Genomic DNA, 113,573 nt, shown 5'->3' on the forward strand with positions numbered 1-113,573 from the left:
CTGGCTGCAGGCTCCCTCAATCCTTGGGCTTCTCTGCCCAGCGTCCCCACCACAAGGCGCAGTTATCTGCGCAGACGCACACACCCAGCAGCTGGGAGGAGAATCTGGCATCAGACATCTGGCCTGTGAATGCCAACTGTGCCATTTCCTGGCTGGGTAACCTCGGGCAAGTCACTAATCCTTTTGTGTCCCGGACTGTAAAATGGGAAACATTTCCTTCCTCATGAGGCAACCAAGGGCTCAAAAGCCATTCACTATTAAGGACATCCCTACGTGTCAGGAGCCCCATGCGACTCCGGGGACAGTCGTGGATTTTTGGTGCCTTCTAGTTGCTAGTTTGTCACTCCCCGGGTCTCAGAGTCACAACTGTCCTGAGGCTTTTACAAGTTGCGCAGAGCTCATTTAACCACAATGACATTTCAGCAGAGGATTTGATTCTTAAAAATATGTTTAATGAAAATCAGTCTTCATAAACCGGTGAAATGCCTATATACATATGGAAGGAGGGGACTGGTCATGTGACCAAGTTGCCTGGCAGTCATCCCAATGGCTTTGCAGGCTTCAGCCACTTAGGTTCCGTCTAAGCTGGCATCTGGCCATGTGGGGTTGGGGTGGGCAATCGGCCTCACTGCCACTGGCCAGGGAGTAAGCGCACTCTGAAGCCCAAGCCTCACGCTGCTTGGCATCTAAGCACAGCAGTGTGGCATCAGGACCCAGCAGGGTTCGCTTGGAGGGGGCAGGAAAAGCCACAGCATCAATGCCAATACCAATAGGTAGGAGAGGAGCCGGACTCCTCCCTCCCCACCAGTTTCTCCCCGGAGAAGAGCGACGGCTCTCATTCTGGCATGACACACGACACTGACGGGTGAGGCACTCGGACGCTCAGCCAGAACTCCCTTGGAGGTGGCCGTGGCTCCCAGGCTCTGCTGGCACAATGCACCACAACTTTGGCATGTGTTGTGGGGGGGGCTGGAGTGTGAAAGTCAGCGGGGCAAGGGCCCTGCCAAGAGAGCAAGTCTGACTGAACCTGCCCAGGGACAGGCAGGGCAGCCCCAAGCTGGCGAGGGAGAGAGTCTGAGGCACCCCTGCTGCTCACATCCCTGTTGGGGCAGCCGGGGACAGGTTGTCTCTACTTGGGAGAGTGCATTACCAGAGTAGATAGGGCTGCCCAACAGTGACAGGCACGTAAGTCACAGGGACAGGCTGGCATCCAGGCACCAGCTGTAGCAGCAGCTGTAGACGTAGAGCCACACGGTCACAATGGATGCAGACAGTGCAGTGACGTGAGACGACAGCAGACAGCAGTCAGGGCCTCAGCTGTTCCTCTGCGGAAGCTGCCCTGCAACCATTTTCCCGTCTCCTTCCATCACCTCACAATGGTCCTGCCCAGCCTCACGTCCAGGTGGGCAGGATGGAGGTCACAGCAGAAGCCTGCCCATGGCGAGCCCCTAAATGAAGCGCACAATTTCATGGGAAAAGCTGCCGGGTACCACTCCCTCACTTCCCACATTACAGACTGCACTTGAGTCCCAGCTCATCTGAGCTTTCAGATTTCCTACCACATCCTGAGGGGTCTAAAGGGGAAATCAGCTTGACTTCAGACAGACAGCAGGAGCGGTGTGAGCAGGCAGGGCCAGGAGGGCCTGTATAAATGGGGACCTCAGAAGTCGATGCCAAGAAGGGGTGCAGAAGTCAAAGTTACCAAGAAAAGCGGTGGGCAGCAAGTTGGTGAGAGAACAGGCCCAATACGGAGTGAAGGAGAGGTTTGGGGCCAGAGCCCAAAGCAAGTCTGTTGTCGAAACCAGAGGGGAGCCCCAGGTAGATGAGAGCTGGGGAGTCCAGACCGCGCCACCAACTGCTCCTGGGAGCCCCTTCCCACTTCACTCCCTTTCATGCATCAGGGGCTGGAAAGACAGGCAGACACACAGCGGTTAATGACATAATATCAAAACGGCCCCTGACCTCCAGGACGCACCCCCCCCCCCCCCAAGCTGCAGAGCAGTCTCCGTTCAAGCCACCACATCTCCCAGGGAAGCCTCCAAGTCCCTCAGCCTGAGGCATACCTCACCTCACCCCATCCTGGCACTGGCCAAGAACGGGCGAAACCTGCCCAAGCGCTCAGCTTGTCACCAAGCGCCTTCTAGATAGGGCTCCCGTCCCACTGGACCAGCCCCAAAGCTGGAGAAGTAGAAATGACACCACTCATCACGCTCAGGTCCTTCCGTGGGGAAAGTAAGGCCACGCTTCCCCTCGTGAAAGCACAGGAATTTGGGGAAGGGAGTAACCCTGCCCTCTCCCAGTGGACAGGCCCCCAGGAACCCCTGAGCCTCAGCAGCCCTCTGCTACAATGGCTGGGATGTGCTGGCCTGACGTGGCGCTCCCCAACAGCTAACCTACCCCCACCTTCCAGCCACTTGGTTTCCCACTGTGGTACTGGGTTGGTCTCCCCGAGAAGGCCCAGGCCTTTCCTGGGTGACCCTTCTCTCGACCCTGCCCTACCCCAACCTGGCACAGGAGACCAGGACCCCATACCTGTCTTTCAGTCACGACCCCTGCCTCTGGGCGTTTCCAGGACGAAGCCTGGAGGATGTAGAGCACGAGCAGCCCGAAGAGCACCACCAGCATCCCCGTGCTGTTGGCAAAGACCGCCTCACCGGGCAGGCTGGAGTACGGCTTGGTGGCATTTTTCCTGGACATGATGAAACATGGGCCCTTGAGAGACTTTCCTACCCGTTTCTGCCCAGTGGGAGAATCAGTGCCACTGGGTCCTGGTGAGAAAGCTCCCCAGGCCCAGCTGTGACTCAGACGGCTGACGTACTTTCTAAGTTCCTGCCACAACGAACACCTGCAAAATTCTTTTTATCTGTGAGGGAACTCTGTGCCTCGGAACCCGTCTCTAAGTGGCAATGACGACAGTACCGAAGTTGTGGGGCAAGCAGAGGATTCGATTTAGCTGCTCAGAAGTTTCTGACACACAGTAGGTGCTCAGTCAATTTGATGCTGGATAAACACCTGCTGACTGATTTACCAATCTCAACCTAAAGCAAGACCGTTTGCTTCCCAGTCGGGAATGAGCCCGATCCCAACAGCCCCCTCCCTTGGGTGAGTTCTATGATCACAGGGCACATCTTTTGAAGACCCTATTCTATCCCCTCTATCGTAGAGTTGGGACCCCATGCTACTCACAAACTGAAGAAAAGCTTCTCATTAATGCCGGAAATGACAGATGCAATGGCCAGAGAGAGGATGGAGGCTCCAAAGAAGACGTGGACGGGTTTAAGGAGGCTGCGCAGCCACATGGACGCCCAGGGCAGCAGGAAGACGGCAAAGCCCAGGAACCACTGTGGACACAGGGAGGAAGTGCCTGACCATACCAAAGGTGTCCCAGGTCACGCCTCCTACCTGTCAGTGAACCTTCGTCCTCCTTCCCCACTTCAAACCTCCCACCAGGCATTGCCCCAGCACCACACCGAGCTTCCCCAACATAGTTTGTTTCTCTTACACAAACAATAACGTTTCATGAAATGCTTAACTACAACCCCACTCTCCTGCAAACCCAGCCATCCTTGTTTGTTTCCCTCCAGTCCTGGCTCATAAAACTCCTCCCTTATACAGCACTGACATCAGAACACGGAAACCACTTGTAGAATTACTTCTGGTTCACAGAAAGGTGGGAGTGGGGAAGGAGGAAAAGATGATTTAGAGTCAACGTGGCACATGCTATGACAAAGTTAGCGCAGAGCACTCTGGATGACAATGGGCAGTGTGATGGGTAAGAGCAGGAACCACCCATCTCTTACAGCCCTTTAAGCTGCCCATTCTATAGGACGTGCCCTGCAAGGCCATCTCCAGACAATGATGAGCAGAGGGAATATTTATGCTTATGCAAGTGAAGCCCCAAGCAGAGCCCGTGGCTGCCATCCAGCAGTGGGAACCCAAAGGAGGGTAGAGAGCACCCACCTGGCAGGCGAAGAGGAAGACGGTGGTGATGCCCAGCCAGCTGTGCAGGGAGTAGAGGTTGGCAATATTTGCATGGTTGTGATATTTAAAGACGGCCACCAGCCCCAGCACGGTCAGGATGAAGGCCATCAGCTGCAGGGCTGCGTGGGCAATTTTCCAGGGCAGCTTGGACCCCATCCACGATTGGGGCAGGCGATACACCAGCGACGCTGCAGGAGAGAGCAGTCCAGGGCTCAGCCTCTTCCCCTCATGCTCACCACACATTAAGGGAATTACCCTGACAGGGTCGCACAGAGCCTCCCAACGAGGGAAGAAGGAAATGCTAGCACATTGGTATCAACTCCTCAGCGTCTTCTATCCTCGCATCATTTCTGAGATAACAGTCAGCCGTGAAGGCGGGAGAGAAGGGACAGTGATGAAAAGGGAGGAGCAACTTCCTTGGATCTGCCCTTCTTTTTCTTTCTTTTCTTTTTTTTAAAGATTTTTATTATTAGGGAAGGGGAACAGGACTTTATTGGGGAACAGTGTGTAGTTCCAGGACTTTTTCCAAGTCAAGTTGTTATCCTTTCAATCTTAGTTGTGGAGGGCGCAGTTCAGCTCCAGGTCCAGTTGCCGTTGTTAGTTGCAGGGGCAGAACCCACCATCCCTTGCAGGAGTCGAGGAGTTGAACCGGCGACCTTGTGGCTGAGAGCCCACTGGCCCATGTGGGAATCGAACCGGCAGCCTTCGGAGTTAGGAGCACGGAGCTCCAACCGCCTGAGCCACTGGGCCGGCCCTTGGATCTGCCCTTCTATCATTACAATAATGAAGGTAGTTTGTATGAAGTCTTGCAAGTTAAAAAACAATGTCACATTCATTACGTCATCTAACTAAATTCTCACTGGATAACTGAGGTTAGTTACCAAGAACATAGGCTGTAAGGTTAGATAACCTAGGCCCAAATCCTGACTCTGCTTCTTTGCTATTTGGCATCTTCTTTCTAAACCTGTTTCCTCATCTGTAGAGTGGGGATAACAATAGAGCCCACCTCACAAGCTTCCTGTGAGAACAAAACGGGATGCGGTATCTGAAGTACACAGGGGAAGCTGTTATTATCAATGTCACCATCATTCCAATGTTATAAGTGGGGAAAATGAGGCTCTCCGGGGCCCCGAGGCCCAGGTCTGAATGCAAGGGGCAAACACGGCTCTGGCAGAAGTAAGCACATCCCGTACGTAAGGACCCACGATGCCATGAGAGGCTTCAACCTCCTGCTCCCTACAATAGGGTTGGAAAATTATAGCTCACAGGCCAAATCCAGCCCACCGCCTACTTCTGTGAATAAAGTTTTACTAGAACACAGCCATGCATGTATTTTCCTGTTGTCTACGGCTACTCTCTCAATACAATAGCAGGGCTGAGTCACTGCAACACAGATCGTGTAGCCTGCAAAGCCTCAAATATTTACTACCCGGTCCTTTATAGAAAAAGTTTGCCAACCCCTGCTCTAGTGTATCCATGAAGCTGCCCTTCTCAGATGCCCCCATTCTCACTACTTCTTCCAAATGACACCTGGGCGCAGAGACAGACCAACTCACCCAACCTCCATAGCCCTGAACCCAACAGTGACAAAGGCCAGCCCTGAGAGGGAGAGCGCTGGCCCACCAGGCCTGGGCTAGAGCGCGTCCGCCCTGCCACCCCGTACTCACCAGCACTGTAGAGCACCACCATCCCAGTGACCATGAGCACGGGGTGACAGTTGAATGTGAATATGGTGCCATCCCAGGCAAAGCCACCGTGCCAGCTCTGCATCCAATAGACGGTGAAGAAGATGCACATCAAGCCCAGGGACGACAGTGCCAGGACAGACAGGTAAAACCATCGCACAGCCATCCTCACCAGGCACCCCTGGAAGCAGCAGAAATCACACGTCCCTGCCGGCTCGGGTACACCCCGCACACCAGCTATAGACCTTGCTCTCGGGCCGAAGGGTGGACACTTTTTGCTTCAGTTCCCCTGCCATCAGCCTGGACACGACCCGATGAGGCCTTGGTGGCTGGGCGGGCCTAATGTCTGGTTAGGGACAGTGACTGAGGCCCCACTCCAGCACCCGGCAGTGCAGAGTGCAGCCAGCCAGGCCTGCGGCTGGCCCTGGAGAGGTGGCTCCTCCGCTGAGGCTGATGCCACAGCTCTGGGCCCAGAGCCCTGGGAGTCATCTCCCCTCACAGGACCGGAATTACCTCCCCACAGACACGGAGGCACAGGAATCAAAATCCAGGCTAAATCACACAAACGCCCAGGCCCTTGGGTCTAACCTCAGGAGGCAAAATCACAGCCAACAAGGGGCAAACACAGTACTATTAGGCTGGCTGGGAGGAGGTCCTATGGGATCCCACTTCTACAGAAAAGTTCTTCCCCAGAGAGTGAACTCTGTGGGGCGAATCCTCCCACTGAGAAGGTGAGCTCAGGCCTTCACACCAGCGTCCCCACACTCTACACCTGAAATCGGGCGCGGGCCCTCAGCTGTCCCCAGGCCTGCGACTTGTGCTTTTTCTTCCTCTGGGGAAAGTCCAGAGGACAAAAGAGGAAGTAAGATCTCATGGTCTAGAAAGCAAGAGCTTACAGTACATCCTCCCTTACTGTCGTCGATGGGTTCGTGGGACTGTGGTGAAATGATGTATAATGAGACCAGTTTTACCACAGGCTAATTGATATACATACGAGTTAAGCTCCGATGGCATCTCATCGACGTTGAACGCAACAAAATTATTGACGACCTGCGGTACGTACTTTGAGATTTCTACATGTACTTGATAAACGCAGAAACCAACTCTGGTTTCAGACAGGGAGAATGCCCAGGCCCCTGAGCCGCTGCTCTTAAAAGCCAGGCGAGTGGGCGTGTGGGTTAGCGGCAAGTGCAGTCACAGGACTGACTGCCCCTGCTTTCAGCTAATGAGTAGGCTGCATGGGTCCAGCTCTCCAGGCAGTTACAACATTCCAGGGACTCACACAAAGAAGGTGACACTGTGGATGCCTGTAGTTGAGGTCCGTGGATCTGAACCAGCTAACAGAAAGAAGAGGCCCCTAAAATAGCCAAGAGCTCCCAGAGATAAAACACTTGGTTCCTTACCTTTAGACCTGGTGGCAGGCTGACGGAGTGGTAGCCTGGGCTCTGACTCTTATGAAGTGAGGTACCTTGAGCAAGTCACTGAACATCTGTATGACTCAGTCCCCTCATCTGGAAGAAAGGCATGGCAATAAGAATATAATTTACTGAAAGGCAGCTACGCACGGACACCGTACTGGAACCTTACACGCATGATCCCATTTTCTCTTGACAACTCTGTGCAGAGTTATCATCCCCATTTCCGATAAGGAAACTAAGGCTCAGGAACATGAAGTAGCCAGCATTAGAACCCAGTGAGTGGGCGGGGAGTTCCAAACCCTTATCTGTTTGGCTTCAGGCCCGTGTTTTTCCCTCGACCACAGGTTGTCATAAGGTCAAGTGAGAAAATGTATGTAAGGACATTGTGCGAGTCAAGTATTATACTTTTCTTAGTATTGTCACAGAATTTCATCCTATTAACAAAAACCTGAAGCTCATGGCCCCCGTGCCTGCCCAGGCCTCTAAATAGCCCTGATTCCATGCCATGCCATCTCTCTCCGTGCCAGGTGTCCACCTAACCAGAACAGACACTGAGCTCTCACAAGGTGATCCAAGTTGGCAATAATCTCTGAGGAAGGGTCATCTAAGGTCAGGGGTTTGGGGGGGACAAGCTTCCATGGGGCTGGAAGGAGAAAATCATGCCACCAGCTTCCTAGAAGCTTCATGATTTAACTATTGAGCTCAGAGATTTGCTACCCAGCATGAGCTGTCCCGTTAGTTCCTGCAAGAGCAGAGGAAGTTTCAGTCACCGCCCAGTGAAGTTTTATGTCAGCATGAAGGTCAGTAGGCTCTATCCACCAAACAATATCTACTTTCAGTTTTTCCTTTGTTAAAGGGAGGAAGTAAATATAATCCAAAAGGGACTGTATTCACCCTCCCCGCCTGCCCCACCCCGTCCCCCCAGGAAGAGGTCCTGGATTACTGCTCTAGAACAGACTTGGAATAGACAATGGGCACCTTCCTAACAGAGGGCTGCAATGTTATACTGCTCACAGTATACAGAGCCGTCCCTCTGCCTGAAATACAGCAAAAGCAGAGAAAAAGGAAGAAAGCAGTGAAAATTGCTACTATCTTCTAATATCTGCTAATTTCCAAATGCTAATGTCTTCTCATTTACTCTAAGACAGCAGGCTGTGCTAGGATTTCAGGATATGCCTACTACGGGTGTGGTCTCCTTTTCTACCCTCCCTTTGTGGAGCCCCATTCTAAGATAGAAGTCAGCACTCTTCTGTGAAGGGCCAGAATGGTAAATATTATACTTTAGGCTTTGCCGTCCACATGGTCTGTGTCACAACTATGTCAACTCTGCTGATATAGTGCAAGAGCAATTATAGACAACACCTTCACAGATGAACACAGCTGTGTTCCAGAACTTTATTTATAGACACTGAAATTTCAATTTCATATCATTTTCATGTCACGAAATATCACTTTTCATTTTCAATTGCTTAAAAAATGTAAAAACCAGGCCAGCCCAGTGGCTCAGGCAGTTGGAGCTCCGTGCTCCTAACGCCGAAGGCTGCTGATTTGATTCCCACATGGGCCAGTGGGCTCTCAACCACAAGGTTGCCGGTTCGACTCCTCGACTCCTGCAAGGGATGGTGGGCAGCGCCCCCTGCAACTAGTACCAGCAACTGGACCTGAAGCTGAGCTGCGCCCTCCACAACTGAGACTGAAAGGACAACGTGACTTGGAAAAAGTCCTGGAAGTGCACACTGTTCCCCAATAAAGTCCTGTTCCCCTTCCCCAATAAAATCTTTTTTTTAAAAAAAAGTAAAAACCATGCAAGCGAGTTAAATTTGGTCTGTGGGTTATGGTTTGTTGACCCTGATCTAAGGGGTCCACTCTCCAATGTAATACCGTCCTCAATCCCTCTGCAGAAGGGATTCTCCCAAGCTCCATGGAAACAGATCAGGCCCCGGGGTAAGAAATGGGGACAGGCAAACCTCAGAGATATTGCGGATTTGGTTCCAGACCACCGCAATAAAGCGAGTGTCGCAACAAAGTCAGTTGTTATCTTTTTGCTGGTGGAGGATCCTGCCTTCATTTGTAAACAACTCAAAAGCGGTGAAGCGCAATAAAGCAAGGTGCAATAAAGGGAGGTGTGCCTGTATTTCCCATTCAGCCCTTAGTCTTAGGAAAAGGCTCTATTTCAAACTCTTACAACTTTTATATTTCAGAACTACAGATAGATGAAGAAACAGAAAGAAAAGTCATTTTGTTGCTCCCCGGTCCCAAATGAATGATGGGAGCTTTGGGAATCCTGAAACTTAGGACTCTCGTCCTAAACTCTTATTTTACAGGTTAAAAATACTGGGGCTCAAAGAAAGACTGTGACTTGGCCCAGGCGAGTAGCAGAGCTGGTACAGGAACCTAAGTTCACTTCCCCTCAGCTCCAAGGACCCCTCACTTCCAAGCGTAGCTTCTGTAAAGTCAGTTCTTAGAGGAGTGAGGGGCCCTAAATTCCAGTAAGGAGGTAGATAAGCAGACTTCGTTAGCACTAGCATTATTACAGACTCGCCTTCGGACTCTGCTCTGGTCTGGCTCAGGTGTCCGGGGAGAACCGTTTCAGGAGCCCCAGGGCAGATCCCTGACTCCTCTGCCTGGGACCAAGGAGGTCCCAGCTAACCTTGGGTGCAAATTAAAGCGGGGGGCTCTGCCTGCTGACTGCGACTTCTGAAGAGCTTTCGTCCCTTCACAACCACCACGCTCGCGGTGGAAGGAATCGCACGGAGAGCCGCGTTCATTTCCTAAAAGAGAAAACTGAGGCCGGGGGAGGGGTCGCGAGAGTGCGAAGCGAGGTGGCAGCGGAGCGAGCACTCGAACCCAGGTCCTTGAACTCCCAGCCCAGGCTATTTCTCACCCCCGAACCACAGTGGGATGCAGTTGGGTTTGGGGTCTCCAAGACCCGCCTCTCGCCACCCGGCGCCCGCCGCCGTTCCCGAGGCTCCTAGGGACTGAAGTCCAGGGAATCCAAGGGACACCAGAACGCACCTGCCACCGCCGCCCTAGGAGGGGCAGGCTGGACCACCTCGCCCTTTTATAACCTCGCAACACTTCCGGTTGCGCGCGTGGCTGCCTGGGAAATGAAGTCCGGACCGCTGGGTCTCCTGCTTCCAATGCGCCGAGCCGCCGATCCCAACTGCACTTCCACCGCGAGCAATTTCCCCTCAAGCCCCGGGTTCTAGGGGCCAGCAACGCCGTCAAGGGTCGGCCCTGTCCCTCATCCCCCATCCCGTGGAAGAGGAGATGTTCGGGCCGACACGAGGCCTCTCGCGAAGGGCTGGCCCTCTGCAAGGCTACGCGCGGCCCAGGCAGGACTTGGGCAGCGGCTGCGAGGCCCAGAAGACGGGGGCGACGATGCTGGGAAGGCTCGGGGAGGGACGGGCCCAAGAAAGCGGGGGTCTCTAAAGTGGCGTCCGGACTGCCCATAGAGCCCGGAGAGAAAGCTGAGGACTAGCGGGCAGCACGGCGCTGACGGAACCCGCCTCGGCTACTTCCGGAACTTACCGTCGGTTTCCGGAAGCCGGAACGGGTGTCCCCATGACAACCGACGTTGAGGCGTTGAGGTGAGAGCGCTTGATGGGGAGTAGGTTAATGTGTGCAGAAGTCGGAATTTTTGTTGTTATTGTTTTGGTTTTGGTTTCTTGCCGAGGCAGCCCCATTTTAAAGTAGGTTGGGAAGGGTGAGGAAAACTGCCCTGGAGACAAAGGGAGCCCGGCAGGGAGCGGTGGGTAAACTGAACACTGCTTCATTACCTTGCGAAATACCGCTGCCCTAAACTCGCGGAGATGCTGGTCCTTCCCGCAGAGCGCGGTGGGTCGTTCTATACAACGGATTCTCGCAACAGCCCTCAGGTGGCCTGCGAAGTAGTGGTTAAGACCACGGGCGTGGGTGTCATACCTAGTGAATCCCGGCTCTGCTCACCCGCGACCTGAAGGGATGGCTTGAACTCTGACCCTGTGCCCTTGCCTGTAAAATTGCGATAGTTTTTTTCCCACTTTGCAGAGTAGTTGCGAGGATTAGAGGAAAGTATCTTGGTTTACAAGTTTATCACGGTGCTGGTATGTAGGTGATAGCTATCAGTATTATTTGATGAAGGAGGAAACTAGGCTGAGAAACCACGTTCATACATCCACCAAAGTGCGACTTCTCCACCAGGTGAAGTGGGCAAGGTTCCTTAACCTCTAGAGCTTCTGTGTAAAATGGGAATTATATACATAATAACAGGTACTTTTTAAGATGGCTGTAGGATTAAAGTAATAAATATGAAAAGTTTGTAAATTGTAAAACATTTTACAGATGTTAATCTCAATGTCTAACACTTCAAAGCATTTTGAAATTTCTTTGTAAATTTAATCCAGCTGGAGGCAAGGGTCACAGGACACCCCCAGAGCACCTGGGCCTTGCAGTATATGAAAATAAAGGGCCCATCTCCCTTTATCTGGTGCCACTGTATTGCTACCATAACCTTAAACATAAAATTTTTCAGGAGAGCACTATTTTCTCTCAGCTTTTTCCGCCTACATCACTTCCCACTTCTCCTATGCCAACATTTTCCCTGCCTAGTAACATACCAGCCTATCAGTTATGTAAGAGGCAGCTTTGTGCAGTAGTTAAGAGCACAGACTCTAGACTCAAACTGCCTGGATCTGAATCCCAGTTCTGCCACTTACTAGCGATGTGACCTTGGACAAATTATTTCACCTCTCTGGACCTCAATTGTCCCATCTGTAAAATGGGGAAAGTAATAGTGTATCTTCTACCTCATGGGGTTATTGTGAGATTTAAATAATGTCAGTGCTTTGAATAGTCCCCTGCACATTGTATTATAAATGATATATAAAGTTTGCTGGTGTAATTAGTATTAGAATTAGAATTATTACATGATCAGACAGTCACTCTTTGTAGTACCCTTGGACTCCTTTGGAATCAAACATAGTTAGAAAGAGCTCTGTGTTTAGAAGTTTCCAGGCATGGAGAAAGATTTGAGGGTAAGGGTCCCTAGGAGTGACTAGCGGGGGTTTTTTGTTGTTGGTGGTTTGGTTCGTTGATGTATCCCAAGCACCTAGAATGGTGCCTGGCACATAGCAAATAGGTCCTCAGTAAATGTTTTTTGTATTAATGAATTTCTAACCACCTTTTTTTCTTCTTCTTTTTTTTTTTTTTTTTGCCTCAACAGGCCCTTATCTTAGAGCAAGCGAAACAGCTCTGATTCTGAGCAACTAGACACTTCTCTCTCGGTGCTGGGGAAAAAGCCAGGAGCTGTATTCTGGGGAACTGTGGGATGTGCCCTTGGCGGCTCAAGAGAGCAAAAGGAAGATGCTTCAGACCAGTAACTATAGCCTGGTGCTCTCCCTGCAGTTCCTGCTGCTGTCCTATGACCTCTTTGTCAATTCCTTCTCGGAGCTACTCCGAATGGCTCCCGTCATCCAGCTGGTGCTCTTCATGTGAGTTCAGTGGGTGGGGCTGGAGAGCTGAACCCACGCAGTTTGAAGGCCCAGGCAATCGTGATTTAACATTTTAGAGTTATTAATAGAGAAATATCAGTGAGAAAAAATGTCACATTGTCCTAAGTACTCCATGGTACATACACGTTCCATGTCTGGTTTTCATATACATCTGACAAGGGTTTGGGACACGGGGAGCAGTTCACATAGAAAATGAGGGTCAGACTGCTGCCCCAGTCATTTCCTACATCTGCAAGTAAAACTACTGTCATACATGAGCATTATACAATAGCAGGGTAAAAGCAGGTTAAAAGGGTAATCATATTAACAACATATATGAATCCCATAAGATGGAAGCTGTTGGCATTTTTCCTTCACAATGATTTATAGATTTCATGAGGCATGTTCCAAACAGAAAACCACAGTCTTAGATACGGTTTTCCTTCATTCAACAAGTATTCACTGGCCTGCCAGTGACAGTGTTCTAGTTGCAGTGGTAAGTCTGACAAGTTCCTGCTCTCATGGGGTTTCCATTCTAGTGGAGATAATGAATACATTTAAAAAAAACACAACGGTCATTTCAAATAGTAATAAATGTCATACAATGGATATAAAGTAGCAGGGGTAGGGAAGGGCTACTTTAGATAGCGGGGCTAAAGTCTTTCTGGAAAGGGGACAATTGAACTGAGATTTGAATGGCACTAAGGCACCAGCCATGCACAGATCAGGGAAAGGGCATTGCTGTCTTGTTAGATGAAAATGATAGGACCAGGTTATGCGACAGATGGGGCTGGCATTTTCTGGACGTAGGGAGGAAATTAACTTCCCCGCACAAGTTCTAGGAGGTTTGTTAAGAGTGTCAGAGCAGGAAAGCCTTGTCTGTGGACTGCAACTCACCTGATGGGCCCAAAGCTTATGCTCCCTCTGGGGGAGTTTCAGAGGACTATATCCCAGGGAAGGACAGACCTCACGGCGTCCCTTAGCCTTTAGGACTTAGGCCAGCTCTTGGGTCCTTACTCAGGCCTCCGTTTGGCCGTACTTTGTTTTATGTCTGCAGCATCCAGGACATTGCGGTCCTCTTCAACGTCATCATCATTTTCCTCATGTTCTTCAACACCTTCGTCTTCCAGGCCGGCCTGGTCAGCCTCCTGTTCCATAAGTTCAAAGGCACCATCATCCTGACAGCTACGTACTTCGCCCTCAGCATCTCCCTTCATGTCTGGGTCATGGTAAGAGTGCAGCTCTGAATTTTTGAATCCATAAAGGACTAGAAATATCTTTTCTCTGGGAACCCAGCATCGTTATTTTACATCTCACAGAATCCTTGATGAGAAAAGGTGAAACAAATGTGGTCTGGCCTGGAGCCAAGTAGGTACGTGGGAGTTTCATAGGGCACTTTGCCTACTCTTATGTTTGAAGAACAGCCTTATCCAAGAGTCAAGGGACACTTCTGGAACATTCAAATCATCTTTGCCCCAAACAGGTCTGCCCGGGCTAAAACAGGAAGTTAAATCTGTTTCATTAGCTGTTTGGGAAGGTGGGTGTTAATCCAGGGTATTTTTAGGAATCAGTGTCCCAGGGGAAATAGCCAAGCAAGAGGGCTGCTTGCCTTTTAGTGCTTCATGCCCTCTGCTGCGGCCCGTCATTTACACAAGGAGAACCAACCTACTTTGGTTGGTTCTGAGATAGGCTTCCGAGCAGATCCAGTTTTCATGTTTCAGAATTCTTCTGCTTCGCAAATTCTTCCATCTCTTTGGGTATCTCACGTGTGTCTTCAGTACTCATTTTGATGGAACACGTTGACACCTTAGGGTTCTCTGGTCATTCCTATACTACAGGCATCTTCTCAGACTGAACCTTCTATTGGGTTGCCCTTGTGATTCCACGGAGAGAAGCAGAGCTCTCAGGAAACAAGCAGAGCAGTGCTGAAGTCTCTAGGTGCTTCCCGAGGAAGACTGTCTCTGCTCTGGTTCCTGGAGCCAGACTAGGTCCTGGCTTTGTGCTATAAAGTCGTTAATCTGATTAAACCCTGAGCCTTTGTCTGACAGGAGCTGAGCCTGAGATTTGCAAGGCAAGACAGTGACCAGGCTGAACTTCTGAGAGGATGTATATCATTTCTCTTTGGCCAAGGCTGTGGAGTGAAAGGGAATAAATAGCTTAGTTCAAACTTCCTCCATCAGGGCTAAAAGGATATTCCCTTTGCAGCAAAAGGATCTTCAGGTACCTCTGAGAAACACGACTTGGGGCTGTGGAAAGAAAGAGGGTGAGATTAGCCTGATTTTAAACCAGGTGGCATCTGCGCAGCTAACCAAGTGGGAGACGTCAGGACCTTACAGGGCCATTACGTAACACCTCCCTGTCTACTTGTGTCTCCTTCAGAACTTACGCTGGAAAGACTCGAACCGCTTTGTCTGGACAGATGGACTTCAAACGCTATTTGTATTCCAGAGACTAGGTAAGGACCAGAGAACCTCAGGCCTCACTTTGGGCCCACCTCTGGCTCTGGCAGTGAGGGCCTTGAGCCCGGCTTGCTGGCATGGGCTGGGTGGAACAGCCACACCAAGAGCAGGAGAGGTTACTGCCCTCTGCTGTTGTTGGGAGTCACTGGGAAGGCATGAGGTAGGGCCCCCAGCCTCCTCAGGTTATGCTCATACCTCACACGGGTACTCGGAGCGTCTCTGAGGCTTCCTGTCTGCTCGTTACCCACAGCGGCAGTGTTCTACTATTACCTGTACAAACGGACGGCGGTGAGACTGGGCGACCCTCGTTTCTACCAGGACTCTCTCTGGCTGCGCAAGGAGTTCATGCAAGTCCGAAGGTGACCGCTTTGTGCCACACTGATGGATGCCTTTCCTTCCTGACAGAAGCCACATGTGCAGGGGGCGTGCTGGGCCCCATGCACAGGAAGCAGCTTGACTTTCCTAGGACAGGCTCAGGCCAGTTGTGTTCAGCAGCCAAAAAGGAAGATCCTCCCTCTTGTAAATTAAAGTGTTCCCAATACAGACTGCAGTACGTACATAATCCCTTCCTGGCTTCTTACCTCAGTTCTGCCCCCTCCTTTCTGTCCCCCCTTCCTCACGGGCTCTGTGGCATTACCTTTGGAGAGTTCCCACTTAGTCTGGTACAGGAGGAGCTCCCAGCACCTGCTTTCTTTGCAATACACACGGATGACCGAACGATACAAAGAGGGATATTTCTGTGCTCCGGACTGATCACACACCGGACATTTAGATTTTGTACCCACGGCATTTTTTTTAACATTTTATAAACAGGAAATAAATTGAATTCTTTTCCATAAATGGTGGAGTCTATCTGTCTAGCTGTCTCTCTTCATGGTTACGAGGCATGCCAGGGCCTAGCCTTAGCATCTCCTTGGTCTAGTGGGCAGATGGAGCTGCAGAGCAAGTACAGATATTTATTGAATCCCATTACGAGTACTAAGATATTTTTGCAAAAATTCAAGATATAATCTGATGCCCCACCCCCACCCCTGGAGTTCCAGACTTCTGTGCTTTATTCAGACTCCGTCCCCATGTCAGAGCCCTAAACTGTCCCCAGAAGAGTCAAAATAAAAATGTTCCGTAGCCTGTTTTGGCAAAAGAACAGTTTTAAATTCATGTGCCCATAGCATCAGTTTTCTATTGCCAGAATAATGAGTAACAAAGCACCACCAGACTTCAGTGGCATATGACAATAAACAGGTACGTGGCTCTTGAGTCTTGGGGTTCAGGGGATTTCTGCTGGGCTTGCTCATGTGTCCGTGGTCAGCTGTGGGTCAGCCAGGCAACTGGGATGGTCTTGGGATCCTTGGCTCTTGGCTAACCGAGGCTGGCCTCAGCTGGAATGACTGAGCTGCTCAGCCCTGGTTCATATGACACATCCGTGACTAGCCTGGGTCTGTGCACATGACAGTGGCCAAGGAGCAGGACAACAAGCACCAGTGTGTAATCCCATTTCAAGCCTCTGCTTGTATTGTCTTAGCCTCCCATTGGGCAAAGCAGGTCATGTGACTGCACCCAGTGTCAGAGTGGGGAAGCACCACAAAGTTTCCTGGCAAAAGGCACGGGTACCAGGAAGGTCATTACTTGTCAGTCTGCCCCACCGGAAAGCTGCTCTATAAAACTTGTTATTCAGAGACATTTGAGCACAGGCGCTGGCAAACGTTTTCTATGAAGGGCCAGATAATAAATATTTCAGATTTTGAGGGCCATCTGATCTCTGTTGCAACTACTCAACTCGACGTGATAGTATGAAAGCAGCCATAGATGATAAGTAAATGAATGAACACAGCTGTGTTCCAATAAAATTGTTTTAGGACACTGAAATTTGAATTTCATATTTTCATGTGTCATAATTTTCTTTTCAATGATATAAAAATGTAAATCTATTCTTAGCTTCAGGATACAAAGCTAAGCTAATTCCAGCCAAGGCACAAAAACAAACTAGATTTGCCCCATGCCTCAGTATGTTGACCCCTGGTTTAGAAGCCTAAAAGTTCTGGGGAAAGAGAGACTATAGGTAATCAGCTATGTTGTCAAGATTTTAACAGACATTTAAAAAGAAAAGTACAATGTTTAAATGGAACGCCGAAGGCCCCATATCCTATCATCAGCACAAGTGATCGAAAACGTCCTAACAAAGTCACCATCTACCCCACTATACCTTCATTTGTAAAAAAAAAACAATAGCCCAATTTTGAATCTTCCTAGAAGCTCTCACAGGAGTAATGTAATCTTCTTTGCTCATTACAATCCCTGAAAGACAGGCAATTTTCTGTGCCCTCAACTGAGTCAGGGCTACAATATTCTCTGCTGTCTGCAGCTAATGAGTACAACCAAATGCGTTTCCTCACAGTATTGATGGCACTCTGTGGCCCTATGAGTCTCTGAGATGTGTGTGTGTATGTACATTTTCCTTAATAGTTAATACATTCACATTGTACAAAATTCAAGTTATAAAAAGATTTATGAGTTTATCTCCCCACTACTGAATCTCACAGCCACTGAGTGCCTTCTGCCTTCCCTCCTTGACACTCTCCATTTATATACTTCTTATAGACAATGTAATACTTCAGAAACATTACCAAAAAAGTTACCATAATCCTACCCCGCTCATTTATTTCAAATCCTCAAATACAGTCAGTTCTCCGTATTCACGGGATCTGCATTCACAGATTCAACCAACTGTGGATCAAAAATATTCAGAAAGAAATATATTACATTGTTGCCGACGTGTACTATGTAGTTAGGTCTAAAATGGTTGTCTGTACTGAAGGCATACAGATTTTTTTTGTGTCAAAATTCCTAAACAATACAGTATAACTATTTACATGTATAGATATTAGATATTATAAGTAATCTAGAGATGATCTAAAGTATATGGGAAGATTGTGTAAATTATATGCAAATACTATGCCATTTCACATAATCCCCAACCTAGGGCTGACTGTCGATGTATATTTTATACGAAGTCGTGATATAAAATAGTTTGTGCCATAAAACAGTTTGCTTTTATTATCATTTAGCAGTAGGAATACGCTTTTAAGATATATAAATTGATCCCTTGGGTAGAGTCCCTTTTAAAGTTCAGAGGAAGGAAACAAACACTTTAAAAGTGCTTAGAAACTTGGTAGGATAGAGTTGCTTCTGGGTCAAGTCTCCAGTCGGGATTCGAAAACCAAGATAAAATATAAAAGCCATCTTTTTACTTCAGAGAATTGCTGAAGTAAAAGCAGATGGGAGGACATAAAATTCTAAAGGAGGGAGGATCCTAACAGGGTGAGCTGACAATTTGCAGCAGCTTTTTCCCTGGGGTATTTGCTGATTCTGGACTTGAGCAAGAGGCTAAGAATCCAAGCATTGCCCAGTGGGTTGCAGGTAGGGAACAGCGCTTAATGGTCTTATACGTTGGAGGAACAAAGTTGGGAACCAGAGGAGCTTTAAACACAGAACTCATTTTCTTCTCAAGATGTTTACCAAATTCTGAAGCTATGTAGGGACAGAGGCTATAAAAAGCTAAGCCTCAAATCTCTGAAAAGCAAAATGGAATTGTAGGAATGGTGCTGATGATTAAAATTCAGGACCCGCCAGGGGTGTGGGGACTCATGAGCACACAGAACTTTCAGTTGAAAGCTCAGGAGGGCCCCTTTTTAGGAACAAGATGAAACAGTTTAGCCGAGGCTTATCAAAATCTCAGTGCAGCTTCAAACCATCTAGTCCCTGAGTGGATAAAGATGATGAGACCATTCCGTCTGCCTAGCAGAGGCAAGAGTGGGGAAAAAATAAATCTAGAAAGACTACAACTTCTTATATACAATTTCTGAATCTAATAAAAATCACTAGCAAGTCAAGAGATAGGTCCACATTATTTGAAACTAGAGTAAAAGTAGAAAATAGAAACAGGTGATCCAAATATTGGAGAAAGCAGACAAGGAGTTTAAAGTGTGATTGATGTGCTCAAGAAACAGAAGGAAATATGCAGGAATTAAGATAAAATACTTAAAATTTACCTAGGGATTTCTAATAATAGCTGCATTACATCCTATGGGAATGCGTCCTCCACAAATAACCATTGTAAAATCTGGACATAATACAAAAATACCCCAGCTACTTGAAGACACTGGAGAATGAAGCAAAGCAAAAGTTTGCTGGAAGTCCACACTCAACAAGAGGAGAATCCTGCAGACAAAGTTCCCTGTTTTTTGTTGTTTCTAATTTGGTAGCAGGCAGACAAAGTGGTATGTAGGCTATGCTGGTGGGAAATCACAGCACCAGATTACTGAGCCAGGACAACTCATGCCACTGGAGAGAAGGCTGAGAATCTCAGAAAGGAAAGAGCCAGAGAGGGTGGGATCCCCAAAGTCTGTGTGCCCACATCTCTGCCCAAGTTCTGGAACACACGTGCAATTCAGCCTCAAGGTAACTCAGCTAAAGACAGACTGGAGCTGCCATCCAGTAAGTGGTTTGCGTTGTGTATGCAACCAAGCTAACTGCCTGATAAAATGTTAGGTTGGTGCAAAAGTAATTGCGGCTTAAAAGGGTAAAAATAATTGCAATTACTTTTGCACCAACCTAATAAAAGAACCTTCACTCTTGGGAGACAAATAATAGAAACCAGAGTCTCCACAATTTATCATTCAAAACTGGCACTAACACTGAGGTGATCCCGATATTGGTATTAACAGACAGGATGTTAAGGCAGCAGTGAAAATATGTTCTCAGTGAATAAAAAGATAGGCAACCTCAGTGTAAAAACAAATGACTTTGGAAAAACAGAAACCCCAGAAATAAAAATTACAATAGCTGAACAATTTTAAATGGATGGATTTAACACCAAAAGAGGAGATAATAGAACAAGTCAAGACCAACAGAAATTACCCAAGCTGGAGAACAGAGGGGGAAAAAAGATTTTGAAAAAGTCTCATGACTAGTTAAATAATATCAGTCTAACATACATGTAATTGGAGTCCTAGAAAGCAAAGAGAACAAACAGGGCAGAAAAAAATATTTGAAGAAACAATAGCCACAAGTTTGATGAAAGACAGAAATTCACAGATTTAAGACACTCCACAAACCCACCTTGATAAACAAAGAAAGGCCACACATAGGCACATCATTGTCAAATTATTGAAAGCTAAAGATGAAGAGCAACTCATGAAAGCAGCAAGAGAAAAACAACACACCACACACAGAGGGACAACAATTAACAGCTGACTCTCACTAGAAAGTAGAGGCCGTAAGAGAGTAAAACAACACCTGTAAAATGCTAAAAGAAAAAGGTCAACTCAGAATTCTATATCCACCAAAAATATACTTCAAGAATGAAGTTGAAATAAAGACATTTCAGATAAAAGAAAACTAAAAATTAGTTGCCAACAATCCTGCACTATAAGAAATGCTAAAGGGATTCTTTGATGTGAAAGGAAATGATAAGAGATCGAAATTCAGATCCTCAGAAAGGAATGGAGCACATCAGAAATCGTATCTGGGTAAATATAAAGACTATTTTTAATTTTTTTCTTTTTCTCCTATTAATAATGTCTTTATAATACATATGAATGTAGAATGCAAATTTTTTTTCAAGCACACAGAACACTGACCCATACGCTTTTATCTGACCCATATATATATATGCTGGGCCATAAAACAATTCTCACCAAACTTAAAAATAAACTTAAATAAATGTAAAAGAATAAAGAGTATGTTCTTTGACAACAGAATTGAGAAATCAGTAATAATAAAATAGCTAGGTGGTTCAGTCTAGGTCCCACCAGGAGACAAACTACACAGTAATTTAAACATGGCACATTTAATTTAAAAAATCATTAAATTATTATGAGAGGAACTACAAGATGTACTCTAAAAAGGTACACGAGGGCTGAGGGAGAGTACCTGAGGAAGGACAAACTTGGCAGGGTCCACTACCCCAAGGCTGGGGTTCAGACCTCACTGTATCCGATGGGGTGGTGGACAAGTTTGCTGGTCTGCCAGGCAGTTGCCAGGCAAGAAACAGCCTTCTGGGAGGCAGGCAAACAGAGGCTGTTGGGCAGGTGCGCAGGAGTATAGAGACACCACCTACAGGCACCAGGCCCAGAGCACACGCTCCCCACATTAAGACTCTCCAGGGCACAGGTGAACCAAGGCGTGTGGGTAGGGGTACCAAGAGAGTTGGAGTGCCCTGTGTGCATGACACCTGGAGAGTGTGATGTCCACACAGGGTACGGAGGGCTATGGGAATCAACCCTCTGGGGAGAAGAGCCAAGATTGATGCGCAGACCCTGGGGGGAGCTGGGGCACTGCTGTGGGTACCCGGTGCCCATGCCTGGAGGGCTTTAGGGAAAAATGTCCAGGGCATAGGTAAACAAAGCTGAGGGGGCAGGTGCACAGAGTTAGGGAGTTGCCACGGGTGCAAGGCCTAGAGTATCAGTATCCATGACAGGAGGGCCACAGCAAAGTGGTCCAGGTCTGTAAGGTTGCCGAGGGAATGTCTGCTCTTGGTGTGCAGCTGGAGCAACACCTGAGGTCCCCAATGTCCCCGTGCACTGCTGATAGATATGGTGCTGGAGCAAGGAAAAGCAAACCAGAACTCACTGGAGCCTGGAAGACAAGTCCTTTCCTTCCATGTCCCTCCAGTGCCCTCTACTGACAAAGCTTGCCATCATGCTCAAGGCAAGGGAGACTGCTCCTAGTCCAGTCCATTATCGCAGAACAGGGACTGAAGGGTGAATGTGGAGCTAAGAGGCAAAAAATAGGTAACAGAGTCCATCCACCTTTTTGGCTACTCAGCTTTCATATGCACTGTTCTACACATATTTGAACTTCCCTACTAGTTAAATTCCCACCAACAAGATATATCTATCCTTCTTAAAAGTGGCATCATCACCTTTCCCCCAACTGAGAAGACACATGTAAGTTACTTTCTCCAGGTTCAAGGAATTGCTTCTGCTCCCTCCCGTTTATGCCTAGAAGTAACAAGTACTGCTCCACCTCCACCCCAACTAGCTAGGCGCACACAGCACTATCCTTAAAGGTTAGTCACCTACTCAAATTATCTGGTTTGAGTGTGCCATCTGTTTCCTGTCCTCCTCTGACTGACAATGGGCTAACATTCAAGACAGCCTAAGGCCACGCAAAACCCTTTTTCCTTCTACTCCCCTGCGGCCAGCAACACACGTTTATTGCCCCAAGTCGTATTCAGGCTTCAAAATCCAGTTTACAGACCATCTCTTGGAAAGTTCCCTCCAGGAGTACTTTGTTCTCTGAACTCCCCCAGCCTGTTACGGGTCACGTGTGGATCACGTTTCATCTTCGCACCTTGATTTGGTGCCTTCTAACTACCTAACACCAAAGCACAGAAATCCCCAACCCCCCTAAAAGACGGCCTGCTAGAGAAATGACCCCTAAACCCCACCCCGCACTTGCAGAACACTGTCGCGCGCACCGTTTCTCATTTTCAGACCATTGTCAGAAGAGAATCGTGGGGCTAGGGCCTATTTGCCAATCTTGCGGTCACATTGCCACAACTGGCCACTTCTGCCAATGCATTGTAACCTGGGGGTGGGGGAGCCCGAGAGCCTCCCTTGCCCCGGGGTCCTGCGGGCGACACTGTGGGCGACGGCAACCGTGCTCCCCAAGTCTAGGTGAGCCAAAATCCCAGCGAAGGGCGTTTGCGGCCCGCTTCCCTTCTTGCGCACGCGTGAACGGCACCGAGACAGCTCCGGCCCCACTAACCATTGAGTGCCGCGGGCGGGCAGAGCGGCCGGAAGCCGAAGCCGCTCTGTCCCCGCTTCCGGTAGCACCTCGTTGCTCCGGGAGCGGCTGTAGCCGCGTATGCAGTTTCCATGGGGACTGAAGATGGCGCCGCGAGGTGAGATTCCGGAGGTGTGTGAGTCGCTGGTCCTGATCCCTTCAGCCCCCCTTCTCCCCTCTCTCCCAGAGCTCGATCTAAACCCTCCATTCTCGGGTGTTAGGGACATGACCTCTCACTGTCCAAAGCGGGGTTTTGCAGTCCCACTTACCCTGAGTGCCTGAAGGTCTGGAGGTGAGGATCTCAGATACCCTCAAATCCTTGGCTGGGCCTCTTCTAGGCCGGTTCAAAGATGAATTTGCTGTGTAACCTCGAAGAAGCCAGTGTTAGTCTCTGTGCCCCAATTTCTCTTCCCAATAGTAACGGGGTTACATCTTAGAGGGGCCTTGACTTTCACCTCCTAAGCTGAGTCAAGTGTGATGGTGATTCCGGGGAGAGAGAATTGAAGGAAGCCCTCGCCACATCACACACACACACACACACACACACACACACACACACACACCCTCATTATCAGCAACCAGAAAAGCCCCAAGTGGCCCTTCCCACTGGCTGCGACCTCGTGTATTCCCCAGAACAGACACAGAACCATTCAAAGAACAGAGATTGAACTGCTCTCCTGCCCATTCCTGTTTTCTGTGCTCATCCTTTCAGGTAAACGGTTGTCCTCCACCCCCCTGGAAATCCTCTTCTTTCTGAACGGGTGGTATTATGCCACCTATTTCCTGCTGGAGCTCTTCATATTTCTTTATAAAGGTAAGCTTGACTACCCTTGCGGCCCCCCACCCCCACCCTTCCTCACTTCAGCCCAGAGGCAGCTCCCACCAGGAGTCTTCCTAGTTTTCATTCTTTTCTGCAGCTCCTCTTCACTGCAAGGTGGAAGTCTCTCATCAGATGGCTTCCTTGAGAAGGATTCAGTAGGAAGCCTCTCAGCAAGACTTTCTTGAGTTTGGGAAATGTGGGCTTCTCCCCTGTCAACTCTCTTTGTGAACTCTACTTTAAGCCCATTGGTGACCCTCAGAACCATTCAGCCTGTGTACCCGTGTACATCTGACCATTTTGGAGAATGGAGTCTCCACAGACTTTCGTAGTTAGGAGTAAACGCCCATAATAATGAGCCTGCCTCTAACAGTCGCACTCTGAGTTAAGGTATCCTGCAGCAGGTTAACGGATCCTGCTCACGTCTTACGAACCAGCTCATGGAAAGCTGATAAGAGTCTTGTCCTCTTTATTCCCAAGTGTGTGGGAGTTCTTGTGGGTGCTGATATAGGTTGTTTGCAAACTGATGCTTTTGTTTTGACAGGTCTCCTGCTACCATATCCAACAGCCAATCTAGTTCTGGACGTGGTGATGCTCCTCCTGTATCTTGGAGTTGAAGCAATTCGACTATTTTTTGGTGAGTGTTGTCCACAGACTATTTCTATTTCTTATGAGATGAGCTGGTATCTGTAACTTGATTAACAAGAGAAAGTATATAACCTAGGCTGACAATAAGAGATTGGATCTGGTGGCATATCCCGTTACTCCCTTTCTGAAGTTTCCAACTGCTGTAGATTTACCTGTGTGTTGCTCTGTAGGGCTAGAGGTGGGCAGTAGCATGAGATATTAGATAGTTTCTTTCCAGTTACCTAACTACTACAAGAGTGGCTGCTTCCTCTCAGTGGTTTGCTTGGCAGAATAGGTTCAGTTGGAACTCCATGTCCAGGACAGTATAAGCCTGCACAAATCAGTACTAAGGTCTCCTCCACACAAGGATTTCTTTAGGACAAGTTTTACTCCTATATCTCCAGAAATACAGAGCAAATCTCTCATGAGTTAGACTATCTCATCTCTGAGAACAGTGTTAAAACAAACAGAAGTACTCGCTTCGGCAGCACATATACTAAAATTGGAATGATACAGAGAAGATTAGCATGGCCCCTACGCAAGGATGACACGCAAATTCATGAAGCATTCCATATTTTTGTGGAGCACAGCATAGGGAATAAAGTCAATGGAATTGTAACAGCTATATACGATATCAGAGGGGTAGTAGATTAGGGAAGGGGGTTATCCCTTTGTGAGGGGTGTAAATGTCTAACTATTACATTGTTTTGTACACCTGAAACTAAAAAGAAACAAAAATAATACTTGCAACACATATGACAAAGGATAAAATAAAGCAGGCTCACATAAATCATTAAGGAAAAACAACTTAATTTTAAAAATTTGTAAAGGACACTAATAGGCAGTTCACGTAAGAATAATTACAGAGGACCAATATACATGACAAAATGCACAAACTCACTAATAAAAAGTAAGTTGAAACAACAAGAGAACACTTTCACCCATCAGATTAAAAATATTTTCAATACCCAGTATGAGAATGGGCATGAGCAACAGGTCTCTATAGTCCCACACTCCTGTGGGTATTTATATTCCCAGATTCTTTGGGAATATAAATTAGTACAGTAGTACCTCGGTTTTCGAACGTCTCTGTTGACGAACATTTTTTACGAACACCGTAAACCTGGAAGTAAATGCTTCGGTTTTCGAACACGCCTCAGAAGTCGAACATGTCGCCTGGCTTCCGCTGAATGCAAGATCCTGAGGCCTAGCTGTCAGCTGTTTTCGAATATTTCAGAACTCAAACGGTCTTCCAGAGTGGATTACGTTCGAAAACCGAGGTACCACGGTACATCTTTTTTGCTAATTGTTTTACCATGTAAAATTTGTATTCTTAGACCTAACAATTTCACTTCTAAAACTGAAAAAAAATCTGCAGATATGCAAAGGTATCTATGTGAGAATGTTTATTTGCACATATTTTGTAACACTGAAACATTAGAGACAACGTAGACATCTATCAATACAGGATTAATTAAATAAATTATGGTATATTGGTTCAGTGAAATCGTTTGTCGCCATTAAAAAAGAATAGGGTAGTTATATGTGGAAAGATGTCTAACTTACATTAAATGGGAAAAAGTAAGTTGCAAAACAGTATTACAGTTATGATTCCATTTTTGTAATAACAAATAGTAATATGTGAGTATACGCATTAAAAAGCTGAAACAATATACATCTTATAATAGTTATCTCCAGGGGTTGAACATGGGTTTTTCAGTTTATATTTTCTAAAATTATTTTCTACATGTTGGTTGAAAAGTTTTCAGTGATGATATATTATTTTTATAATTAAAAAACTCCCCCACCCGCAGTAAAGATCCCATCGTCCCTTGAATGGGAGTCAGACTGGAAGCAGAATCTTTGGAGTGAATGACTCCAATCCTAAACTCCTCCAAAGCCTCTAACTTTGAGCACAGGGGGACCCCACGTGCCAATCTGCACACCCCCATTCAGAATCATTTGCTCTGCCTTGCCAGTCCGTGACATCTCACCCACCTGTCCTCTGAGGCCAGGGAAAGCAGGCCACTTGGAGGTTACTCCATGGGCTGTGTCTGACAGGTACAAAGGGAAACCTCTGCCAGCGAAAGATGCCACTTGCTATTAGTGTGGCCTTGACCTTCCCATCTGCCATGATGGCCTCCTATTACCTGCTGCTGCAGACCTACGTGCTCCGCCTGGAAGCCATCATGAACGGCATCTTGCTCTTCTTTTGTGGCTCAGAGCTGCTGCTTGACGTGCTTGCCCTGGCCGCTTTCTCCAGGTACTGCTGCTGCTACCGTCACTTGAGGGTTGGGTTCCTGTCCCAACCCAGGGAGGGAGTCATTGTTCTTCTGAAGACACAGGGGTCTGGAGGACTTTCAAGGGGGAAAAGGGTGTCTGTGGGACTGCCTTTCCCATTTAGGGTAGACAGTTACCCACTTAGGGAAGATATTCTCCTTGTTCTTTGGGGCCAGGAGGCTTGGAATATAGAACAATTCAGGCCAGCTGCTCTTATTTACTGGTCTTTTAACATTTTCTTTCTTTCTTTCTTTCTGCCATCAGTATGGACAGGATTTGAAGTACAAAAATTTCAGCCAGCAGCCCTCATGGCTGAGACCACTCACACTTCTGGTACTTTGGCCACACCAGTGAGAAATGGTGGGTCAAGTTGTCCTGGGAAAAGTTGCAGCTTTTCCTCAGCACAGACATTTGGGCAACAAACTGAGCCAAGTCCCCTGGGCACCATCTTCTAAACAGGACCATCAGCCTGAGAGATTCTTCTGTATGTCAGTATAGGGAGGGGCAAGGCTGTCCCTTCCTGGCCCTTCTCAGAACCAATTCCCTGCTGACCTCAAGTTCTCCACTCTGATCATCGTGGCCAGATCATCTTGCGTGGACCATGTAGGCTCCTTGGGCTTCCGGCAGGACCTGAGCCACATACTCCTGTACGTGCTGTGCCACACCTGTCACACGAGCACGGAGAGCCCCAGGATGGTGTGCTCCGGGTGATGCAGAAGCCTCTTATCCCATTCTCCAGAGACTGAGCTCCAGAACTTTTTTAGTAGCTCGTAGTGTTATTTTTCTACTCTCATCATGAAACAAACATTATTTTATAATAAATATGTATTTTCTGTTGTGCAGCCTTTTCCTTATGGCACTTGTCCCTGGAAATGCATCCACTCCGAGAGAAGGTAGAGACTATCCCAGCGGTTTGTTCTCGGGCTGTGCTTAGTGATCCAGTATGGACACAGACAGCAATGAAGGTGTCCCACTGGTTTTCTTCCCCCAGTTCCAGCATGAATTAATTCCTAAAGGCACTGCCAGCTTCTGTAACTTCTTCAGGTCTGTCATTCTGCAAAGACTGCTTATATTCTTCACCTCTGCCCCAAAGCCAGCATCTTGTCCCTTGTTCCTTTTACAGGTAATTCCTCCTACAGCCCCTTTCCAGGGTGAGGTGTAATTAGAAGCAGCATATTCTAAACTTACCAATATTTGTTGGTCATTTAAAATTTCTTAACATGAAAGGAATACATACTTTTTTTTTTTAAGCGGGAGAAATGTTGCCCTAGATGAGTATATTGCTTTCTTCAAGTAACCATCTTTAAAACTTTCTCATCTTCCTTGTCAGTGGCCCCTTTTTTAGCCCCAAGAAGCCACCAGGAGCCCTGACAGAATCCACTTTAGGAAACCTTGAATCATATGGCCCTTCTGTCAGGAGAATCCTAGAGTATGTGCTCTTAGTCAAAAAGTAATTGGCCTTTAAGCATTCCATGCTGTTTTTAACTGCTTATTTCCTCTGATCAGGCTTATCCTCGTCCTAGGCAGGTCTCCATTGTCTGATGCAATGATGCTCTTCCTTGTTTTCTATCCCTTTTGTGTCCTTGCCCCCTACCTGCTTTCGGGGGGGTCTACCCAAAAACCATAGACGGGTCTAATCAATCATGCAACAGTATCAAAAACTCCAATAGGAATGTCCCTGATATTTCAATCACAAACCTCATTAATACGCTGATATTTTTGTTGCTTCTCGCACTGCTTCTTTCTGTAACCCTGCTTTAAAGAAATCACTGGCATTAAACTGGAAAGGAACCCATTCTCCATGGCCTCCATTTTTCATTTAGATGTTCAGTGGTTAAGGTCACCCTCCCAGCAACACAGATGAATGGAAAGCTCCGCTGGAAGTTTAGAGGTGGCTTATAATTCAAAGGGACCTTAGAGATCACCTTAAATCTCACTCTCCACTTTGCAGGCTTAGAAAGGAGGAAGTAACATAGCCAAGTATACAACTGGTTACTAACAGTTGGAACTAGAAACCTTGTCTTATGAGTCAGTCTGGATTAAGTTAATTTCATTCCTAAACAGGTACCACTTGATGAGAATGGTTAAAAATGGGGAGATTAGAACATAAGTGCTCGCACTTACTTCATGGTTATCTGGAAGCTTAAGGCATTGTTTCCTGTGGATGACTCCATGTTTCTTCTCCCTGATGCTTATTGGAGCCACGTGTGCAGATGCAGTCAGCTACACCAGAGCAGAATATCATGCAATAGAAACTGAGGCAGCAGAGGAGGAGAATCGGTGGATAGTCTGCCCGTGTTAACGTGGTCAGAGGCTGTACTCACTGCGTGCCATGGGAAGGCACTTCATAGCTCAGACCTGCAGGCACCAGCATTCTGGGCAGTGGAAAGGACCGCGCAAAGGAGCAGGCCCTGGTCACACGAGCTGGCAGAGGCCTGCTCAGATATTTACACTCATGGCTAGAGTTGCCAACTGACTGTATGGCCAACTCTGGTGGCTGAGGTCTGGCCCTCCACAGGAAGCACTTAGGACACACAGATTCAGGTTTCTGGCTCTGTACCATGGCAACAACTTGTAGGCCAGTGGTGTCCAAACTGCGGCCTGCGGGCCAACTGCGGCCCATGATCCATTGTTAATTGGCCCGCAGCAAATTCCAAAAATATATTTAGGTTACTTAAATAAACCAGGTGAGGCAATATGTACTTCACCCCGAGTGAGTGGCCCGGCTGTTTGTGTATTTTACCGCATATGGCCCTTGGTGAAAAACGTTGAAAAACGTTTGGACACCCCTGCTGTAGGCTAATGTTCATCCAGTACCTGGCAGAGTATATTTAATCCACATGATCCTGAGGCAGAAGAAAATTGACTCGGATGTTAATCAACTCATGTGTCCAAAGGCATTCAGCTTAGTTACGAGATGGGGTTTGAACCTAGAGGTATCCCAGTTAGTCCCTTTCCACACCACTATGGTACCTCCTAGAGGAAACAAGACTGTATTTACTTCTCTGAAATAGTCCTCACACTCTATACATCATCTGGGGCATACAAAGTAGATTTCTAGACTTTTCAGACATTGATGCAGCACAGAACAGGCATTTTAGCACGTATGGCCGATAAACGAGATACAGGTGACCATGGGCCTCAACTTTAGACACCGATGGAAATTGTGAGGCACTCCCAACTATTTTTTTTCCCTTCAAGTTTCACACCATCATAGACCCACTCTAGGGAATTTCCCTTCTACTAAAGGTTCTTTTCACACTAATTTTGCCTTTACTGGTCCCAATACACATTTTGTATCTAGTCTCTGGTTCATCTTTTTATCAGGTAACTTTTTGTTCACCTTGTTAAGTCAGCTTTCTGGAGTCCCAAGATCACTTCTGTTTTCTATTCTGTACTCCCTCATATCTAGATAGTTCAGTTTCCAAAACATGTTCACATTTCTCTCTTAAAATGTTCTTAAAACATCCCTGTGTGGAAGGCAGAACAGCTACCACTGTCATCTCACAGATGAGAGAGACTGAGGTTCTGCTGGCTCGTCATGGTTCGATGGATTGATGGAAGTAGGCAGGCAGCAGCAGCATCTTCTAACTCCTAGCAGAGGATTCTTCCCTTCTTCAACTCATGGCATTGGAACTGAACTGTACAAGGTAGGACATTCATTCTGAGAAGAAATCTTAAGAATCTTGACGATGACTTGGAATTCTTGAACGAGGCTGTTTAGGTAGCTAAGGAGAAAAGCTAAACCTCAAGGGGCACTTCTAAAGGTTTGCACTAGAGGTCTCCTAGGTGTTCCATAGGTACATGTCCTTCGTGCACATCCAGCGAAGAGCTCCGGGTTTCACTACCATCCCGCAGCCTCTGCATCATGAGCCCATGCCCATGCCCCAGACACCTCAACAAATCTATTCAATGCAGAATCCATAAAATAGCTCACACCCCATTTATTATTTAAAAATATTTTGTTACAAAAGGAAAAAAATACAATGCAGTATAAAAGATTGACAGCGTCATCAAGTTTATTACACAATTTTCAACCTATCAGAAAGACAAACAAATCACCGACAACAGGGGGACAGGACCTTGGCCTTTTTGGGGGGTGGGTTTTTTCCTTTTGCTATCAGGAAATAAAACTAAAAATGTGTCATTGAGTAAAAACAAAACAAAAATGGGGAGAAAAAAATTCTCCAGGTAAACGGCTTTTCTGGTATTCTATATATATTTTTCCCTTAAACTGTCACCTTACTTGGTTTTCTCTACATTTTAAAAAGACACCCGGAGCTGCTCTCGAGGGTAAGCACATCACTTAACACTTGGCCGGTTGGGCAGGGTGCCATGTTTGAAGTGGAGGTGGGGATGGGGTTGGGGACAGGGGAAGAGCTACAAACCCATAGCCTCTGTCCCAAGGGAATGTGCCTCTCCAACCCTGGGGGAACTCCCTCAGTGACTGATTGAGGGCAATGTCAGAAACGTGCAGGAAACAGAGGAAGGGTTCAGTCCAACTCAGTGTCTCCCCGCTGAGCCAGAAGGGTCTCCAACGACCCTACATCTGACAAGTCTCACCTCACATGCCACGTCTCTTCTCACATTAGCTGTCACATGCCCTGTGATGAATGCACAAGCAGCACCCATTGCCCCATGCGTACTGCAGGACCTGTTGCTGCTTCTTCCTTCAGCAACAACCACATCACAATGTGGGTTACGGGAAAAGCAATTCCATATGCCTGTGTGGAAAATGGCCCCCAGAGTGGTGGTCCTTAGAACTCTGAGTTGAGCTCATTCAAGTCCGACTCCACTTCTTCCCTGCTCCTTATCAGAGGCAGAAAGTACCTCCAGGCAGAGCAAGGGAGCTATTAAGTCAATAGTCAAAAGGTGGAAAGACACCAAATTTGTGACTTTTACATCTACTACTAGTGCTAGGTTATCCCACAATAAGTAAAAGTATGTACCTGGGGGATGCAAGCCCACGCTTACATCAAACCTGAAAGAAGAAAAGCCTATGGAAGTAGGTTGTATCCTGCCCAACTTGCCTCCTTCCCTAGTCCTGGTACTTCACAAGGGTTCTTCAGTGCTGAGGTCCTATGTCCCCACCCTCCCAATGGCACTACCTTCCTCTAAAACAAGGAAGCAGCCTCCTTGGGGGAAGGACTCCACTTGTGAAACGGCAAAGCCCCAGGGAAAAGGAACACCTAGTAGAGCTGGTTATTGCAAGAGGCAACCAAGCACGAAGCAGCAGAGGGTGGTAACTGGCTCTGCCGGGCTCCCCAGCAGAAAGCAACTTCACGGGCCTTCTCTGCTTAGGAGGGGCAAGCCCACTGAGGCAACTGGGCGGCAGAGAGCTGGAAGGGTTCAGCCCTCTGGGAGGTCAGGGAAACTAACCGTCAATATGTAAGAGGGAAAAGCAAGAATAACAGAAGCTTTTCGTAAGGTAATTTCTTTTCTCGCGGTCCCCCCTCAAAGGGCTGGGAAGGTAAAGGAGTTAAACAAAGAAGTGGTATGTTAGCAAGGGGTTTGGACCCTCTTCGCCCCATCAAACCTAGTGCTGCGGGCAGGACCCTGGGCATATTTTGGCACACCCAGTCTTTCTCCTAGATAGATCTCAAACAGAGGATCCATTTTCTTTGGGAAGGAAATCTTCCCATCATCCTCACCACTGAACTGCTCCTGGTGAATCAGAAACTCATATACGTTTCCTTGGACAAAGCACCATTCTCTCTGGAGACCAGGGGCCTGGACAAATTTTCTTCCTGTCTGCTACCCACCCCCACCACCACCACACGAAGTCTTTAGGTTCTTTCCTCTGGCAAACGGAGGTGTGGGGTAGGGAGGGCTGCCAAGAAGTCTTCAATCCTATAGGGCAGAGGGGATTCCCTGGGTGTCTGGAGGGGGTTAAGGATTTAGAGGAAAGGGAAGGGGTGGAGCGGCCTCCGTCCTTTAGTCCTGATCAAGGTGAGGAGATGCAAGTCCATTAAAAAAACATTTGCTTCCAACCAGACTCCTGTAATGAGAACATCAGAAGAGAAGAAGAGAATACAAATTAGAGGTTACTTTCTGGTTAACAGGGGCTTAAATGAATTACACTGGCATTTTCTAAAGTATAACCTATGAAGTAGGGGATGTAGACAGAGAGAGAATACAAGCCTGGGAAAGTAAAAGAAAGAAAGCAGGATTGTCTGGGAGTGTCTGGCACTGTGAGTAGTGAGGGGAATGGTTGGAGGGAAAGCTACAGTGAGCAGAGAGAAAAAAGCAGTGACATCATACGTTAGGGCGGGAAAACACAGACAATGAAATGAAGTCTCAAAGCAGTTTGACTGAAAAGGAGACTTTGGCTGGAAAAGTATGGAAACTACAACATTTCAGGAGAAGTTGCTATAAGGGAGCAAGGTGAGTTTAAATACTATTTCATAAAATCTATTCTGAACAAGTCGTAGCTTACCTTAAGGGGAGGGGGAAATCTGGAAATGCGAGGTACAACGGTGAGAAAACACGTGTACGTAACCAACTCCATTAACCCAAAATATCCAAGAGGCCCTGGCAGGAAGCATGTACTTACACAGGGAACTCCTAAACCTTTCTCTTCTTTGAAAGAAGCCCTGGTTAAACCAGATTCCAAACAGCATTCTTATGAGTACACGTATGTGCACACACACACACAGAGCCAGAGATGTTCTAAGTTATACTACAACTCAAGAGATTTTAAGTCCTTTCCCAGATGACAGCTGTGGGTGAGGGACCTAGTATCCTAACACCAAGCTGGTGAAGACGCATTAGAGCTGATTGTCCGGCTAGGTCTTATTTTCGGGGAAACAGGGTCAAAGCACAGTTAAGAACTTTTGCTGAACAGAAGGCACTGTTAAGCCACTTGTCACATCTCTACCCAACTTAAGGTCCCCAGTTCACTCAGCCCTTGTTCTATTGTTGCAACATCAATCTGTGGGGGGTGATTTGGTTAGATTGACCATATAAAATAGAATGAACAGCTAAATGGGAAAAGGGGGATTAAATACAGGTTTAGGATTTCTACTAATGCCCAAACTGGCAATACAGCCTGTACACAAATGCTCACCCTTTATTTATGCACTTCTGTAACCTGGAGGAGCTAGCCAAGAAAAAAGACCAAAAAAAAAAAGAGAAAAAGCTGTGTGATCCTTCCACACTCCGGAATGGCATTATATTAGCGTGGGATCCTCAGACTCGGTTATGGCCTCTGCCTGCTGGCCTCCCTAAACACCTATTAGGCAGGAAGGCATGTGTCTCACTTTCTATAAGGAAAACTGAAGCCCTCAGCGCCTTCTCAATTTCACACCAGTTAGGGTTCTGAATCTTTACACTGGATCAAAAGGGAGCAGAAAGCTTAGTTTTCATTGGACCAGGATGTTAGGAATAAGTTGAGAATGACTGTATTTCAAGTAGGGTAAGATCATAAAATAATGAGACAATAGCCAAGAACTACAAAAAGTAAAAACCACCAATTATTTAAGAATACCCTCAAACTCCAAAGCACACGTGCACATACCCTGAAAGAGTTGTACTTTGGGAACTGGTCCTAAGACAAAAACACAGAGGATAACTAGTGCATCAAAAGAAATAAACTATAGCACCCAATTCTTAAAGGTTCTGGCTACATTTTGTGGTAAAGTCTGAATGCAGACAGAAGCCAAAGGCTCCTACAGTGGACCAGACTTCAGGCCCCAGAGGCGGTGCCTATCCTGAGGGAACAGTGGACAAAAACGATTACTGATCTCTATTGCTGACTCTGGACAGAACACTCATTCATACAATAGGAATAGTATTTTCTAACTGAAAGGTATTGTACATAGAGCTTACAATGCTCTTAAGATAAATGAGGCCCATGCACCAGCTCCCTAACTTGAAATCTCCTAAGTTACAACTTGGTAACTGTAGATGGAATTAAGAGTCCTTAGGATGAGAATGTGAGAAATTGACATTTTTAGGGTGTCTGATTCAGTTCTTTTGAATAAAATTATTATTTGAATGGAATAACCAACATAGGAAAAATTAGGGACTTGGAAAACCTGCCTTACAATTCATCTTCCTCATCTTATCATAGGCCTGCACCAGCCAAAACGACTGTTGTCTGGGAAGTACTAGGTTATAGGATTTTTCAGTTATCCAAATTGAATCATCCTCACAATGTAAGAAACAGTCCCATTATACAGGTAGAAGAAATGAAACAAAATGACAGCAAAAGTCTCAGATTCACATGTTCAGTCCCCCCAAGGTATTAATGATCAGAGGATCCCACAATTTTTCTGCCAAAAGGCTGTTTGTTACAAGCAAAGCCACCAGGAACGGTGACATGCAGTTACGTGTTCTAACTACTAAAGTGAATGCGGCCTGAGACTATAACTTGTGCTCTGCATGGACCAAGTAACATCTCCCTGGTCACTCTTGTCCTCGTCAGCTCCAAAGGACACACTGTGGACTGCAGGACTGGGCAAGGGTGGTGACACCAGACCCACAAGCAACACTAGCAACTGCGCTCGCTCCAACATGAGAAGCGAAATGCTGCTATGCTGCAGAAGGAATGAGACCAGATCAAAGACCCTCTAACGCCTACCCTCCTGCCCACTCCCGAGACTGAATTGGGTCAGAGCTGTTTGTGGGCTCTACCTCCCGTGGGGGCTGCTTTTCTGATACATGGGCACCTCCCAAAACTCACCCTGTTGCAAAATCTAGAAAGAAGTATCTAGAACCCACAACCTAACTGATTTTATGTGGGGTATCCTAAATTTCAACATCAAGCACTCTAAGATTTTGTGGAATGAATGGTTTAAGAACAGAGAAGGGAGGCGGGTAAAAAAATGTTACTTTTCATTTTTCTACTTTTCTGCCACCTACAGAAGATGACAAAATTCCCAGCTGTAATTCTGCTTAAGTTAATGCCAAACAACACAGTAGAGGGCAAGACTCCTTTCTTATCTGTTAGTAGGTTGTCACTAAACAAAATACTGCAGTTTTCCAACTGTTTATAGTCCAGCTACTTACTGCTCGAGGATTTCAGGTGGTAGGGAGGGTTTCCGTTCCCTTCTTCAATCGTCCATCTACCCACCCCCAAGATACTAACCAGAACCATTCCTACTCCTCACCTTCCTTCTCAATTACGATGTATCAGCATATAACCAGGACACCTTCATCACGCACTTGATGTGAAACCACAGAATTGAGAAGAGACCCCAAAGTCACCTGGATCGTACAGCACCCTTCAGGAACCACAAACAGACCGTCCTAGCCAGAGTCTAGACTATGCTTAAAGATCTCCATAGAAACAAAGTCAACAACCATTCTTGCTTTCTTACATACTAGAAAGATCTGCTGGAAGCTTTCTTTCAGTTGGGATTGCCGAGCTGGTGGGATGTAACCTGGAGCCCGTCTGAGAATGAAAATAGAGCTGGAACCCCTGGATCCAGCAAAGCCTAACTCAATTTTTCAATTACCTGAGTTAATATGCTCCCCACCCCACAACTCTCCTGCTTTTGTTTTGCTTTTAAAAAAATAAATAAATTTGCTGTCAATAAGCTTTTTTCCCAAAACAAATATATCCTTCCATTGAAGTTTCCTGCACACCGTTTCTCATGCTATTAGAGATTTTTTTTTTTTCAGATCAGCCTTCTCCTCTGACTAAAGCACCCTGATTTTCAAAATCTTTTTAATAGCTTTAAGTCTTAAAATTATTAATGTTGCACCTTGAAAATGAACAACTAGGCAATGGTCTTCAATTTCTGTCTTGGTCAACTTTCTCACTTTGTAACTTGAAAGTCTGGTGGGTTTAAAATATAACAACAATGATCACGTGGCTATCACTTACTGAGAACTTACTATGTGACAGGTACTACGAGTACTAAACGCCTATGGATTATCTCACTGACTACTCAGCCATCTAATGAGACAGCTGCTTTCATTACCCGTTTACAAAGTGAGGAGCTGAGGAGCAGAAGTGGTGCAGCTGGAGGGGCTGGACTCCCACTGGCACTGCCTGCAGACATGGCACTTGCCCTCAGCCATCGTGCCCTGCTGTCTCAGACACCAGGGGAAAGCAGCCAAGACACAAACAAAAATAGCTTAATCTCAGGTCCATCTCACGGAAAGAATCCTGACAAACAAGCAGAAAATCTGCCCTCCTGAATCAAAAGTCCTCCCATCCCCTTTATTTGCTTCAAAAAGAGAGAAAAATCTTCACTATCAGTAATTTTTCTTTCACAAAAGATCAGCCGCCAGCCAGGAACGGGGCTTCATCCCACCTTCCTCAGTGATGCCGGTCCCGTTCTCTATCCCGGTGTCTCTCGTGCTCTCGGTTCCTTTCTTGGAAATAATCATCATGCCGATCTTCATTGTGAAGCAGGTCCCGGTGCCTCCTGCTGCTCTCTCGGGACCGGCTAGGTGACCTCTCTCGGGACCGATGTCTTTTCCTATTAGAAAGATCCTTCAGCCACACTCAAAGGGCCTATCACCTTCTTTCCTAAAGTGTTGTGTTTTGGTGTCTTCTAGTTATTTGTCTAAATCAGCCCTCCACTACTCTATCATGGACCCACTGTCTGAGTATGTTAGCTCTGCAGACTAGTCTTTTCTGGGAAAATAAGAACAGTTAAATTTGTTGGGATCTTACTAATGTATCAGGCACAGTGCTAAGAGCTTTACGTGCATTATCTCACCTAATCTTTACAACAGGTCTGTAAGATCAGTACTACCACTGTCCTTTTTTAAAAAATGAGATAAATGAGGCTTGGAAAGTTCAGTAATTCCATAGTCAAGGTCATACAGGTAATCAGGAGCAGAACTGGGACTCAAACCCAAGAATGTGTGGCTCCAAAGCCCATGTTCTTAGCTATACCAGTTTGTCTCTTGTTAAATAAGCCCACTGCCTCACCCAACACAGATTCCAGACATTATAACATGTATCAATGTAAATGTTTGGTTAATTTCTTCCCCTTGAAGACATGAGGGCTAAGTCTGCTCTTTCAGCGCGGTCTCTGCCAGATACTCTGGGCTCCTTTCCTACCCTGCCAATCCCGGGAACAGTGCTGCTCAGGGGGGGTAGGCTGCTGAAGCAGTCAACTTACCTGGACGAGCTCCCGCTGGCACCCACACTGTAGGACTTGGCTTCAATGCCATGAAGACAGTCCTTAAGAGAGGAGACGAGGACACGGCAACGCTCATCATTGGCGACCCGGGACTGTTTGATAACAGCAATGGCTGTGAGCAGCGTCTCAATCGCGTCACTGTAATCCCCTGACAGGGGATGGATGGGAAAGGCCAAGGATGAGCAGAGGCAGTAAACTAACTGGACCAAAGGAGAACTCAGAAGGACCCACACCAAGAGGAACTAGCTGCCCCACAGAACCACGGGAAAATGGAGGAGGCAGGAGTGGGAGGTTTAAAACGGGATGCACATATATTTACATGGTCTGGAATCAGATGTTTTCAGATATTGCTAGTGGCTGTATAAACTGGTGCATCATCTGAGAGTTATTTGACAACATCCATTAAGACAAACAATGTGCAAACTTTTTGACCCAGGAATTCTAAAAATGTTACACTTCTGTTCACAACTATGTATGTTTAACAGTGCTTGTTTCAGCGGTTTGTTGTATTAAAGAATTAGAAACAGCTTCAAGTTCCTCCAATAGGGTCTGGCTATATAAATTACAGAACATTAGTTCTACAGAATACTATCTGGTTGTTAAAAAGCATGAGGTATATCTGTATGTAAACAAAGTAATCCATGTAAAGCACTTAGCACAGTGCCAGGCACACAGTAAGTGTTCAACATTAGGTGCTATTATACACTGATATAATAGATGTCCAGAATATATTAATGTTTTAAATATTTTTTTGAAATACAACACAGTATTTCATTTTTGTAAAAGCCATCAAAATTGTACGTATGCTATATACACAGAAAAAAAACCTGGATAGACACTAAATTGTGAAAGGTAGACTTGTAGGTGGTCCATGTGTAGAGGACCTTTCATTTATTCACATTGAATATTTCTATCTAAATTATTTTAAATCTATAATCAGATGTGTATATATATGTAATGTACATCTAAAATGTGTACAAAGCATACATATACATACACATATGTATATTTAAACATTTGGTTTATTTAAATTATGCTGCCATCAAGAATGAGCGCCTCCTTCCGTAACCTGAGCAATGCCGGCCCAGGGACAGTGGCCACAGGGTTGGTAACTTGCACAACGCTTTTCTAAGCTAAGTCAGAAGCATTAAGGACAGAATAACGCAAGGAAAGCATGACACCAGACCAGGGTCTAGTGACGAGGACTGGCAGCTGCTTCTGGGCAAAGCAGTAAGAATGAAATAGAAACTGTGGAGGAACCACGGTCCTGTGGGTCCAGGAACACCAGGATGCCAGCTCTCCCGGCGGGGGAAGTTCTGCCTATTGTATAAGGACTCAATAAACATTTGTGGTTTGAGTGACTAAAACAAGAAAATGGAGGGAGATAGAGATTCAGTTTTTGATTATCTCAGTGTGAAGGAATTGGTGAGGAACAGTGATTATTTTCATTATAGTCCGCTATGTATTTGACTTCTTATAATGAGCACAGATTGCCTTTTAATTTAAAAAAGACTTATTCAGATGCCAGTGAAGGTTTTCTAAAGGAAAAAAAAGAGAATATACACACTTCCTATCTTTAACCTACCTTGTGGGTTCAAATTTTATAGTCAAAGATGGGAAATTACGGAAAAAAGATGATCATACTCAGGGTTACCTTATTTCTTAGGAGACCTGACAATCTATATTTACATTTACGTGGGAAACTCATGGAAAGTAAGTGAATGATTAATGTCATGATGTGAAATTTGGACGAGAACCCTGCAGCTTCCTTTATTTTCTTCTCTCAGGAACCAAAGATTCTGTGCTCGGGGCTGTCAAGAGTCATGGCTTCTGGTTATGTCCACTTAACACTGACAGCCGGGCAAAAGTTAGTTGTAAAAGCATATTATGCCTTAAGATGACGCCAACAGACTTGCCTCTTTCTAGGATAAGCCACACGAGGCCACCAGCTCTCCCTAGACCCCCAAATGCAACTAGATTCCATGTCAAACCATCATCTATTTGAGTCATTAGTCCTAAAAACCCAGAGTCTACATGTGGCACTGGATCCACTGCACAGACACTAGCCCCACTGAGGTCAAGATCTCCATGAGGCAGGAATTTCATTCTACAATAAATACTACAATAAGATGGTATTAGTTCTTTATATTCTAGGCACTAAGTTGGCTTTCATGGGGCAGGTGTAGACACAGTCTAAATAACAGCACTAGAGCATCCCATAAGCCAAGAAATTAGGTTACATATTGTTTTTAAAAACATGCCACTCTTGAAAATCGAACAGTGCTCCAATTTTATCTTGTTGGATTTTTTGCCAATGGAAATGGCAAAACACGGAAAAATGTAAAAACTAAAGGCAAGGAAAAGGTAACAAAGGTAAGGGTGAGTTACCTGCACTGGCTCCAGATACCGCTTTGGAAATGGCACTGCTGGAAATCGCTCTGTTTCGCTTCATGATCTCTTCAAACTCTGCTTCACTCACTGTAGATGGCGGAGGGCCCGAATCTCGGCTGCAGAGAGATAATATCGTTCCTGATTGCCCACACCCTATTGTCTTTACCATACTCTATAATACCCTGCTATTTAATTACGCTCTCCTGTGTGATGCCTTAAGTGGTTCTTAGCCTGTTCACGTTTTATGTGTTCATGTTCTCTGCAAGGACAGAATTTCTCCTGTATTTAATTTTGGCATGACCCAACGCTGCTAGTCACTTACAGGCTCCCTAACAGCCACTATGGCACTCAATTTAATCAAGCTCCTTACAAAGGGATATATGGATATGGTTTGGGTCAAGAGGTTGAGATGCAAACAAGACACCAAATAAAAATATCATCTAACAGACAAGTATTTCCCAGGACTCAACACTATGGCAAATAATTTCCACAGGGAAAATATAAGAATTCAGTGCTCGCTCACTTCCTCGGGTGAACAAAATGCTTTACGCTGTCTACCCTACTATACCTGGCTCAGATCTGAAAGGAACAAGATAGTTCTTACCTTCCATGGTGGTTATAGGGTGCTGAGGCCTTCATGTATGTATCTGGTGGAGGCCCCACTGTAGCATTTGGTGGAGGGAAGAAGGCTGGATTGAGGTGAAGGGCAGGTGGGATGGCCCCAGGGGGAGGTACAGCCAGATGAGGAGGTAATCGAGGAGGAGGGGGCATGAGATGCTGGTAGTGAATGCCAGGAGGAGGAGGAGGGACCCCAAAGCTTGAGGAGAGAGGTGGAGGTGGTGGAATTGGGGGTGGGGGCAGGCCCATCAAGGGAAGGGCTGAAGGAGGGCGATTGAAGTAGGGCAGCACACTGGGGGGCTTATCCACACGGGAAGATGAGGATACAAGGTTCTCAGAGGGTGTGGCCCGTCCATCAGCAGAATCACTAGAATCTCGGGAGTGGGCCCGTGGAGGTATTCCTATGAAGCAAAAAGGAACTGCTGTTACCGCCCAGGCTTTAGACATACCCACAGGACCAGCTCATCCTTCAGTAAGTCATCTGACACCATACTGAGGAAGGTGACAGGCGGCTGAAAAAGAAGGTAAAACCATCTTTTCTTTGGCCTCAGAGAAAAAGGTCAGAGGCAACTTAGTTAAGACACAAACCCAGAAAGCAGTACCACCCTAAATTCTGTATGTCAAAGAACACTCTTTATCCAGAACTCTGTGCTTCAGAGTTTTATTTACTCTCAGATTTCTTTTCTATTTTTCAGTGCAAAAGGATCCTAATAACCCAAGAGAAATGACAGTGTTGAAGTACGTTCACTAATGTTCAGCAGGATTCATGCGCATCTGAAATCCCATGTCCCCCGATAAGCGCTCAGGGTCTCTCTCCTCAGACGGGTACCAGGTGACCGTCTCTATCCTGCTGTACACTTGGAATTTTCTCCTGGCCAAGGCACTTTGGGTAGGGAATTTGGGGGACGAGAGGGAAGGGCAGGGGATGGATGACACTTCCTCCACTCACATACCAAAACTGGTTAACTGGGACAGAGAAGAGGTACACAAGAAAGAGTAGAAGATTGTAGGTTGAGAGGTAAAGAGAAAATGGGAGATAAGCCAAGAAAAGATCTGCCTACAGAAATGAGCAGATGGCACACAGCTGACAGCAGGGACTCCTAGCCAGAGCTTGGTACAAAACATGCCGCCAATCTGGGAACTCCCACTACATTTCAATGGCCCCAATGCTCAACCCCCTAGGGCAGAACACCAGGAACAGCATCACAGCAAACCGGCACGGTGTTTGTTCTGCCAACAGGGACTCCAAACACGTTTGTGCACAGCTGGGAACAGGGCTCTGACACTCGTCACTTGGTTAAATTTGTTCCCTCTCTCCAATTTCACAGTCTCCTCTAAACCTGGTTAATGTGGAACCCAACAAAAGAACATGATCACACAGCCTGGGGAGTCTTGGAGGCAGAAAGATGCTGTCAGTAGGCAAATGTAGAGAGAGAGGAGTGCTCCTTAAACTAAAACTTGTTAGCAAACCCCAACTCCTGACTAAAATATAAGGTGGACTGAATCACCCTGGCAACGAGTTTCTCTACTGTAGTGTATCACCAGTGTGTATCACAGCACTTCTCTTGCTTTTCATGTCTCAAACACATGGCAACTTGCTTTCCTCCAGGATCTCTCAAATTGAAGGAAAAACAATTAACAAGTGTGATCTACGAAAGTTAGCCCCTTCCTGGCTACTGTTCCCACATCTACAAGGCTTCTATTTTGTATCTATGGCTACACATCCCAAGAGTAGCAACCATTTTTAAGCAAAGGGAAGCCCACCAGCGGTACTTCGTGAATTAACAGAGGCCAAGTCCATCAACATGACATAGCAGAAAAACACCACTCAGTCACCACCATTTCAGCAAGGAATGGAGTTAGGAATGTCACCCCTGATGCAACGGTAAAATTATGCACCTTAGGAAAGTCTGAAGAGGGCTGAATTATAGCAAGATTCTGAAACAGAAGGGACTTCAAAATTCAAGTTGTCAAGGAAGAAGTGTACGTTCTAACCCAGAGCAATGGGAGCTCACACCACATCCATCTAGGCTCTCAATCTAGTTAAAGGAATAGCTGTTCCTATGCAAGAGAGAAGTGGCCATATTTCCACCTTCAATCAATCAATACAAGGTCCCAGTGGACCACCCAATCAATACAAGGCACTATTTTGAGAGCAGGACGTTTGCCACCCCCCGACACCCCCCCTGTAGTAAAAGAAGAGGAAAGGCAGTTGGCTGTTTCAGGCAGGGCGCTGCAGAGTGGCTGCACCTTGTGAGGTCAGGACAATCCAAGGTCTGGTCCTCAGGTTTTACAGGTTCAGAAACTCAATTTTAACAGTTTATCCAGGGTGATCAAACCTTAGGAAATTGATTCATGCTAACCAAACTCACAAGAGACTGATTCATAAACCAGAATGCCAATTTATTAATTTACAATGAGAAACATAACTGCCAAGCAGACGGAAAACTTGTGTCAGCTGGTCAGTGCATTCTCTTCCCAGTAGGAGAGCCTAGTTGGGAAACCAAATCAGTATCAGAAGATGGCTTGGTGAGTAGAGTCAGAATAAAGGGAGGAAGGTGACCTTAAAGGATCCTATCGTGGAGCTAAGGTAGTCCGGTGCAACTTTCTTTACTACTGAGAAATACCTGCCGAGTAGACTAAAATATCCAGTGGTTGAAAGGGCACCCTGGACAATGCGGGAGAAACACTTAAATTCTTCTTCTCCAGCACTCCTTTTGGTCAACTCTTCACAGAGCACCTTTCCAATCTATGTTTATGACAAAATTACAGCCATCTTTACACACCTTACTTACATTTTAGGGTGGCTGCTTATAATTTTAGAGAAGCATGTCTTACAATTAAGCCCATTCACTATACACTGATTTTTTAGATAGAAACACAATTTAGAGTTGCCAGAAACTTTGAACATCATATATCTTGCTCAGATGAGGAAATAAGCCCTAAGCAGTAAAGCCACTTGCCCCAGGTTATACGACTTAGTGGCAGAACCCAACTATAACCGGAACCTACCTGACTCCCAGCACAGTGCTCTTTCTTGTACACGAGCCTCATTTTGTGACCAACCTATTGACCGAGCTGCCACCAACACCCTCCCTCCACCTCCTCCACATTGTAGGCTGTGCCTACACCACAGAACACAAACCCACACCTTCCCCCCTTCATACAGATGGTCTCCACGTACCCCCTCTTGGGACTCGGACGCACTCACGTTTCCGAGCCTGTGCCTCAAACTGTGACAGGTTCTGCCTGGTGGCTGGCCTCACGTCCACTTTTTCCCCATTAAGAACTTTTCCTGGCAGGAGTTCCAACAACTTGTGGACAGAGTTTTCAGAGGCTACCACCACCTCAGCGTACCTTGAAGAAGAAAAAAACAAGTGAGATCTAGACAACTGAGAGAGGAACAAAGAAATTCTCTTCCACTGTTAGTGAAAACTGGCAAAGCAAAAGCTATCTTGCTATTATTAAACACACACACACACCTACCAACAAAAAGGTGTCAGCCTATAATCTTCCTATTAATTTGGAATTAGAAATCAGCTTTCTTTGCCCTCAGGGGATCTTGTTCTACTATACTGCAGCTAGGTCCCCATTCTAAGGCAGTTGGCATAAACCAAAGCAGTCAACTGGGCCAGGGGCGGGAGGGATTAAAATCTAGGGCCAAAATACAGTGCAGCTCTGTTACAAACTAAAAGGGGTTCTCAAATCCAGACCTCACCCTTTGGACTGGCCATTTGCTCGATTCTCTGCAAATTTCAATTCCACCACGTCATAGACTCCTATAGAGCGAATAGCCTGGATCAGCTGCTGGTCTGTGGTCCACTGGGGCCGGCAAGATGGAAAAGGAAGAAATGTCAAGAGCAACCCCTCCCCCCAGCCCAGAATGTCCCAAACCTAGGATTCTAATCATACCCATAACCTCCCACAGGAAACCCAAAAGCCCATCAATATTTCAATTAGTACAGGCTTTTCTTATTGTCCTCACCCATACAGAATTCCAAACCATCCACCCCCTGACCCAAACTCCATCTTTAGAGATTGAGAAGACTAAAATCTATTTTAACTTTGCCATTTGGGCCAGCTGGTCATCAGTTCAAACACCAGCACCTTTTAATTACAGATCTCATAGACTAGAGTTGCCCAATGTCAGAAACTCTCCCCTCAGTATATACATTTCCTAATTTGGAAAAACCTCCCACCACCAGCCCAAAAACATGTCACACAATAACTTGCAGAACAACAATCACCACCTACCCCAAGTACTAGAGCTATCAAGGTCTTTGATCCCTGTCACCCATCATTATCACAGGACCATCTAATGACCACCAAGAGTTCAAGGTGTTCACTCTGAAATCTCATCCCACAGATGACCCTGCTAGACATAAAGCCCCAGGGTCAGGGGTGGTAACAAGATGGCAGAAAAAGCAACTACCCACTTAATCATTGCTTTCTTCGGCATCAGATCGTCCTCAGGATAGTTCTCTTTCAGAGATCAATCCAACCTGATCCCAGGAAAAAGAAATCCAACCCCATCAGAGCACAAAACAGTGCAACAGTGGTTTCTGAAAATGCCATCACCTCCCAGCGCTCTCCCTCCAGCCCACCCACAGACCTTTGTGGCTGCCCCTGCTCACCCAGGAGAAGCTGCCCACATAAACAGCAGCGCGCCTATTACGCAGGCCACTGTAGGTGTATAGAATTGCAGGGGTCTTGTTATTGGGCTTGGGAGATGGCTCCTGGCGCACAGGAGGAGGTGGCTCAGTGCTGCTGCTTCTGTCATCAGAGGGCTGTGAGGTGGCTGTCAACACGTCATCATACAGGTCAATCTGATCTGTATTGTTGAACTCTGGGTCCTAAGAAATGAGGGGTTGGCAGAGGTGGGTTTGCAAACCTTTCATTTTGTTCATTTTAGTTCGCTCTAGTTCACTTAGAATCCAGTTAAACACTGTATAAAACAACGTACAAAATTTCTTTGTCCTACTCTAGGAAACTAGGCAAGAAAACTTCCTCATTTAAAACTATTTCACTTAATTATGCTTATGTAGGTTTTTCTCCCTAGATGCTGTTAATTGTCTACCAATGTTTCTAGCTCTAGCCACCTGTGAGAATTAAAAGGCACACAATGATTAAACAATGCAAACTAGGAACACAGAGATGCACTTGCTATTGTTCTCAACGAGGTGAGCTTCAAAAGACTAAGATCCATTAACGAAAATTTAACTTCAACGTCTTACGCTATTTTCAAAATCGAGTTACACAAAACTTACTATTCTACTTAATAAAAAACAGGGTATATTTATTTAGAAATAGAAAGCAGGGGGAAAGCATGTTAAAATGGGAATCAAAATGCATAAAAGAATGGGAGTTACTGGTTTTGGTTTAAATTATTTGATTCACACAAATGATTTAGGGAAGCTCTAAAACTCATGGTACACAATTCCATTTTTCTAATAACCATCAAAGAAACATAAAGAAAAAAAGGGAAGGGAATAACTCTCGGGGATTTTCCCTTAATAAGTTCTATTTCTCAAGTGACACGCAGATCCAATACATTACCATGACACCCATGTAAGAGACATCTTTGAGCAATGCCACAGACATTCAACGATACACAAAAACAATGGAAAGTTCTCTAAAATATAAGGGTCAGAAAACAGGAGAATCACCTATTTCATAAGCTGTGTCACAGTAAGCATTTACAATATAAATGTGTATTCTGGATGATATGCAAAACATACTTTTTACCCACGTGATGTATTACTGTTATGAACTGAATGTCTGTGGGTTCCCCATCCCCACCCTACCCCGCAATGTGTGTGCTCTGCTCCGCTCTCCAGCATGTACGGACACAAGAAGTTAGTGGTCTACAACCCGGACGAGGGCCCTCATCAGAATCCAAACCTGCCTTCAGCCTTCCAGCCTCCAGAACTATGAGAAATAAATTTGTTGTTCATAAGCCACTCCGTTTTTGGTGTTTTGTTATAGCAGCCCAAGCTAACACTATATACCAAAATCCTAACACCACAAGAACTACTATCAAGAGACCTCAGTGTTTCAGATTTTACAATGTCATTATCTTAGACAAGTATTTTTTTTCAGGTAACAATTCTAACATTCAAACTGTGCTAAGGATGCTGCTGCCAAAATGACAGATACAGGGAAAAGTTTAAAGTGTTTTAGCTGAACGAACTACAGCTCATTCAGGTCACCGCTGTCTTTTTACAAAGGTGAATAAAGGAAGAACCTATGTCAGGTAACTTATATCTAGTTCCCTGAAGACAGAGAGGCACTTCCCCTAATGCAAGTCAGGACAGGAAGCTCCTATGACTTTCTCCCTGAAACACCATCCCAAGAACTGCTGAGTGAAGGGAGACTAGACGAGGTACACTACAAAATTCATTCTTAGATGTACATACCATTACAAACTTTTGGAAACAATCTTTTACTTTCTCAGCTTATCTGAAGTACAATGGAAGAAGTCACACAAAGATAACACTTTTAGATTGTTTGAGGGGAAGGATTCCACTTCCTGAGGCATGTAAATATTTCAAATATCACGAATATGCTAAGAAACCCCACAGGAGAGGAGTTTAAACCTTGTAAAAATAACAGAAAGAGAATTGCAAAAGAGAGTAAACGTTTTAGGGGTAACTTCAAATCAAGAAAAGGAATCAGTGAGGCAAATAAGCACAGGGACACTGTTCTAGGTAGGCAAATATATAAATAAGGGTATTGCACAAAAATGGGTGTGGGTGTGGGTGTGTGTGTGTGTGTGTGTGAAGAACGGAGAGAAGCTAACATTGCAGAGCGCAGGGTAGCTAATAAACTGAATAAGGTGAAGACAGCTAGGGTTAGTAACGTGACATTTTGTGTGTAAAATTTCATAGCCCTAACGTTTCAAACAGCCCCAATTCTAGATAAGTCGCTTATTTATTTATTTGTGTACTAGCTATGGTGATTTGCCCTCGTGGTTCAAGATAGAGAAACAGCTTAGAAACCACTTGATCCTGTCCAATGCTTTAATCCTACTTCACACCAAGTTTTTTGTTTGTTTTTTAAATCAAGGATTTTGAAGTGGAACTTAAAGGGAATAAAGAAACACACCACCTTGGATAGTCAATGGAACCAAATTGGGATTCCTTCCATGCAGTATCAGTGATTCAGAGATGTGTGTCTAAAAGTTGTACAAAAATTACTATTGATAATTGGGTAATGAACTAACATGCAAATGTGGACAGCTCAGCGAACAGATACTACCAGCAGGAAATCCCCCGCACTGTGAGCCTAGACGAACAACTGGCTTCTTCAGGGTACCTTAGAGAACGACAGACTCAATCCTGGAAGACCCTGTTGTATGGATTACCTTATCATTTTAAGAAACACAAAAGGATTCAAAGAGTTCAAAACTGTCATAATATTCAAACGGTTTCTCTGGGCCATAGAACCTCAGTTCACAGTCCTTGGTGGGAACTGTTCTGATACACAGGGGAGGCCTGCTGAGGACTCTACTGAAGAAACAATGTATCAAGTTGTCTTTGGATTTAAATCTGCTAGCAACAACAATTCATTTTACTTCTTCAGCTGGTGAAACAGAAAAACAGATAAGGGCCTGAGGTTTCTCTGATTAACCAAATAAGCTGATGATTTATGCAGTGATGGATTAGTTTAAAGCACAACCTAATTCTATACATTAAGTGAATAATACAATGTTTTACATGCATTGTAGGTTACACTCCAGGAAGCAAAAAAAGGAAGTACGTATCTAATACTGTATGAACATCTCAGGAAGAATTTTGCGTTTAGTAGTATAGGGAGAACTGCGCTTGTCTTATGAAACTTCTTGGTTAACAAAAAAGAACTTGCAGAATTTTAAATTTAAATAAGAACTTCCTCACCTGTATGCTCAATGTTCCCACATTCCAAACCCCTTTCCCTGATATCTGAGGGGAGTAATAAAGCCTAGGATTTACTTTTCTCAAAGCAACCTACTTGATACCATTGTCTTAACTGTAACCAAAGCTAACAATTTTTGGCTTTATAATCACCATTTCCACAACTGTCAGCTCATCTCCTCCTTTCCTGTCACTGCTCATTGCCCTCAACCACCAGGAACACCACCTCTTTTGAGCACAGGGATTCCCATTTGGTTTTTTATCTTCCCTGTTACCTCACTAGTCCCAACATGGTGCCTAGCTAACAGAAGTAGCTCAATAAATGTTTGTTGATGGAAGTAAGGAAGAGAACTGAGTATACTGTGCAAAGCGCCTGCCTGTCTTCATACAAGGAACAGAGACAAAACACTCAGGAGAAAGGCAGCTCTCAGTCATTTTCCCAGAGTTTTCCCCAGCCCATGAGAGCAGCTGTGAGTCTCAAGACTCCCAATGCCGCAGAAGTGAAGCAGCTGTGCAAAAGAGGCTTTTGCAGCCCACGCTGGAAGAGACCAGGGCGTCAGCACCATAGGGTCCCATCTAGGAACTCTGTTCATTTTCCCTGGGGAGCAAAGTACATGTGACAGAGTTTTTGTGCGTGGGTCAGCTTGGGGTGAATCAATAACATTCTTAAAACATTCAGAAACACTATCCGCACTGGTCGCCTTCAGTCTAAGTCTGCTTCTAACAATCCTAGCCAGACAGAGTTTTTATTTCTTTAGCAGCTCCCAAATTACATTAAAACCAGCTTTGCCAAAAATTAACTTATTTATGGGAGGAAAAAACACCCCACCTTGACCATCCACAAGACATGACATTCAAAATCTACACTTTCTTCAACCTGCCAAGCATCAAATACTGTTTGGCACACATATCTACTAGTTCTCTCACACCATCTTTGGCCTCCCTTTAAAAAGTCCTTTTTAACAAAAGTGACCAGAGAACAAAAACTGTTGAGGCCAATGACTTCTACTGACACAGCAGGGACCACTGGACAAGGCCTGTGTCTTGTCGATGACCTACAACTTACACTGCTCGAGAAGTTATGAAATCTCATTTTCTCAGACCAAATGTAACTATTCCTGTGGTTAAGGGCTTTGTTCTGCTCATTTCCCCATGGACACAGCAGCACTGTTATCCACCCACGGAAGAGAGCCAACTCCACTCTGACTCCTCCATAAAGGGAGCCTTCCTCTTTCCTTGTTATCTTGTATTTAAAAAACAAACCATAACTTGTTAAAAGTAGTACAAGTTTGATTCAAAGTAACTGAGGAAAGCAATGGTTTGTAACTAATATACTAAACCTTTCTTTTTATCCATAAGTGATTATCTGACTTCTTTGAAATTAAAAATAAAAAAATTTCCTATTTTGGGCCAGCCCGGTGGCTCAGGCTGTTAGAGCTCCGTGTTCCTAACTCCGAAGGCTGCCGGTTCGATTCCCACATGGGCCAGTGGGCTCCCAACCACAAGGTTGCCAGTTCAATTCCTCGAGTCCCGCAAGGGATGGTAGGCTCTGCCCCTGCAACTAAGATTGAACACGGCACCTTGAGCTGAGCTGCCTCCCGGATGGCTCAGTTGGTTGGAGCGTGGGCTCTCAACCACAAGGTTGCCAGTTCAATGCCTCGACTCCCGCAAGGGATGGTGGGCAGCGCCCCCTGCAACTAAAATTGAACACGGCACCTTGAGCTGAGCTGCCGCTGAGCTCCCAGATGGCTCAGTTGGTTGGAGCGCATCCTCTCAACCACAAGGTTGACGGTTCGACTCCCGCAAGGGATGGTGGGCTGCGCCCCCTGCAACTAGCAACGGCAACTGGACCTGGAGCTGAGCTGCGCCCTCCACAACTAAGACTGAAAGAACAACTTGAAGCTGAACAGAACCCTCCACAACTAAGATTGAAAGGACAACAACTTGACTTGGAGAAAAGTCCTGAAAGTGCACACTGTTCCCCAATAAAGTCCTGTTCCCCTTCCCCAGTAAAATCTTTAAAAAAAAAAAAAAAAAAATTCCTATTTTTAAACCAATCAGCAGCCACATGTAGGTGACTTCAGTTTACCTGAGGAAACATGGGAAAATGACTATTAAAAAGTATTACTGGTGGGGCCAGCGCGATGGCTCAGGCGGTTGGAGCTCCTTGCTCCTAATTCCAAAGGCTGACGGTTCGATTCCCACATGGGCCAGTAGGCTCTCAACCACAAGGTTGCCGAGTTCGACTCCCGCAGGGGATGGTGGGCTGCACCCCTGGCGACTAGCAACAGCAGCTGGACCTGGGGCTGGGCTGTGCCCTCCACAACTAAGACTGAAAAGACGACAACCTGAAGCTGAACAGCACCCTCCACAAGTAAGATTGAAAGGACGACAAGTTGACTTGGAAAAAAGTCCTGGAAGTACACACTGTTCCTGAATAAAGTCCTGTTCCCCTTCCCCAATTAAAAAAAAAGAACTTAAAAAAAAAAAGTATAACTAGTGAAGCTGTATAATGGGTACAAGGTCTTGACACTACTCTCGCTATTATCATGTTTTAAAAATTCCATGTTAAAAAGGCATAATGTATTAAAAATCTTTTTAAATGTAAACTTATGCCAAGTGAAAAAAAATTACATGTATTTCAACCTCCTCTGTTGCCTCAGATCAAAGTCAGGGTCCGAACAGTGCTCTTTTCTTCTTTATTCTTTTTATCCTCTTTGCAGGTCCTTATGGGTACCCAATAAAAGATGCCAATGGGAAAAACCAGCTTACTCAAGTAGAACAGTGTTGAAAACAATCCAGGCAAGACATTAATCAGTTTAAATAGAAACTTTGAAACATTCTTGAGATTTGACAAGAACTCAGAATTGAATTGTATATGAGATTATTGTTTCAAGGGAAATCACTGTATAACATTCCTTGACATAACACAAAGGGACCAACAGATCCATTTCAGGGTATGTGAGTGGATCTGTACCTGCTTTTTTTTTTTTAAGGAGGGTGCAGCTCACAGTGGCCCATGTGGGGATTGAACCAGCAACTTTGGTGTTAGTAGCACCACACTCTAACCAACTGAGCTAACCAGCCACCCCTATACCTGCTTTTTAACTGGTTTGTCCAAAACCTTTACCTCTCCTCACAACGCCCAATTAGATTCATCAATACAATGCATTATACCAAAATGCCTATGGACTTAAGACTGGACTTAAGCTACTTATCAAAGGAAAATGCAAAACAATTGTAATGGAGCTAAAATTAAACGTTAAAGTATCTTTTACAGTGTGACTTCGCACTATCTAATGGGAGAGGGGACTGACTACATTTTTCCAGCCGCAGTTTGACAGAATCACAAAGCAACAGGTATCAACCTTATCCTCGTGACAACCACAGCAAACATATTTCTGATTTTTAAGTGTGGTTAGTTTTTGAGGAGACAAACATCCAACTCTGGCTTCCTGGGGCAGCAAGCTCCACAGGTTGATTCACCATTCTATTAAACCTGATTTTTATTTGCTCTTAAATCAAAGCCTTTAAAATTAAGCCTGGAGGCTTATAGTAACATAAAGCGGAATGGTCAGAAGTCTTGAAAATCTGTACTAGAGGAACAATTTTAGACCCGATGAGGCGTGTTCAGGCCTAGCAAATCCTCACGGGCTAGCTAGCATAGCCTGGAACCACTGCAAGTCTGCTGGAAGTGATTCCTTGGCTGATCCTGGAAAATCCCAATACTCCCGATGACCCCTCACCTGATTGAACTCCTCGTCGGCATATATATCAATCAAGTCCACTCCTTCTGACATGGCTCCGGAAGGCAGATCGCGGGCCCGGAGAACGGACAACGTAAGAAAGATGCCACTGCGGAGAGGCAAGAGTTAGATGGCATGAAGGGCCCGGGTTGGAAGGAGGGCAATGGTCGCCAACCTCCCGTCTCCAGAGACGCAGCCTCCCCGGCAGCCCAAGCTCTGCCCCACCCGCTCCGCCCCGCCCCCGGCTCGCGCCGCCCCTCGCTCTCCCAGGCCGCCGGGGCTCGCGGGGCTCGCTGCCCATCACCCTCGGGCCCGACCCGAGCTACGCCGCTGGGGCCGTGGCGCGACGGGAAACCCCAGGCCTCTGCTCCTAGGGGCCCTCGCACAGCGTCGTTAAGAACGCCCGAGGCGAAGCCCGCAACCCCAGCCCAACGCACCTGCCTAGGCCCCGGGGCGGCCCCGGCTAGAATCCCCGCGAGTCCCGGAGATCCTGTTCCACATCCAAGCCCAGTCCTCGCCCCCAGCTAGGCCCGCCCCGCTCCCTCCCCACAGACCCGGCCCAGCGCCCTCGGCCCCCTCCCACAAAGGCCCGCGCCAACCCCCGCCCGCCGACTCCGGCTGCCCCAAACTCAACCGACCCCCTCCCCGCCTCAGCGCCGGCCCCGAGCCCTCTTCCGGCCCAGCCGGCCCCCGGCCGCGCGCCCCCGTTACCGGGAATATGGCGGCGGAGGCGGCGAGTCCGAACTAGGCCCGAAGCGCGCGAACCGCTCTCGGCCCCCAGGTCCCGCCTTCCCCCCTACCCCGCCACTGGCGTCACACGCAAAGCCACTTCCGCCCTACGCCTGCACGCATCTTCCGGCTTAGGGCGTATCTTCCGCAGGGTCGGCGTCCGGGAGATCCCGGAAGTGGCTGGGCCGCAGGCTTCCGGTACAGGTCGGGAAAAATGGCAGTGGCGCTCGGATTCCCGACTCTGGCGCGGGTGAGAATGGATGTCGTAGGGTCCTGGGCGGGTCACAGTGGGAACTGAGTCTCGTCTTCCTCCGCAGTCCTGGAGACCGCGAGGAGCGGTCCAACTGCCTGACAGCCTAAGGCAAGGACAGACCCAAGGAGAGGTCGAGCTTGCAAATTAGGAGATTCAAGTCGCTTTCACCCTTTCCAGAGCCAACTAGCTGCCTGTATTGTAGTATCGTGGAACGATCAGTCTTCCTGTAAGAACCAGTACGGATTTCACCTGTTTCCCGGGTGGAGCTGGCCCCACCGCCTCTGGGCGCCTCTTCTGTCTGTTTTTAAGTCAGCCTCCTCTTAAATCTTCTCTAATACCTATCATGAGTTCTCATCGCATCATAAGATCTTTCTTTCTTTTCCTTTTTTTTTAAATGTAGGTGTTTACTACTGTAAACTTTTCTTACTATTGCTTTTTGCTGCTTCTCATGCTATTTTGCATGTTGTGTCTATTGTCTCAAGATATTTTCCAATGTCCCTTTTGATTTCTTCTTTGGTTCATTTGAACCATTGGTTGTTTGTGAGCGTGTTGTTTAATTTTCACATATTTGTGAATTTTCCCATTTGCCTTCTGCTGTTGACTTCTAGTTTCATTCCGTTGTAGTCAGAAAAGATCTCATACAATTTCGATATTCTTAAACTTGTTGTATAACCTAACATGTGATCTATCCTGGAGGATGTTCCCAGTGTGCTTGAGAATAATGTATATTCTCGCTGCTGTTGGGTGGAATGTTCTGTATATATCTGTTTGGTTCATTGGATCTATAGTGTTGTTCAAGTTCTCTATTTCCTTACTGATCTTCTGTCTGGATGTTCTATCCATTGTTGAAATTGGGTATTGAAATCTATTATTGTGTTGCCATTTCTCTCTTCAGTTCTGTCAGTGTTTGCTTCATATATTTGGGTGCTCTGATATTGGTTGCATATATATTTATAATTGTTATATCTTCTTGGCTGATTGACCCTTTAATTATTACATAATATCCTTCTTTATCTCTTGTAACAGTTTTTGACTGAAAGCCTGATATGAGTAGAGGCATCTGCTCACTGTTGGTTACCATTTGCATGGAATATCTTTTTTCATCCTTTCACTTTCAACCTGTGTGTAGCCGTACAGCTCAAGTGAGTCTCTTTTAACAGCATATACTTGAATCTTGTTTTTGTTTTTTGTTTTGTCTATTGAGCCACTCTATTTTGGTTGGGGAGTTTAATATATTTACATTTAAAATAATTACTGGTAGGAAAGGACTTACTGTTGCCATTTTGTTAATTGTTTTCTTCATGTCTTGGAGCTTGTGTCCCTCTTTTCCTCCCTTGATGTGATTTCTTGTGTTTCGTTGATTTTTTTTTTTTTTTTTGGTAGAAGCATACTTTGATTCCTTTCTGACTTTCTATTGTGTATCTTGTATAGGTATTTCCTTTGTGGTTACTGTGGGGCTTACATACAACATAATAACTATTTTAAGCTGATAACCGTTTAACTTCAATCTCATACAAAAACTCTGCTCTTTTACTCCTTCTCACTTTATGTTATTGATATCACAATTACATATTTTTATATTGTGTATCCATTAACATTTTATAGGTGTGTTTTTTTAAAAAGTCTTTGTGTTTTAACTTCTATACCAGAATTAAAAGTGATTTATGCACCATTGTTACAATATTACAGTATTCTATATTTGTCATATTTACCTTTACCAGTGAGCTTTATGCTTTTATATGCTTTTGTGTTGCTGTCTAATATGCTTTAGGTCCTTTGGGCGTCTTGAATTTTAATTTCCACTCATTTCCCTCGATTTGGGAAGTTTGGGCCATTATTTCGTCAAATGAGCTTTCTGCTCCTTTCTCTCTCTTCTTCTAGGACTCCCAGAATGTGTGTAGTGTGTGCTTGATGATGTCCCATAAGTCTCTTGGGTGTATTTCACTGTTTTTCATTCTTTTTTCTTTTCCTTCTTCTGATGGGTAATTTCAAATGACTTGTCTTCGAGTTCACTCATTCTTTCTTCTGCTTGATCAAGTCTGCTGTTTAACCCCAATAGTGAATTTTTAAATTCAGTTATTGTATTCTTCAGTTCATATTTTCCATTGGGTTCTTTTTAATATTTACCTTTATTGGTATTTTCATTTTGTTCATGCATTGTTTTTCTGACCTCATTGAACATCTTGATGGCAGTTATTTTGAATTCTTTGTCAGGTAATTCATATACCTCTGTTTCTTTAGGGTCGATTTCTGGAGATTTGTTTTGTTCCTTTGATTAGGCCATGTTTCCTTGTTTCTTTGTGTCCTGTACAATTTTTTGTTGGGATCCACGCATTTGATAAAACAGCCACCTCTCCTAGTGTTTTTGGACTGGCTTTATTCAAAGGAAGATCTTCACCAGGCAGCCCTGCTAGAGATTCTGGGGGCTTCCCAATTCTTTTGAGTAGATATGTCTTCTCTGGATTTGTGCATGTCAATTCCTAATTAGAGGAATTTGCTGGCTTCTTTTGTCGGGAGCTCATAAATTCTTACTCCTTCTGGCGTCTGTACTACTGCAGCTTCTCAAGGTGCCACAAGCCTTCCAGCTCTGTTCTCAGCCCCCAGGCTTCTATAGTGTCCCGAGTATATTGTGGAGTTGGTGTCTCTGTGGGTGAAGGAGAATGTGGTGCTTCCTGCTCTGTCGTCTTGCTTGTATCACCACCTTCTCATCACATCTTGATAGTTTTTGCCTTTCTCTAGGAGTCCTTGAGGGATTAGGACCCATACCATCACTGTATGCTCAGATTTTGACACAGGCTAGTGACTAGAATACAAACCATACTGTAAAAATTTTAAGGGACTGCAAAGGAAGGAGAAAATATTTCTGCTGGATTATTTCTGGAAGGTCACTGATTAAGAACACGTTTGTAATTTTAGCTAGGTTTTGATCCTAACTGCAGTTACTATTTGGGTGACAAGTTTTTTAACTTCCCTGAGCTTCCAACTTCCTAAACTGTAGAGTGGAGTCAGTAGCAGCGTAAGTTCTTACAGACTAAATGAGATCGAATGCATTTAGCATCTAATGTGTTGAGTGAATGACAATGATGTTATTTGTTGTTGTTAAAAAGATGTTTGTGCTTTGTTTCAGATGCTTGCTCTGTCCAGGCGCCACCCAGTGTCTCCTTTGCTCAGCATGACATCATTCAGACGCTTCTGCAAAGGTGACAGCCCAACAGATTCCCAAAAAGATATGATTGAAATCCCTTTGCCTCCATGGCAGGAGCGAAATGATGAATCCATAGAAACCAAAAGAGCCCGCCTGCTCTATGAGAGCAGAAAGAGGGGAATGCTGGAAAACTGCATTCTGCTTAGGTAGGGGACAGGGGTGTTGGTGACACTTCTCTTTGACTAGAGACAGCATTTCAACTTCTTTCTCTTTCTTGTTTTTAGCCTCTTTGCTAAAGAATATCTGCACCACATGACAGAGAAACAGCTGAACCTCTATGATCGCCTGATTAATGAGCCTAGCAATGACTGGGATATTTACTACTGGGCTACAGGTACTGGGCATGATAAGCAGCATAATGGGAAAAGTAGGATGACGTGGGCCTATTTTGAGTCTAAAATTATATCCTAGGCAATTTTTTTCTTTTATTCATACAGTAGACCCTTAACCCAAACACTCATCAAATTTTTCCAAAGTGTGCAAAATTTGTTTTATTAGTTAAGGTTCTTTGTTTGCAAGCAAGAGAAACCTATTCTGTGTAACTTGAGCAAAAAGGGAATTTAGTGAAATTGTATGGGAAGCTCACAGTCTCGGAGAGAAGATTGAAGAAAAACTAGGCTGGGAATGGAGTGGAACCCATTATAGACAGCTCTATAGTCTGCAGAGCAAGAGTTCTTCAGTAGTCTCATTCTGACACTGCCTTTGAGGAATGAATACTCACTATGTATAGTTAGGATTAGCTTTGGCTGTGAGTAACAAAAAAATCCAAGACAATAATGGCTTAAGCAAGACAAAACTATATTTCTCTTTCTCATAATAGAAGTCCAGGGTAGGCGTGTAGAGGGGTTTCAGAAACCTTGCTGCTCCTTCATCCTCAGCATGTGTTGTCTACCTCCTGGTCCAAGATGTCTGCTGAACCTCTGCCCCATCTATTGCTGCATAACAGATTACCCCAAAACCCCATCTGCTATATCCATATTTCAGCCAAGAAAAAAGTGTATAGAAGAGCACACCCTATTCTTTATGGGTCCTTCTCAGGAAGCTAAACATCATACTTCCACTCATTTCCCACTAGCTACGGTTTAGTCACATGGCTACACCTCACCATAAAGAAGAAATAATATAGTCTATTCTATGTGTCTAAATTGAAGATTCTGTTATTAAGGAAAAATGAGAGAATGTATATTAGGGGATATCTCATCTATTTCTGTCACACTCTCTGGGTCTTCTATTTTTCTGTTTCCACTCAATATCTGTATGATAAAGTAGAAGCCATTCTGTAGGTTCCAGCTACAAAATGTGATAATGGATTGTGCTTTTGGTATTGTATCTAAGAAGTTGCGTGATCTAAAGTCACAAAGATTTTTTTCTGTTTTGTTCTAGGAATTTTGTAGTTTTAGAATCAGCTGTTCAGTTTCTCAAGAAAAGAAATCCTACTTGGATTTTGATTGGAGTTGTATTAAATCAATAGATGAATTTGGGAAGATTCTTTTAGCAATTTAGAATTGTCTAATCTAGGAACGTGTTATATCTCCATTTATTTAGGTCTTCTTTCTTTCATCAGTGTATTGTCTATTGCTGCATAACAGATTACCCCAAAACTTACTGGCTAATACAACCCACATTTATTATCTCATAGTTTCTGTGTTTCTAGAATCCAGACATGGCTTAGCTGGCTCCTGTGTGCTTCAGTCTGTCACGAGGTTGTAATGAAGGTGTCAGCCCAGGGTATGGGTCTCATCTGAAGGCTCAACTAGGGGAGGATCTGCTTCAAGCTCTCTGGTGTTAGTTCCTCATGGGCTCTTCAGTCCTTACTGGCTGTTGCCTAGAGACTGCCTGCTGTTCTTTGTCACAAGGGCCTCTCCCACATGGCAGCTTGCTTCTCAAAATGTACAAACCAAGAAGGCAATAGAGTTTACCCGCAAGATGTGTTTTGTAACCTAAGCACCTCAGTGACATTCCATCATCTTTGCCATATACTGTTGGTTAGAATCAAGTCATTAGGTCCAGCCTGAGTCAGAGAGGGACTCACCCAAGGCGTGATTGCAGGAGGTGGAGATTATTGGCCATCCTAGAAGTCAGCCTGCTACAATCAGCATTTTATAATTTTCAGCATATTTTGCTAGATTTATACCTAGGTATTTTAAATATTTTGGTGCTATTGTCAATAGTACTTAAAAAATTTTTTTCAATTTCCCATTGTTGGTAGAATGCAGAAGTGCAATTGATTTTTCTGTATTGACTTTGTATACTGTGACCTGGCTAAACTCACTTAGTTTTAGAAGCTTTTTTATGGATTCTCTGAGATTTTCTATGTAGACAGTTGTGTCGTCTGTGAACACAGGTGGTTTTTTCTTTTCCAGTATGTATGCCTTTAAATCTTTTTCTTGCCTTATTACACTGTCTAGGACTTCCTGTATAATGTTGAATAGCAGCAGTGAGAGCAGACATCCTTGCCTTGTTCCCAGTATTGGGGAGAAGTACTCAGTCTTGTACCATTAAATGTAAAGTTAGCTGTAGGTAAGTTGTAAATACCTTTTACCAGGTTGAGAAAATTTCTTTCTGTTTCTAGTATGTTGAGTGTTTAATAATAAATAGATGTAGAATTTTGTCAAGTGCTTTTTAGGAATCTCTAGAGATAACAATTTCTTTAGTGATGTGATTTTTCCCCCTTGATGTGATTTTTTCCCCCCTTGATTTATTGATATAATGAGTTTTTGATTGATTGATTTTCAAATATTGAGCCAACCTTGCATTTTTAGGATAAGCACCACATGGTCATGATATGTGTTGCTTGATTTGATTCTAACTAATATTTTGGAGAAGATCTTGTATTTGTCTTCTTGAGGGTGTTATTGGTGTGCAGTTTTCTTGGAATATTATCATCTGGTTCTGGTTTTGATCGGGGTAATGCTGGCTTCATAAAATGAGTTGTGAAGTGCTCTCTCCTCTTCCATTTTCAGGAAGAGTTTGTAGAGAATTGGTATTATTTCTTCCTTAAATATTTGACAGAATTTTCTACTGAAGCCATTTGGATCTGGGGCATTTTTTTGTTGGAAGTTTTTAACTGTAAAGTCAAATAAAGCTTTTAATAGATGTGGAACAATTCAAGTTATCTATTTTTTCTTGGATGAGATTTGTTAGCTTGTGTCATTCAATAAATTTGCCCATATCACGTAAGTTGTTGAATCTGGACATAAAGTTGTTTGTACCATGCCCTTTTTATTTTAATGTCTGAAGAGCTGGGGTGAGGTTCCCTCCTTTATTTCTAATATTGATAAACTGTAGGGCTCTTTTTTTTTTTTTTTTTTTTTTTTTTAAAGGAATGCACAGCTCATGCGGGGATCAAACTGGCAACCTTGGTGTTAGGTGTTAGCACCATGCTCTACCCAACTGAGCTAACTGGTCACCCCTCTTTTTTTTTCTTGATCAATCTGACCAGAAGTTTATCAATTTTATTTATCTTTTCAAAGAAGCAGCTTTTGGTTTCATTGATTTTCTCTTTCTGTTTTCAAGTGCGTTAACTTGTGCTCTTTATTATTTCCTTTCTTCAGCTTGTGTTGGGCTTAATTTATTCTTTCTCTAGTTTTTAAGGTGGAAGCTGATCTGATTGACTTGAAACCTTCTTTGTTTTCTCTATAAGCATTTAAATTTCCCCTCTAAGCACTGCTTTAGCTTCATGTTGTAAATTTGGTTGTGTGATGCTTTCCTTTTCATTCAATTCAGAATACTTTCTAATTTCTCTTGTGAGAAATTTCTTTGACCCATGAGTTATTTAGAAGTATGTTTAAGTTTCAAATATTTCCAGACTTTCCAGATATTTTTCTATTATTGATTCCCTTGTCAGCACAGAATATATGTTGTATAATTTTAGTTCTCCTAAATTTCTCAAAATTTGTTTTATGGCCTGAAATTTGGATATCTTAATAAATGTTCTATGTGCATTTATTTGAACATAACTTGTGGGTAAAGTGTTTTATAAATGTCAACAGATCAAATACAAATCAAATTGGTTAATATTGTTCTTTATGTTTTCTACATTCCGACTGATATTCCCTGTGCTTGCTCTGTCAATTAATAAGAGAGTGTTGAATTCTCCAACTGTGATTGTGGATTTGTTTATTACCCCTTTCAATTCTTTCAGTTTTTGCTTATTATATTTTAAAGCTCTACTATTATATGAAGACATATTTAGAGTTATTTATCTTCTTAATTAATTGATTCCTTTATCATCATATAATGTCAATCTTCATTGCTGATAATATTCCTTGTTCCGAAGTGTCTGATAGTAATTTAGACACTCCAACTTTCTTTCAGTTAGTGTTTGCATGGTATGTGTTTTTCCATCTATTTTACTTTTCTATAATTATGGAATAAATAACCACAAACTTAGTGACTTTAAACACCCTTTTATTAGCTCATTGCTCTGTAGGTCAGAAGATATGACCAGATCTCAGTCTGAAATCAGAGTCAGCTGTCTACTTTTCTGTCTGGAAGCTCATTCAGGCGGTTAGGAAAACTCATTTCCTTACAGCTGTAAGACGGAGAACTCCATTGCCTTGCTCGCTGCGATCTCTTTCAGCTCCCAGAAGCCCTCAGATCCTTGCCATGTGGCTCGCTCTGTCTCAGCACTGGGGCTCCTCCCTGACGTGGGATTCTTCTTGTGCTTGAAATCTCTCTCATTTCCCCTTCTGTCATCTGCTGGAGAAAGCACTGCTTTTATAAGTAGGTCAGAAACACCTGGATAATTTCCCTGTCCAAAGGCCAACTGTGTCAGATAACATAGCCTAATCATGGGAGTGAAAACCATCATATTCACAGTCCTGAGGATTATACAAGGCTTGTACAGCGGGGAGGGGGATACACTGGGGCCAACTTAGAGGTCTGCCTACCACACCGTTCTTTAATTTCAACCTGTCTTTAAATTGAACTTCTTGTAGACAGCACATGTAGTCTTTATTTTTTCTTGATCCAATCTTACAGTCTATCTTTTCATTGATGTGTTTTGACCATTTACAAAGAATTAATTATCAATGTGGTCACATTAAAATCTATCATCTTTTTATTTGTTTCCTATTTCTTCCATCTGTTCTTTGTTCCTTTACTCCTCTATTTCCATGGGTTTTTAATTGAGTATTTTAAATTTCATTTTACCTCCACTATTAGTTTATTATTTATACCTCTCTTTATAATTGTTTTAGTGACTGCCCCAGGGTTTGCAGTATACATCTTTAATTAATCACAGTCTACCTTCAAGTAATATTATACTGCTTCATGTATTATGTAAGAACTTTATAATAGTATACTCCAGTTCCTTCCTCCCAATTTTTGTGCTATTATCATACTTTTTATTTTTACGTAAGCTGTGAGCCTATATTACATTTGTATAGTTTTACTTTAGACAGTTATCTTTAGAGCAATTTAAAATAAGAAAAAAACTATATTTGTAAATATACAGTATATATAAATGTGTATAACATAATATATAACATTTGTATTATAATGTACTAAGTACATTGTATTTTATATTTACCTTCATTTTTAATGCCTTTGGAGATCTTCATGTCTTTATGTAGATACATGTTTCTATCTGGTATCATATTCCTTCTGCCTGAAAAATTTCCTTTAATGTTTCTTGCAGTGCAGTTCTGCTATTATAAATTCTCTCAGCTTTGTTGCATCTTTGTTCCTTTGTCTGTAATGTATCTTTTCTTTCTGAATGTTTTCAACATTTCATCTTTGGTGTTTAGTTGTTTGAATATGATGTGTCTAGATGTTTATTTTTGGTATTTACCCTGCTTGGAGTTCTCTGGGCATGTTGGATCCAATTACACTTAGATTAGACTGTTAATTTTTTTTACAGCTTTTGGATTCTCTGTTTTGTGTCTTTCACTCTTTTAATGTATCAGTTTGAGTAATTTGTGTTGGGTAATATCTGTTGCCCTACCTTCAGTTCACTAATTCTTTCCTTGACTTTGTCAGATCTCATGATGGGCCTGTTGAAAGGTCATCATTCTGCTTATTTGCCACTGTATTTATTTTTAATATTTCCATTTGACTTTTACAGTTTCTAACTCTGCTGGAATTCCTCATCTGTTCATACATTTCATCTAGTTTTTCTGTTAGAGTCTTTAACATTAGTCATAGTTACTTTAAATTCCCAAATAGTTCTGACATCTGGGTCATTTTTTCATCTATTTCTGTTGATTGCTTTGTCCCTTCACAGTGTGTTGGGGTTTTTTTTCTTCTTTTATGTATGTGTGTCTCATAATTTTTGATTGAATGTTAGACATCATGAGTATGACAATAAGGGCTAGCTAAATAGTATTTATGCCTAGGAAAGGGCATGTTTCTGCTAGGCTGTTAGTGTGGGGATCAAGTCAATCTAGTTAGGAATTAAGCTCACCTTGGATTTGTTACTGCTTTGGTTCCCTTCAGTGCACCACCAGCCTTTACTGTTGCCATGTGCTTAGGGTGGGGGCTGAGTTTCCAGAGGGTATTTCTCAATGTTCTTGTTTTACCCTCAGCTTTAGCCTTCTCCGTATTTCTGTACCTCAAAGGGAATCTCTTTTCTTGTGTTTGCCCTCTCCCAGTGGTAGATTCTGGTTGCTTTCTACCAGAAAGTGCTAGTTAGTTTGGGGGCGGGGAGGTTGGGAGGGCCTTCTTCATTATCCTGATCCAGCTTCAGTCCCTGTGGCCCTTGGCGCTGTAGGTGGGCTTTCTCAGTGACCCTGCTCATCCCCCAGGGGAGAGGATTTTTTTTTTTTCTTTTACCCTCTCATCAGCCCAAGTGGGACCTCGTGTGCCCTGTAGGAGACAGGATTTGCTGATCTACTCCCAGTCACTTGAGGCTTTTGTTCTGTAGAGGGCAGGGCCAGGCTGGGCTTTATGCTTTCTGTCCAGTCTGGCTACTCCCCTTCTCCTGGCCTGCATCACTGAGGGAGGCTTTCTCCGCCTTCTGCGCTGAACCCAGTCTTTGTGTGGGGCATATTCAGTCGTGGTTTGTTGAGAAGAACCTGTAGGCGGGTGTGAACTCCCCTGTGTCTGTGGCTAGCCCACACTTGGCTTTTAGCAGTTCATTAAAAATTTTAACTGTATTCTTCTCACCTGCTTGTATGGTGCCCAGTGTCTCTTTTTCCCATGCCCTGTCTCAGGTGAGCAAGTGCTCATGTGCAGTTTCCCCCTTGAGAGACCTCTCTTTCCTTCGGTTTTAGTCTAGTTTGCTGTGTGACCTCGGCTCTCTGATGACTTCAAGGAAACTCATGGTGTTTGTAGTTTAACTGGCTTTGTGTTGTTAGGATGAGTGCAGTGTGCTTTTCAACTTTCCGCCTCCCAGACAGAAGCCTGAATCTCCTTCCCCTTATTTTGATGATCACCACAAAACAAATGGTAGGCCCACTGGCTGCTAAGTCCTATGCTGAGTGAGGGGGAATCAAACTTTGTTTAGAAGAGTTCCTCTCCTACCGTTGTATTTAGTCTTGATAGGAGGGTAATTCCAGAGCACATGACCTAAGCTTTCCCAGTGGGAGGCCCTGCTTGTAATTTGAGTCTTGAGTGAATGTCTCAGGGTGAAAAGAGAGGTTGGAGGTGAGCAGCATACTGTCAGACTCTGCTACTAGACTGGGTCTAGCATTCTCTCTTCTGTCCTTTTGGTGTCCTTGTCCCTTCAGATCTGGTTCTCCAGCTTCATGTCACTTTTGTGTGCCTCTAGCAGCCTTCCAATACATTCCTTTTTGCTTAAGTTTACTAGAGTTATTAGTTCCTCTCACTTACAACCAAGGGCCTTTGCCTTAGGAACTTTATAGATTAGAAGAGGAAACACAATACCCAGAAAACAACTGAAATTCCAAAAGCAGAGCAAAGTAGTACAGCTAAGATCGGACAGGCTAGAAGTCAGCAAACCTGTTCATAAAAGACCAGATATTCTATAAATATTCTAGTAAAAAGAGACATTCTGTAAATATTCTAGTCTTGCTGCCATATGGTCTTTGCTGCACCTGCTCAGCTCTGCCATCATAGCACAAAAGCAGCCATGGATGAGATGTAAACCAGTGGGAGCAGCTGTTCCAGTAAAACGATTTGCAGGTACAGGCTGCCGTCGTTTGCCCCCTCCGGGTATGGGCTATCGTGTATATTTAGAGGAAGAATGGAGACCATCTGTATTATCTACTGAGGCTCTTAGCCAAGGCCAGAGTTTCGGGTTTCAAGATCCTTATGTCTGGCTATTGACTGACTGACATAATTCTTTCTGCCAATTCTTCTCTCACAGAAGCAAAACCAGCCCCAGAAATATTTGAAAATGAAGTAATGGCACTACTGAGAGACTTCGCTAAAAACAAAAACAAAGAGCAGCGACTGCGTGCCCCAGATCTCGAATACCTCTTTGAAAAGCCACGTTGAGCTGTGCACCACTGCCTGCCATGGGGGTTCGGTCCGTGGACCCTACCTGCTTATGATGGATGCTGACCTTGAATTCCTGCCTTTCCTTAGACATTCAGCCCACCCGGACCATTTGTCCTGCCTCAAATGATGGGCCCACCTCTCCCCTGGGCCATGTAAATGTTCATTGTGTCTCATTCTGACACTTTTGTTCAATTCTAGGCCTCAGAAGCGTTTGTCAGTAGCCTGGCTGTCTCTCTGGCAGGCCTCTGCCACAGGAGGGCACTGCGGGGAAGCGACTGGCCTCACTCATTGCTGCAGCCAGAAGCGGCCTCGTCAATAGAGGCAGCCTGCTGTGGGTGCTGTGTGGAAAGCTTCCCGAGCGGCTCAGGGCTTTGTCCAAGTGGAATTCCCCCCGCCAGCCCGGGAGGGTTCTTTCTGCCAACGAAACTGATCTAAGCCCCCTGAGTGGAATCGCTCAATGGCACGGCAGGCAGAGTAAGGGCAGCAGTTAGTAATGATATGTGTATCCGCTTGAGAGTCAGCATCCTCCTCATCAGAGTTTCTCCGAAATGTTCACTTTGTAAACTGAACAATAATTGAATATTAAAGCATGCTTTAAAAAGGAGAATCGCAATTTCTCAACCCTCACACAATTATTTAATTTTGTCTGTTTGTATGATCCATAGTCATATGTTTATAATATTATAGAGTTTTACAAGGTTACCATCATAAGTTTTATTTCCATGCAGTACTGTAGCAAACGTTTTCTGTATTTCTACAGTTTTCACAATTATTTTTGTTGACAAAATAGCATAAGAAATACAACGTTAGAATGAATTAGTTGAAAGTGTTTAGCTCTAGGGCTAGAAGACTTCTGTGTTGCTGGGGCGGCCTCAATGGAGAGCGTTTGCCCTCGGAGCTGTGTCCTGTCAGAATGGCCATCACCCAGAGCGGCCGGCACCGTCTACAGGTGTTGACCTGAGGCAGGCAGGCCAGAACTGATAAGCAGATGGCTGGTGATTGTAACAGCAGCATGCAGGGAGGAAGTCCATGTTTCCAGTGTTTCCAGTGTTGTGGGGTTCCCATGGCATCTCCTCATGGCTCTGCCTGCTCTTGAGTGTCTCTGGCTAAGGAGAAAAGACACAAGGGCCAGCCTTTACTTACATGATCTCATTAAAGCTTCACAGCAGTCCTGCAGACACGTGGTGTTATGCCTATTTTGTAGATGAGAAAGGAGGGCACAGAGAGTCACTTGTCCAAGGTCAAGTAGCTATTCTGTCAAAAAGCCAGAATCTTGTTTAGTTCAATCTGCCTCCACAGCTTGTGCACTTTCTCCTGGAACACGCTACCTTACTGGTGGAAACTTAGTATAAATCTATGCTTTGAAAAGTTACAGCAAAGAAACTTGACAGCTCTGAGATATGACCTGTGCATCTCATAGCAGGCAGGGAGGGAGCTGCCAAATGCTTCCCCAAGTAAGCACTCGGTCATGCAGGGTCGCTCTCGTGAGTGAGGAAGCAGTACAGGCACTAGTTACAGGTTCAAATCCTAGCCCTGCCTCTTACTTGCTGGATAAGTGAATTGGCCTGAGCCTCAGTTTCCTCATCTATAAAATGAGTGACACTCCCTGTCTTACCCAACTGCGAGAATCAGCTGAGAAGGGATAAAGTATGCGAAGTTCTCACATGGTCCCCAGCACACAGCAAGCTCTCAGGAGATAGTAGATGTCAGCGTTTGGTCATGGCCTCAGTCTGAGACTTAAAACCTGTCTCCCAGCAAATTGCCTGGTGTCTCAGGAAGGTCACCAGAGCTATGTGCAGGGCAGTCTCGTCTGCAGATGAAAAGCCGAGCCTATGAAAGAACCACAGGGTGTCTTACCAGCCAGTGAAGACGAGAGGAAAGACACTGGTGATGAGACCTTTGATGGCAAAATCTATGGCATTCACCTAAGCAAGCAATGGGAATGGGATTTAGAAGGCAGAACCAGGTCAGACGAGAAGATAGATGTCACCCTGGGAGCTTACCGCAGACTGGCCGTTCTCTCAGGGGGCCTCATTTGATGTACCGTGGGGCGGATGTTAAACAGGCAGAGTTTATAGAGAGAGATATATCTGGACTGTAAGAAGGGTGCATGAATTGGGCAGCGGCTTGCTCATCCATCCTAGACACTTATGCAACAAACCCCAGTAGCCAAGTATGCAGTTAGGATTTTAGTCCCCCTGGGGTTTGATCTCTCCTTAAGCTGATTTTTGTTTTATTTAACATAATGTTCAACTGCTGCCACTTTCACCTGGGGATGGCATGCTTCTAAAGGAATTGTTTTCTTCCCAGGCTGCTGGCTTGTGTCATCTCTGAAAGTGAAGAATCGTGCTAACTTCAGCTGCTCAGTGTCAGACCCAGGGGTGCTATGTGAACAGTTTTTCCCTTTGTTAGGCATTAAGAAAAACTAGGCCGGCCACAGTGCATTTAAAAAAAAAAAATTAATAAACATATAGCAAGGGCCAGCAGCCCCCCAAGGGCCCGTGATGGGCAGAAGCTAGATGGATTCCTCTCGGTTGGACACCTCCCAGCTCACTGACCTCATTCAGAGCCGCTGCCAGGCGGGTGAGCATCTGGCCCTGCCCTGACCCAGCTGAAGTGGTCTCAAGAATGCTATCTCCAGGCTCCCATGTGATGCATCAAACTGGGTTAGTAAAAGCCACTCTCTTCCCATCGTTTCCTCACTTAAACCATTTTAAGTCTTCAAAATCCATAAATCCAATACCTTTTGCCCGAGCTCTGTGCATTCGATGGAGCGTGTCTGTTGCGGGTCATTGTAGAGGCACCGCTTGTGGGCTTTGGGCATTATCTGGACGTCATCTGGCCTGTCTCTCCAGCTCCAGCCAGGGCAGCACCGCAACAAACCTGGCTCCTATTTTCAACATCACCAGGGAAAAGAGTTCCTCTGGGAAAGCTGAGTCTCACTTTTATCCTTCAGTCCATCTGCTGCTATTGTGGCTAGACAGGAAGATTCCACGATACGGAAGCTTGAGCAGCCGTAAATGGGTCTGGGAGACTGAGCTGACAGCCCTCTTAGCACAGCCTGTCGCGTCAGAGGATGGTGGACTTGCCATCCTGCAGCTGTCAAGTTGATGCTGATCAAATTCCAGTTAAGCCACCTTGTGACACCTCACTTTCCCAGTGAACCCTCTGAGTGGTGTCACACTCTTCCCCACTTGGGTAAAATGGCATTGGGACAGGTAGCCTAAGGCAAATAGTGCTTTTTGCGCTTAAGAAACAAATGTCTATTAGCAGTCAGACATCTTCGGATGGACGGCAGAAAAGCGGAAGCTATCCAAGGTAACATCAGGCTTCAGAGGAGAAGACGTGTAGAGAAACCGACCACCGTGTAGCCTATAACCACAGAAGGAGAGTCCAAGTCTCCTGCTGGGTCCCACGTCTTGCCTGAATCCAGATACTCCTGCCAAGGAGGAGACTGTTCTCTTTAGAAAGGGCAATTGAACACATCTACCCATCACAGCACGTCACTTTAAAAAGCAAATTATAACATCAAGATACACATTTTATTTCCCAGTGGATTTCAGTTTAGTTAGTTACCATGTGAAATGTTCACGTTTGGTGATGCCCTGGGACATATGCCCCACATGTGGACAGAGCAATTAAGGGCGCTGCTTGGGAATCAGACCAACGTTAGATTCCTGGCTCCACCATTGGTCAGCAGGGTGACCTTGGTCACATTATTTAATCTCTCCACACTGCTGTGTCTCATCTGCATCGGAAAGAAAAAGCACCTCACCTCGTGTGGGTGTAAGGGCTAAGTGAAGTCATGCGTGTAAAGTGCTCAGCGCCCTATTAACACTCGGTGGTAACAATGGTTAACAGTGTTTGCTTATGGTGTGCCCTGCACTGAGCTTTACATGGATTGTGTCATTCAGTGCTCACAACCGGAAAAGGGGATGGGCCCAATGATCATTCCCCTTCCACAGAGGAGGAAAGTGAGGCTTGCTGAGAGTCAGCTACTTGCTCTAAGTCACAGATGGGAAGGGGTGCAACTAGGAGCCAGGCAGTGCTTAGGCAACATATGCTACCCTGCCTCAAAACGTGGGAGCCATCGTCATTATTCTGCCACTGACTTCTCATCCTGGACATTTTCTTGGTCCATGGAGAGCCACCGTGTGGAGGACTTTGCAGAGACCCTCTCTTGGTCCCCTGTAGGACCCCTAGGACCATCCTCACAGAGATGATGTCACCATCTTAACCACCAGCCCCAGCCTTAACCACCTGAACCCTCCAAGCAGGACAAGTGGAACCTATCTCTTCAGGTGATAGAGTTCAGAGAGACTTCCTTTGGATTTGGGGTTGGGTGAGGAGAGCCAAATGGCAGGGCTCCAACTATGTCCTGCTTCAAGGGTTTCGTTCTTACCCTGAGCCACAGAGATGAGGTTGGAGGCTTCCTGGCTCTCCCATCACGGTCTGTCCTTTCCCTCCATGTTGAAGGCTGGCTCTGAGAGCTGGGTGGAGCTGTTCGGGAAGGCTCTGGGAAGCCCATTCCAGTGGCCCAGGATGAGTTGCCCAACCTGTGTCGCAGCCACTGGCTCCAGCATTTTGCTGACAAGACAGAGGCTCTGATGCCAGGCTCCTTGTGAAGAGGCCCTCACTTCCCTGTTTCTCTGAGCTCCCACCCACTTGTCAGTCACCCAGAGGGAAGAGGTTTCAGTGTATGTTGCACTAGATACTGTGCTTCTAACACAAGTAGAAACAGGCAGTCAGCTTGGTCGAAATAGGAAAAGTGGTACTCAGAAATCTAATTTGAAAGATACACTGTAATGGTCTTCACCAGATATGGGGATCAGAGAAGCATGTGTCTTGTCTGTCCTTGAGGAATTCATTGTTTATTCTTTCACTCTTGACTTCATTGAGTCACAAGCAGAGGTTGTCTATACTAACATTATGTGCTAGGCCCAGTGCCAAGAGACACAGAGATGAATGGGATATAGCCCGTGTCCCGAAGGGCCTCTGAAGGAGGGATAAGTAAAGAGAAGAGAAATGACATTGGTCGGTGTAGCCCAGGCACTGACCCAAGTGCAGGATGCAGGACATCCAGCCTTGTGTGGCAGGCCTGTCCCCACAGGAGGGCCATGGAGCTCTGAGACACCTACTTTAATATCTTAGAAACAGTTTACCTTGTCCTGAATTCACCCTCACCAACCAACCTTATGATTCTCTGGTAGATTCTTAGTTCCTGTATCCACGCGCTTTGCCATGTAACTTTTCAGGGTCCTCCCCTGTGATTCTGGGGTGAACCAAGGACCTGGCTTGGCCAATGGGCTGTCAGTAATCACGAAGCAAACAGAGCCTTGAAAAGCGCTTGCACACCTGGGCTTGCCCTAGCTCTCGTACCTTTGCCCCCACCTGAAAACCTGCCCAGGTTAGCCTTCAGGAGGATGAGAGACATATGTCCAAGTTACCCCGGGCACCTCAGCCACGGGCAGCTGACAGGTAAGTGAGCTCAGTCAAGACCAGAAGAATAACCCAGCCAAGCCCAGTCCAAATTGCAAACCCAGACTCGTAAGCTAGATAAATGCTTATTATTTTAAGCCACCAAGTTTTGGGATGATTTGTTAGGCAGCATTATTGTAGCAATTGATAACTGATACAGATGGTAATTGGGCTTTCCCAGGTAGGTTTGCTTACAGAGAAAAATAATAATAACTGGCCAGTACAAGTGAGTCCTCTGTCTCTTGGACAGGTGAACCTCTCACTTTAATGTTTTTAAAAATGTGGCTGCTTAGCATCTCAGACTCTTGTGAACTTAGTATATCAGTCTCATATGGACACATGTAATTCCTCTTCCACTATTTGAACAGCGGCCGTAACAGCTAACATTTACTCAGTGCTTATTCTAGACACACATTGGGCTAACACTGTACATGCATCGACTCGCTCAGTTTCTACGGCAGTCCCATGAAGCAGGTTGTACTGTTATCTTCATTTTGTCAATGAAGAAATTGAGTAACTCCCGTATGGTGACACTGGCTTAGCAGTTGGGCAGAAGTGAACAAAGAAACTGACATAGGACCCTCAAAAGGCATGCCTCCTATTTATTTTTCTAAATAGCCATGAAGGAGAAAGGGAGAAGTATGGAGGAGAACCAGCAAAACAAGTTAGGCTCAGGAATTATGTCTAGGAAGAGACTTTGGGTGGCATGGCTAGTGGCACATAGAACTGACTAGAAACAAATCGGTTAGAAGCTAATTAAGTCTGCGAAGAATTGCATTGCCAAGGGAACCAGGAGCCGGGGCTCCCCTCCCCCTCACAAATTAAAGTCCTCGACAGTTTTCAACTATAAAACAACCTTTGGACCTCCAACCTCCCACCAGCAGGAGGGAGCGTGTGCCACCCCCAAGGAGGGCATGCTCTGCCATGCCCATTTCAGATGTGGCCAAAGATGGCCAAGGGGGAAGCTCCTGGAGAGAAGAGCCAGGGCCAGGGTGAAAGCGGATGGGACAGTCTCTCCTGGGAGCAGAACCAGAGTCCATGAAGGAGGTTCCCTGCAGTTCTCTCCCGTTGCACGGCTGCATGGGGCGGGGCGAGGGGTGCACCTTCCTTGTCTTTTTAGTTCATGAGGGAGCCTCTCATGAACTAGTTCAAGAAGAGCCTCATTGGATGAGAAGAGACTGCGGCACCAGGGTCCCCAGAGACCCCGGGCTTTGAGCCAGATGCAGGGCTGGACAGGACTTTGGATGGTGTCCCTTGAGGACGGTGTGTGCCATGAGTGAGAAGAAACACTTGCTGGTTTGGCAAACGGAAGGGTGGAGTGACAGCGACAATAGCATCTGCCCGCCACACCGGTTCTTCCTGAGCCTGTGGGAGGACAGCATCCCTTGTAATAAGGCTGGTGCTGCGTGATTGAGACTGGCCAGCAGAATATGCGCGAACGTAACGAAAGCCACTTTTAGGCCTAGTACTTAGAAACATCCTAAGCGATCCCCAGCCTGCGGTTACCCTGCTCCCGATGTCCAAGCCACATGTTCCTGATGGGGTGGCTACACAAAGGAGGACGGTCACCTAAACTCTTTCAAACTGTGTCAGTGAGACATGAATCTTTACTGTGTCAAGACGGGGGCATTTCATGCCTTATTCAGTTCTTCATCCTGGCCAATTCTATCCTGAGTCGCGCGTCTTGTATCACCAGTGCATCTTACTGCAGTACAAAGAAAACACCTTGGGCAAACTCTTGGCTTCTGTGCTCCAACCTCTACGATGCCGTTTAACCTCGTCCTCTCCACAACGCCTCTCACCCCAGGGCCTTTGCACTTGTGGTTCCCTCTGCCTACAATGCTCTTTCCTCCCTTTCTCTCTTTACCCCATTGTCTTTCATATCTCAGCTCAGGTGGCCAGTTCCTCAGAGAAGCCTTCCCTAACCTCTCCATTTCAAATCCATCTGGTGATTCTCTGATTAATGCCTGTCTCCCCACTGGACTCACCATGAGGACGAGGACTAGATCTATTTTTTGTTCACCTTTATATCCCTAGCGCCTGGCACGTTGCTTGGCGCACACAAGGTGTTGCTAATTATTGAAGAGATGAGTAAAAATAAAAATTGATACGTCAATTCGATTGCAGAGCTCAAAGCACAACTTCCCAACAGCAAGAACTGTGGGTCTGCAGGAATCAGCGGTCTCTTGGGCCTCCTGCTGTGCTGAGACCATCCCCTCACCCCAATCCCAACAGTTCAGAGTGCTTGAAGGATTGGTCCCCAGCTTTCCAGGTGGCTGGATGCCCTTGGATGAGGGAGCCAGGTTTTAATGAATTAGGTCTGTCTCACTGTGGAAAATGTGGAAAATGGAGAGCTCTTGGTTCTCTGCCCGGGCCTCTGGAAGACCTGGGATGTTAAAAGCAGCAAAGTCCCAAACCCAGGCGTTCTTCAGGAAATGGACCCAAAAGTCCACCCACCACGGCGGAGGGTAAGCTTCTCGTTTCCCACAAGGAAGATGGGCTGCAGAAGCAGCAATCACGGAATTGTGTCCGTGTGGGCGCTCCATACCAGCTCTCTCTCTGCTTTCTCCCCTGGTGGCCTTCTTAGAGTCTCTCCCCAACACACGCACACACGCTCCCTGCCCCACTGTGTCCTCAGACTGTTGTCCCAAATAGCAATGTTCTCTGCCTTTCTCATGTGCAAGGAGGGAGGTAACACTTACTGTGACCACCCAATAAGCTGTGCTTTCCCTGCTCTGTCTCATTCATACTCACCTCCCTTCAGAGGAGGCTGCATTATCCCATTTCTACATGAGGAAACTGAAATCCAGAGAGCCTTGCCACGCTCACACAGCTAGGAAGCAGCAAGACTAGGTTTAAGTCCGGGTTCCCTTAGAACTTGGGTATTTCCAACACCCCCTTGTCCCAGACCAATCCCGTTTACTTCCTGTCATCGTGAACTTTGCCATATTCATGTGCCATCTATACTGATATTTACTTACTGTCTTCCTTAAGCTGAGTCCCTTTTTTACTTAAACAAATGAATTTTAAAAGGAAACTTTTCACCACCACTATAAATGGAAAAATTGTATCAATAGTGTCACTTGCCAAAATTAAAAAGGTAACTATAAAAACAAATACATAGAATGCTACTGAATTTTTTCTAATGTTTTATGATCAGAAATTTCAAACATACAACTATGTCAAGTTTTAGTGAACAACCTTATATCCACCACTTAATTTGTTACTTTCTTTGATTTGTTGCATATCTGTCCATCTTTCCATCCTTCTCTCCACCCATCAATCCATCTTCTTTTTGATGCATTTTAAAGAAAATTAGACATCAGAATGTTTCACCTAAGTACTTCAGAAGTCATTAACTAGAGTTTGATATTTATATAAAGCTTTTTTCTTTTGCTCTAAAATGTACATAAAATGAAATGCACACATATTTGAAAAACATTTTTATTTTATTTTTCAATTACAATTGACATACAATATTATATTAGTTTCAGGTGTAGAAAGTGCACGTTTGCTGATTTTTGACCAAAAAGATGTACACTTTGACAACCAAATTCCTATCAAGATCCAGAAATTACCATCACCCTAGAAAGTTCCCTCGTGCTCCATTCCAGTCCCTCCCCATAATACACTGCCCCACATGCCCAGGCAACCATATCTCTGATTTTTTTTTCCCCACCATAGATTAATTTTGTCTGTTCTAGAATTTCATGTAAATGGAATCATATCGTATGTACTTTTTTGTGTGTGCCTGCTTTCGCTCAGCATAATGTTTTTTGAGATTAATTCACATCATTGCACACATCAGTATGTGTGCCTATTTATTGCTTATTCCATTGTATAACTCTACCACATTTCCTCTATCCATTCTCCTATTATTGATGGGCACCTGAGCTGTTTCCAGTATTGGGCTATTATGAATGAAGATACTGCAAACAAGTCTTTTTGTGAACAAATGTTTTTATTTCTCTTAGCAAATACCTAGAAATAGGATTAGTCCGAGTTCACAGGTAGGTATATGTCTAGTTTGAAAGCAACTGCCAGAACGTTTTCCAAAGTAGATGTACCAATTACATTCCCACCACCAATGTAGGAGAGATCTAGTTGACCCACAACCTTGTCAGCATTTGGTGTTGTCAGTCCAAATTTTAGTCAGTCTGGTGGGTATGTACAGTGCCTCACTGTGGTTTTAATTTGCATTTCCCTGATGATTAATGATGTTGAATATTTTTTCATGTGCCTATTGGCCATTCATATATCTTCTTTTGTGGAATATCTGTTCAAGTCTTTTGCCCATTTTAAAATTTGGTTGTCATTTTATTATTAATTGTAGGAGTTCTTTATATATCCTGCATACCAGTCCTTTGCCAGACAAATGTTTGAAAATATCTTTACCCAGTCTATGGTTTGTGTATTCATTTTCTTAACGGTATCTTTTGAAGAGCTGAAGTTTTAATTTTGGTGAAGTTCAATTTCCAAGCTTTTAAAAAAAAAAGGTTATTTCTTTTTGTGACCTGTTTAAGAAGACTTTATTTTCAAGTCATGAAGGTATCTTTATATCTTTAATTAATTTTTAGGTATGATGTGAGGTAAGGTTTGAAGTTCTTTGTTTTTCCCATGTAGATACCTGGTTATTCCATCACCATTTATTAAAAATACTTCTTTTTCCATTGTATTGCTGTGGTGTTTTTGTCAAAAATTACATCTGTAACTGTGGAAACAAACAAAACAACAATGTTATTAAATTTTAAAAATTATAAATAAAATATTTAAATGAAGATTAAGTTCAAATACAAGTATTCTAATTGAGTTACACAAATTCATATTTAAAAGTAAATTCCTCACTGAGAAAAATGGAACTGGTTAGGACTAGTCTGTCATGAAAGGATGTTTGGTTTAATGTCATTTATATCTGAAATGAAGACGAAGTCCTCCATCAAAAAGCAATTCTTTTTTAAAACTGTGATATTATCCAGCATTGAGAATGCCAACAGCCATATGTATGTAGGTGGAGAGAGCAAAAGATTTTAACTGATTTCTCTGATATAATTATTTATCAGTTCGTCACATAAAAAATGGTTGTCAACATCCAGAAGGAATGTTTGTTGTGTCGACATGTGTGTGAACACCCACACCCGTGATCTCTACCACCAACGCTGTCCGTTGGCCATGTGGCAGGAGGTTCTCGTGGTCAGGTGCTTGGTGCCCTGGTCAGTGTCAGGAAGACAGCCAAAACCGTTTCTTTTAGGTTTATCCTGAGACTAATAATAGACGCATGAGCTTATGGGCGAGGCACGTCTAATTTAGCTCATTTACTTGTCATAAAGAAAGGTAGAAGCACTTTGATCATCCCATTTTAACTGGGGAGCTGGGGTGCCAAAAAGCTATGCCACTTGCCTCGGGTCATTCAGCTGGTGAGTGGGGGAGGTGGGACAAGAAGCCAGGCAGCCCGGTTCCACACCGGTCCTCCCAGGCCCGCTGCAGTATTGCCTTAGCATAAGAAATGTACTGTTTCCATCACTAAATCATTTAAGTACACAGATTGCTAAACACCTGTGTGTTTACATCCCTCCTAAAACATCAGGGATGTGCCCCCTTTGGGGACCATACACGGCACTTTGGGGCCTCCTGCCAGTCCTCCAAATCACCTCTTCCTCTGGGCCACTGCCAGAGTGCAGCAGCCGCAGACTCTGATCTCTCTTTCCCCTCTGCACGCCCTCCCTTACACACACACAACTAGCCCTCGTTATCTGTCTTGCTCTCTGGTTGTGGTAACACACAAGATACCGCTGAATAAAATGGCCTTCATCTGTGAAAACAAAACCCTCTGCTTCAGCTTGCGAATGAGCTCCTTGAGGCATTTCGTGACTTATTCAGATCTGAGCTGCGGCTGGGAAAAGGCATTCCAGGCAGGGGGAAGTGCCTGGGCAAATGCCAGGAGGTGGGACAGTACAGGCGGGGCTTGTCCCGAGAGTCTCAAATGGTTGACTGGTAAGGCTGGAGCACAGGGCACCTGGGGGAAAGCGTTAGAGGTGAGGCTCGGAAGGGAGGATGGCAGATTTTCTGTCATGTTGAGACTTTTGCACTCGATTTTGAAATAAAATAATATAATGATGTTTAAAAATGATAAGGCTTAAAAGTTAGAGTGGGCAAAGTTGTGCTGCGATAACAACTCGCCCCAGATCTCGGTGGATCCAAACAGCACAAATGTATTTCTTGCTCACATTGGGGTTGTGTGGATTTCTCAGCCTACTTCCTGCTTGTGGAAGTTTCCAGTCTCAAATAGTCACAGGCCTTTTTGTTTCTTTTTCCAGATTTTAATTTTTAAATTAAAATTTTTTTGCTTCTCTTTTTTCAGCTTTATTGAGATATAAATGACATAAAACATTGTGTAAGTTTATGGGGTACAACATGATTTGATATATGTCTATATTGCAAAATGATTACTACGGTACAGTTAGTTAATACATCCATCATCTCACGTAGATACCTGTGTGTGTGTGTGTGTGTGTGTGTGTGTGTGTGTGTGTGTGTTTAGTGAGAATTTTTAAGATCTCCTCTCTTAGCAACTTTCAAGTATACAACACGGTATTGTTAACTATAGTCACCCTGCTGTACATTAGATCCCAGAACTTACTTATCTTATAACTGGAAGTTTGTACCCTTTGACCACCTTCACCCATCCCCCCACCCCACCCCCACCTCTGGCCACTACCAATTGACTCTGTTTCTATGAATTTCATTATTTTTTTAATTCCACATATAAATGAGACCATATAATATTTGTCTTTCTCTTTCTAACTTATTTCACTTAGCATAATGCCCTCAAGGTTCACCCATGTTGTTGCAATTGGCAGGATTTCCTTCTTTTTATGACTGAATAATATTCCATTCCAAAATATACTGCTTTATCCATTCATCCATCAACAAACACTTAGGTTGTTTCCATGTCTTGGCTATTGTGAACAATGCTGCAATGAATGTGGGAGTGCAGGTATCTCTTCAAGACGGTGATTTCATTTCCTTTGGACATATACACAGAAGTGGGATTGTTGGATCATATGGTAGTTCTATTTTTAATGTTTTGAGGAACCTCCATACTGTTTTCCATCGTGGCTGCACAAATTTATATTCCCACCAACTGTGCACAGGGGTTCCCTTTTCTCCACATCCTCTGCTTATCTCTTATCTTTTTGATAATAGACGTGCTAACAGATAAGACGTGATTCCTCACTGTGGGTTTGATTTGCATTTTCCTGATGACGATTAGGGATGTTGAGCACCTTTTCATGTACCTGTTGGCCATTTGTATATATATATTCTTTGGGGAAATGTCTATTAACATCCTTCGCCCATTTTTAAACTGGGCTATTTGTCTTTTTGCTATTGAGTTGTATGAGTTCCTTAGATATTTTGGATATGAACCCCTTCTCTGATACATGATTTGCAAATATTCTTTTCCCATTCCATAGGTTGGCTTTTCATTTTGTTGATTGCTTCTCTTGCTGCGCAGAAGCTTTTGTTGTTGTTGTTGTTTGATCTAGTCCCACTTGTTTAGTTTTGCTTTTATTGCTTGCCCTTTTGATGTCACATCCACAAAATCATTGCCAACATCAATGATGGGGAGCTTTTCCCCTATGTTTTCTTCTAGGAGTTTTATAGTTTTAGGACTTACATTTAAGTTTTTAATCCATTTTCCATTCAGCTGCAAGCTTTTTAGAAACCAGGCTCATGGTTTCTCTGGCAATACTATTCTCTCAAAACTTCAGTAGGTCTCTTATCTATCTGCTTTCCATATGATGGAATGTAATGGTTAATTTTATGTGTCACCTTGACTGGGCCACAGGGTGCTCAGATATTTGGTCAAACATTATTCTGGGTGTTTCTGTGAGGGTATTTTTGGATGAGATGAACATTTAAATCAGTAGACTGAGTAAAGGAGGTTGCCCTTCCTAAAGTGCGTGGGCCTCATCCAGTCAGTTGAGGGCCTGAATAAAACAAAAAGACTGACCCTTCCCCAAATACGAGAGAATTCTTCCTGCCTGCATGATTTCAAATTGAGTCGTTGGCTCTTTTCCTGCCTTTGGATTCATACTGAAATGTTGGCTCTTCCTGGGTCTCAAGCCTATTTATCTTCAGACGGGCTCTATACCATCAGCTCTCCTGGTTCTCAGGCCTTCAGACACAGACTAGAATTAAACCATCAGCTCTTCTGGGTCTCCAGCTTACTGACTCACCCTGCAGATCTTGGGACTTGCCCGCCTCTATAATGACATAAGCCAATTCCTTATAATGAATCTCTCTTTCTCTCTCTCTCTCTCTCTCTCTCTCTCTCTCTCTCTCTCTCTCTCTCTCTCCCTCTCTCTCCCTCTCTCTCCCTCTCTCTCTCTCTCTCCTATTGGTTCTGTTTCTCTGGAGAGCCCTGACTGGAGAATCACATCCAAACCTCTTTCCCAAGAAGTCCTCACATCTTCAGTTCTGCGTTAACAGACAAACTCCCAGACTCTAGGGGCTTGAAGCAGCAAGGTTTCTCTCTCGAGCACATCCCTGTCTGATGAGGGAAAGGCAGCTCTCCAGGGCAGCTGATGTCCATGTGGTGACTCAGTGATCCAGACTGCTTCCACCTTTTGGTTCTTCCATCCCAACACGGGGTCCCCACCCACTGAGAATGGAAAACCCACAGCTACGCCCAATGCCCTAGACTGGGAGTACTGCTCCTCAATTTCTCACACAGCTTATTGCCCAGAACTGGCCACACAGCCCTCTAACTGCAAGACAGGCTGAGAAATGTAAAATCATCATACATACTTATGACTGCTTTCTCTATGCCAAGCTGGGTACTAAATATGTAAATATTGTCTTTTCTGAATCCTCAGCCTAACTTCACTTCTGCTGTGATCACATCACACAGCTAAGGAAACAGGCTTCGAGAAGTTAAGGAATTCTGGGACTACCGACCTCGTAAAGGTAGGGCTGCAGATTCGAACCCAGATCTCGGTGCGTCCAGAACACACTCTCTTGACCCCATGCCCTAGCTTTCTTGCTGATCACTGCCAAGAATATCTCCATCCCATTGGAGGGCTGGGCTTGTTTTTTGCTCCATCTCGTTTCATCTTCCGCAAGAATCATGAATTTTTAAACCTTGCGCGAGATGAACCAGTGCCCCCAGAGGAGACAGGAAAAGAACAGAACAGGCAGAAACAGAACAGCCATCAAATAAACACAACAGAGTTCTTCCAGGAAACATCCACTGAGGATGGGAAATGAACTACAAGAAGTTATGCTAGCATGGTGGGAGGTGGAGAGAGAATTCTCAGACCATCCAGGGAGCCATTTCCTTTTAGGAAAATCAAAGACAGAGAGAGATGGGACTTGGGCCATTAGGCTCTGGCTATTTCAGTTCCTGGTGGTGATAACATAGTGCCTCTAGAGCCCTTTCTAAAGGGGGGAGTTTTAGGACCCCAGCCCTGGAGCAGCTCTCCTCCCTCACTAAGGCAGTGGTCCTTCCAGAGGCCCAAGTCACACTGCAGAGAAGCTGGAACATCAACAGTGGAACCTGAATTCCTCTGGCCTATCTGCTGGCTCTGTCTTTACACCCGTAATAATCACACCCCCGTCATGCACCATTGCCCACTGTGCAGGCACCACGCTGAGCATTTTTACAGATTTCATTTCATTGTTACGACAGCCTAGGGAGCAGCTAGCATCCTGTTGTTACAGGGAGGAAAGTGAAGCACAGGGACACTGTCCTCGCAGCCAGGATTTGAACGCAAGTGAGAGAGATCCCAAAGTCAGGGCTCCTACCCCAACTAGGCCTTTCATACCTGGCAGCCTCTGCATCTACTTCCCCTGAGTTGGTTACCTGGCCATCCTTGGATGCACTGAGCCCCCACCACCTAGGGCTCACCTGAGAGGCAGTTGTGAGAATCCACGCCACCCTGCTCTTCCCACCCCATGGACAAGAGGGCCCCATGGGCTTGGTTTTGCCCCAGTCAGCCCTTCCTGCCATGACCCCCTGTATGCTATGTCCCAGCTTCAAATTACTCTCTCCGACAGGGTCACTCAGAGCAGCTGAGCTCCAGGTGACTACCCAGTGGGGGGGCTGGGTGAGTTTTGTCAGGTGGTGTCAGAAGAACCTGGACTCGGAAACAGTGTTCCCATTGGCAGAGTGAGGAATCTGGTGAGCTCTGCTCCACGGACCCTGTGGCCTCCAAGGACACACCTGAGGGTCTGGGCGGGGAGACACTGCCAGTGTGGGTCCAGCAGCCCCAGAGGGCCAGGCCAGTGTGGGCTGGGGTGAGGCAGACTCCCTTCCACGTTCCCCTAACAGGGCAGAGGGGCAGGACCGTGAAACAGGGTGGGCTCGTGTTCTGCTGCCTCACAGAGGAGGGGTGTCGAGGAAGAGACATGGGGACAACCAGCATTTTGATATCTGTTTGAAGGAAGAGTCCCAAGGCCCTGAAACAAACAACGCATCTCAGACTAAAAACAAACAAGCCAAACCTACTGTTCTGGCCCAGCTCCCTCTTTTCACAGGCATCAGGACCAGAGAGGGGTCCTTAATAAAGGAATGTCACACAGCACTATTTGTGCCAGAGCTAGATCTCTAACCCAAGTTCTAGAAGAGGCTCAGAAAGGAGCAGGATATGCCCTCCTCACTCAAGACATTAGCACTCCGCCCCTTCCTTTCCAGCTTAGGGTTCAGCCCAGGCCTTTCTTGGGGGCAACACCTGATCCCATCCCTCCTCCCCAGCACCCCCTTGCCTCAGGACCCACCTGAAGCCAGGAAACATTACCCTTTGTTCCTGCCCCAGCCTCCAGCACTGGGACTTCCAAAGTATGAGTATAATACGAAACAGCAATTCCACTTCTCATCTGTAACCCAAAGAATTAAAAGCAGGGACTCAAAAAGACAATTGTACACCCCTGTTTATGGCAGTATTACTCACAATAACCAAAAGGTGGAAACAACCCAAGTGTCCATCTATGGATGACTGGATGAGGCATATCCATACAATGGAATATTATCCCGTCTTAAAAAAGAAGAAAATTCTGACACATGCTACAAAGTGGTTGAACTTTGAGGACATTATGCTAAATGAAATAAACCAGACGCAAAAGGACAAATATTGTATGCGTCTTCTCATATGAGGTTCCTAGAGTAGTCAAATTTATAGAGACAGAAAGTAGCTTGGTGGCTGCAGGGGCCAGGGGGAGGGGAGATTGGGGAGTTCGTGTTTTGTGGGCACAGAATTTCAATTTGGGGAGATGAAAAAATTCTGGAGGTGGATGGTGGTGATGGTGGTGCAGTATTATGACTGTATTAATGCCACAGAACTATACACTTAAACATGGCTAAGATGGTACATTTTGTTATGTATATTTCACTACAATTTTTAAAAACGTATAGATATAACGAAGTCCCCTCTCTCTATCACTTCCAGGCTCCTGCTCTGTAGGATTTAGTCCCAGCGTCCTGCTTCCCACTTTTTAAGCATCTTGGCAATTTGGATAATTTTTAAGCAATTTGGATAATTTTAAACCTTTCTTCTGTGGATTTTTGCCCAGCAGCGCCCAGCACAGACCAAGGAGCTGGATGTGGGAGAGAGCGCGAGAGGGATGAGTTCTTAAAAACTGTCATTGAAGGTCAGATTTTCAAATAGCCTGGAGAACCTCTAGCAATGTCAAAGTAGTCACCATTACAACTTTGGAGCCCGCTTGCCTGGATTCAAAGAATAACCCCTCCCCTAGTTTATTAGCTGTGTGACGCTGGACAAGTTATGCAGCCTCTCTGTGTCTCAGTTTCTTCATCTATAAAATGAAGGTGCTGACACTACCGACCCCACAGGAAGACACCACACAGAGGTGAGGCTTAAATGTGTTAATAGATGCGAAGCTTAGAACAGTGCCTGGTACCCAATGAACCCTGAATGAGAGTTTGCTATTATTGTCACCCAGATTCAAGCAGATTCAAACTTCTGCTTGAATGCCTCCTGGGATGGAGAACTCATCCCCGCAGGGCAGCCTATTCCTGTTAGGAGGCTGGGTGTGGTAGGAAGCTTTTCCCACCTTTAAGAGAAAAGGAAGTTTACCTCGTTCTGAGAAGAGCCCTGGCCCTGCCCTCCGAGGCCAGTCATGAAGACACACGGCAACCAAAGCAAAATGAGCCATGCTTGGTGCTGTGCTGTCTCCTTTGCCCAAGTTGGTCCTCCTTTGGGGGCCTGACGCTTGCACAGCCCAGAGTGCAGACATCTGTCCCTGTTCAGTACTCAGCAGCCAAAGGGTGGTGCACACTAGCCTTGGACACCTGTCAGGGCCTGTCCCTATTGGTCCCAGCTAAGAGTTCCTTGGGTGTAATGCAGGGTCTCTGGTCCCGCTCCCTGCACCAGAACACAGGATATGGTGAGGCCAAAAAGGAACACCCGTGGAGCCATAGAGAGAGGGTTCATACCACTATAGTCTCGCTGGCGGCTGATCGAGACACAGGAAGCAGGAGCTGCAATCTGCCGTCCGCTTCTCCGCCAACAAACCAAAGCCCTAGGCTAGCCACCGCAGTTATATCAGTGGCTAATGGCTAACTGGTTACAGCTGATGGCCATCTACTACCCGAGCCAACACCTTTCCACGTGAGGCTGAGCACCTGGAAACTGCTCTCTGGGATTCCATCCCCACAATGGACCAGGGTCCCAAAACGTCCCCTTGCGGGTTCCTGAGCCTCCACCTTCCGGGCTGCAGAGGGGAGGCAGCTGCTGTTGTCCAGGGCCAGCCCCCATTTTCCCATAGCCCTTCCTTCCCACATGAGGGAAACACAAGTGAATCTCACTGCTCAGGACTGGGCAGGTCTGGAAAGGAGAAGAGGTCACCCATCTAGCCAGGGCAGTCCACGCCTTTGAAAATCACTGAGCTCAAATACGTGGTGTTGAGCCCACTGCTACCTATTTGCCAGCACATTCCAGGAGGCTTGGTGCGGTTCCGGAGTCAAAGCTGGCTCCACTCTTTCCTGCCTGTGAGGCCTTAGGCACTTTCTTAATTGTAAAATGGGGATAATAACAGTAGTTGCTGTCTTGTAGGCTGGAGTGAAAAGAGTTGACTCTCAGCTCCGCACCTGGCACAGAGGAAGTGCTTAATAAACAGGGACAGTTATGGGAAGAGGGGCTGGGCGGGCCCAGGATTTCCAGCTTAAAATCTGGAAGGATTCTTCAGTCTGTCACTTCAATTCACAGATAGAAAAACTGAGGCCCAGAGGTGAGAGGTCCAAAAGTCACACGGCAATTGGGTTACCATTGGGACCAGCACCCCAGGTGAGCAGCGCCCAGGTGAGTAGGCTTCTTCCCATGGGTTCCGGACCCTTGCCCTCACTGAACGCTCTGCCCAGGCCTGCCCTTTCTGTTCTGGAGAGCTTGGGGGTGGGTGAGGCTGGGGGGCCTGTGGCTGGGGCAGTCTAGTCGTTCTGCCCACTGCTTGCGCCTTGCACCCCTCCAGGAGCCCCCACAGCCTTTTGAGGGCAGCAAGGGTTGCATCTTCTGTAGTTCCGGGTTATGGCCGCTGGGTGTCGCCACACAGCAGGAAAAACAAAACAAAACAAAACAAAAACAAAACAAAACAAAACAAAACAAAAACACTGGCTACCGGGAGGCTCGCAGCTGGCGGACCTAATGGGAGACTGGGAGAGCCTCCGCCTCTGGAATTCCTGCCCAAATCTTTTGTGGGCTCCAGCCCAGGCTGTCCCCAACAGCTCAAGAGTTCCCCTCACAGCGCTACGGGACGCTTTCGAACCTTTCACCACCCTCCTAAAAGGAAAACCTGGCCACAGCCTCCCTGGAGGCTGCCTATCCCAGCTGAGGCCCCTCTTCTCCCCCCCCATTACAGTGCCCCAGCCACTAGGGAACAGTCACTACTGCTCCCAGCAAGCCATGCCTCCCCACCTTTGCCCTTGCAGGACCTTCCAGATGGAGTGCCCTCCCTCCACCTGGTGCAGGCCAGCTGCTTGCTAGACACTATGCATAGGGTATTTAAAACCCACCAGCAAACTTGCCAGGCAGGTGCTGTGTTCCTTCCTTACAAGTGCAGAAACAGGCTCAGAACGGTGAAAGCCAGAGTCGCACAGCTATTAAGCGGCTGAAGAGGCTTTGAATTCAGTTCTTTCAGGTTCCTGAATTGAGCTTTCTTTGGCCACATCGCACTGGCTGTGTCTGAGACTCCTGTAGGCTTTTGGCTCCCTGAGAGCAGGGCCATGTGGAATTCCTGTTTTCAATCCTTGAGCCCAAACCTTTGCCAAGGCATTTCCATAACTCTTAGATGGCACTTACCAGCTAAGTGTTCCTGGTACTGGGCTAAATGCTTTACATGTACCACAACCCCACAGGTAGGTACCATTATTACCTTCACTTTCCAGAGGGGGAACTGAGGCACAAGTAACCGGCACCAAGTCTTATAGTTATTAAGTGGCAGAGCCAGGGCCCATGCCAGCTGGCGTCAGAGTCTGAGCTCTTTTTTGTGAGCACATCTCTACACTTTGAGCACAAACACTCCTTCCCCTCGCACCTGGGTGAGCCCCAACCTCCTCCACACCTATGGCACCTTATCTTTTGTGGGTGGGGCTCACCTGAGCCTCTGTTATTAGACTGGAGCTCCTCATGGAGGGCAGGGCTGTGTGCATTCACTTCTGTCCTTGCAGCTTCTGATCCCTGAACTGCATCCTGACTCTGGAGGGTGGGTGCCCACCATACCTCCCCAGGGCGCTCGTCACTTCTGAGTCCAGCGTCTCTCTATGGGGATAAGGTATGAACACAAGCCCCCTTTCTGGCAGGCCCAGTCGTCTCAGGGTGAGTGCAGCAAGGGCATCTCCTGGGCGAGGGCAGCCCCTTGCCCTGGGCCTCCCCTTTATTCACACATCTCACTCCCCCCAAGGGCAGGGGTGCACTGGAGTCAGCTCTTACTGCACATGAGAGCTGAAGGTGGAACTTCCAGGAAATTTACAAGCTGATTGTTGAATTCAGCCACTGGTAAAAATTAAATTATACAAACTTGCAATTTAATAAATTAGAGTAAAAATTAAGGTAGTAAGTGCTTCAAAGTTATCATCTCTCCGTGATGTTGCTCCATTTCCTGTCATTTATGCTCGAGGTTACTTCCATCTATGGTAGCTGTGTGGTGGAAAGACCACTTAGTAGTGGGCTACTGAGCACGTCTTCCCGGCTCTCCTGTTGTATTCAGTGACATTGCGTTGGTAGTTTAAAAACAGCCGTGATGGGAGTTTTTACACCCCAGAAATTGACAAATGCTACAAATCAGGACTCCGCCACCCCACCCCCACCGGCTGCTTCCCAGAGATCCAACCTTTAAGATTTAAAGCCACTGTGTGGCAAATGGGCTGTCTCAGGAGTAGAAGGGACTGGCTCACTCCCGTTTTTTTTGTTTGTTTGTTTGTTTTTTTACCAGGCTCCGCCTCTGCCAGCTGTGAGGCCCCAGTGATTGTCCTTGGGCCTCCCCTTTCCCATCTGCAAAATAAGGTTGAGAAGAGCAGCTTTAAAAACTGAGCATTGGGGCAGCCAGACGGCTCAGTTGGTTAGAACCCGAGCTCTCAACAAGGTTGCCGGTTCAATGGGATGGTGGGCCGCGCCCCCCCCCCCCCCCCCCCCCCGCAACTAAAGCTTAAAAACAGCAACTGGACTTAGAGCTGAGCTGTGCCCTCCACAGCTGATGTAGGAATATTTCTCTGTGAGTCCCCAAATGATGTAGGGACTTTGGAGTGAGTGAGTGCCGGGATCACGTCTTGTGAGACTGAAGAATGGAAACACAGACCCAGGAGAGGCAAAGAGTTTTAAAAAGAGGATAGTTTATTGAGGATAGTTTATTGAAAGCAAAAGGTCAGAGTTTACGAGTGGGAGGGGGTCCTGAATGGGGGTGCCCAGTGACCGAGGCAAAAGCTCTTACTTTTATACCTTCCCTTTGCCTGCTTGGGGAAAAGGGCTGGGAGCCTTCTAATGGGATTCTATCAGGTCTGTCAGCTTTGTCCTGTTTGCCCATCCTGAAGGGATTAACGAACCAACCCATTCCTATCTATCAGATCTGCTCCTTTGTCCTGCCAAAAGGGATTTGAGATAATTTATCAACCTCAAGGCACGTTCTAACATCTTTGTCCTGGAGTAAAGGAGACATTCCAGAACCTAGAGTTCAGGATATGGCTGCCTTTTGCTTATTCTACCAGGGACCTTCCTGTCTCCCTAATGACATGCTAACTCACCTGTCTTATAACTAGACTGAAGGGCGACTTGGAGCTGATGGGCCTGGAGAAACACACTGTCCTTCAATATTCCCCAATAAAATTTATAAAAAAAACAAAACAAAAAACAGCATTAACTATCTGTCAGGTGCTGAGTCCTCGCTCACAAAATCTGCCTACGAGGCAGGTCCCTGTTACAGCCCTCGGTAAAATGAGGAAATGGGGGTTGAGAGGATAAGTACCTCATCAAAGGTGACAGATCCGGTTTGAACCACACTCTCCACTGCTGCGGTTTATTGGCCCTGTAATAACAGTCCCCAGTTTGCAGCGTGGTTTGGGGGATGATTATATGAGGAAATGTGTGTAAAAGAGCTTGGCACAGATATGGGCCCCAGAAGGACACAGTAAACATTAATTTATCGAGAGGCTGAGAGTGAGGTCTGGACCCACCCACATTGAATATCCGTACTATTTTCTGATTGCAAGCTCTCCAGCCACTTTGCTTGTCCAAACCTCATTTTCCCTGTGTGAAAAGAGGGATAATAATAGCTGCCTGTAAGAGCTACTAAGAGGACTGGATATAAAGGATGCAAAGTGAGAAGTGGGTGCTCAATAAATGGGAGTGATTGTTCAGGATTATCTTTTATTTCCTGTCACTCAGACAGCCACTCTGCCAGGCCCTGTCGGGAGGGAGGCTAGCTGTAGGGGCCAGAGCCAAGGAGGCAGGACCTTGCCTGGGCAGCTCCTGGCAGCACCCCCTCCCAGCCAGGTCAGCCCCTCAGTGGGCCCTGGCCCTAGAAGGGCTTCAGAGGCAGGGACGCTGTTGCTAGGTGCCAGTTGCTAGGCAACACACTGTTTCCCCTTTCCTGGCCACCTCCCTGAGGGCCCAGACTTCTCTGGAGCAGCTCCTGCCTTCTGCAACCTCTCGCAGACCTCAGAGCCACTGTGGAGGGCAGGTGAGGGTGGGGCCAGCTGTGGTTGGGCCCCGGGGAGAGCAGAGCCAACTTCTAGCAGGAGGCAGACAAGGCTGGGGGAGCAGAGGGAGAGACAAGGAGCGTGGAGCGTCCAGCTAGGGTAGCTAAGGATTCCTGACTGGCCGGAGGTTGTCAGGCCATCAGTCCCCAGAGGAGGGCATGTCGGGTTAAGATCAGGGGCCGAGGAGACGAGGAGTCAGGTACCCTGTGCCTGAATCCCCGCTCCACCACCTATTATGGGCTAATAATCCTTCATCCCTTGGAACCGCAGTTTCCTGGCTGTAAAATGGGGAGTTCATAATAAGATGAGGGAAAGGTGAAATGAGACGCAGTGTACATGAGATAAGTGTTGACAGTGGCTAGTCTTTTCTTCAGTTTGGGGTGTGGGTGTTGGTAGAAAGGAGCAAGCCGGGGGGAAGAGGCGGCTGGGTGGGGTTTGAACGCCACCTTTGGGATCTTTACAGCCTGGGTCTGGGGCCAGCTTGGGGCCCTTGGGCTGCTGCGCTGATGAGGCTCTTTGTGCTTCCTTCCTAGGCCCCCCTGGGGCCCTGCCCCACAGCAGCATGTTGGGGAAACTGCCCTTAGGGGTTGTCTCCCCTTATGTGAAGATGAGCTCGGGGGGTTGCACGGACCCCCTGAAATTTTATGCCACCAGCTATTGCACAGCCTACGGTGAGGACACCTTTGTGTAGGAACCACCCCAAGACATGAGGCAGGACAGGGGGGGCCCTCCCGCCGGGAGAGCGCAGACCTTCTGGCCCATCACACACTCAGAGTGACCCCAGTCCCCTGAACTGACCAGTCCCCTGAGCGCCCCACACCCTGAAGACTGTGTCCACATCTGTACTGTTGGGCTAGGTCTGCCATGCAGTCCCTTCCCCTGAATCCATCCTGTGGTCCTGCCACACTGACCTTGTCCCTGTCCCATCGACTCCATTCCTTCTGCCACAGTGCGGAAAGGCCAGCCTTTCAAGCTTTCCTTCATACCTGTTCCTGCCCCTGGCTCTGTGCCTTCTCCATCACGTGGGCCCCAGGGCCTAGGGGGATGCTAACCCTGCCTGGGAGGCCCCACCCACTGGTCTCCCACTTGTTGACCTGCCTTCCTGTCTCCCTGCTTCCCCTCTGGCAGGTCGGGAGGAGTTCAAGCCCCGTATAGGCAGTCATAAAGGCACCGGCTACACATCAAATTTCCAGCCTGTGGTCTCATACAAAACCAGTCTCGGTGCCCTGGACAACCCAGCCATGGGGTATGGTCTGTATACTCTCTTCTTACCTCCTGCCCAGCTGGGCCTTAGCTCTCATGGACATCCATGCATGGGGACCCTGAGCCTTGCCTGCCTACGTCTGGGGTCCTGGGGGACTCAGGTCATGGCGCCCAAAGGCAGGTGAACTCCTGAGGTATCTGTGGGAGGTTTGAGGGAGGCAGAAAGCTTCTGGAGATAAGCATTGCAGGCCCTGGTGATAATAGCTCCTGCCCCTGCTCCTCCTTCAGGGAACAAGTCCAGGACAAAATCCAGACAGTAACCAGTCAGAGTTACCGCCCTCTAGAGGTACCTGATGGCACATACCCACTGCCCTCCAATGTGTACCAGACCAGCTCTGGCTACTCTAGAGAGAAAGTCAATTCAGCGCCCCCCACCAAGGAGGTTAGTGCTGGGCCAGGGCCAGGAAAGAGGGGAGCGCTAGGCTGGGGTGGAGGGAGGACTGGGGGTAGAAAGAGTGGAGATTCCTCCAGTAGAGTGGGACTGCCCTGCCAAGAGTTGGTCAAGGCTGAGATGTCTGGGTGTGAAGGAGCCACAGTGTGGACTGGGGGTTCCCTCACATTTATCACCTTTGAACTCATCCTCGCCCCCACCGCCACCTTTCCCTCCATTTCTATCCCCAACCCTATCACCATGATCATCTCCACCAACCCCACCCCCTTCTCCACCCCCATTTCTACCATTACCAGCATCCCCGCCATCACCACCATTCCCACCTCCATCCCCACCATCACCTCCCCCTCCATTTCTATCCCCATCCCCATCTCTAGTTCCATTCCCTCCCCCCTAACCGCACCCCCATCCCCATCCCCATGGTCTCCACCACCCCATCTGTATCTCCAAGCCCACATCACCATCAAAGGAGGAACATGACCTCCTTTGTGCGGATCCTGTGTAGGGGTCAAGGGCAAAATCAGATTCAGGAAGTGACTGCCATCCCCGCACGGGGAGGGTAATTGGTGGTTCCCTCCTCCCAGGTCAGGAAGGTCCATTTTGACACCCAGGACTACGGGCCCCAGGCCATTACGGGGCTGGAGCCGAAGCACGTTCCCCTGCTCCACCAGCAGCAGAGCAAGGGCTCGCTGGAGTGGGAGAACAACCAATATGTGAGTGGGCGGCACCCCAGGAACAGCTGTGGGCTGGGCAGAGGGGCCAGATCCACCTCCTTCTCCCTCCTCTGCACTGACTCACCCAAGAAGCCCACTGGAGGTGGGCACAGGGCACCAGAAAAACTGGGGCAAGCAAAGGATTTGATATTCCCAAGACAGCACCCAAGTGGTTCTTACACGTATCTTAGGATTTCCACTGAGCTCCCTTCTCTCCCTTACCCCATCCAGACACCCTGAACTTGGGCACTGGATTGTGAAGTGAGCACCCAGTTTCTCCCATCAGCCTCTCTCCTCTCTTTAGGGCCCTCCTGGTGTGGGTCCTGGGGGCTCCAGGCCCTGTTGTTCATTACTAGGAATTCAGTGTGGGATGTGACTTGGTTTTTATTGTTTCAGGGGAACTGTGCTCTTGTGGTAGAATTTCTGGCATTGGGATGCCTAGTCAGAGAGGGATTTGTGTCGGGGTGCTGCACTGGCCCTCCCTTCTCAGACCATACCACACATGTCTGCTCAGAGCACAGATAGTGCAAAGAGCCCCCTGCCAGGCCCTGGCCAGCCTGTGTCCCCATGGTTCCACCTTCTGTGTTCCAGGGCCCACGCTTCATGACTTCTGAGTATAATTCCAAGTATCTCAAGGAGCCTTCAAACTGGCCAGGTGGGTGCTTGTCTGAGCTCATGCCTCCCTCCCATTATACCTCCCTACCCCCGACCCCAGGGGAGACCTCCAGAGGACCAGAGCTGGCACAACACTAAGAAGCCACCAGTGGAAGAAAGAAGGACATACAGGCAGTGTGGGGGAACCATCTTTCTGGGCTGACCTCAGTGCCTTAGGCCTGCCGACCCCCAAAGGACAGCTCACTGGCCTTGTAGGGCTCCTTGAACCTGACCGTGGCTGCCTCGTGGCCTGTCGGCCCTGCCCGTCCTTCTGCTCCTCTCTTGTTCTGTATGCATGATTCTGGCATCCTCCTGGTACCCACAGTCCTGGTGGCTCAGTCCTCCACGTCCTTAGAGCCAGCTCCCTCCCCACTCACAGGGACCCTGGGCTTCCGGAGGTCACGTGCGTGGGGCCAGGGATCCTGAGTCCAGCACGAGGGGACTGTCTGTTGCAGAGCTCTTGCAGAAGAAATCAATTGGTGCCAAGGAGGAGACAGGCTTCACCAAGGAATCCACCAAGAACCCCATTGTCTTTCAGCCACCTTCCCAGACACCGCCTGGGAACCCAGTAAGTCAGGCTGGATCCCACTAGAATCTCAGGGTGACTGAAGCCCTCCAGTCTGGGGATTCTTAACTATCTTTAAAAAAAAAAAAAATGTGAGCTTCAGAACCATTTGTTCAAACACAAGATGAAAGAGGTTGGGTGAAAACCACTACTTTGGTCCAACTTTCCCATTTTATGGATGAGAAGTTTGAGGTTCAAAGAGATGCTTCTCGCTGAGGCCACTCAGCATTCCGACAAGAACCGTGCCTGCTGGTGCCCATTCTGTGTCATGCCCTCCCCTCACATCTCCCCAAACTCTTCCCTTTCCTCAATTACCCCAATGATACCCATTTGTGCTGAACCCCTCTCAACGCTCAGGACAAGGGGACAGCTGCCTCTGTTGGACTGATGCTCTTCTGCCGGCCTCTTTCCAGGTCCTCCTTCCCGGCCGGAGTGTCACCAAGTCGGACTATGTCCCCATGACCCACCCTCATGTAAGTGGAGCCTGGGGAAGGATGCTTGTCCGCCACAGGCTGGGGTCCTCTGTGGGGCAGTCAGGACAGTGCCCTGGAAGGCACAACAGGGGCAGCCATGCTCTGGTGCCAGTGGACACTTTGCTGCCTTAGGGGGACGAGTGCCTGCCAGGGCTGGCCAGAGGTTCCGAGCGGGAGACGGGCTTCAGCCGAGTGAGTGAGAGGACTCTGAATCCCAGAGTGAGTGGCCTGGGGCTCCCTCTGAAAAGGGACACTCAGAGAGGAGGAGACGAGTTTTCTTGGACTTGGGTTGGGCTCTGAAGGATGGAAAGAATCAGGATACTTGGCCCCTGGTGGAGGGCTGAAGGCCCAGGGGCTGGAAAGGGAGGGGTGTGTTGGAAACAGTGAATTCGAGTTGTGGCTATGTGTGCCTCTGCCTGCCCTCCTCCATCCTTGCTGCCTCAGCCTGGCCACGCAGCCACCCTTCTTGTGGCTCTGTCCCCTGCAGGTGCCTGCTCCTGGTCCAGAACTAAGCAGCATGAGCCACTGGCAATTCCAGCCACCCCAGCGGCTACGGCAGACAAATGTTGCCCTCCTTGGCCGGGAAACTGTGGGGAAGAAGGTGAGGCCTGGGGTAGCCAACCCCATCCCAAATCCCCACCCCCGCCTGACCTGACATGCCCCCTCTCTCGCGCTTGTGCAGGAGCCCACAGGGTACAGCCTTAACAACCCTAGCTATGTCCGGAGCCCCTCTGAGCCTGACGTGGATAACCGATACCTGACCACCTACAACCAAGGGTGAGCCTCTTCCCTCCCCAAATCTAGGGCTGTGAAGTGGCACCCCTTTTACAGATAGGGAGACTGAAACTCAGACAAGTAATTAGCTCACAGCTTGTGAAGAAGACCAGCACTGAATGACTGTGGGTCCCCAGAAGTGGACCCTGAGCCAAGGATTTGAGTGCAAGCCCTTTATTGGGGGTGCCAGGGAGGGGGCAGAGGGAAGGCATGGGTGTGTTATTAAGCCATGTATCTCAAGGGGAGACTCTAGAAAACAGTGCAAACACAAAAACTCAGAATTATTCCAGCCAAGGTGCAAGAGAGCTGGGGTATTCAAACCCCCACATCCCTCAGTCATTGGTTAAGGGCCAGCCCCAGGGCAGTATAAATCCCAGATGTCTTCTTGCCCAGGCAGAGCAGGCTCCCACAGCCCAAGGGCAGCCTTCCCACATAGGTGCAAGGCAGGCCATTGGTGGCCAGGCTTGTGGGGCAGGGGAAGAATAAGGGGGCCCAAGGGGGTCTTGGGGAGCAACAAGAGCATCTGCTAAGACACTACCTCCATGCCATGGCAGGCAGGCTCCGTGCACCCTCAGAAGGTAAGTTCTGTGTGTGTCCTGGACAGGGAGTAAGTGCCCCTGGTCATCAGGGAGGGCTTCAAGGAAGAAGTGACCTTAGAGCCAAAGGGAAGGCTCCAGGGGCCAGGACTATATGGGGGAGGGCATTACGGGAGTGGGACAAAGGAGGTATAATTCTTGGGACAAAAGTCTCCCCTCACAGCGTCTGTCGTGTGAGTCATCTGTCTCTACACTGTCCCTGCAAGGTGGCCTCCCAAGGTGCACCCCTGTCCTTGGGGCTAACGCCCGTCTTTCAGATGGGGACCATCTCAGCAGGAGAAGTGGTGCGTGAGCCACACAGCAGATCCCTGACACGTGCAGCTGTTCCGGTTCCCACAGAGGGCAAGGGGGAGTGGCAGAAATTCACTCTGGCCATTGGTGGGGGGACAATTATGTCTCTGCCCCTCCCTAGGCAAATGCCCTCCTCCTGTGGCTCAGCAGACCCCCAGCCCCTGTCATCTCTGCTGGGTCCTTCCCCCACCTACCCATCAGTGGGTCGTGTTTCCTGAGTTCCTGCCTGGTGTGCCCAGAACCCCCGGGCGTTGTAATCACTGATTTCCACATTTATCTATGTCACCCCCTTTTCACAAGCCCAAGCGCGGGCCCACATCTTACTCATCAGTGAATATCTGCAAAATGGAAGGAGAGTTGAAAGCCTAAAGAGAAAAGGATGAGATGGGGTCCCCCCCTACTTGAAATGTCCACAGGCCAGGGAGGGGGCACCACTTAACATTTTTTGCGGGAAACGAGTAAACTCGTCATATCGCCTCTAGTTGGAACCGGCAAAAATTTTGCAAAGTAAATAAATAGAGACCTCTTTTTAAACTAAAACACTGAAAGTTTCATAGAAAAATATCAAATAGATCGAAAGATATGAATATTTTACGGAAAGTCTAATTTTGGCGAGAAAATGTCAAAAAAGCCCCGCGTTACGACGCCATTTGGCGGGAAAATGCCCGCTTACAAAGTGTTAACCAGTCCTTTAGTCTCCTAGTGCTGTCTCAGCAACAGGGGGTGGCACAAAGGAGGGGCGTCCAGCTCCGGGCCAGAGGACGGCAGGCTTCCCGAGTAGGCGTTCACCGACCGGCCAGGGACTTGGGGCGTGCATGGCAGAGGGAACAGCGTGGGCAACGGCCAGGAGGCTGGAGGGACCTGAGGTAGTTTGTGCTTTGCTGGAGAAGGGCGCAGGCCAGCTGGCCTTCACAACCCCTCCTGTGCCGCAGGTACTTCGAGAATATTCCCAAGGGTCTAGACCGGGAAGGCTGGACTCGAGGTGGCATCCAGCCCCAGAAGCCCGGAGGCTATGCCCTCAACCAGCCTGTCACACGCATGGAGGCCACCACCAACCCTACGGAGAGCCTGAGGCGCCTGCACCCCCACGTGGGAAGGTAGCATGCCCTCCCTCCCGCTCTGTCCTGGGCCGGTTCCAGGCCTTTCCCCAGCCTCTCCTCCCTCCCTTCATCTGTCTGTCCTTCTGAGAGGCTTGTTCTTGCTTCTCCTGCCCACATGAACTCCTCCCCGCGTCTCCCCAGCAAACAGAGGCCAGCTCCGCACCTGCTCCCTGCCAGGCTGTATGCAGGGGGGCGGGGTCACAAAACGGAATGGACTGTGGTTCTGCCTCCTTCTGACACCTTTCTGTTCAACTCAGTTCCTCAAAAATTACATTTATACCGACACTGGCCCCGAGTTGGCAGGCAAAGAATGTCTGTGGCTTGGCTGCCCTGGCGGAGTGTTGTCCCCTCGGGAGGGGCAGGCAGACAAAAGGCCTCAGCTCTTTGCCCTACCCGTCCCTTATCTCACCCCTTCTTCCCTGCAGGACCCTGATCTCAGCGGACCCCTTCTACCGCACTCCTCCGTCTCACAGCAGCCGCTTCGGCCCACCCAGCTGAGCCTGAGGCCTGGGTCAGGGCTGGGGACCCCCACCTGCAGCTGCTCCCTGTGTGGGGGTGGCTATTGTGGGCCAGCCCCACCTCCCAAGCCCCGGATCAAGGAAGCCCTGCCTGGGGACTCCAGCCCCAGACTTGGGGGTGGACAATTGGGGCCCTCTCAGGAGCAAGTGAGTGCACAGAATCACCCAGAGCCCCTCAGACCTTGTCTCCATTCCCCACAGGTTTGTCAACCCAAAGGGACAAGAGCTGGCTACTGTCCCTATTCCCACTCCGTCGCCCGCTGGGACTCCCCTGGCTACTTTCCAACTGGAATAAAGAGCAGTGAAACAGAGCAGTGTGTCTGTCACTGTCATGGGTGGCTGGGAAACGGAGGGGTGAGGGCAGGGCAGGGATGCAGGGGTGGAGGGGTGAGGGCCAGATGTGGAATCAGGGAGGCCCGATTGGGCCTATGGTGGTACTATGGACAAGACACTTCACTCTTGAGACTCAGTTTCCTCTCCTGTTAAGGGTTCTCCTACGACCTGTGCTAAGCGCTGGATCAAGTGTGGAAGGGAAGAGAGGGAGGCAGAAGTGGGACGGGGTGGGTTGAGAGGCCTCAGTTACCTGGTCTATAAAATTGGGCAGGAGATCAGGGCAGGACATCTGGGCCCTTTTGGGCCCCACACTGGATGGTTTAAAGCAGAGGGGAGGACAGGGCACGAGGAGTCCCAGAGAGCTCTCTCCAGAGACAGATGGAGGAGAGTCCATGATGGATGGACATCTGGACACCAACACCAGGAGGTTTGGGGGCTTGATGAAAAGGCTGGTGACTCAGGGCAGCCCCTTTGTGAGAATTAGAAAGAGGCACTTGTAGGCAGATACCCCATGTGAGCACAGGACCTAAAGAGTGAATGTCTTGTGGGAAGAGAAAGGCATCCCTTCTTCTAGGTGCTACAGCTGACACCAGGGTCCTCTGCTTGCAAGGCAGAATCTGGCTGCCTCTCAGCACCTTCTGTCACCTTGCCAGGTGCATTTGTGCAGTGCACAACTCTACAACTGCATGCTGTGGTCCTGCTGGCACCAGCCCCTTATTTTATAAATGAGGAAGCTAGAGAGGGTGCGTGAGCTGCTCAAGGTCATATAGGACAGAAAGGCAGCAGAAGCCCTGGCTGAGGATGTCCCCTGCACCTTGCACCCAGCCCAGCATGCAGAGGGGTGACTCAGTGAGCCAGCAGCTGTCCCCCACCCTCCCCACCCCTAAGTGGGTGTCTGGGGAGTAGCTCTGCTGGCCCTGAGCCTGGATGTACCCAGCAATCTTGAGTAGAAGGCCTGGAAGCTGTCCGTGGCCTGGCTGGGGCTCCATGTGGGATGTGGGTGGCTCCAGCTGGCTCTAGTATTGGAGGAGGGAGTAAAGGACACAGTCTCTCAGCTACAAACCAGCCAGACTCAGGACCCAGTGACAGCCCCACAGACTGTGGGTGGGGCCTGCTGGTCCATGACCCCCAACAATAGGGGTCACTCACCAATCTAGAGGTTTGCCACCTGAGCTGGCCATAGTGAGGTGGGGAGAGGGTCAGCCAGCCCCTGCCACCCACAGTCACACACACACCGAAGCACACACAAATACAAGATGCACACAGACCCCTGAAGACACGCATGTACAAACACATACAGTATACATAGACTAACAACCACACAGAAACACATGGAAACACAAACATGTACACAAGGTTCTTCACATAACACCCAAGATGCTTTTACATGCAGACACATACACACACATAGGCAGACCTACTGACACATCAACACGCATAGATACAGACACAGACGCTCAAACACAGATGGACAGAGACAGAATACACACACACACACACACACACACACACACACACACACACACCACTCCACTTTTCCATTTCCTCCCCACCAGGGTCCTCTTACAGCTCGCATTTCCTGCTTACCCTCCCTTTCTCTGGCTCAATAGAAGATACAGTGTCAGGGACACTAGAGCCTGATTGTACTGTCTTTCCACCACCTCCCCCTCTCCCATGGTCCTGCACCCAGCTTCCAGGTCAAGTGAGCTGGGGTTGCTTCACCCTGTTTCCTGAGCTGAGCTGTGGACCCCACCCAAGGGGAGGGGGCCGAGCAGCACCTCTGTGATCCCTTAGCCCCCGCTTTCTCCTCTGCAGCCTCTCTCCAGGCAGCCCATCCTGGCCTCCGTGTTTGGGTCCTGGGCCCCAGCCCAAGGGGCTGTGTGAGGACAGAGTGGCCCAAGGCTCAGTGTGGCAGGAAGGGGATCTAGGAGGGGCCAATACCAAACCTAGGTGGTTCTGGAGTCCCCACCTAGTGCAGGGCCTGGATTTCCCATCTCCCAGATGAGGACACAGATGTGGAAAGGTGGAGCGACTCACCGCAGGTCACACAGCCAGTGAGCACTATGGGTGGGGGTGAGACGTGGAGAGGGAGCCCAGAGTGGCAGTAGCTGGCGGGAGCGGGAGTGGACCCTCGGTTACATCAGCTTCCTGACCTCTGCTACCCACTGAGTTATTCCAGGGCAGGCCCCGTGGGGGAGGGGAGGTGTGGCAGACTTTGAATTAAATGGGCAGAATGACCAGTTTGGGGCACTGAGGGAGGCAAGGTTGTGGGCAAGGACACAGAGGAGGGACCAGCCCAAGGCTTGGTCAGAAGGGGATGGAGAATGCGTGTGGCTGAGAGGCGGGCAGCCCCTTGTGAAAGGCGGGTTGGCCAGGTTTTAGTGACCTTGACGGCCATGCTAAGGAGCCTTTCTCTGTTCCCCTCCTTGATTATGAAACTCAATAGGGTCACAGACCCTGTCTGTCTTGTTCACAACCGAAACTGCGAAGTCCAGGACAGTGCCTGGCACATCTGTAGGTCCTCGGTAAATATTAGCTGAGGGAATGAATAAATGAATGAACGAACGAATGAACTGTGTCTGCCAGCAGGGGCACCAGATGTGGGCTTTTGGGTGTCACCTGCCCCGGCCCCAAGATGGCAGTGAACCAGGGTCCCTTCATCTGTGCAGGCTGGCAGCTAAGACCCTGCTGTGCCCCACCACTCTCTCCCGGAAGCCATGGCTGTGGCCCTTTGGGACTGTGGCCCCTTGGGACCACTCTGACTTGCTCACCAGGCCACCCCTTCTCTCTCTGCATATGCTCCCCTCACAGTATGCCCAGCCTTTGACCAACCCCAACCAAACTCCTCTACAGTGGCCTGAGGGCCTCGCATTCCAACCGTGAGCCCGGGTTGGCCCCAAGGCCAGGGTAGGGTCAGTGTCCACAGCCTTCTCTGCACCGCCAGGCAGGAGGGGTGGACACGTCTCACCTCTGGCTACTCAGGTTACTGAAACTCTGTCGGAAGGACTGGCTTTTCCGTCACTCCTCCTCTGTGCTATCAGGTGAGTGTGGGTGCTGACGTCGTGCCTGCGTTGTCAGGGCACCTGTCACTCCCCGCTCTGAGAACTGAGACTTCGGTCTGGTCCCAGCCAGCATCCGCCTGAGCCCAGGCTGTAGCAGAGTGGAGCTATGCAGGCCTGAGCTCTAGAGTCAGACCGCCTGGGCTCGAACCCCAGCACTCCACTCCCTGAGGCTGCCTCCTCCCACCAGCTGCGGAGGTCACCTGAGTATCCTGAGCTGAAGCTAACAGCAGTACCCACCTCGTGGGCTAAATGATAATAGATGACGTATAGAGCACTCAGCTCACAGATAGTAGCTGCCTTGATGCTGGAGCAGAGGAAACAGAGGCCTAGGTAGGAGCGTGGAGTTGGGCAAGTTCACACTGCAGATAGTCACAAGGTCTGCCTTTGTCTCCTCCTGCTTGGCCCTGGACAGGCCCCCTCAGGACCCTTCTCTGGGAGCAGGTCCCTCTGTCTGGGAGAGCCAGGGTGGTGATTCACCTGTACGGCCTTACCTGGAGGCCTAGGCTGCCTCTGAAGGGGGCCAGGCCCCACCCTCTCCCTGAGGCGAACTTCTGCCTGGCTCTCCTGGCTGCTGCCTGCCTCTCCCCTCACCTGCAAACCAGGTTTTGGGGGTTTAGGCGAGTCACTCCTTCCAGTGGGTGCCAATCGTAGCTGCTGCCGGAAGCTCCCTGCCCTCCCCACAGATATTTTAGGAACCATTCGGAGGGGCACAGTGACGATGATTAACCTTTATTAAGCCCCCACAGCCTGCCAGGTACTGGGAATTTTCCGTGGGCCTTCATCTTTTCAGCAAGAACACAGAGGGCCTCCCTCTGGGGGAAGTTTCGGGACACGGGTGGGTGCTGCGCTGACGGCACTGATGCGTGGGTGTGGAGCCCCGAGTGCTGATGGGACAGCAGAATAGGAACAGACGTTGGGTGCCACACAACCGGGCCCCTCTTCTGGGGCACACAGACATGTGTGAGGCTACTGTGCGTCATGGCTCTGTGGCAGCTGATGTTGACAGGTACCATCTGGCCTAGGTCACGTGGTGACAGGCAGAGCCACCAGCTCATGGGCTTGACAGCTGGCCAGCTGGGAAAAGGCATCTGTCTGTGGGAACTGGAGGCCGGGGGTGGGGGATGGCGAGAAGCCCAGCATGGGGTGGCTGCAAGACGGTGGGTAGGCTACATGTAGACAGATGGAGGGCCTGAAACTCGGAATCCGGTCCCTCGTTTCCTCTCTGACCATCTGGAGGGCCACCCATTCCCAAGGAAATGTTCCCTGAACAGTCAAATATGCAAGGACAGAGGAAGAATCAGACCCGGGAAACCGCCACCCAGGGCCTCTGATCAAGGTCAGAGGAAGGTCTGTGGGGTGTCCCAGGCACCCCAATACTCCTTGCTTCTGAGGACACTACTAGGGACAGGGCTCTACCAACAAAATTCTTTGAGTTGTAAAACTTGACCCTGGAAGGACCTTCGTGAGAACCAGGTCAGCCTGAGCCAGAGAGATGAAGCAAACTCCCCAAGCCACTGGTAGTTCACACACGCATGGGCCTCTCTGCTCTGAGTATAGGCCTTTCCCATCACATCACTGGACTGGGGCCTCTGGTGGGCAGAAGTGGCGACTTCCGTTCTTTTGTGGAAGAAAAGGTATGTGAATGTGAGTGTGTTCATGTGCTTGCGTGTGTGTGTGCATGTGTGTCTGTGTGTGTGTCCGTGTGTGTGTGTCTTCAGAGGTCCCAGGTAGAGATCAGCCAGAAGGGCATCCATCTCGCTCACCGTGTCCTAAGAGAGAAAGGTTGGGCGAGATGCTGAAGGAATTGTGTTCAGAAAAGCCTTTATGAGGCTCTGGGCCCAAGCAGCCTCGCTATGGGCCCGACAGTGTGACCGTATGGCCCGTGTTAGGTCCCTGTGGTAAGACTTTCCAGCAAGCCTGCATTCTCCTGGTGGGCAGAAGGCTGGCACGGAAGAACATGGGCAAACTTATTCCTGAGCACATCTGGGGCATGTGGCAGTGTGGGGACTCCTGGGTGTGACAGTAACGGCTCTGAGGCCATGGGGCAGTGGTCCCTCCACTATGATCACGAGACTCTCTTAATGATCGTGGGCTGGAGTCTGGCCACGTGGGCAGGCAGCAGTCAGGGAGAACTCTTTGCAAGCGACAGCAGCCAACGTTAGCTAATCTGAGAAGAGGAATTTATTAAGATTTCAGAGCTCGCAGAATCTTCAGGTGGACCTGAGAACAAAGCTTAGAGGCTACCCAGCCAAAAAGCGGGCCCAAACTGCCCCACGGGTCTGAGCATGCCTCACCTACTGCTGGGCACTGGATAGCACTTCTGCTGCTACTCCCTCACCCATCTTCAGAAGAGAATCTGCACGATCCCTTTTGCTCTGCATTTCTCACGTCCGATTCAAAGTCAGGGGTGGGTGCTTGTGATGGGTGGCTCCCAGGTCACATGCCTGCACCCAACTTGCGAAGGAAGCTGGGGAGGTCAGTTCCCCGTTTTCAGCTTCCACAGTGGGACTTGTGGGTTCTGTTCTGTAAGGCAGTTGGAATTCTCCAACTCAGGAGAACGCTGGGCAGCCCAAAGAGTTCGAGTGTCCTTCACATGTGGGTTACCGACAAGAAGGCAGTGAGCACTTAGGGAGTGCCTCCTGTGAGCTAGCGCCTTACACACCTGCCGGGACACTACTGGCCCTGAAGGGTCCTGGGTGGGACATGGGAAAAGATGTCCTTCCTCAACCCCAATAGTTTACCAATCTACGAGGTCCCTGATGCAAACGGGGCCCCTTGGACATGGTTCCATTGTGGGTCGCACCAGTCCATCAGCCAGCTCTCAGCCACACCTTGTTCATTTTGGAGGTGCAGAAACTTCTGGATGCCCCCTCATGACACAGGGCTGTGCAGAGGATTTAGCAGAGGGGCTAGCTCACCTCCCTTTTGACTCTGCTGAGACTTCTCCAGAAAGGGGGAGGGTGGGGGGGCTTGTGGGAGGCCTGTGGTGTCCTCAGGCCTCGCCTGGTAAGGAGTGCAGGTCTCCTCTGCCCTGGCGTCCCCCAAATATACCTGGAACTTTTTCATGCCACCCTCAGGTTCAGCCCAGACAGGTGGGCCAGGGACTCCTTTGTAGGCTGGCATCCACATTTAGGAATGTTGCTCTGCCCCTTCTCTCCCCCCTGCTAGACGAGGCTTTATCTCCCTTTGGATGGGATCGTGGTTTCTGGGATGACACATGCGTCCCCACTTCGGGGCTTACAGCATTAGCTTCCTGCTCTTTAAGTTCAAAGCCAAGCTTTTGGACCTACAAAAAAGATTTCTGTCTCAAAACCCCACTCTTGCAAGGTATGTCTCAACCCTGGGTTTCAAAGCCTCATTTGCAATTCAAAGCCAAGGATTTGACTCTTTGTTCTGAGTTTCCCTTGGAGAGTGGGACTAGAGGAAGTCAATTTAACATCTAAATAGAGGGGAATGGATACCAGACTATGTTAGTATCTCAAAATGACAATACCCAGCTCTCTATTATCTCACTGATGCTTCATGAGAATCCTTCCAGGGGAAAGTGATTGCACCCATTCCTGGGCTGGGACTGGGACGAGGTGGCTGAGGCTCTTTCCCAGGCACAAAATTTGAAGTGTCAAAAAACTGAGTAATTTGGATAAATAATAGTTTAATGCAATCATTTTACAAATCAAAATTAATGCAAAAGAATCCATAATGAACAAACGAACAAAATATCAAAATTTTAAATACAGACAGGATTAGACTACTGATTTTTCCTTTTGCCACAGGCTCCGATATAGCTCATTAGAGCACTGCTACTGATTCTGGTCTTTATTGCATTAAACGATTATTTACCTTGATTACTGAGTTTTTTGGCACCTCCTTAAATTTGTGCCCGGGGCGAGTGCCTTGCTCACCTCACCCTAGCCCCATTCAGATTCATTCTTTAGATGTGAGAATCAAGGTTCAAAGAAGTCGAGTAGCTCAAGTGGAACAGATGGCCCCAGGGAATCTGTGGGAGACAGGCTCTCTGTTTACATATTCAACACTTACGTCTTAAATAGGTGCAGTGCAGTAGCCCCAGGGGAGGGGGTGGTGAGAAGGTCCAACTTGAAGTTGGTCACAGATCTAGGAAGGTACAAACTTGCAGACAGCTGCCTGCCATGACCCCTGTAGTCTCTTCCAGGAGGAAGGAGCCATCATGCTCAGAATACATTTTGGGAATGTGGAGGCCTCCCAGAAGCCATTACAATGGTCAGGTTCCCCTCCGTGGTATTGAGCTATGTGCCTGGGCACCAAGTCAGCTTTACTTCCTTGGCCTCTGTTGTTCCAGGTGTCATGTCCCTGGGAGGGATAGGGGAGGACTCTCAACTTTCAACAGACCAGGCAGGTCAATCTCAGAGCTCTGGTTTCAGGGGAATGTGATCCCCAGGGTGTATCTGGGCTCTAGTTTCTAGGGGGCCTGAGGAGCAGGGTGGCAGTGGCTAAGCTAGCCTCATGAGTTTGGCTATCGAATGATGGACTCTGAGCCAATGGTGGGCCGGACGTTGCCTGGTATTTGCTAATAAGCAAACCCTGAGCCCAGATGACAGCCTTAGATTACCTCTGGACTTGGGGGCCTCTTTGCTCTGCCCTCGTGAGCTTATTTTACGGTTCTTAGGCTTGCCCTGTGGGTTCTAGGATGCCCCCAGTTGGGCAAACACACTGAGCCCCGAGACCTGGGATCAAAATGTCCAAGTGGGGCAGTCCTGGAAATCTTTTTGCTGTTTGCAGGATGGGGGCAAGCATTTTGGACCTCCTGCGTAGTTTCTTCAGTTTCCCCCAGCGGAGAGAGGCAGTAAGCCATAGAAGTCCAGGCTTTGCAACCAGATAGATTGGGTTTGAATCCTGGCTTTGGCCCTTTCTAGCTATGTAACCTTGATCGAACTACTTACCCTCTCTGAATTCATTTTTCTCACCTGTAAAGCAGGGGAATTTAGTACCTGCCTAGCAAAGCTGTGGTGAAAGGTAAATCAGATAAGCTGTAGGTGCTCAGCAAATGATAACCATAATTATCGTGTAGAAGAGGACCAAGAGGAGAGGGGTACAAGTTACACAAATTCCTTCCCCCAACACACACACACACACACACACACACACACACACACACACACACACCTCTTTCTTGCAGCTGCAGCCAAAGGGATCTTGTTAAAATGTGTGTCAGATAATGTTACTCTTCTGTTCAAATTCCCCGAATGATGTCTCACTCCCAGGCAAAGCCAAAGCCTTCACAAAGGCCAAGGGCCCTTGATAGTTACCCCTCCCCCCACTTACTTTCTCTCTCTGACCTTTCTCGGCAATGGTCCCTTGCTGCCCAGACTCCTTGCTGCTCCATGACGTCAGGCACACTCCCACCCCAGGGTCTCAGCACAGCCATCCCTCTCTTAGAATGCATTTCCTCCAGACATCTGTCTGCATGGCTTGCTTCCTGTCCTCCTTCCCATCTTTGCTCAAATGCCATCCTGTCAATAAAGCCTCCCTTGCAGATGGGGTCCTCAGTCTTCCTCCTCTCTGTTCCTTGCTTTATTTCCTCCACAACCTGACCATCGCCTGACACACTGTGAAATGCCTTTTGTTGATTATCTCCACTCACAAGTCCCACAAAGGCAGGTTTTTTTGATCTAGTAATATGTTCGCATTCATAGTAATCCCCAGAGCCTAGGCATACCAGTAGGGGCTTAATGTTTGTTGAATGAATACCTGAATGAAGGCCAGGTCCCGGAGTTCTGAGGGGTGCAGGTAAGGGGAGTGGGCCATGGCATGAAGGATGTCGTCACTTTCCTTTTTTGCCACAGGAGGGAGTTGGACTAGACCCCGGGTGACCATGAACCCGTGGGAAGTGTGCAAATCATTGGGTGAGCCCCTGCCTCCATGTCTTTTTCTGGGACAAGGGTCCCTAACTTCCTGCAGACATTTAACAGAATCTGTGCTCTCCCAGCGGAGCTAAGCACCCTCCCTGTTCTGACATTTCATGGCTGGCTCTAATAGGCTCAAATCTTTGATCTCTAAGGACCTCTGATGCTAACATTCCATGATCTTATTCAAGTCTCAGCAGACACAGGGGCCCTTGGCCCTAAAGAGGAGAGTGGGAACCAGAAGGGGCCCCAGGTCAACATTGTATGGTGAGGGTGGGGAAGGTCTGTGTGGACACAGGAGTGGAGACAAAGGAGACTTCTATGTTACATGTGTTGTTTTCCTCCGTTCATGCAAAAGAAATTGATTTAAAGCAAGTCTGACTAAATGTCTACAATTGTCAATGCTGGATACGGAACAGAGGTGTTTAGCACAGAGAGCTTTCTACTTTTCTGTATGTCAAAAATTTCTTTAGAAATATAGATTTAGAGGTGGGCAGGACAGTTACAGCTTATGATTAGGAATGGGGACTGTTTCTGGGGGCCTGAGGGACCCGGACTTTGGGCATTTTTTCAGTGTGTGTACAGGCAGAGGGGATGGCTGGAGTCTGGGCCCATTCCTGCAGCTGCAAACCCACTGTCCTCCCTTGCTCCCCCTTCCCAGGTCTCAGTTTTCCTGCCTTCCTGGGGAGTGGAGAAAGGCTGAGAGGCCTCGTGCTGGGGGTGAAGCTAATTCATTAGTGACGCCTCAACAAGGGCTGGGAGCCCGCAGTGCGAGCGTGATTCATCAACATGATTGCCCGCTGCCAGCCTGCGTGGGCCTGGAATGCCAGCACATTTTACCTGTACCCACTGAGAAGGACCTGGTGGGAGGCAAAGGTACAGAATCTACCCAGAGCAAGAAAAAGACTCAGAGAAAGAAGAGGGCTGGTCCCCTGTGCCCTGGAACCTAGGAAGCTCTGTCAGGCTGGTGCTGGAGTTGCAGGGCACATGTCATTCTTGCCAATTCAGGCAGAGCCCAGGAGGGCCGCCTGGTGCTGGAGTGTCAGCTCCAAGCATGTGGTGAGGGGGGTGCTGGCTGGGCTTCCTCCTCCACAGCGAATGTTCCCTTGGGGGAACTGCTTGAGGGGCAGCAGGGGGTGGGGTGGGGGAGGTTATTATCCTTATCCTGTCAGCCTGGCTGGGTTTCCCTCAGCTTTCTGGTGTGTGAGGCAGCACTTCCAAGAAGCTCTCCCAAATGAGTAGAAAGGAGAGCGTTAGCTGGGGTTTAGGAGAGGTCTGGAAGGAGCTTGAAGCCCCTCTGGCTGGGGCTCAGAATCCTTCTACACCCTAGGTCTTGTTTCTGGGCTCCACTTACTCTCTGCCTGGGTCCTCTACCTCGTTCTGAAGTTCTGTTTGCATCTTGTCAGTCTCCATCCCAGGACAGGGGTCCGTGGCTAGCTCCTGGCTCAGAGCAATACCTGCCTCTGTGTCCCCTGTCCCGTTCACTCCATGACACCCCTTGCACGATTACAACAGCTATGGCTCTGCTCTTTAGTTCCTTTGTCATAAATACCGGAGGTGCCAAAACATGTACACACATTTTAAGAGATGTTAACACTTTGGTCAACATTGCTCAAGCAGTAGTTCGCCATAATCAGAAGTGTCTAGACACTGATGGTAACCACTCTGAGCACCTCTTGTAGTTGCTGAAGTCAAACGTGACTTGTATTCATTCATCTTTTGTTACCAGTATATATTGAGTATTACAATTTTAATACAGTTTTTTCCTTTCTTAGAATGTATATACAGGGCGGCCAGATGGCTCAGTTGGTTAGAGCGTAAGCTCTGAAAAACAGGGTTGCTGGTTCGATTCCCACATGGGCCACTGAGCTGCGCCCTCCACAGCTAGACTGAAGACAACGAGCTGCCGCTGAGCTGATGCAGGGGCAGCCAGATGGCTCAGTTGGTTGGAGCGCATCCTCTCAACCACAGGGTTGCCAGTTTGATTCCTTGAGTCCCGCAAGGGATGGTGGGCTGTGCTCCCTACAATTAGCAATGGCAACTGGACCTGGAGCTGAGCTGCGCCCTCCACAGCTAACACTGAAAGGACAACAACTTGGAAGAAATCCTGGAAAAATACACTCTGTTCCCCAATAAAGTCTTGTTAAAAAAAAAAGAAAAGAAAATGGTGACTGGAGTTGGAGCTGATGAGCCCTGGAAAAACACACTGTTCCTCAATACTCCCCAATAAAAAATTTTTTAAAAATGTGTATACATTTTTTTTGGCCATATACATATGGCCAAATACGTATTGCATGGGTGTTCACATTTGTCAAAAGTCATAATACTGTACACTTACAATCTATGCATTTCACTGTATGTAAAGTTTGCCTCCCTTTTTAAAAAAGTTAAAAATTTTCATTGAATACCTACAATGAGCCAGACCCGGGGCCAGCAGGGAAGACAAAGTTGCCTGCCCTGTGGAGCTTATATTACGAGGGGTGTGGTTCTTATCTTGACGTTGCATTGGCCACTGCTCTCAGTCCTTGAGCTAGCCTCCCTCTCCACCTGCAGTGGGGATGGGAGTGGGGGTGGGTCAGAGGGCAGGGTGCTGCTCAGAGGTGTGTTCCCTCAGCCAGTTACATGGTCACACGGAGGAGGCATGGAGCCTGCAGACTCTGCGCCCTAGCTGTAACCTCTACTCACTGTGAAACCTTAAGCAAGTGCCTAATCCCTCTGGGGCCACTTCCTTGATCTTTCATATAGGACTAATGATGCCTTCCTCATAGTTCTGGCATGAGAGTTAGCGGCTCCATTATGAGAAAATTCATTGCTGGAGGTGGAGTCATCATTATTTCCACTTATTGGCATGGTATATGGCTAAGAGCACAGGCTGGAGAGTCGCACTCCCTAGTTTCAAATCCTAGCCATTCATCAACCAGCGGGGTAAACTTGGGCAAGTCACCCACTCAAGCCAAACCTCTCAGAGCCTCCATTTCTCCATCTTTAAAAGTGGTGTAGCGAGGGTACCTACCTCATAGGGATGTCGCAAGAATTCAATGCAATACTCTCAGTAGTGCTGGGCACACGTCAAGCTGGCAATACATGGGAGCCAGTATTTCTGCCAGGAGCTTTGGCAGGAGGGCTCTGAATGGGAGGGGAGAAGGCAGGGGCACAGGGCTGGGCTGCTGGCGGGAGCATGCGCAACAGGAAGAGTCACAGAATGCAAGTGGTCAGCGTTGGTGCTGCTCAAAGGCGCTCACGTGTCCCAATCCTCTGTCCACCGCAGGCACACAGATTTTGAGCATAGCAGGAGGGACACAGCAGGAGATAGGGGTGTGAGTACACTAACGAGGAACCTGTTGGTCAATGAGGGTGTCCGGGGCAGGCAGCGGGACCGGAGCCAAGCCCCGAGTCTCTGAACATCCTCCGATGTGACCCACCCTGAAATGGGCCAGAAAGTAACAATGTTCCGAGTTACAATCCTGAAGTGATTCTAGCGGGAAGACTGGTCGCATGCCGCTGGACGTAAGTGGCCGGCAGTGACCACAACCCTCAGTCCCTCCTCGAGACCCACGTGTCCAGAGTCCGGGGTCGCGGGCCAGCGTTTTCTCCGTCCTCGGTCCCTTCTTGGACTTGCCACTCTGGGAGCATACGACAGCACACCGAAACGGCTCGTTGTGACTGAAGTGTGGACAGCATCTAACGTCGGGTCTGTGGTGGCACAGAGCCTGGCTTGTGAAGAGCGGACCTTAGGTTCTTTTGGTTCGCGCTGGCTCCAGGGCGGGTCGGTTGGGCGGACGCAAAGCGGGCCTGGGCGCCCGGACCCCGCACCGGTAGCACCTTGGCCCCGCCCCGCTCCTCCCTCCCTCCGCCTCATTGGCAGCCGCACGCGCGTCGGGGGTTGCCAGGGCGACGGGTCGCTTAGTTGCGAGTCAGCGCAAAACCGATCCAGTCGGCCACCGGCGGAGGGAGCTGGGGGAGGCCCGAGGAAGGGCAGCGGAGAGCGGCGGCCGGGCTCCAAGCGGGCGCCTCCTCCCGGCCCCGCACGGCCCCCCTCCCGGCGCAGGGGCAGGCCGGGGCGGGGGGCCCCGGAGCCGGCGAGGCCTCGGCCCTGTCGGGGAGACCAGGGGGCCGCCAGGTCGGAGCGATGCCGGACGGCGGCGGCGGCCCCGGCGGCCCCGGCTGGGGCCGGTGACCATGGGCATCGCCGAGTCCACTCTGGACGAGCTGCCGTCGGACGCGGAGGAGCAGCTGCGCCACGGCGAGCAGCAGCTGGAGCTGAGCGGGAAGCGGTTACGGCGGCTGCCCAGCGCCGTTTGCGCGCTGAGCCGCCTGGAGAAACTGTACGTGAGCGGCACGGGGCTGCGTGAGCTGCCGGAGGAGATCGAGGAGCTGCGTGAGCTGCGCATCCTGGCACTCGACTTCAACAAACTCGAGCGCCTGCCCGACGGCCTATGTCGCCTGCCGCGCCTCACTCGCCTCTACCTGGGCGGCAACCGGCTGCTGGCGCTGCCCAACGACTTCTCACAGCTGCAGAGCCTGCGCTGCCTCTGGATCGAGGGCAACTTCCTGCGGCGCTTCCCGCGGCCGCTGCTGCGCCTGGTGGCGCTGCAGTCGCTACAGATGGGCGACAACCGGCTGCGCGCGCTGCCCGCCGAGCTGCCGCGCATGACGGGCCTGCGTGGCCTCTGGCTCTACGGCAACCGCTTCGAGGTGTTCCCGCCCGCGCTGCTGCGCATGGGCCGCCTGCACATTCTCGACATGGACCGCAACCGCCTGGGCGGCTTTCCGGACCTGCACCCGCTGCGCTCCCTGCGCGTCTTCTCCTACGACCACAACCCGGTTACTGGTCCCCCGCGTGTCGCAGACACTGTCTTCCTCGTGGGCGAGGGCGCCGTCGAGCGCATGGCGGAGCGCGACGAGCCCATCCCCCGGCCTCCACCTCGGCGCCGGGCCCGGGCCTTTGAGGACGAGGAGGAAGAAGACCTGCTCATAGGGGGCGGTGGTTCCAAGGCTCTGGGGCCCCCCGGGGGCAGCCTCCGCGCCCTGGATGCCGCTCCAGGACTGGGCACCTGAGCCTGTGCTCTGGGTGATGGGCTCCGGCCACTCTGCGAGGAGGTGCTCTGGGAAGGTCTTTGGAAGCGGTGGGCAGAGGAGGGGCGACTTTGGGTGAGCTGCAGAGGATAGGCAGTCCTGGGGGCCATCTTCAGACATTCTTGGGTAGTAAGAAGACTGCCTCCTGGATGGTCTCTGGGCAGTCATCAGATCAAGAAGTCCTGGCTCTATCCAGTTCCCTGTATCTCTGTCCTGTCCCTGATAGCATCACTGACAGCACAGTAGTGGTGCCAGCTTCCCTTTGGAACCAGGGTCACCACTGTCTGCGGAATCATCACCTTGGCTGGGCCGGGATGCCTAGGATGCCCACCAGCCTCCCTCCTCCTGGAGTTTGGATCTCCTAGACCCACCTTTTCTGGTGCAGGAGCTGCTACCTCTGGGTGGACTGCATGCCGGTGGGAAGCAGGACTGCTCTTGAATGAGGGCCTGGCCCAGGAGTAGGGGCTTGGAGAGGCCGGTGCCCAGGACAGAAGTGAGAAACGGATTAAGGCCCTAACACCGCAGCTGCCCTTACCCCTTCGGGGCTCATCATACATACCTCCCTCCCCAGGCGCCCTAAAATTTGTGAGGGGAAAGGGGGCTCAGGAGGCAGGATCTCCTGTCTTTGATTCAGTTCTCGTCTCCCAGCTTGTGCCTGGAATCTTGCTGGGAAAGGCTCTGCTGCCCTTCCCCACAACCTGAACTTCCAACTGTCAATTTTGAAAAGAAGCCACTGTGCCTCTAGGCCTCCTGCACTGAAGAGAGAGACTCTCTGCTCTGGGAGGCTGCCCCAGTGCCTCTCCCACTGCCTGCACTCTCCATTCCCTTAAATGGGCACAGTCAGGGTGGCTGGCAGGGCATGGGGCATGGGACGAGCACTGTGTGCCTCTACTCCGTCACCAGGGATCGCCTCAAGGGGGTGAGGAGTGGAGCCTCGCTCTGCAATTCCCAGAGCCAGATCTTTCCCATCCAAGCAATAATGGGAGGAGGGGGCCAGGGCCAGGGCCATTCAGGGACACTGTCAGGGGCAGTCGCCCCACATGGTAGTGTTTTCTTTAGGAAGAAAAAAACTGAGCTGTAAACATAAATTACATTTCTTGGAGAAAGAATGTGCATTTCCCACATGCCTGTTTATTTATAAGCCCTGGGAGCACTGGGTCCCATTGCTGTGGGGACCCTGGGCTCCCTCTGGCGCTGCCCTCTGTCCATGTGCCCCAACTCTGCATTAAACTGGCCCAGCCAACTGTTAGGTTCTGTCTGGGGAACAAGCACTTGTCCTCAGTCACAAATGGCTTTGGCTGCTCAAAGCTGGTCTCAGGTCTTGCTGTATCTTCCTCTCTGCTTCCCAGCCTCCCACTGCACCTTACTTCTTTGGTCTTCTCCAGCTTAATTCTCAGGTCCCTGACTCTTAATATGTTTTTGAATCTCCCTCAAGCTGGGCTGAACTGTCTGTATTTCTTCACAGGTGCTGACCCCCCTCCTTCCCCTCTGTAACTCTATTCTTTCCTTGCTTATTCTGTTTTCTTCTGTCTCTTCATCTCTTTTTATTCAGTTATAGGATTACTTTTCCCCCTCATTGTTTGGGGGGGGGAATCAAATATTTAAAGAAAGGAAGAAAATTGTAAAGTCTCAGGCCTAGAGGCTCATCTCCCCTGAGACGATGCTGCCAGGCCACCATTACCATGGCAACAGGACTGATGTCATACAAGGCCCAAAGGTCAAGCCTGGCCCATCAGCTCTGCTGGCCATTGGGCTGAGCCTGGGTTAGGAGGAGGCTGGGGATGGTCTGGAGCCATTAGCTTGCAAGTGAGAGAGAAGGCCTTCAAATGGACAGAAAGAGCTGGTGGATGGGGAATATTGGAGGCAGCGTCCTTCTTTAGGAGGAAGAGGGGCCTGGGGTCGCTGCAGACTTTGTCTCTCTCAGGGCTCCTCAGGTGCCCATGCTCCCCCTGTCATAGCTCCATCAGGGCCAGTGGGCCTTCCTGGGTTCTGGGAACTTGGAGGAAGGAACTGAGATCTCAGCTCACTCGGGTGGGACAGGAGTGGCAGCAGGCCAGAGACTCCTGTGACTCCGTGACTCATGTCATGGCATGGGGAAATACTCCTGGTCCTGGAATCAGAAGGTATGGGTTCCAGTCCTAGTTCTGTTAATGACGAACTGACCTTGAATAAGTCATGGCCTGAGCCTCGGTTTCTCCATTTGCACACGTGGAGTTGGATTTATTTAGATCTGATGTTGCAACTGAGGATTCCATGCAACCTCGTGTTTGCCCACCTTCCCTGCGTGCAAATCTCAGATGGAGGGGGTTGGTGGTGCAGGTGGAGCCACGGTGACCCTGGAATAACTGCTGGCACTGCCAGCCCAGGTGTCCTGCCTCTCTCTGGTCTGTTTTGCTAATCCTCTTCCCTTGCTGTATTTGCCTGAGTACTCTAGGTCAGACAAAGGCCCACGATGAGCCCCCCAGGCCATCCTGACACCTGGTCCCGGGCTTTGCCAAAGACACGCGCTTGCTCTCCACCATCAGGAGCCAGTTCCTTCTGGAAGTTACAGAGTTTGCTTAAAGTGGAGCTGATCCCTGACTTGAGAACAATATTGAGGGACTCTGTCTCCATGCGGATATGGGGGAGATCAGGGTAGAAAAGGGGCTCTTGCCAGGGACAGCTGGGCCTCATAGCTCCCCTTGGTGATGAAGAGCGTGCTGGATTAGGAGTCCTAGCCCACCCCCCACTTAACTGCCTGTGACTTCTCACTTGGCTTTGGGGGGCAGGGACTAGGGGAGCCAATTTTGGATGGGCATTTGTAACAATGCTGTTCCTTCAGTTGTGTGGGGGTAGTCAGCAGGGTTAGGGCCATGGGGGAGTCGGGCAGAAGAGCTCTGGAAGAGTTATGTTTGTGCCAGACATGCAGGGCAGAGGCCAAGGCAGTCAGCAGATCAGAACTGGAAGGCAGGCAGTGGGGACCGGAGCACAGGGCAGGGCAAGAAACAGGCCAGGGACGGAGACTTGCCCATAGTATGAGTAGGAGGCCTAACCCAGTGCTGGACCCACACCGAGTGAGGTCACCCTGTCCTTGGCTGGCAGTCAGGTCTGGGTGTAGTGGTTGTAACCTGCTCTTCCTCCCTCCTGGAGCCCTGTGACAGGCTTCCTGGCGAGCAGAGCAGCAGAGATGGGAGGTGGGGATTGGATCCTTGCCTAGCTTTATTACGGCCACCTCCCTCTTCCTGCCCACCCTCAGGGGCTTGGGAAAGTAAGAACAGGGTGCTGGGGAACCGGAGCCCCTGCCCAGAAGCACCTCCCTGCCTCCAAAGCCACTGCATGGGCTTGCTCAGCCATCTGTCCCAAAGCTTCCTCAAGACGCCTGGGTACTCTTGTTCTGAGGATGGACATTTATTAGCACACCCAGGTGTGCCACACAGAACATGTATTCATACAGGTGTCCCTGCCCAGGGGGGCTCACAATCTAAACGAGACACAACATATACACACAGGACACAAACACAGGAGGGGGGCATTTTAAGGGACACAGATGGTCAAGGGAGCTACGGGCTGGGGCATACAGCGTGTTCAAGCATTGTCCTTCTGGGTGTCTTTGTGGGGGAGGGAGAGGAGAGCAGGACATAGCCCAGGATGGCCTTCCAGAAAGCAGTGGAATCCAGGAGGGACTTGCAGGAGAAAGTGAACACCAGAGGGCAGTGGTTTCAGGCACAGGGAGAGAGGGGCACATTTCTCTGTAGTCCTGGATGAAGAGAGACCCAATGAAGTAAAGGCAGAAGAACGAGGCAAAAAGTCCAGGAGAAGGCCCCAAGCCCGTGGCAAGGGGCTGCCACTTCTGCCAAGCTGAGCTGTCCCTGCTTTCAAGCCGAGATTTCCAGAGCCATTTTCCCAGAGAAAGCCTGAACAGAGGTTCTGGCAAGGGGCATTCTTCTTGAGAATACTTACCTGAGCCTGGGGCTCTCTCCAATCTCTGGGACAGAGATCAGCAGACAAAAGAAATAACTGCCTTTTAACCAGAACTTTAAACAAGGTTGGCAGAAATTGATGGGGCAGGAAGGGGGAGGATGGGCAGCTTCAGGTGGGGGTACTTAGTGCAGCTCCAGGAGGCAGCTACCGGCCAGGTGCTGGGGAGCAGGAGGTGCGCTGGCCTCCCTCACTCGAGTGGGGCCGGAGCCAGCAGGTGACACGTGACAACGGAGGGGCACTTGTTGCCTTTGTGCCTGTAACAGAGGTAGCACCTTCCTTCTGAAGTACCCTGAGAGCTGCCAGGCCTCGGCTTCTCCTGGCGGTGTGTGGGAAGGGAGGGAGAGGGGCTGGAATGGTTATTGCTCCTTTGCAGTCTGAG

The 113,573-nt window shown here is 47.9% G+C and overlaps 7 protein-coding genes and 1 non-coding gene across 18 annotated transcripts; 6 read left to right on the forward strand and 2 right to left on the reverse strand.

The window, feature by feature from the left end:
- Positions 1–430: 430 nt before the first annotated feature.
- CYB561A3 (cytochrome b561 family member A3) lies at positions 431–10,240 on the reverse strand. Of its 3 annotated transcripts, none has more exons than XM_019754068.3 (7): positions 10,100–10,240; positions 7,070–7,177; positions 5,649–5,847; positions 3,961–4,169; positions 3,187–3,341; positions 2,533–2,689; positions 431–1,904 (listed from the first exon to the last, which is right to left on the reverse strand). In XM_019754068.3, exons 3-7 carry the CDS (start codon positions 5,830–5,832, stop codon positions 1,881–1,883), a joined length of 729 nt encoding a protein of 242 aa, XP_019609627.3. In that variant the 5' UTR covers positions 5,833–5,847; positions 7,070–7,177; positions 10,100–10,240; the 3' UTR covers positions 431–1,880. The 3 variants fall into 3 exon arrangements, with proteins under 3 accessions (XP_019609627.3, XP_019609626.3, XP_074192561.2); XM_019754067.3 differs by having other exon boundaries at positions 9,969–10,115; XM_074336460.2 differs by having other exon boundaries at positions 1,007–1,233.
- Positions 10,241–10,535: 295 nt separating this feature from the next.
- Positions 10,536–15,854, forward strand: TMEM138 (transmembrane protein 138). Its single transcript, XM_019754071.3, has 5 exons — positions 10,536–10,674; positions 12,288–12,555; positions 13,613–13,784; positions 14,935–15,010; positions 15,265–15,854. Exons 2-5 carry the CDS (start codon positions 12,428–12,430, stop codon positions 15,375–15,377), a joined length of 489 nt encoding a protein of 162 aa, XP_019609630.1. The 5' UTR covers positions 10,536–10,674; positions 12,288–12,427; the 3' UTR covers positions 15,378–15,854.
- Positions 15,855–22,832: 6,978 nt separating this feature from the next.
- Positions 22,833–38,171, forward strand: TMEM216 (transmembrane protein 216). Of its 2 annotated transcripts, XM_019754035.3 has the most exons (5): positions 22,845–22,920; positions 23,515–23,616; positions 24,164–24,256; positions 26,308–26,509; positions 26,791–27,362. In XM_019754035.3, the coding sequence occupies exons 1-5, from the start codon at positions 22,884–22,886 to the stop codon at positions 26,804–26,806; spliced, it is 450 nt and encodes a 149-aa protein (XP_019609594.3). In that variant the 5' UTR covers positions 22,845–22,883; the 3' UTR covers positions 26,807–27,362. The 2 variants fall into 2 exon arrangements, with proteins under 2 accessions (XP_088645753.1, XP_019609594.3); XM_088789627.1 differs by lacking the exons at positions 26,308–26,509; positions 26,791–27,362 and adding an exon at positions 34,952–38,171 and having other exon boundaries at positions 22,833–22,920.
- LOC141572631 (U6 spliceosomal RNA) lies at positions 24,719–24,825 on the forward strand. Its single transcript, XR_012497939.2, has one exon. It is a non-coding gene; the product is annotated as a U6 spliceosomal RNA (small nuclear RNA).
- CPSF7 (cleavage and polyadenylation specific factor 7) lies at positions 30,521–53,109 on the reverse strand. Of its 4 annotated transcripts, none has more exons than XM_074336465.2 (10): positions 52,987–53,109; positions 52,276–52,384; positions 45,272–45,490; positions 44,356–44,459; positions 43,849–43,994; positions 40,624–41,038; positions 40,017–40,135; positions 37,608–37,776; positions 36,789–36,956; positions 30,521–32,524 (listed from the first exon to the last, which is right to left on the reverse strand). In XM_074336465.2, exons 2-9 carry the CDS (start codon positions 52,327–52,329, stop codon positions 36,794–36,796), a joined length of 1,389 nt encoding a protein of 462 aa, XP_074192566.1. In that variant the 5' UTR covers positions 52,330–52,384; positions 52,987–53,109; the 3' UTR covers positions 30,521–32,524; positions 36,789–36,793. The 4 variants fall into 4 exon arrangements, with proteins under 4 accessions (XP_074192566.1, XP_074192562.1, XP_074192563.1 ...); XM_074336461.2 differs by having other exon boundaries at positions 43,822–43,994; XM_074336462.2 differs by having other exon boundaries at positions 43,822–43,994; positions 52,914–53,046.
- SDHAF2 (succinate dehydrogenase complex assembly factor 2) lies at positions 53,096–65,472 on the forward strand. Its single transcript, XM_019754087.3, has 4 exons — positions 53,096–53,254; positions 56,385–56,608; positions 56,687–56,796; positions 64,732–65,472. Exons 1-4 carry the CDS (start codon positions 53,219–53,221, stop codon positions 64,860–64,862), a joined length of 501 nt encoding a protein of 166 aa, XP_019609646.2. The 5' UTR covers positions 53,096–53,218; the 3' UTR covers positions 64,863–65,472.
- Positions 65,473–86,651: 21,179 nt separating this feature from the next.
- SAXO4 (stabilizer of axonemal microtubules 4) lies at positions 86,652–95,192 on the forward strand. 5 transcript variants are annotated; one of them, XM_019753989.3, is made up of 14 exons: positions 86,656–87,524; positions 88,077–88,214; positions 88,672–88,789; positions 89,035–89,188; positions 89,782–89,910; positions 90,502–90,565; positions 91,020–91,132; positions 91,543–91,602; positions 91,735–91,821; positions 92,090–92,203; positions 92,285–92,379; positions 94,196–94,360; positions 94,789–94,874; positions 95,083–95,192. In XM_019753989.3, exons 2-13 carry the CDS (start codon positions 88,106–88,108, stop codon positions 94,859–94,861), a joined length of 1,281 nt encoding a protein of 426 aa, XP_019609548.3. In that variant the 5' UTR covers positions 86,656–87,524; positions 88,077–88,105; the 3' UTR covers positions 94,862–94,874; positions 95,083–95,192. The 5 variants fall into 5 exon arrangements, with proteins under 5 accessions (XP_088645755.1, XP_088645754.1, XP_088645756.1 ...); XM_088789629.1 differs by lacking the exon at positions 94,789–94,874 and having other exon boundaries at positions 86,652–87,524; positions 91,735–91,794; XM_088789628.1 differs by lacking the exon at positions 94,789–94,874 and having other exon boundaries at positions 86,653–87,524.
- A 12,328-nt stretch (positions 95,193–107,520) lies between these two features.
- Positions 107,521–110,343, forward strand: LRRC10B (leucine rich repeat containing 10B). Its single transcript, XM_019753981.3, has one exon. The coding sequence runs from the start codon at positions 108,338–108,340 to the stop codon at positions 109,214–109,216; it is 879 nt and encodes a 292-aa protein (XP_019609540.1). The 5' UTR covers positions 107,521–108,337; the 3' UTR covers positions 109,217–110,343.
- Positions 110,344–113,573: the final 3,230 nt, after the last annotated feature.

This window comes from Rhinolophus sinicus, chromosome 14 (genome assembly GCF_057876585.1).
Source record: "Rhinolophus sinicus isolate RSI-liver-muscle chromosome 14, RSI-T2T, whole genome shotgun sequence".
Taxonomy (NCBI): Eukaryota; Metazoa; Chordata; class Mammalia; order Chiroptera; family Rhinolophidae; genus Rhinolophus; species Rhinolophus sinicus.

Coding starts and splice junctions, on each gene's coding strand:
- LRRC10B (XM_019753981.3), top strand. CDS start 108,338: ATGGGCATCGCCGAGTCCACTCTGGACGAGCTGCCGTCGGACGCGGAG.
- CYB561A3 (XM_074336460.2), bottom strand. CDS start 5,832: ATGGCTGTGCGATGGTTTTACCTGTCTGTCCTGGCACTGTCGTCCCTG. Junction 3,342..3,960: donor TCTTCCTCTTCGCCTGCCAG/GTGGGTGCTCTC, acceptor CTGTGTCCACAG/TGGTTCCTGGGCTTTGCCGT. Junction 2,690..3,186: donor GAGAAGCTTTTCTTCAGTTT/GTGAGTAGCATG, acceptor CATCATGTCCAG/GAAAAATGCCACCAAGCCGT.
- SDHAF2 (XM_019754087.3), top strand. CDS start 53,219: ATGGCAGTGGCGCTCGGATTCCCGACTCTGGCGCGG. Junction 53,255..56,384: donor GATTCCCGACTCTGGCGCGG/GTGAGAATGGAT, acceptor GCTTTGTTTCAG/ATGCTTGCTCTGTCCAGGCG. Junction 56,609..56,686: donor GAAAACTGCATTCTGCTTAG/GTAGGGGACAGG, acceptor TCTTGTTTTTAG/CCTCTTTGCTAAAGAATATC.
- TMEM216 (XM_019754035.3), top strand. CDS start 22,884: ATGCAGTTTCCATGGGGACTGAAGATGGCGCCGCGAG. Junction 23,617..24,163: donor CTTCATATTTCTTTATAAAG/GTAAGCTTGACT, acceptor TTGTTTTGACAG/GTCTCCTGCTACCATATCCA. Junction 24,257..26,307: donor AGCAATTCGACTATTTTTTG/GTGAGTGTTGTC, acceptor TGTGTCTGACAG/GTACAAAGGGAAACCTCTGC.
- TMEM138 (XM_019754071.3), top strand. CDS start 12,428: ATGCTTCAGACCAGTAACTATAGCCTGGTGCTCTCCCTGCAGTTCCTG. Junction 13,785..14,934: donor CCCTTCATGTCTGGGTCATG/GTAAGAGTGCAG, acceptor TGTCTCCTTCAG/AACTTACGCTGGAAAGACTC. Junction 15,011..15,264: donor ATTTGTATTCCAGAGACTAG/GTAAGGACCAGA, acceptor CGTTACCCACAG/CGGCAGTGTTCTACTATTAC.
- CPSF7 (XM_074336461.2), bottom strand. CDS start 52,329: ATGTCAGAAGGAGTGGACTTGATTGATATATATGCCGACGAGGAGTTC. Junction 45,491..52,275: donor CCGACGAGGAGTTCAATCAG/GTGAGGGGTCAT, acceptor CTCATTTCTTAG/GACCCAGAGTTCAACAATAC. Junction 40,136..40,623: donor CCCTATAACCACCATGGAAG/GTAAGAACTATC, acceptor ATCTCTCTGCAG/CCGAGATTCGGGCCCTCCGC.
- SAXO4 (XM_088789628.1), top strand. CDS start 88,106: ATGTTGGGGAAACTGCCCTTAGGGGTTGTCTCCCCTTATGTGAAGATG. Junction 88,790..89,034: donor CTGGACAACCCAGCCATGGG/GTATGGTCTGTA, acceptor CTCCTCCTTCAG/GGAACAAGTCCAGGACAAAA. Junction 89,911..90,501: donor AGTGGGAGAACAACCAATAT/GTGAGTGGGCGG, acceptor TCTGTGTTCCAG/GGCCCACGCTTCATGACTTC.